This window comes from Lissotriton vulgaris, chromosome 11, assembly GCF_964263255.1.
Source record: "Lissotriton vulgaris chromosome 11, aLisVul1.2, whole genome shotgun sequence".
Lineage (NCBI taxonomy): Eukaryota > Metazoa > Chordata > Amphibia > Caudata > Salamandridae > Lissotriton > Lissotriton vulgaris.
This window is the reverse complement of record NC_141699.1, coordinates 196,772,123-196,916,301: the sequence shown is the minus strand read 5'-3', so window position 1 is coordinate 196,916,301 and position 144,179 is coordinate 196,772,123. Positions and strand designations below refer to the sequence as shown.

The following is a 144,179-nucleotide window of genomic DNA, read 5'->3' as shown; positions in this document are numbered from 1 at the left end:
GGGCGTTTAGACTGAAAAAGCTCCTTCACTGCCTCGTTGCTGAAGGATATGGCCGGTGGAGTACAAGGATTACTGCTTGTGAAGCTGTGACCGCGTCGAGTATGCGGTAAAGACTGAAATTGAACTGTTACTGCTGGCTACCATTCAGGACTGTTATAAGCAACATGACATAGCGAGACAGGAGTGCACATCACAGATTGCTGTGTTTGAAAGGCTATTAATGATCAGCGAAGTGGCCCGCAGCAAAGCGGCCTCAGACATTTTCAGAACGTGACCAGGTTCTCGTTCTGTGGGAAATGGAGGGAACCCGAACCAACCTCTGCATGATTTTAAAATCTTGATTCCACTCGCAGCTGTGTATGTCAAGATACTGAAGGCAAACGGGTGGACCGGGTCTGTGATATTACAATTTACAGAAGGTGTAATGCAGCACCCGCAGCTGTGTACGCGTCGCAAGGGACAATATAGCCTACCTACTCAGTGACTCACTCACTGTTCGAGGCCTGGCCTAGTTGCACCGTCCTCCCACTCCCACATCACATTATTACTAGTAAGTGCCGACTGCCGATTTGAAATTAATTGTGTCAGTACCTGTGCCGTGGCAGTGCTTGCTGAGCGCAAGTCACAGGGAGTCTCTCACACCGTCAAATAGGGTCCGGTCCGGTCTCGGGGAATTGGGAACGAACCGGAGTAGGTGTTCTCTGTGAGCAGGCTCGGTGGCGGCGCGTTCGGTTCAGGTTCTTTCTTTGTTCTCCGATGACGAGGCAGTCACGCACGCACTCTAGTCTCGTGACCACGTCCACGACACCCAGACCACCACACTCGTGACCCGGGCGTAACGTGCAGCAGGTGCGAGTTGCGCACAGGCAGCGCGCGCCGCGGGGGCTGTCCCAGGGCCGTCACGTCATGGTAGTGCTAAGAATGACGGCCCTGGGACCCAGTGCTGGCTGCCTGACTCTGCCTCTGGGATTTGATTTGGGAAAGTGAAACTAGCTAGCACTACCACTACAGGTAAACAACAACGGCGCTGGTGGCCGGCCGCTGCCATTGCTAGTAGCCGGAGTCGGAGCCGGGGAGGCCGCCAAATCCTGCCAGGGGGCAGCCAGTGCCACAAACGGATCCTCGTCGTGGCGGCCCCTGGGGTTTGGCGGCCCTGTGCAGGTGCACAGTTTGCACATGCCTAGGGCCGGCCCTGTATGGACACCCACACTATTTCCACATAGATAAGTGTGTATTATTTCATGTGGTAACACGTTGAAGCAGTCGCACCGTAGTAGCAGTGCCTCGTAGAAAATGAATGGTCCTTAATAAAAAAAATCTATAAAATAGATGCATGTGATTGTTACAGGGCAGCATAGATGCAGGCACAATCCCTTTATTGACACATCTCAACACGGTTTTATCCTTTCTAAGGCCTGTCCATTATAGAGTTGTCAGTTGCAGTTATCCGCAATGTAGTAGCCATGCAAAGATGCATATATTCAGTGTGAACATAGCCTCGCATTTAGTCACAGGTACCTTTGTAAAATCAGCAAGACCTTTCTCTCAGTGATTAAGACAAAGACCTACGTAACTCCTACTTTAAATGCCAAATATTTTGCCCCGAGGAGCATTTTTACGAGTTACTCTCAGCTGTCTAGGCCTTTTAGCAGTCACATGGTCTATTTACCTATGCCAGAAAACACATTGCGAGTTGTGATGAGTTTGCTACTTTTCACACTAAAAGTAACCTGTGGCACAAAGCAATAAACAATTTGGAAAATCTTTAAAAGTAAGGAGAATTGAATGATTCTCATTCTTAAATTGCATTGGAAGACAGACTTGCACTAGGTAAAAGAAGCGAAGCAGTAGTATTGAAGCAGAAAAAACTGTTGGAAGGAGTGTAAATGTAGTGGCATGCTACTGGCTGACCGGTAAAAAAAAATAAAAAAAAAAGACGCTTGTCCACTTATTTTTCAAAATAACGTTCCAATATTCTCAGTAAAACAGCAGCCTTGATTGATTCCCATGCACAGTTAAAGTCGCGAGGATATGAAGGTACAACAATGCAATTCTTCAGAGGTTTGCTGTGGTTTGGCTACCATTTTGTGTGCCCTTTACAATGAGATCCCGATTCTACTGTTATTACCCGAGACAAGAGGACTGCTAACTTAGAAGAGATGTGACAAAGTAAGCCACTACAAGTCAATACCACTTTTGAGTGCTATATTAAAGATCACATGAAAAATAATTGAAACAAGGATGCTAAAACGAATACACAAGTGCCAAACTGGTTTGTAAGCAAACACTATAGTTCGAATATTATGAAAACAAGTTACTTACCTGTAACTACAGTTATCCAGTATTGGTATCTTTCATAGATTCACATGCCTGAATCATTACCCGTCGCCGAGGCGGGAGTCCCACTGTAAAATAGAAAAGTAGTGCCTAAGTACATAATAGTAGTACGCTAAAAGAAAGCCTAAAGGCCTAAAACTTAGTAGCCTATCTACATCATTATACGAAAAGAACTAAAAAATAGTTCCAACCAATCAGCTACCAGCACCCTCTAGAACCTTCCCAGCAGAGGCAGTTCTCCTCAGATTTTCACTGTACAAGTGGGAAACATGGATCCCAACCAAAGAACTGTCTCGCCGGGGAGGAGGGTGGGTGCATGTGAATCTATGAAAGATACCAATACTGGATAACTGTAGTTACAGGTAAGTAACTGGTTTTCTTATCCAGTATTGAGGTATCTTTCATAGATTCACATGCCTGAATCAGAATAGCAAGCAGTAAGCTAAAACAGTGTTTGCGGATGGTGGGAGACAGGATTATGAACTCCCAAAACACATCCAGGAGGGTTATAACATTAACAAGCTAGATACACGTTCAAATAAATACAATGCATGTTGAGAAACATTACTTATGGAAGGCAAGGTATAAATAGAAGGAAATGCATAAATTCGAAGTCATAAACTTATAATAGATATACATCACATGAAACAGTGCAGTATATCATGATAAACGCGTAAATATAACCTTAGTGAAAAAGATGTTGAAGAACTGCTTGTCCTACAGCTGCATCGTCCTGCAGAGCAGATTGCAGACAGTAGTGTTTCGTGAACGTGTGGACATTCTTCCATGTTGCAGCACAACAGATATTTTCCAATGTTACCCTGGCAAAGAGTGCAGTAGAAGCTGCCGTAGTTCTGGTAGAATGCGCTTTGACCTTTCTTTGTAAAGGTTTGTTGGCTTTGTCGTGACAGAAATGAATTGTAGAAGCCAGCCATCTGGCTATTGTTGAATTTGTTACAGCAGTCCCAAGTGTGGCTTGACCATAGGCCACAAACAACTGATTGGATTTCCTGATGTCCTTAGTCTTCTGTAAATAGAACTTTAAACAACGTTTAATGTCGAGTGAGTGTAAAGCTCTCTTCGCTGGCGTGGATGGATCCGGAAGGAAAACTTTAAGCTTTACGCGTTCATTTAAGTGAAATTGAGACTGTACTCTAGGGATGAATTTGGGGTTTGTCTGGAGAGTTACGTAATCCTTAGAAAATGCAAAAAGGTTTCTGAGATAGTAAAAGCTTGGATCTCACTAACCCTTTGAGCCGATGTAAGAGCTAGCAAAATAGCAACCTTCCATGTGAGAAACTTGAGCTCAGCCTTGTGGATAGGTTCAAATGGTCTTCTCATTAATTGAACCTAAACTGTATTTAACTCCCACTCTAGAGGAGGTGCCCATATCTGAGGGAAAACTCGAAAGAGTCCTTTCATAAATTGTTTGACAAGCGAAGAGGAACAGAGCAAAGGTTTATTAGAACTCTTCCTGAATCTGGAAAGCGCAGCAAAATGAACCTTAATTGATGAAAACACAAGCCCAGCTTTGGCCAGGGATAATAAACAAGGAAGAGTTTGTTCCACAGGGGCTTGGATAGGGTGGACATCATTCACATCACAGCAATGACAAAATCGCTTCCATTTTAAGCGATATGTTTTGACTGCACTCTGGGCACGAGATTTAGCCAGAGTTTCACGACAGTCCTGAGAGATGTTCAGTACTTTAAATTCTAAGAAATTGGGAGCCACGCGTGCAAATGCAGCGAATGTGGATCTGGATGAAGTATTTGACCCTTCTCCCTTGACAACATCGTGTCAAGGGAGCGGCCCTCATCCTCCTGGACCTCTCCGCGGCATTCAACACTGTCTGCCACCGCACCCTAGTTCAGCGCCTCAGCAACGTCGGAATCCAGGAGAAGGCTCTGGAATGGATCGTCTCCTTCCTCGACGGAAGAACACAGCGAGTCCGCCTGCCACCGTACAAGTCAGAGGCCACCGAAGTCATCTGCGGCGTCCCTCAAGGATCCTCGCTGAGCCCCACCCTCTTCAACGTCTACATGAGCCCCCTCGTGGCCATCGCACGCCAACACAACCTGAACATAATCTCCTACGCCGACGACACCCAGCTGATCCTCTCCCTGACCAACGACCCCGCCGCCGCCAGAGCCAACCTGCACGAAGGGATGAAAGAGGTAGCCGAGTGGATGACGACCAGCCGCCTGAAATTGAACTCAGACAAGACGGAGGTCCTCATCCTGGGCTCCTCCCCCTCCGCCTGGGACGACTCCTGGTGGCCTCCAGCCCTGGGCACCGCACCCAAACCGACAGACCACGCACGGAACCTGGGCTTCATCCTGGACTCCTCCCTCTCCATGACCAGGCAAGTCAACAACGTCTCCTCGGCTTGCTTCAACATCCTACGCATGCTACGAAAGATCTTCTGGTGGATCCCCACCGAGACCAGGAAGACCGTCACCCAGGCCCTCGTCACCAGCCGACTGGACTACGGCAACGCCCTCTACGCCGGTACAACCGCCAAGCTCCAGAAGAGACTCCAGCGGATCCAGAACGCTTCTGCCAGACTCATCCTCGACATCCCACGAACCAGCCACATCTCCGGACATCTGAGAGACCTGCATTGGCTCCCCGTCAACAAAAGAATCACCTTCCGCCTCCTCACCCACGCACACAAAGCCCTACACGACCAAGGCCCGAGCTACCTCAACAACCGAATCAACTTCTACGCTCCCAAACGCCACCTCCGATCAGCCAACCACGCCCTCGCCGCCGTCCCCCGCATCCGAGGAGCGACGACAGGAGGAAGGTCCTTCTCCTACCTGGCCGCCAAGACCTGGAACTCCCTCCCGACCGACCTGCGCCTGACCCAAGACCACCTCTCCTTCAGGAAGAAGCTGAAGACCTGGCTGTTCGAGCAGTAACGGCACCCCTCTCCCCCCAGCGCCTTGAGACCCTACGGGTAAGTAGTGCGCTCTATAAATGTCTTTGATTGATTGATTGATTGAGTGTTGGTTCTAGACGGATAGGATTGTCCTGAGATAGTAGAAGCCGTTCCTGAAACCAATATTGCCTTGGCTAACAGGGTGCAATCAGGATGAGACGGCAGCCCTTCATCTTCATTTTGCGGAGCACTTTCGGGATCGCATGGACAGGACATTCCCTCTTGATCCCTGTTGAGGGAACCTGCTGGGGTAATATTGGCATTTCCTGTTCTCTCTCGTCGCAAACAGATCCAGTGCTGGTTTGCCCCAAACTTTGAAAATTCTGTTCACCTGCTTCTGCTCCAATTCCCATTCGTGACAGCCCGAGAGAGACCTGCTCAGTGTCGGCCACAGTATTTTGACATGTTCTGCTCTCAGTGTTTTCTTGTGGGCTGTAACCCACTCCCAGAGTTCCTGAGCCTCCTGCGAAAGAGACCGTTACATTGTTCCTCCCTGTTTGTTGTTGTAATACATGCTGGTATATTGTCGGTACGTACCAGCACTGAGGAGTCTGCAATCCTCAGGAGAAATGCCTGCGGAGAAAGATGGCGCGAAGCTACAATTTTGTTGATATGCTGTTGACCCTATTCTTGGGACCATCTTCCTTCGATCTGTAAGTCTTGGAGAAGGCCTCCCTATCCCTCCATGGAAGCGTCTGTTAGAACAAATTCTGGAGGAGTTGGTAGGAAAGTAAGACGTGGGGCCAAGTTCGCTGTCTGGGACCACCAACGCATAGAGTCTATCATGCGCGATGTGTCCCTGATGGAGTCGTCGAACGATCCTACGGCTTGCTGCCATTGCAGGTGCAATTCCTCCTGCAGAGGTCTCATTCTGAGTCGTGCCAACGATACACAGTTTATTGCAGATGAGCACATCCCCAGAAGAGAAGCGAATATCCGGACAGAAACGGATTTTCTTCTTGCGATTGATATTGCTAATTTTTGCAGATGTAGAGGGAGGTCCTTTGACAAGATTGCTTTGCACTGTATGGTGTCCAGCATTGCTCCCAGAAAAGGAATCACTTGGAGAGGACGTAACTGATTTGTCTTAGTTGAGAGTGAGGCCTAGCGTTGAAAAGAGATGCAGACATGTTGAGAAGGCGTGTTCGGTTGCCTGTTCCGAAGGACCCTTGAGCAACCAATCGTCGAGATAAGGAAACACTTGTATTCCTTGAGATCTCAAAGTCGCTGCCACTGGTGCGAGACATTTCGTGAAGATTCTTGGTGCAGATTTCAGTCCGAACGGAAGCACCTTGAACTGATAGTGGACGCCAGCCACTGTGAATCGAAGGTGATTGGGATGTATGGGGATGTGAAAGTACGCATCCTCCAGATCTAGAGAAGCCATAAAATACCCTTTGTTTAGACGGCTCAAAACTTCGGTAAGTGTAACCATCCAGAAACTCTGCTTCTTCAGAAATCTGTTAAGCTTGCGGAGGTCCAGAATCGGGCGCCACTCTCCTGATTTCTTCTTGATGAGGAAAAAACAAGAATAGAACCCGGTTCCCTTTTGAGATGGTGAAACCTTCTCTATTGCATTCTAGCAGAGAATTTTTAAGGCTTCTTTGAACAGTAAGTGAAGACGAGAGGGAGTGGGACCCCTGGGCGGGGTAGTAGGTGGCTGTTTGATGAATTCCAGGGTGTGGCCATTGTTGACTAGGTCAAGAACCCATCGATCCGAAGTGATTGGTTGCCACTTGTGAGAAAAGGTTGAAGTTTTTGCGCCCACGGGGAGGGAGGGAAGGATGACTGGCGTCCTGCGCAACTCATTGCGTTCTGTTGTTATTGCGACCCTGATTGTTTGATCGCTTTCGTTCGCCCTGACGGGTGAAACCGGTACAGGAGGATTGTTGGTAAGATGATTGGCCGTAAGGTTGTCTATAGTGTGTCTGATATTGCCTATTTTGTTGATTTTGATACCCTCCTCTTGATACAAATCCACAACCTCTTGCACCTTTGAAAGATCCACGCCTGTATTGGAAGAGCAGCCAACGATTTACCTGTATCGGTATCCATCTTTATAGCAAGGAGGGCCGCATCAATGTGTTTTCCAAACAAGGAATAACCATCATAGGCCATGTCTAAAATTTTTGTTTGTACTTCTGGCCTTAAAGATGTTGCTTTAAGTCATACTTGGCGTCTAAGTACTGCAGCACCAGCAAGTTGTCAAAAGTTGGTATTAGCAATGTCCAGAGCGCAATCTATAATCTCAAATGCAGCTAGTCTCCCTCCAAAAGTATCTTTCTTGCGTCTTGTTTACGTTCCTCAGGGATGAGGTCAATAAATTCCGCCAAATCTGACCACATCTGGCAGTCATAACGGCCGAGGATCGCCAAAGAATTTGCTGCTTTAATGGAGGCTGCTGCCATAGTGGAGAACTTCTTGCCTATAAGGTTCAATCTCTGTCCTTCCTTATCCGGTGACGTTGATATTGGCGCAGCCGGATTTTTGGATCTATGCTGGGTGGCTTGCCATATTACTGAATCTGGTCGGGGACGACCAATCAGACAAGATGGAGTTTGCGGAGGAGCACGGTACTTCTCAATGCGGGGGGACGACGGCCGGGATAGAGGCAGGCGTTTTCATAATTATTATCCCTTCATTCCAGATATAATCAATGATGGGAATCGCTCATGTGACCTTCCTATACTCTTCTTTAAAATCATGTAAGAAACAATCTGTGTGTTCCACTGTGACTGGCAATTGAAATCTGGTTGCAGCACGTTGCATCAGATTGTGAAAGCCCCCAATGTCCTCAGGTGGAGAATCCGAAGGCTGAGGAATGGGTGGAGAAGGCATTGGTATGACAATCATCCCAAGGATCCACACTAGTAGCTTTGTCAGGTAATTCAACCTCTTCGACCTCTTCCTCCTCCGAGGAAGAAGTATCATGGTGTGTTTGTGGTAGTGAACCAGAAGGGTGAGGTGGCAAAGTAGGAACCTCCGTCTGCGGTAGCGAGTATGGCAGTTCAGTAGGTAGAGGTGGAATGTCAGGGACAGCCTGTTGCGGGGGAAGCTTGACGGTAATCCACCAGCATGGCCTGGAGATCTTGTATGAGTGTAGGAGGAAGAGGACTTCGCTCTATGATCCAAATCCCTTCTGGGAGGTCTATGATGTGGTGTAGAGAGGTCTTCCTGGTAATCCTCTTCCTCATCTTGGCATTTTATGTGAAGTTCAGAGGGGTGGCAAGCTATGCCGAACAGTCCCTTATATTCATCAAAATCCGCATCCTCAACATAAGTCTCTAAAATATGAGATGGCAGAAGAGGAGATATCTTGCTATAATCCGGTCTATGGTAGGTCTTTAGTTGAAAATGAGTATAAGATATAGGTGTTTGAGAAACTGGTGGAATCATCGTTGATAAACTCTTCGTTGACAGGATGATCGTCGACGAAGACTGACATTGACAGGGTCTTCGTCGACAGGACTCACATCGACGAATCGATGGAAGTCAGTCAACGGGTCACTGAAGGAGTCGTCGACGGAACAGACGTCGAGGACATAGTCGACATCGAGGAGGTGGACTTTAAAGACAGAAGTACCTTCGTTGTCTATGGAACCTTCGTCGACGAGCTCAACGTCGACAGAGAAAAGGAACTCTTTGTCGACGAATCGTAGGGTATGAAGAGTTAGTTCTATGATGTTTACTATCTATTTGTACTGTTTAAAACTATCAAAATGTGATTTTTATATTACTTTGGATTATTTTAATGTATTGGATTTTAACAGGATGTTTATTTGTTTCTTTCAAGAGGAAAGGAAGGGAGACATCACTTTTTTAATGCACTTCACTTCTTGCCTACCCTTTTCTTCAGCGAAAAGAGGAGATCACTTCACCATAGAGAGATAAGAAACTCACTATTAGCACTTTTTGATAGTTTTTGGCTTTAACTGTGTTTATATTTTGGAGGTGTGAGGTTCATGATATCGGGTTACCTTGTTATTTGTGAACACATTACTCACCGGCCTGAAAGGAGTAATGGATAGATAGAAAGACATGTATAGAGACCCTATCTATGCATATGTGGATAAAGACGATTTTTGAACCATTAGTGGTTCAATTGTAGGGTGAATATTAATTCTGGACTTCTAACGGGCACTAGACCGATTACATGACCGCGGAAAAGACGTGAAAGCTGTAATCTGGGTGACAATCTATTAACGGACAGTAGACCGTTTAATTGACCGCATTGCCACAGTAACAATGGGGAAGTCTCATCCTAGGAGGCCCTCTTTATCTGGCACTAGACCGCAGATATGGGTAATAATTTTTTACGTTCAGATGTACTGGCAACAGTAATTTTATGACGCCTGAATCCTAATTACTTTACAGTAGTAATCATGTGAATATTAAGGTTTCAAAGAATACACAAGAAGTAATTGTGTTGATATAGTTTTTACTAATATTTTTCACCACTACAAAATGGCCGACTTATTTACTTATACTACCCTGTAACCTTTCATTGGTACCTCATCACTGTTTATGTCCATGTTCCTTTACTTTATTTAAATGTGCCAAAAATGTCATTCTGGTTAACGTGTGATCAAGGCACAACTGGTGTTGAAACGCGTAACGTTTTCTAAGAAATAAAATTCAGCATCCATACTCCTGAGTGCGCGTATTGCTTCTTAGCATACTGTGGAATATATATATATATATATATATATATATATATATATATATTACCTACTGGCGGTCGCCAGTAGGTAGTTATAGTTAGGATTGGCTACCATAGGAAATTCCGAACATTCTATTGGGAATAACTTTGGCGCTGATTGAGGGATCTGCCTGTAATTTTCCTTAAAATGGTCTCGCTGCGCTCCGCTCCTTCCCTGGAAGTTTCAGGGGGATTCGTGAAGTGGGGGCTGAGAAATAAGGGGGGTCCCAAAACGTGTTTTCTCCATGTTAATTTCCATAGGACGGTCTGACAAGTCTACAGCCCGAACCGCTGAACGGACTTACGCAAAACTTGGCAAAATTGTAGGGACTGGTACGGAGATGTGCCTTTGCTATGTTTGGTGAAAATTGCTCCAGTGGTTTTTATGAAAATTAAGTTCAAAAACACATATATATCTATCTATAGGTGCGCGTACCGGGGAGCACACCCGGCGCGCTACGGGAGTGCGCGAGCGAAAGCCGATTGGTTGTCGGGTGTCTGTCAACATTCTAAACAGTCCGGAGAGTCCGTCATCTTGTGTCTCGGTAGAATAGAGACACAAGAGGTGAAAAAAGAAAGGGGGATATAATTAAAAGGGGGCAGAGTAGACACCCCCTGACCTAGAAATTTTCGCGGGTGAAGCGCTGGCAGCGTTCCCAGGTACGCTCTCCGGTACACGCACCCCGAGCGCACCACGGGGAAAAACAGTGTACAAAAATAGAGTTAAAAAATAATGTAGAGTGTTTAGTGGTAAGTTAGCTCTGAAAAGAGCGGTTGTGTTCATTGGGTGTTTTTGGTACCTACAAGTAGGTACCAATGCAGAGTCTTATATTCAAGAGGAAAACTCTATTCCCCTCACCTGTAAAATGCACACCATCTCTCCTATAGATAGCATGTATATATATATCATGTTGTAACGCAAGTTGTTGTGATAAATGCAACCCATAGCATAGTCTCTGAGGTAAGCAGAAAGAGATTTACATGTTTCCTTGCTTTTTCAATCTGTGGACAAAATTGGTTGGACCAGTTCAATTTTTGCCTTTGGCATATATTAGAAAATACCAAGGCAGTTTTTGGAAAAAGTGACATCAATTACCCAAAGATGTCCTTTAAAAGCATTTCCAGACCTACCCCAGTCAAAGTGCCCAGGTCATTTCCACCACAGTGCACAATTATAAGGTCAGGGTGTGGTAAATGCATAAAGGATTTTATCAATGGTATCAATTGGTGACTTCTCAATCCTCTTTGTCCAATCCATACAATGTTCACATTTGGTAAATCAAGATTGTAAATACCTCTGTTAGTTGCGTATTTTTGAGCCCAGTGGACATAGCTATGACCCACAAACCAGATTTTTTTCATTTTGAAGGTAGGTGTGCTTCTAGTCAGATGAGTTGTGGAAATGAAATGGCAGTTTGATTACGATAAAAAAGTGTTTGAGAATCAGTGCAGATGAATAAGAAGAAATGATTGGAGATTTGTTAAAAATCTCCACTGAAAATTAGGGTGAATGCTTTTTTTTAAAGAAGTCATTTCAATGGTTGAGAAAAAGTCATTAAAAGAAACATTGCATTTTATTAGCTAGTAGATTGAGAGGTCTAGCAGGCTTGATGGATCTTTTTGCAACATAGTAAAATTAACTTGTGAACTCTGAGTTGGTTTTAGAGGGAGTTACCATGGTTACTTGGTGAATGAGCACTGGGTGGATGGGTGAATGTTATGTGAGTTTCAAAGTGTTGAAATCTTCAACCAATTAAAATGTGCAGTTTGGTTTTGAATTTGTGGGGGAACAAATTGTATTGGCTATGTGCAAGAATATGGCTCTGAAATCAGATCGAATCTGTGCCATTATTGAAAGGCTCCCAGTGAAGGAAGCATTGTTCAGAGATTCTGCTTTAGAATTTCTGTTGACTGTGACTGACACGGTTTGATATCTTCCAAACCAAAACACCCAGAGATCTGTTGTGAATGCCTTGATAACCTCTAGGTTGGATTACGGCAACGTGCTCTACCTGGGGTCTGCCAAGGCCGTCACACGGCACCTTCAGCTGGTACAAAATACCGCAGCTCGGCTTCTCTGTGGCTGTCGGAAACGTGACCATATTACAGAACGCCTGAGAGAGCTACACTGGCTCCGTGTTGAGTCAGATAAAGTTTAAAGCATTGAGCTTTATGCATAAGATCAAAATCGGATCAGCTCCCCTCTACCTTCAGGCCCTTGTCAGTCCCTACCTTCCTGTTTGCTCACTTAGTTCTTCATACCATCATCTCTTCAATGTACCAAAGTTCAAACTCACCAGAATGGGCGGTGGTTCCTTTGCGAACTTAGGACCCAGACTGTGGAACTCACTTCCCTTGGCCATTCGGATGGAAAACTGTCATGTGCGATTTCGCAGAGCGGTGAAAACCTGGCTTTTCGATCTCTAAATCTTCTGCTTGATGTTGTTGATTTGTCTCTTAGCGCCGGGAAACCCTTATGGGTAGCTGTCGCCCTCAATAAATTCAATTAATAAATAAATAAAATAAATTTTTAAAGGTGAGTAATGATTCTTTTAAAAAAGATAGTTTAAAGATTTTTTTACAAGTATCATTGTGTGTGTCTCTGAATGAAGGAATTATATTTTTCCCTTTTTCCATAAGGTTAGGTGTGTGTTTATAAAGTACACTTCTTTATACATTGTTTTTTATGCTTGGATTTAATGCTGGTTTAGAAATTGTGTAATGGTTTTATTGAGGTTGTAAATATGCTCATTTTTTTGAAGCACATTGTGCAACCTGTAGCATGGGTAGAAGGAGTGAATGTCTGGAGAGGGATAGGAATAGCAGATAGAAAACCATATGAAATGGTGAGGAGATGTATAAACACACAGCTATGTCAAAGATTGTGCACACAGCTTGTAAATATGCAGGCAGAGAAAGCAATCTTTGACATAGGTGTGTGTTTATTATGTAGACTCTCACAGTCATAAGATCTCTCACGTCATTTCATATTCTTGTCTGGGTGTATATTTACAAGCTGGGTGTACAATGTTTGACATAGTTGTGAGTTTATAAGGTACACTCTCACAATGTTATCATCTCTCACATTACATAAGGTTAGGTCATGGGTTTGCCCCATGTGAAAGAATGCATTGCTAGAAATTTTTTTTTAACTACAATTTTTTACACTGTTTTTTCCTGTGGTGTGCTTGAGGGCCTCATTTATGAGGCCATGCGTCACTTTTATGCCGCTGATGCGTCATTTTTTGTGATAGAGCAGTGGTGTAAAAATTGCACCTTGTTGAGTTATATTTACAAAGTGACGCATCTAGGTAGATGCGTCACTTTGTAAAGCCCTGTCACTTTTAGGACACTGTTGTGTCAAAATTTTGCACCTGCTTCACAGCAGGTGTAAGACTGTCGCAGGCTGTTTTACTTAGGGCTTGCCCCATGTGAAAAGATGCATTGCTGGAAAATATTTTTTTTAAATGGCATAACATTTACAATATACGTGCACAATCTTTGACATAGTTGTGTGTTTATGCATCTCCCCACTAATGCTGTGAGAGATGTTAACATTGTGAGAGTCTAGAAGCATATTGTTTTTTTGTTTGGTGTATATTGGAAATGAATTTTGGAAATTAGTTAGGTTTGTACTTTGCTTTGTAGTGGTCATTTAAATGGGTTGTGCTTTGTGTTAAAAAGATTTAGTATGGAAAATGTTTTTTTGTAAAAAGTCTGGTACATATATATGTTTATAGTTAGGTGGCCGGTTTTTGGCCAGTAGAGACAGTGAAATATGAGCAGAGACACATATACTGCTTGTAGAGGCAGAGATGGTATATTACATGTAATATGCTGGTCATGTGATTAAGTTGACATTGTGAGTCAAACTTCATTTGAAATGGATCTGGCTGAACAAAATGCTTACTTGGCGTCCTAAAAAAAAAAGGAAGTTCATGTTTTTAGAAACATGGTATATTACATGTGACATTCTGGTCATCTGCCTAACATCACACTGATGGGTGAATGAAGCTTTAGTCACAGTGTTATTTTAGGCACATGAGCAGGATGTTATAAGTTATGAGCAATTAATGTTATGTGTTGCTTATATATGGGTGGCCTGTTTTTGGCCAGTAGAGACAGTGAAATAATATGAGCAGAAACACACATACTGCCTAAGATCATACTGTAAGGGTAGCTTGATTCATCCATCACTGTGATGTTATGCAGAGTCGCACATACTGTTGGCAGAGAGACATGGTATATTATATCTAACATCCTATTAATCTGTTTAAGATCACACTGTAAGTGAAGCTTGATTCACCCATCACTGTGATCTTAGGCAGAGACACACTTACTGTTTGCAGAGACAGACACAGTATATTATATCTAACATTCTGATCATGTGCCTAAGATCACAATGTGAATGAAGCTTGATTCACCCACCACTGTGATCTTAAGCAGAGTCACACATACTGTTGGCAGTGACAGACATGGTACATTATATCTAAAAATCCAATTAATCTGTCTAAGATTACACTGTGAGTGAAGCTTCAAATAATGAGCAACTAGAATGCTAACATTCTAAATTTTTGGTAAATGTGTGACACATCTGACTGCTTTTTTGATGGAAGCAAGGTACACTAGTATTGAAAATGCAATAGATTTGGTGTGATCTGAGGCACATGTGCACAATATTACATGTAATCTACCATCTATGTCTGTGGAAGCACTATGTGTCTCTGTACTAATTATTTCTCTGTATCTATAGGCCAAAAACAGGCCACCTATTTATAAATAAGATATAATATTAATTAGTAAATCGTTTTTGACACAAAGCAAAGCACATGTAATGTAAATGAGCCTTTTGTTGTATACTAGTGTTAATATTGTTTACTTATTGTAATTGCTATGTAATATGTTTGTAGTGGTGTATAATATGTTATTTTTTTGTTTTCCACAGATTATAATCATCTATACAAACAAACAAGAACATGCCTACAAAAAGCAGAGCTGCTAAAATTTCTAAAGGGAAATTAAGGTCCAAGGAAAAAGAAAATCAAGAAGCAACCAAAATAAAATCTTCAGAGAAAAAGAAAAATTTTCTGAGGAAGTTATTCAAATGTCAAGCAAAAAAAAGTGGTTTACCTAAGAAAAATGAAACAGCTGTAATTTCAAAAAAAGACAGGATATCCTTCTAAAAATGTTAGACGTGTACAAGGAGACAATATCTTGCAAAGAAATACAAGAAATAAACAATTTTCTGACATTCGTAGACAAATGTTTTACAATAGAATTGTGGTGGAGCAGTGTGTTGCCGGTGGCAGAGGCAGCCCCCTTCACTTGGCGATATTAATTGCAGTTTCTGTGGGACACTGTGCGCGCTGTTATAACGGCGAATGTTTTTAAATAGCAATTAGGCTTTAGTTTTAAAACGCTCAGTGTGGTGAATTCTTGTGTATTTACTTCCTGCATATTAACTCTCCCTCTCCCGCCCCGGTCCGCCGCGTCCAATCATGGACGATTGATGCGGAGGGCGAGGAGGAGCCTGTACATCCGGGCTCTGGGAGCTGAGCTCAGCGCTCTAGCGACGCTGAAACTAACAAGGGTATTTAAACAGCTGGGATACCGCGCTCGCTGTGGAGCAGTGTTTTGCCGGTGGCAGAGGCAGCCCCCTTCACTTGGCGATATTAATTGCAGTTTCTGTGGGACACTGTGCGCGCTGTTATAACGGCGAATGTTTTTAAATAGCAATTAGGCTTTAGTTTTAAAACGCTCAGTGTGGTGAATTCTTGTGTATTTACTTCCTGCATATTAACTCTCCCTCTCCCGCCCCGGTCCGCCGCGTCCAATCATGGACGATTGATGCGGAGGGCGAGGAGGAGCCTGTACATCCGGGCTCTGGGAGCTGAGCTCAGCGCTCTAGCGACGCTGAAACTAACAAGGGTATTTAAACAGCTGGGATACCGCGCTCGCTGTGGAGCAGTGTGTTGCCGGTGGCAGAGGCAGCCCCCTTCACTTGGCGATATTAATTGCAGTTTCTGTGGGACACTGTGCGCGCTGTTATAACGGCGAATGTTTTTAAATAGCAATTAGGCTTTAGTTTTAAAACGCTCAGTGTGGTGAATTCTTGTGTATTTACTTCCTGCATATTAACTCTCCCTCTCCCGCCCCGGTCCGCCGCGTCCAATCATGGACGATTGATGCGGAGGGCGAGGAGGAGCCTGTACATCCGGGCTCTGGGAGCTGAGCTCAGCGCTCTAGCGACGCTGAAACTAATAAGGGTATTTAAACAGCTGGGATACCGCGCTCGCTGTGGAGCAGTGTGTTGCCGGTGGCAGAGGCAGCCCCCTTCACTTGGCGATATTAATTGCAGTTTCTGTGGGACACTGTGCGCGCTGTTATAACGGCGAATGTTTTTAAATAGCAATTAGGCTTTAGTTTTAAAACGCTCAGTGTGGTGAATTCTTGTGTATTTACTTCCTGCATATTAACTCTCCCTCTCCCGCCCCGGTCCGCCGCGTCCAATCATGGACGATTGATGCGGAGGGCGAGGAGGAGCCTGTACATCCGGGCTCTGGGAGCTGAGCTCAGCGCTCTAGCGACCCCTCCCCCCTTTAGGATAAATGTGCTTCGGACAGCGTCCGCGCAGCGGACGCGTGCAGCGGGCGCGCCGGAAGCGCGCCGAAGTCGAGCCAAAGTCCAGCCCGTCTGCGCCCGTCCGCGGCCGGACGGGGCGCGGGGCTACGGACCCTGGCAGTCTGACACTAACCTCCATAAGGTATGATAGACATGCTTTACTAGCACTACAACCCGATACGTATGCTACCTGCAAGCACACCATGAGGGCCCAGTCACTCACAAAATGCGGGAGGTGTAGCTTCGATCCCCGCCCCCAAGTCCCAGATACTAGCTCCGGCCCTATCATTAAAGCAGCTCTACTGAATTGTAGATCGCTGCGTAAGCATGCGCTGGAAATCTACCACTTGATTGACGACCTGAAACTTGACATCCTTTTCTTAACGGAAACCTGGCTGGATGAATATTCGGATCCGGATATCATTCAGGCGTTACCTAACGGATATTCTATAGCCAGGTTAGATAGAAAGGACGGTAGAGGTGGTGGCATCGCCATTATTACTAAAGCACCTCTCGTCTGCTCCCTTGCACACACACAGGTTGATCATAGTGAAGCTGGCATCTTCAGTATCAACACTGGTCCTAATTACTCGATATCAGGTATTCTGATATATCGCCCACCGGGCAGATTATATGATTTCACTTCCACCCTCATGGAGGTGGTCACCCATCTTGCTTTAAGGAAATCAAAACTGTTAGTTCTGGGTGACCTTAATGTTCACTTTGATGATCCTTTAGACAAAGATGCAGCTGACATATGTATGGAACTGCAATCGGTTCAAGTTGACCTCAAAAATAAAGAACCCTCACACCAACTAGGGCATCTATTAGACCCCGTCTTCGGTAACTGGCTGGGAGTGTATACTACTGATCCCATACCCATACCCTGGTCGGATCATTATATCATTCCCATTTCAATCCAACTGGAAAAAACTGAGCTCTTTCGGCAGCAGTCTCTGCGGTATAAACGCAGGAAATGGAAAAGTTTTTCCTTAGACTCCTTCACTCAAATTGTCAAGGATGAAGGTCTTCCGAAACCAGCTAACTGTGAGGCTGCCAATGAAAGCTTAAACAATATTGTCACAAAGGCTCTGGACATTACAGCCCCTAGCCGCACTATGTCCAATGCTAGAAGGTCTCAGAAAAGTGCTCCTTGGTTCGGACAAGATCTACAGACCATGAAAACGGCCTGCAAGAAACTTGAGAGAGCCTGGCGTTACAAATTCTGTGCAGACATAAAAACACAGTACAAAACTGCACAGAAAGAATATTACAAAGCCGTCCGCCTGGCAAAAGCTGAGCACTATCACACTCGGATTACGGAAGCTGGCAACTCCTCTAGGGAATTATTCCAAATATATAAGGAGATATCCATAGTGGAGATGTCCTCCTCTATCCAAAATGACTCAGTGGAATCATGTAATAACATAGCTCAGTACTTTGCTGGTAAAATAAGTAAGATCTATACCAGTTTCTCTAAACAGGGAGCCCCGGCCGCAGATTTCGTTGAAAATGAGCAAAATGTAAACACACCGGTCTGTCTCAAATCTTTTGAAGTCCCTCCCTATGAGATGCTGTCTAAGATGTGTAACAAGATCAAGTCGGGATCGCCCAGAGATCCGGCTCCTCCTAAAATATTGGCTGAAGCTTTCTCAGTTCTGGAACCTCACTTGAGACACTTGCTACTAACATCCTTTTCAACCGCTTGTCTCCCAGAGGAATGGAAACAGGCTATAGTGCTACCTATTAAGAAAAAGCCCAACATCAGTGTGGACGTAATGGATAATCTACGACCCATATCCCTTTTACCGTATGTCGCCAAGTTGGCAGAAAAAATCGCTAACACCCAACTGATGGAACATCTGGAGACCCATAATGTCTTCCATAAATCCCAGTCGGGTTTTAGATCAGGGTTCTCAACGGAGACAGCCCTCCTAAGGGCCACCGAAACCCTACGTGAGGGAGCAGATGAGGGAAAGACAATGGCCCTCATCATGCTTGATCTCAGTGCCGCTTTTGACACTGTAGCACATTCCATCCTGTTACAGTGTCTAAATAAAGCTGGAATCACCAAAAAAGCACTGGGATGGCTGAAGGCTTTTTTGCTTGACAGAAGCTTTCAAGTCCAAAGGGGGAGCTTTCTCTCCGATAGGGTGAGGCTAGAGCAGGGGGTGCCTCAGGGCTCTGCCCTGAGCCCTACCCTGTTTAATCTATATATGGCCCCTCTGGCAGAGGTAGTGCAATCGTTCGGCGTGGAGCTTGTCTCCTACGCCGACGACACGCAGCTCCTTATTTCTCTGACCCAAGCCCCTTCCAAGGAAGCTGATAATTTCAATGTCTGCATGACTAAACTTGCCACTTGGATGAACGACCACTGTCTGAAACTGAACGGGACTAAGACGGAGGTCCTCATCATGGGAGGCAATGAGGCTAAATGGACGAAGGAGTGGTGGCCCAGCTGCCTTGGTCCTTTGCCCTCCCCATCCCGAGAGGCGAAGAACTTGGGTGGACAATAAACTGTCCTTTGACAGCCACATAAGAAAAACGGTGGGCAAATGCTTTGGGGTAATGAAAACTCTGAACCGTACCCTTGACCTGTTACCTATTAATTCCAGGCGTACCATGACGCAAGCACTGATAACGTCCCGTATTGATTACGGAAACGTGCTGCTCATGGGCACATCTGAGAAAAATATTAAAAAGCTTCAGGTGCTACAAAATTCGGCAGCTCGCCTGGTCTTAAGGCTCCCTCGGCGAGCTCCATCTCGCCCCTCTCTTGTAGCCCTCCACTGGCTGCCCATCAGGAAGAGGATTGATTTTAAAGCTATGCTGTGGTGCCATAAAATAATTCATCACAGAGCACCGGCCTACATGTCGGATTTGGCTACTGTCTATGAACCGAGCAGGTCGCTTAGGTCTAAAGGTATGGGTCTGCTCAGAACCACACGCCCCAAAAAGGCCAGAATGGGAGGCAAATCCTTCCGGACTTTGGCGGCCAGGAAATGGAACCTTCTTCCTGCGGATATCAGGATGGAGAATAATGAAATCCTGTTTAGGAAGAAACTAAAAACCTGCCTCTTCACTTGGTGATGGGTTTTCCTCTACTCCTTCTCACACCCTCTCCACAGCGCGGGGACACGCCGGGAGGCGTCACCAGGCGCTCTACAAGCTCCTTTAAATTAAATTAAATTAAATTTATTTAAAAATATCAAAACGTATAAAAAAAGACATCTTTTTACAAGAAAAAAACATAGTTAAGATTGTGGATGAAGCATTTAAAGTGAAAAATAAATTGTTTAGTTTAGTAATGAATAGAATTTGTACACTTGATAAGATAATCAATGTGTTCAAATCAAAATGTAAGTGGAGGAGAGTAATCGAACTAATTTCTGTGATGTTTTTTCTGGAGAATGGAAGCATAGTTCAATTTCTGAGCCATATTTTAATGAAGAAAGTTACTTTAAAGATAATGATTTGGTGCATGCAGTTGACACCAGTGGTCGAGCATATGAGGTGAAGGATGCTTGTCCGGTTGAAAAAGAAGAGATTGTGTCTCGAAATACAGAAGAGGTGTTAGCAAATGAAGTTTTAGGGAGATGTCCTAAGGCTCCAGTAGTAAAATTGTAGTAAAATTTGTAGTGTTCGACAGGAATCAATTGATTTGTTTTGCAATTTCTTACGGATATATACTAAGAAAAGTGTGAAACAAAAAATGAAAATTTTACAAGACTTAGATCCTTGTAGACTGAGAGGAAAAAACGGGTTTGCAAGGGCATTCATTGGCTTGTCTTTTAAGGAAAGTATGCCAGAGTGTTTTCATCATTTTAGGATGTTAGCAGTGCATCATAATAAAGTGAGGAAATTAGTGGGAAGGTTGTACTATGCAAAAAGTCCAGCACTTAAACAAAAACAGTTAAACAGTGCTCTTTTGCATGGAACTGAATTAGATGTCAAAAACATTTGTGATGAAATAGTCTTGTTAATTTGGTGAAAAAGAGGTCAGTACAGAAATTGATACACTAATAGAAGGTAATGAGGAAGAGAATGAAGAGATTTTAAGTAAAGGAAATTTTGAAAATGAAATTATAAAGTTTAAAATCAATTCAAGTGAAAGGCCTAATTTTACTTGTGTTTGTTGTCGACGAACTCATAAACATCAGACTAGATTAGATGATTTATATGTAAAAAGCGAAAAGATAAATAATAATGAGTGGAAGGATTTTGCTACTTATTTGTTGGTTGAAAATTGTTTTGATTTGGGCTCTGATCAACGTATTTGTACATATTGCTATATTAAATGAAATGAAAATAAAATGCCTGCTGGAGCGATTCATAATATGGAGTTGGTAGATATTCCTTCTGAATTGATGGATTTAAATACCTATGAGTCTATTCTGATTCAATGTGTGCATCCTTTTCAGGCTATTGTTCGCTTGGAGCCTAAGACTGGGAAATTGCCTCCTTCAGATTTACAGAGGGGATTAAAGGGAAGAGTTGTTTATTTGCCTCTAGATTTAAAAAAAAATATTGATACGATTGGTGTGGAAAAAGTAGAAGATGAACCTCTGGTTATTCTAGTTAATGGTGTTCCGACAAAAAATAAGAAAATCTGGCTAGAATTAGTGGATGTTAGGAAAGTCAAGAAGGCAAAGTTGTATTTGGTAAAAAATAATCAGTACTATAGAAATGTGTATTTGGGAGAAGAAGAAACAACTGTAGAAGGACACTGATGTCTCTGCTGGGCAAATAGAAAAAGTTGATGTCTCTTGAAGTGAAGAAATTTATGAACATTAGTGTTCATCCATTGCATTCCAAAGAAGTAATGGGGAATGCTATTGACTTGTTTCAGATAAAAAAAGCCGAAGGAAGTCCCATTAGTGTATGGGAAGAAAGTTTGGAAGCTCGTTGTTTTCCAGTTATTTCCAACAGGTGAAGGTGGACGATATGACGACCGACCTGTTCAAATTCCTGCATCTGAATACCGGACTTCAAGATTATATGCAGAAGATCCAAGGTTTCGTCAATGCATTCCATATTTGTTCCATCTACTGTTTGAGAGTGACTTGTCTGGACTTTCCTATGCAGTAAACCATATACTGAAAAGTGGAGCACATCTACATAATGTTTCGGCAAGGGATTTTATGGTTAAAGTCAAACTGCAAGACAGTGTTTTGGAATCTCAGCTAATTAATCTCATGGCATGTCAACGTGGTACTAACGAGTATTGGTACCGTCGTCATGGGGAATTGAAATGTATGCTAAGAAACTTAGGAACTCCTACATGGTTTCTCACTCTTAGCTGTGCTGAGTATGCTTGAGAAGACTTACTTGAATTTCTACAAGAGGCAAATAAAAACATTGAAAATATTGAATACAAGACACCTGGAGAACTGTGCTCTTTGGATCCAGTTAATGTATGCAGGTATTTCAATCATAGGTTTGAAGCTATGATGTCTTTTATTACAAACAAAAAAAATCCTCCGCTTGGAGAGGTGTTGGATTTCTTTCGGAGGAAGGAGTATCAAGCAAGAGGTGCTCCTCATATACATATGCTGCTATGGATTAAAGATGCACCAAAATTTGGATTAGATTCAGATGAGAAAGTGATGAGTTTCATTGAGCAGTATTTTACATGTACTGTTCCAAAAAGTACAGACGAAAACAATTTAAGACAGCAAGTTTTACGCTTTCAAACCCATCATTGTGGGAAATACTGTCGTCAAAAATACAAATCCAAGGATAAGTTTTACACGAAATGTCGTTTTGCATTTCCATGTCCAGTAACATCGAAAGGAAGAGTCAACAATTTTAGGTCTTCTCTGCGACATACTGTGACAAGGAAATCATCCAAAAATACATACAACCTAAGAAGAAATGAGGAATCCAAATACATAAATGACTACAACCCAGTCATTTTGTCCATGTGGAATGCTAACATGGATATTCAATATGTGGCTGACATTTCTATTGCTGTGGCTCGATATGTGACGTCTTACATCACAAAATCAGAAAAAACGGAACTGAAGGAAATGTGGGAGGAAATTTCATATGAAAAGAGTCTAAGCAAGAAATTATACAGTTACAGTCTAAAGATGTTGTCGCATCGAGAAATTGGAGCGTATGAATGTTCTGATCGGTTGTCATCAGCAAGTCTATATGCCAAATCTAGAACCATCATTTGGGTGAGTCTTGGTCTTGCTGCAACACGAAACCGAGTTTTGAAATCTGTACAAGAAATTGAGTATTTGGCGGAGAAAGAACCGGACAGTACAGATATTTTGAAGACAAACATGTTGGATACATACTATCCAAATAGAAGTACTCCCCTTGAGAACGCTGGTCTCTATGAAGTTCTGCAAACCTACACTTTTAAAAGGAACGTCACAGAAGACATCAATAAAGGTGTATATGCTGTAATTGGATGTGAAGGCTGTTTAGTAAAACAAAGAAAAGGTCATTTGATTAATCATCGAAAATTGAGTTGTGATTCTCCAGATAAAAGAGAATTTTATTACTTAGCTCTTTTACAACTCTTTAAACCTTGGCGTAGAGAAGAGGAACTACTTGGAGATTTTCTTACTTCTGAAGATTCGTTCAATGCAACCAAAGATACCATACAATGTCCTGTTTTTTCAAGTTATCTACAAAATGTTGAACGAGGAAATACAGCAAGAAGCTACAATTGCAGCAGAGATTGCTAGAGACAGTTCTCAAGACAGTCAGAGTTCTACTTCATTGAGTCAGGATCCACTAGGAGGACCAATTATACAAAATGAAGCTGCCACTGCCATAAATAAAGTTGAAAGAGCCATGGAACAAGCTCAGGAGGATGGAGTTGACTTAGAAGATTTGGAAAAACAACTAAACGTTGAGCAGAGACAAATATATGATCAAGTGAAACAACAAATTGAGCATGGTTTATCTCATGAGAAAAAAAGAGTGCTCATGTACATCATTTGTACCTATCCGACTGTATGCGAGTGGAGAAGCAGGAACTGGGAAAAGTTTCTTGATTAAAGCGATTGCAACATATTTGCAGGAAAAAGCGCAGTCATCGCTCTCTTGTGTGGTTACTGCTCCAACTGGGTTGGCAGCGCACAACATTAAAGGAATTACTTTACACCGCTTATTGATGCTGCCAGTGGAGCATGATAACAAATTACAATACCACAAGCTATCTGGAGAAGCTTGTTGTGAAGTTTCAAGCGTACTAAAGAAAATGAAACTTCTTATCCTTGATGAAGTAAGCATGGTATCAAATGTAATGCTTGCTTTTGTGCATTTAAGAATGCAAGAAACTCTTAAAACAGACTATGATGTGTTATTTGGAGGCAAACATCATTGTTTTTGGAGGTTTGCTGCAACTAACTCCTGTGAAAGGACAGCCAGTGTTTAAAATGCTTACGCATGAAGATACCAGGAAGTGCTTAGGAAGCATTGGAAATGTGAACATATGGCTAAATTTCAAATATGCAGAACTACTTCAAAATATGCGAAATTATAAAAATATTGTACAAGATGTAAGAATTGGAAAACTAACTGAGCATGGCAAAGAAGCTGTCCATGGACGATTAATTTCAAATTTGTTTCCAAAAGAAAATATTCTCCCAGAGAATATTTTTAAGCAAAATTCCTGAAAACAAATCTGTCATACGCTTGATGCCAACTCTGCAAGAATGTTCAATCTTCAACACCAAAATGTTAAAGTTGGAAAATCAAGAGATTGTGAAATGAAGCTTTTGATAATAGAACATGAAGGAGACACTATTATTTTGTCAGAAAAGTTGAAAACAAAATTGAATTCTTTAGAGAAGACAATATCTAAAACTGCTGGTATGGAAAAGACTATGCATCTTTAAATTGTCGTATAATTTACGACGTAATTTACATGTGGAAAGAGGTTTAGTAAATGGAGCAATGGGTCATGTTGTGGATTTTGTGAATTACCGAAATAGAGATGGAATTGAAATTATAAAAATTAAATTTGATGATATTGAAGATGTACAAATCAGTCGTTGTTCTGCTCGGTTTTTGCTAGTGAAAGATTTATATGTTCGCCGAAAACAGTTTCCCGTTTCTTTAGCATATGCAGTAACTATTCATAAATCTCAAGGTTTAAGTGTTGATACTGCTTTGGTGAATATTGGAAATTTTTCAAGTTATCTACAAAATGTTGAACGAGGAAATACAGCAAGAAGCTACAATTGCAGCAGAGATTGCTAGAGACAGTTCTCAAGACAGTCAGAGTTCTACTTCATTGAGTCAGGATCCACTAGGAGGACCAATTATACAAAATGAAGCTGCCACTGCCATAAATAAAGTTGAAAGAGCCATGGAACAAGCTCAGGAGGATGGAGTTGACTTAGAAGATTTGGAAAAACAACTAAACGTTGAGCAGAGACAAATATATGATCAAGTGAAACAACAAATTGAGCATGGTTTATCTCATGAGAAAAAAAGAGTGCTCATGTACATCATTTGTACCTATCCGACTGTATGCGAGTGGAGAAGCAGGAACTGGGAAAAGTTTCTTGATTAAAGCGATTGCAACATATTTGCAGGAAAAAGCGCAGTCATCGCTCTCTTGTGTGGTTACTGCTCCAACTGGGTTGGCAGCGCACAACATTAAAGGAATTACTTTACACCGCTTATTGATGCTGCCAGTGGAGCATGATAACAAATTACAATACCACAAGCTATCTGGAGAAGCTTGTTGTGAAGTTTCAAGCGTACTAAAGAAAATGAAACTTCTTATCCTTGATGAAGTAAGCATGGTATCAAATGTAATGCTTGCTTTTGTGCATTTAAGAATGCAAGAAACTCTTAAAACAGACTATGATGTGTTATTTGGAGGCAAACATCATTGTTTTTGGAGGTTTGCTGCAACTAACTCCTGTGAAAGGACAGCCAGTGTTTAAAATGCTTACGCATGAAGATACCAGGAAGTGCTTAGGAAGCATTGGAAATGTGAACATATGGCTAAATTTCAAATATGCAGAACTACTTCAAAATATGCGAAATTATAAAAATATTGTACAAGATGTAAGAATTGGAAAACTAACTGAGCATGGCAAAGAAGCTGTCCATGGACGATTAATTTCAAATTTGTTTCCAAAAGAAAATATTCTCCCAGAGAATATTTTTAAGCAAAATTCCTGAAAACAAATCTGTCATACGCTTGATGCCAACTCTGCAAGAATGTTCAATCTTCAACACCAAAATGTTAAAGTTGGAAAATCAAGAGATTGTGAAATGAAGCTTTTGATAATAGAACATGAAGGAGACACTATTATTTTGTCAGAAAAGTTGAAAACAAAATTGAATTCTTTAGAGAAGACAATATCTAAAACTGCTGGTATGGAAAAGACTCTATGCATCTTTAAATTGTCGTATAATTTACGACGTAATTTACATGTGGAAAGAGGTTTAGTAAATGGAGCAATGGGTCATGTTGTGGATTTTGTGAATTACCGAAATAGAGATGGAATTGAAATTATAAAAATTAAATTTGATGATATTGAAGATGTACAAATCAGTCGTTGTTCTGCTCGGTTTTTGCTAGTGAAAGATTTATATGTTCGCCGAAAACAGTTTCCCGTTTCTTTAGCATATGCAGTAACTATTCATAAATCTCAAGGTTTAAGTGTTGATACTGCTTTGGTGAATATTGGAAATTCTGTGTTCAAGGAGGGGGATGGCATATGTTGCTTTATCTCAAGTTAGAACTTTATCTGGATTGTACTTGATTGATTTTGATGACAAAGATTAATGCAGATCTAAATTGTGTAAAAGAATATAATAGGTTAAGAAGAGAGTATGCTCCAAATTTACCTCAATATCCTCTGTTTGAAAAGCGTGTGGTAGGCCGAAAAAGAAATGAGAAAAATTGTAGTGAAGTTGTAGCAAAAAGAAAAAAAGTAGATGAAACAGTAATTGTAAGCAGAAAGGAAATGGATTCAGTTAAAGATGTTGTTGGATTTCAGTTTGAAAATAGTTCTGGTGTCAACTGTTATGCTAATGTAGTGGTTAATGTTTTCTTTCTCCAAACTGTAAAAGAACAGATTGCTGAAAATCGTGATCAAACACTTTGTTGTTTATTAAATTCTCTGTTTGAAAAATGTAGCCGTGATATAACAAAAATACAAAGTGTTTCTGAAATTCGAAATGTTTTAGACATGTTCTGGTCAAACACAATTTTCACAGAATATTCAACAAGATTGTCAGGAATTTCTAACGTATATGCTTGTTGTATTGCAAGATGAAGGTGTAGATGTCGTAAATCTTTTTGGCCTTTCTTATAAATGGCAGCATGACTGTGACAATTGCTCCTTTTCAAGTAGTACTACAGTACACACTGAAAGATTTATATATTTGACTTTACCAGACTGCAAATCAGTGTCTTTTAATAATCTAGTTAGAGCAGCAAATCAAAACATGGTTTGTAGTCAATGTAAATCTGAAATGCTATTAACTTTATTTTTAATAAGATATGGACAGTATGTTATTTTAATGTTCCAACGATGTAGACCTGATGGGACTAAATTGACAACATTAATTAAAAATGTTGTGGCTTCTCAATTATCAATTTCAGGAAGAACCTTTACAACTGCAGCAATTATTTACCATGATGGTCCCTCAACAACATCAGGACATTACACAGCCTATTTAAAATATGAAAAAGGTTGGAAGGACTGTAATGATACTCAATTGACTTTCAAACAACGTTTGCATTTTGACTTACTAAATTCTTACCTAGTGTTCTTACAACCGAAATTTTAGAGAAGGTAATTGGCTATGAAGATTGCAGCAGTTAATATAACTTAGTTTACTCTTCAAAATTACTTTCTGAATGAGAGTGATGAAGGTAATAAAAAACATGTAGTTCTCATAGAGATAGTATATGTTTATTATATAAACTGTGCTGTGAGTATTATAGGAAGTATTTATTAAATGTAAGCTAGAGATGGAAGTAAAACTCTGATTTCATAACGTGAAAGTTGTTGGAGCTTTTCTTTCTGAAAGTTGGGTAAATGAGACATTTGAAAAACAGTGGACTAATTTATATAGAAAAGGACTTTCTATACACTATTTGGCCTCATGGAACAGTGGATGGATCAAAAGTGAGTTTAGATATGGTTTTTAAAAATGTACATTATTTAAGTAATTATTCAATGTTTTTTTTTAAACACAATCATTTTGATTGTGTTTTTTTCCCCCCGCTGTTATATGATGAGTACTTTTGAAGTCACTGTTTTAAGTGAAATTCAATATATTCTGAGAACAGCAAAAATAAACCATTTAACATGTTGTTGAAATTATTTAGTATTTTCTATTATTAAATATATATTACTTTTGAATTCTCTTATGCTCAGTTAGCTATTTCCACCCTCAATCACTCTTTTTAACTGAACCTCACTGGCCTTTTTTGACTCTCCCTCACCTCCCTTCCCTTATTCCATTTGCCACACTTATTCTCATTAACCACTCCTTCACTGCTCATTACCTCTCTCCCATTCACCAATTTCCAGCTGTCAGTCACTCTACTTCACTCCCCTTCCCTTTGTTTCCTTTCTTGTTAATCTCCTACTTTATCTCTTGTATTGTAAAATATATATTATAAATATTGTAACTTATTTTGTTTTATCTTTCACAGATATAAATTTAAAGGAAAATATAAAACTAAGTTGATATTACTTATAAGGTAAGTTTGGTGTAGAATATTTTTTTCTCTATACTATTTTCCATAACCTCACTTTTCTTTGATATTCCCACATCCGTTTCCTTATAGCACTTGCCTCACTTATCACAAATCTCATAGATTTCACTGCGTCACCTCTACAACCCTTTGTGTCAATACACCCCTTTTGTATACATTACAGTTGACGCACGTATAATGTGGCGCAGGGGTTTACAAAGTGACGCATCTACCTAGATGCGTCACTTTGTAAATGTAACACAACAAGGTACAATTTTTACACCACTGCTGTGTCACAAAAAGTGACGCACTGGCGGTGTAAAAGTAACGCATGGTCTCATAAATAAGGCTCTCAAGCACACCAGAGGGAAAAACAGTGTATAAAATTGGGAGTAAAAAAATAATTTCTAGCAATGCATCCTTTCACACGGGGCAAGCTTATGACCTTACCTTATGTAATGTGAGAGATGTTAAAATTGTGAGAGTCTACCTTATAAACACACAGCTATGTAAGTATGTCTCTTTTTTTGTATATTCCATCTCAATTTATGATAGTTTAAAAAATATTTTCCAGCAATGCATCCTTTCACATGGAGCAAGCCCTAACTGAAAAGGCCTGCGTCAGTCTTACACCTACTATGAGGCAGGTCGAAAATAAAGACACAACAGTGTCCTAAAAGTGACACAGTGAAATCTCATAGATTTGACTGCGTCATTTGTACAACCCTTCTTTGCGTCAATACGCCCTCTTTGCGTCAATACGCCCTCTTTGCATACATTACACCTGATGCACAGAGAAAAATAGTGAGAAAAAGAAGGCATGAGATGAAAAATATGTGAAATGCACATTGGAGAAAATATAGTGGGAGAAGGGAAGTAACTGTGAGTAAACTAACTATGTAATACAGAAATATTGCACTCTATACTATAAGTCTCACTTTATACTACAATTATTTCACTATCTCATAAATTTCAAATAAAATAACAGAAAAATGTCTCAAACAATTTATAATTTATAAATATAAATGTATTCTTCAGAATTTTCATAACTTAGTACTTCTAGCATTAATTGATCAGGAATCTCCTCATCAGAACTCTTCATAAATGACTCCTGGATCTCAACATAGTCCGAACATTCCATTAATTCAACATCCAAAGTCTCATCATTAAAATCCTCCATTCCATCTTCTCTCAAAACAAGGTCTTCTTCTTGAATAGTATTATGAATAGGATCATTTGAAACCTCAATCAAAGTATTCTCAACAAAGGTTGCAGAAATGTCAAAATGATGTCTGTTTCTTAAATCCCTGACGCCTTTAAGAGCCACAGGCTCCTCCCTCATGGGGAAGCAGTGGACAATCACGGCGCGGCCACGCCTATTTTTACACATATATATATATATATACATATATATATACATATATATATATATATATATATATATATATATATATATATATATATATATATATATATATATTTTAAGGGTTTAGGATGTGTTTTTGGGTGGCAAGGGTATCTGTAGGGTTTAGAGTGGGTATGGGTTTTTGTGTCGAATATGTTTAGGGTATGGGTTTTTGGTTGGCAAGGGTAAATTTAGGGTGGATGGGGGTTACTGGTTGGCAAGGGTAATGTTAGGGTGGATATTTGGGTGGTAAGGGTGTATATATACACTTACATATACACAGATACACACACATATATATATATATATATATATATATATATATATATACACACACACATACATAGATATATACACATACATACACACACACACACCTGTTAAATTGTTACCACACATATGCCTTTACCATACATGCTTTTACAATGAAAATTCATTGTAAAGGCATATTTGTGGTAAAGAAGCATGTGTTATAATGGTGGCGTGGGAAAGGCATGCATGGTTCCATCATACAAACTTTGATCTAATCCATGGAAGGAGACAGAGTTGGGATCTGCCTACATATTCAATGCAGACAAAAAATGACTAGTTTTTAGATATCTGGCGGACCTTGATTTTAGGGAGTAAATTGTGCAGGGGCTCGAATCATGATCAGATTGGACAATACCAGTCTCAACTATTCCGCAGTTGCAGTCCCAAAGGTGACCACGTTTTCCTTCTCAACAAACTTAATTTTGCAGAACAAATCACCTTTTCTTACCTGATTACCTGAATGAGTGAAATATGCAAGCATCTTTAACCCACTCTAAATTAGAATGTGGCAATAAGACAATATCAACAAAAAAACTTTTATAACATTTTAATTTTTACTTTGCAAAAGAACCAAAGGCACTTGATAAATGCGATAAATGCTGCAGGAACCTAGAATAGAAAAATAGACAATGTACAACAATTTCTCAAATTAAAAAATACGTTTAAAAAATGGGAAAGCCAAGAAAAAAAAAAAAAAAAAAAAAAAGAAGAAGTGGTGATTCATCCTTTGAGTTCCCAAGTAACAGAAATTAATCACTCACATTAAGTTTGTGCAGTGGAGTTTAGAAAGTGGCGATTAGTTCTTGTTCACGCATCAGACTATCATGAAACTTTCCCATTCAGAACAGAATGACAAATTTTAAATATCAGTGCTTACAAGAGCCTAAGTTAATACGAAACAAACATTTGCCTCAAGGCATGTGAGGAGGGTCTGAATCAGAAGTGTTCTGCCCCACCCCCCTCTCGAACTACTTGTGTTCGTTACTCAATAAATCAGAACAAAACTCTTGGCTGCCTTGCAACATTAATACAACAAAATAAAAACAAGCTTAATCGTAAGAGCATTTGTCTACACCACTCCACAAATGTGTCAAACTGCAAGTTCCCACATTACATTTTTTTAACATTGTACAGCGGTTGACACTGAATTTCTGGATATTGGAAAGGTACTGCATGCACTTTTGAAATGTCAGACATTTGCCAGATGCAATTAGAATTTGAGGCATAATGTTGACACTCCCAATTATACCCCTCTACCAAAAGCTCACCAAGACAAAGCTATACAGATTGCTATGTTTGATTTAACTGCTTAAAATGTATAAATTGACACATGATCCTATAACCAACAGGTCAATTATGAACCATAAAAATACAGTATTTTCTAATTAACTTCCTAATATATACAAATGCCATATAGACGAAGATGCTTATCCACTTTTACCTGAAAGTGCTTTCATTTTAAACATAGTGACTGTGCAAGCGTAAAGAAAGATTTTCCAATGTCCAGGTTTTGGTGAAGACAACACTTTGACAAAATGAAAAACATGTATTAACTTGGTTAAGTTTTCAGCAACAGTTAACAAACATGCTTCAATGGGCCGTCAAAGCTGCTTCTTTAGGTCAAGCAGCCACAGATATCATTAGAGACAGAAGGGAATAGTGGGGCAGCATCCTTTTGTAAACCAAGCCACTAACATTTCCAGTGTTGAGCATCCTTTGCTGTATCCAATCTGAGAAGTTACGTGTGAACTTTCCTTTCATTCACAAGCCTTTCCTGGCGAGAAATCGGATGGATGGAAGGATGGATCTCTGGCGAATTAGCCCATAAAGTACTAAAATGAGGAAACTGTCAGAATGTTTTATGTACAGTGCATGTATAGAAAAATATATGGCATTACTTTATCCTGAACCATAAAGTCAGGAGGCAGTTGAAGGAAACACAGGAAATTAAAGTAACCTTCTGTTGTAGCTTATTCTAAAGAAGTAGCACAGCTCCATAACAAGTCAATTTACACCCTCATATACAACAAAACATACGTGTCGCTCACCAGAACCATAAATTGTCATAACAGCTCTTACCCCCTTACTTCATTCTTCAGAAATTAACTTTCGAAAATTGAAAGCCTTATTAAGTCCGGCCACTTCCCTCGCACAAATGTGCACATATTAACATTTAAAGTTTTTTCCAGTCAATTGGTTTCTTGCCTGACTTTCCCAAAAACTCGTTGGTTTTAGAAAAATGTTTACAGCCAAAAAATCCTCGATACACCGAGAGGGGTGAAGGATGAACAGCCTGCAAAACATGGTGACGTTTCTGTAAAATAATAAAAACATAATTATAAAAAATTGAAAAAATATATATTTTTTCTGATTTAAAGAGCCCCTTTCAAAAAGATACAACTCAAAAATACAGAAACAATCATAAGACAGCCTAGGAATCTGTAGTCAGGAAAGTTAATAATTAGTTGTTCCTAAAGTGTTCTATAGGTGCATCACATCTTATTTCCAATAACCTCAGGGGCATAGAAGTCAGATAACAAAAATGCATTAGAGAACATGCACACACTTTGGCTAGCAAACGCCCATACATCCTGCTGAATGCTACCGACCAATGTTGGTTCCTTTTGTTAACTCCATGAAGGTTCTTGGCTTCCTGATGCTCCTCACTCGCCACTAATAATCATTAGCATGGGTGATTATGAACTTTTTTTTCCATGGCCAGTTCCACTGTGAAGCATTTACTTGTCAAAGAGTACACGTAGCAGTGACTTTTCACCCAAAGGTTGTGGTACCATTAACCCCAAACTATACCACTCTTCACTAGGTAGTCATCAACTATCTTGTCTTAGTACCAAGCTCTTACGGGTGGTCTATCAGTTTTGGAGATCGCCTTCTGCAGAATTTATGCAAAAACGAGGAAGTGTCTGAAAGCATACACGAAAGACTAACCAGCCAATCTGCCTTCATAGCTCAGCTAGGCATCAGTATATTAAGCATTCAAACAATCCCCGCATTTATATCCATCACATGGTGATCTTCTGGCCACATTCACATTTTGATACTGTGTTATTGTGCATGGTCCTCATTTGAATGAGACAATATTGCTGACCATTTTTTTTACCCATTATAAAACTGCTTTGAAAATGGAATATCATAGGGAGCTGTGTTAAAGGGGTTTTAAAACACTTGGATTACAGTAATGGGTTGGTAGCTGTTACTCATGGAGAAATACAGAGTCTAATCAACTTCAGAATAGAAATTCTGTAAGTTCTCAGATGTAGATTGTCAAGTTTGGCCACATGCTGTCTCTACATTGTGCACCGCTTGCCATTCAAATAAAGGACAAGAACAGAATCCTAACTGAGTAACTTATTTTGCCCCATAATTTTCAGGACTCGACCAACTACTAATCTCTAGGATTAAGTGGTGTGTAATCCCTTTTACTAGAACTGTCCTTAACTTCCTTCCTAGTATTGTGCTAGGAATAATATTATGAAATATTTAGGCACCTTATGATACACAGCATGGGCTCTTTTAGATTGTGTGTGATCTGGCTTTCCTGCAGCCCTTGGAACAGTTACATCTGCCTAGTCCTACAAATGTGTTCAATACCATGTTCATATATTGTAACACCAACCTAGTAGTTTATAGGACTTTGCTATGAAACCAATGCTCTCATAGTACACAAACCTATTTAAAAACCTTACATATCAAAGACATTATCAGTTAAAAGACAACTATATGGCTTCCCCCATCAAGATCCGGCCTGAACGAAAATATCACTACAATTATTATGAGTTTCTTACATCACACTATGTGTGCGTGGGGTGAGGTGGCGGCAGCGGATGATTAGATGTGAAGAACCCATGTGGAGTGTTCAGACGCAGCTGTGTTAAAATATCGGATTCAGGCTGTAAATGAGAGGCAGGATTTGTAGAAAAAAAATAAGATGTTCTCAAGCCTACTCTATTTTCTGCAAAACAAGTTTTATTAAATGTATGGATAAAGCAAAATAGAGGAAGGCAATTTCAAAAAGCCCTAGCAAAGAAGATAACAAAACTAACCCAAGGACAAGCAAACCGAAAGTCAGACTAGTAAGCATGCAGGAAATTGTGCAAATATTGCTGCTCAAGTCAGAGCTCGAAGTCAGTCACATAGTATCAGCAGAGAACAGGTAGAGGGAGCTAAGAGTAGGCTGAGGCAGACAACAGCAGAACACACAACAAATAGCATAATTTAAATGACATTGGGAGAAACTAATTACAACTGTACCACATCATGCCAATGCTGTTAAAGCCCTCACCCCCCTGCTCCTCCCACTCTGGACCAAAATCATCAACTGTTCCCTTTAACAAGGACTCATCCCAGACTCCCTCAAGATAGGGCAAGTCACGCCTATACTCAAGAAACCCACAGCTGACCCGGCCGATCTAAACAATTACCGACCTATCACCAATATCCCCAAATTGCTAGAAAAATGCGTACAACTTCAACTGACAAAACACATTGATGAGTTTGACCTCCTCAATCCTCACCAATCACGATTCAGAGCAAAACATAGCACGGAAACGGCTATGACACACATAATTGATGACGCCCTCCAAATCCTGGATCACAGTGAGTCCTGCCTCCTCATCCTTCTTGATCTCTCCTCAGCATTTGATACCGTCAAACACGAGAATCTACTGGAGCTGTTAAATACCAGAATGGGCATATCCGGGACTGTTCTCAAATGGTTCACGTCCTTTCTACACAACCGGTCTCAGAAGTTCAAGATCAACAACGCATTGTCCGCACCTGTGCCCGTAAAACTAGGCGTCCCTCAAGGTTCCTCCCTATCCCCCACATTGTTCAACCTCGTCATGGAACCACTCACTACCTTGCTTCAAGCATCAAATGTACACTTCCATATGTTTGCTGATGACACTCAACTCTACCTCAAGTTACAATCCCCTGAAGACGTCAAGCTTTTGAATGCCACACTAAGAAACACCCAAGCATGGCTGGCTGATAATCACCTCAAACTAAATGCTCTGAAAACTGAGTTCCTTCTGATTTCACCTCCTGCGAAAAAGGCCATCACTCAAACCTGGCTCAATCAGCTAACCGCACTCAATGTCCAGTCCACCATCGTGGACTCTGCGAAATCTCTTGGCATCACACTTGACTCCAATCTCGACATGCAGCAGCATATCAGCAAAGCAACTAAGGGTGCCAACTTCCAAATCAACACGTTGAGAAAACTCAAACCCTTCCTACCACCCAAGGACTTCCAAACTGTTGTACAAGCACTAGTCATTCCTCGCATACACTACGGAATTGTGGCTCTCAGCGGGCTCCCCCTAACAACAACGGCACCACTAAGAGCCTCTCTGAACGCGGCCGCGAGACTCATCACTGGCTCAAGAAAACACTCGCATATATCCCCTGACTTAAAAGCCGTGAACTGGCTGCCTTTGGAAGCCAGAGTTCAGCTGAAAATTGCCTGTATGACACACTCGGCCGTACACCACAAATCACCCAACTACCTCACTCACAAGCTGACTATATCAGGAGGCTCAAGATCCAACAGAAGCACAAAAAATCTCCCCCTGAAACCCCGTAGATTCCGGAAGGAAAAAACATACAAACGCTCCTTCTCAGGAATGGCACCTAGGATCTGGAATGCACTCCCGCCAGAAACTAGGCTTATCCCCTCCACTGTACTCTTCAAGAAAGAGGTAAAAGCCATCCTTATGGCTAAGTTCACCTGAACCCTACTGTTACTGGAACAACAACATTACACGGCTCCTACATTATCGGCTATGTGAATGTTGATCTGTGTTAGACTCGTTTTTTTTTAGTTTTTTTTTTTAGTGCTACTGGATCAAAATCATTACACGGATGTTATACTAGTGGTTTCCAGATTGCTTATTAGGGTTTATACTATGATTTGATTGCTCTACTAACTTGCAATTCACTTACTACTGACTACTATACTGTTTTCAACAGTGTGTTTACTCACCCTCTGGGGTGCTATTATCTTATTCGATTCGACATTGCACGGCTTCTATATTATTGTTTCCGGATTGTTATTAGTATGTATACTCTTTTGTGATTGCTACCTCACCTTGCAACTCATTCACTTCCGAATATTGTACTGTTTCAAGAGTTTGTCTACCCTACCTCCTATTTCTGTAAAGCGCTCTGATATCTGCAAAGATCTTGTCCGCGCTATATAAAACTTTAAAAATAAATAAATAAAATAAATCTTATTTCTTTTGAATTAATGTATTTAGTGTTGAGGCGGAGGGGTGGAGATGAGCGACTATAGTTTATAATTCTTAAGAACAGTATGTTCCTTTTTTCAGCGTCTTTGGAAATTCGCTCACATAGTTTACAAATGACTACTTTAAGTATCAATATATGGGAAAAGTCAAGGATAAGCAAACAAAATATACACTGTAACCTATAGAGTTCTGAGTAGAATATAGATCTTTCATCAGTAAAGATAAATGTAAATGTAAATTGATACTTGTATAGCGCACTACTCACCCGCAAGGGTCTCAAGGCGCTTGTACGAATACCGCTGTGGAACCCATCCTGGTTTTCCCTGTGAGGTGTCCACTCCTGGGCACCCCCAAGGTAGAGGCCAGGCATCCTTAGCGTTGTTGGGGCCGTTGTGGAGATTAAGCAAGCTATTGCCCAGAGTTGCAGAGTTGGACTCCATGATTGGAATAGGCACCGAGGCGAGAATTATTAGGTCCGTGGAATTTTGAGCCCAAGACCCGCCAAGGCGGGGAATTGAACCCTGGTCCCGGGCTAGACCTCTGCATCAGGGTCTGCCGCTCTAACCATTGAGCCACACTTCTCCACTAAAGATACCTCGAGTCATCCAGTTCTACCACTTTAATGGAGAGCAGACCAATTTAAGATTCTTGGTATACCTGATAGATATTCATGTAGACCCAATTATCTTATATTTAAGCTTCGTATCAACCTGTGGCAGGGCATGAGCTCTGTCAAAAAGTTACTTTAAATAATAAGCACAGCAGTGCAGATAGCAGACAATGTTTGCTTCATTCCCTGACTAAACAGGAAAAATGAAGTCAAGGCACCACTAACTTTCCTTGTGGTTATTATCATAAAGGCCCATTTCCGTGAGTGTACAAAAAAGCCCACAAAATTAGAACAGCAGAAAATGCAGACGAGGCAGGATACCTTATCAAATACTTTGTCCTCATCCAGCACAAAAGCAGCCATAGAGGAGCTGATCAACTTAGACTTTTTGGTCATCTAACAGGAAAGACTTAACATAGTCACTCGAATGTCCATAGGAATTCTGTTTGAGGGTGGATGTGTTGAAGGGCAAAGGATTGTAGTCTATTCATGAAGACTATGCACACACTCAAGAGTCCACATTAATATTGATGTACATGGTTTTGTAAAAATTGAATCTTCAGCGTATTGGGTCACAATAGCAGTATGAGAAAAGTGTGCAAATAGGTCTTCTAGAATGTTAATGACTTCAACAGAGTGAAGGAAAGCTACCTGGGACTGGTTATTTCCTAGCTTTTAATAAAATGATAGCCTTAAGGGCCTCTCAAGAGGACTATCGAGTGATGAGCTATCCGGACAGGATATTTCAGGAAGATATTCAATATAAGAAGTAATAATATGTTGGGACATATAATTCTGCATAATATTCATGAAATGCTTGTTGTGGTGTCTTTTGATTGCATTTTAACACTATTATTCTTCTATCTGAAAGCCAATATGAAAGACTAGGTCCTCTTCAACTCCAGGTAAGAAGCCAGCCCAATCCTCCATCCACCATTCATTAGGCAGAGTTTTTTGGCTTTTGGATCATAAACCCAAACACAGGCTATTCTACTGAGAATTCAGTTTTAATCATACTCCCAAGTTTCCAGTTTATATAAATTCGTGCAGTATTTCGAGTGAACATATTTCAACACAGGGTGTTTGAGCATGTCCTGTAAAAAAGGTCAGCCAATTATTTTCCTCTTTTTTCTGCATTCATACAGCCAATCACACACCCTCAATGCAATCTAAAGGGCATATAATATAATTTGAGTCAAGAAGATGGCTTCCTTATTTTTTTTTAGCAATATTATTGCTCTTTTTTACCAGATCGAAGGACTCTACATCGTGAATTAACTCTACGTTCATCCACAAACTGAGCTATGGATCCATTTGTCCCACTTACAGTACCTCTGACAAAAGTGCACGCAGATATATCCTGCTCTGGATCAAAAGCATGCAATAAAGTAAGACCAAAGAAAGCACAAAGTCCAACAAAATCCTCATCATAATAAAACAAGCATTTACAATGCAACGGTTTCGCCTTACAAAAAGTTAGACACGCTTTCAGTTTTAGTAGAGGAGACCCCTTGCCTCCCACTGCAGCTGAAGCATTTCAGCGCTGTGAATTAACCCCCTCCTGGGAGAGTTAGCTCTACTTTTTCAGAGAACTTTTAAGGCATCTGCAAAGTAGACTCTGGCCCAGGGCCCCAGCCTTTCAAAGGGGGTGGGAGTGAAGGGGAGGTGTGGTGTGAAAGAGCCAGCTCTGTTCTACAGATGTTTGCGCTCATCACTTAAACTATTTCCAAGATTGTCTTTAAAAATTAATCTATTTTTTAATTTATTTTTAATGTATATTACAGACATTTTGCAGACAAAATGTGTTATACAAGGAAGCCATAGCTGGATGGATTAGTGAAAGTATGAATGGATGAGTGAAGGGGTGAATGGAATGATGAGGGAAAGGATGGATAGATGAGTGAATGAGTGGAAGGATGGATGAGAGAAAGCGTAAATAAATAGATGTATGTGTGAAACGGTGGATGTATGCGTAAGGGTGGATGGATGAGTGAAAGGATGGATAGATGAGTGAAAGGGTGGATGGATAATGAGTGAAGGGTGAATGGATAATGAGAGAAAAGATGGATGGATGCATGAGTGGAATGTTGGATGAGAGTACATTAATTATTTTATTGGTGGAAGTGTAGATGGATGTGTAAAAACAGGTGGATGTATTATTGAAATGGTGGATGGATCAATAAAAGGGAGGCTGATGCATCAGTCAGTGGATGGATGAGAGAAATTATGGATGCATTGATGTATTGATAAGTGAAAGGATGAATGAATAGATAGATGGATGAGTGAAAGCGTGGATGTAAGGATGTATGAGTGACATTTCACAAAATGGGAGCGAAATTAGGAAAGCAAGAGGGGGGTTCTAGAAAGAGGGTAAGGTAGCTGAAAAAAGGAGTTTACAGGAAAGGCAGAGGAAGAAGGCGAGTGCTCAAGGAAACTATTCACGGAACCAACTTTACTCTAGCAGCAGTCTGGCTTTTCTGATTTCTGGCAGCCCCCAGGTTCAACTCTGAAATCCAGAATTCAGGTATTTGGGGAAGGTGCCTCAACTATATCGAACCTGCAGGGCTTTAGAACACTAGATTGAGGCAAAGGTGTTGCTACTCAAGAGAGACCCCGTCACTGTAAAGAAATAAGATTCTGGGTGCCGTTACTGTCCAGAGACCACAGAGCAGATGCAAGTCTACACTTTCTGAGACTTTGATTTAGCAAAGAGTGCTTGGAACACAGCACTGGTGTTCTCAGATGTTATAGCCATGGGAGAAAATCCAGCAAAATATAACTCAGGCTGCATCACTCATGTATTTGTGGAGTCCAGAGTCAAAAAATTGAAGCGGAGTCCTTCGTAGTATGAGGAACTGTTTCAAAGTTCAAAAAAATATCCAGTGAAAGAGAACCAAGGCAGATCCATCATCAGTGTGATCTAGAGGTACTAGTCATGTTAGTTACTTCATCTTTAACAAATAGGGCCCCGTTGCTTTAAAATGTATAAATAAATGTCGCACCATGAGAAAGCAGGGTGCCTAGGGAATAACGACCCTCTACGCAGCCTTCTGTCAGGGCAGCACTGTGCTTACTGTAACATGCACAAAAATGTAAGGCTGCTGCTACTTATTATGGTTCTATTTTGAGTAAATACACTACAATCATGGCTTTTTCAATCCCCGCATTGCAACACTTTCTTTATTACCGCTCTTTATCCATGCTGCCATCTTGGAAATGATCACCCCCACATGGCTGCGGCTCTTCATGTTCAAACCTTTATTAGCCTTCTTTGTCTACCCAGAGTGGTACTGGTGGTGCTTTTCTTTCAGTGTTGCAATGCCTTTGTCTTCTCATCACACATTTCTGCAGTATTGTCTTTGTAAGGCCTTAGTCAAAACTCTTAAGATTTGCCTTTTCATGACTTCAAAGGAATCCATTCATTGCCTGACACACTAAAAGTCAAGCTGATTTGAAAAGATTATGCCCAAACTGCTATAATTCCATAGCCACGCCTTTCTTAATCTCGGTTTCTGCTGCGAGTTGACTTCCTTTCAGTGCTAATAAAAAAGGCCTGACCTACATACAATTTTAGGGGAATTATCTCAGTGTGAGGTAATTGAATGGGACACTCAAGAACAAACTTCAATAAAAATAAATCACCAGATGAAGTTGACAGAGTGAGGGGGAGAAGAGGAAACAGAAGATGCGCTGTCAGCCCATCAGCCTGGGCACTGGCGTGCACTAATGTATTATTCTCTGGGTGAATGTTCTTAATGTGCTGCTTTGACAAGATAATTTCCCCTCCTGACAGGTCGATAGTGGACAATTGCATGCCCTGAATGGCACATTTTACAACAAAATTCTCGGTGTCAGGCACAGTGCGCAATTAAGCTTTCTCCCACACTCTAATCATGCTGAAAGGTTGGAATTACCGGGAACAGGGTGAAACTGCCACAAAAAAAATCAATGCTGTACATGTTTTTAAATATAGCAACTTATTACTAAAGTGAATTTATTGTGTGGCTGTCTCAAAAACGACTCGCCTGTGCCAGCTGAATACTGCATGCACTGAAAAGTAAGTACAGAGCGAAGTTATTTTGCGCGTCTCCTGCACACATTACATGTAATGCATATGAAGCTGTTCTAGAGGCGGATTTGGCGCTCATTTCTCGCAGCGACGCGTGCACCAGACTCCATCCCAAAATAAACAAACCACACAAGTGTCAGACCTGACAAGAGTCCAAGGGGAAAAAAAAGTTAATTTGGTGAAGTGCCCTTCGCCCCCACGTGTCTGCCAAGGGACACAAGCCGGCTTTGGGAAGGAACAGCCAAGAGGGAGACAGTGCAGCAGGAAGAGACAGCTGCAAGCTGCGCTTGGCCGGTGACTGCATTGGACCGCGGGATGTTTCAAAACGAGAGAGTAAAAGAAAGGAAAAAGTCCAGACATAGATTGAGCAAAGAGGAACTAGTACACCTCCTGATCACAGAGAAGTGTGACGAGCGGTACGTCCGAGCACACAAGGCTCTTAACGTGAACCCGGGCAATGCCAGGGAGGATGTGCCAGGGAGTACATGCACACGGGTGGATGTTTAAGGAGAGCCCTAGGGCGCTTCAGGCAGGTGCACAAGGGCATGAACCTCGATTCCAGAAGGGGTGGGTGGTAAGGGCACATGCCGGCGGCAGAGATAGGGCACAGCAGGTCCACCCGGGTACATTTATTCAGCCTTCTCGTTCTGTCAGCCCTCGCCTTTCACTGTCACAAGAACCACTGCCCTAATGCAAGCACGGCTAATGTCCCCTCCCGTGATCAGTAGAGTAATAAAATAGTCCTATATGGGGTGCAGCGGAACTTGGTGCCACTGCACCTGCTGCACGACGGATAACTACCCCCCCCCAATTCCTGTCATCATAGTTACCTAAAACTGTCATAGCTCCCCCCAGTGACCCAGTGATACGCCAGCATCGCAAGCTGCACCCTCGGCCATGGGAGAACCGGTTGGCTGTCAAAGTAAAATGAAAGCAAGGTGAGGGAGTAAACAGCTCACTCTCTGGGTGCGGACTGTCATTAAAGCTACACGTGGGACACTCAGTGAGTTAAACAAAACTCATCCAAGGCGGAGATCCCACGGCAGGATCCGGCTGCTCACCCCGGAGGCACTCGACGCATGCACGGGCGGGGTGCCAAAACCAAACACTGCGTAAAGCAACCCATGACGTAGTGCACACTTTACACCCTGCAATGAGACCCAGTAGGCTTTGAAACCATTTGTCGCAGTAACTACAAATAAAAGCAAGCATCGCACAAGGCACTGGATTCGGGGACCACAACGAGCCCTTCCTCGGAGGGCTACAGAGCCGTCTGAGGGCAGCACACAGCTGCGCTTGCAAAGATCACACGCCACGGCACACGGGAAGCGGTGACTGAGTCCGGCTTCGGGAGAGCACACACTGTAAACAAGGAGCACGTGCACGGGGCTTTGGCTCTTGCAGCTTCACTGTCAGAGCCCTCAGTGCTACACTGCATTCTGGTACTTGCAGTTCAGGGTTTTAGAGGATTATAAATCAAAATTAGCAATGGCATACATTAAAATAAAACGTATAAGACAGAGTTAGTTAAGCACCCTGGCACGGGACAGTGGGAGGGGGGGGAAGGAACGCACTCACCTGGACTTCTTCCGGAGGCCGTGGTCGGCATGAAATGAGGAAAACAAACAGCAAAAAAAAAAAAGTCAGGTCCCGGGCCGCGCTGTGATTGGCTGACGTCACGGGGGTGTCCCGGGCCGGCAGCCAATCACAGCGCGGCCCGGGAATGACGTCACGGGGGTGTCCCGGGCCGGCAGCCAATCGCAGCGCGGCCCGGGACAAAGGGGCGGGGCTTAAAAAAAGCACCAGGAACGCCCCCGAATCGCGTTTTCGAGAGAAAGCGCGATTGACAGCCTCTGTCTCCCAATGGCTAGTCTCCATTTATGGAGCTAACCAATTGGAAACAGAGGCTGTCCTAACCTCACTATTAATAACAACAGATTTCGATCTGGGAGGGGCTTCGCCCCTCGCCAGGTTACGAAACCTAAAAAGGTTGTAGCAAGGAAGTGGACACCACAAAAAGATTATGGTCCCAAGAGTTTACACCGAGATATTTGCAAGGTCAAGCAGATATTACAACAAAAATGTTAAATCTGAACCAGTAACAGGCATTTCAAATACAGGAACAGACACAAAACATGTAAAGCCAAAGTCAAAAGTAAGCATAAGTGAAATATCACTACAGATATGCAATACAAGTAGGATAAACCAGTGCCCAACAGTAAGAAGTTAGAATATTTGTTGAAGGGTGCCAGAACACTTCAGAACCCAATCACAATCCTGGTTAGGGTGAACCACAACAGTGAAGAAATAAACATGCACTTAGCCCTCTAGTAGCTTGGCACAAAGCTGTCTGGCTTCCAGGTAATGTGTAAAATATTTATGGAGTACTCAAACAGTAACAAAGTGAAATCACAAGAAAAATCCCAAACAACTGAAAAAAATATAAAGTATTTTAATAAATAAAAGGACATCAAAACAACAAAAATCCTATCAGTAGATCCATAATCACAAGTTTTTAAAGTTTTAAGCAAATATAGCACCAATCAAAGGCATTTGATCAACCGGACTATTGGTTTCTGTTTTATTGTGGTCTGGTTTATCTCAGGGCAGTTGATATGTGTGAAAATATCGGTTGAATTAATGTTTTGAGAGTTGTAAGGCGATTAATATGGGTACTGGTTGGGTTAGCTCTGTGGTGCTCAAATGTATAGCACACCGTTTTCATTGCTATTTATGAATTTTTGTAATGTTTTGTACTGAGATATGTATAGATATGTATAGTCATATGATAATTATAATAAATACAAATTTTGATAAAATTCGGTATTGATGAATCTATAGGTTTGACTAATGTTATCGCAATAAATTTATATACACACACACAAGGATTCCGTGATGACTTGGTAAGCAACTAAGGCGAGATACTCCGCCAACTAAACCTTTACAGGCAGTTTGTTTTTTTGGTACATGCATTAACTCTAAAGGCCAGAACAAGTTGGTTGAATGAGGGAAATATACATCGTATGTAATAACATCTTGTTGACTTCACTCCTGCCACCAAAACCAGCAAAGTCTCTAATTGACGTAATCAAGCGATAATGTTTCCCCCTGAGTATCACCCAAAAAAAGAGTAAAAACACACTCCGTGCTACAGCTGAATCTTTACTGAATGAAACAATTAAAACAACCCCTTATCATACCTACAAAACAGATTCCAACCAGCAGGAACATGGAGTCCGAACTTCTCAATACGGGATGACGTGGAAAACAGTCTCTGCCCTGTTACTACACAACTTATCCACTACTTCTGACACTGTGGCCCACCGAATACTAGTTAACAGAATCCGGGAGATTGAAGAACAAGTTTCTTACCTTTGGTAATGCTCTTTCTGGTGGATACTCTATCTGCAGATTCCTCACCTCGTGAATGCCCCCTCCCCAGCGCAAGATTACATTTGGAGAGTCTCCGTATTGCTCTCACGTGGGTAGGTGGCTCCGTGGCAGTTTCGCCCCCACCCAGAAGAGGCACCAGACCAATATAAATGTGCAACATAGTGAATTACGTCAGTTGCTTTCTTTCTGTGCCTTCAGACGTGGATTTGGAGCTCAATCGCTTGACGTTTCCTCCACTTGACAATTTGTATTTTAAATTGTAGTTTACTCACACAATGAGCTGAGGTCATCACACAAAAAGCAGAATACCGGACAACTTTGCTTTTAATGGGTCTGTGTGCCAGGAATTACACTAGGCCGCAAAGCAGTCTCACTGTCGAGCATAAACAGATTTTGTAGATGCATGTCTGGCTGATAGAATGACATTTATTACTTCGGAAGGGACACAGAAGGAAATCATCTGTTGCCACACAATCTCCATGTATGGAGGTGTCGATTTCTCTGGGCCCAGCTCTGCCGATTCTCTCAATGAAGCAGCCTGATTGAAGGATGGATGCTCATGGCAAGAAATTCTGAGCACCATATTCGCTAGGCTCAATCAGAATCACTAGGCTGGCTTGGACCTGGTCATTATTAATCTTCTTCAGAATTCTGGGCAGTAGAGACAGCAGTGGCATGGTATTGATCCCACACCACGTGGTTCATGACCAGGTAGATTCCCACCTAACTCAGCTAGTTCCAAACTTGTAAGATCTCTTGGCACAGGACCCAGGAAACCCACTACGCCTGGATTGTTGCAGTACAACATCGCATAAAGGTAGGAAGGCTTTCAAAACAAAGTGAATGGCCCGCAGTTTCAACAGATTAATGTGGAGGCGGGTATCTAGCGGAGACCTGATTTCTATAATCTCCACCTCTCCAAACAGCGAAATGTCTGTATCCATAGTCCGGTCTGATAGGGGGAGAGAGGGGTCTGCCACTGGTACAACTGCAGTTCAGCAGCCACCACTACTTGTTTTTTGCATTCTCCTGTAAAACCTGGATTAAATCACAGATTTTCTAGATGCAGAGCCCACTGAGACTTCAGATCCTACTACAGAGCCAGCATGTGCCATGTAAAAGCCCAAGAAGTCTTAGAGCCAGTTTCGCTGAACCCAAGATGGAGGCTGAAACATCAGGATCATAGTCCTGATGTCCTGTATTAGTTGAGCTAGAGGGAAGGCTCGAAAATGAGCCAGATCCAGAACAGCTCAGATGAAAGGGAACCTCTGCTAAGGAGTCTATGTGCCATTGTGCAAGAACACTAAAGATGCTAGGAGGTTTGACTGAGTCTGGAGGTAGTATACAACTGACTGCGGCGACCCCTTCCTTCAGCAGCCAGTGGTCGAGGTAAGGGAGGACTAGTAATTCCAACAATTCAAAGATGCAATGCCACCACAAGCATCACTTTTGTGAACACCCAAGGGTCCCTGGTAAAGCCGAAAGGGAGCACAGCAAACTCAAATTTATCCTGGCACATCGTGAACCACAGATAGCATGCCTGTGGGATGGCAGAGTGGGGATGTGAAGTAAGAGTCCTGCAGATCCAGCACCAACAGCAAGTCTTCTGCATCCAGGGCAGACATAACTGGGGCCAACGTGAGCTTCTTGATTTGGTCCTCTTTTAGGAAGAAGTTGAGGGTGAAGGCCTAAAATAGGACAGATATCTGCCCTCCTCTTGCAACAGAAAATAATGGAAGTAGTAAATCCAAGTCCTTATTTCTGATGCCGGAACCTTTTCTGTGGCTCCTTTGTCCAAAAGAACCTGGACCTCCTGATGTAAAAAGGACCAACAGCCCTTTGATGTAGAAGGAATGTGTGCAGGTCTAAGAGGAATGATAGGGCATAACATTGCTTGACTATTTGAAGTACAAAGCTGTCAGATGCGATGCTCTGCCACCTCTGGAGGTAATACTGTATCCAGTCTCCAACAGGATGGTCATGTGCCACCGAGGTGAAGCTTGAGTGGCTTGATGGTAGTAGTTGGAGGAGCAGGGGACGGAGCAGTGAATTGCCCAAGGGCATGGACTCTGGTGGCAGGGATGTGGAATTCCTATAGCCAGACGCCCAGGACATATTGTTTGGGGTCAAGGGCAACAAGTTTTCATGAGTATTTTATCCCTGGGACAAGTAGACCCAACCCCCTGCAGCACAAACCCTTCAGGGAAGGGCACCGTCTGCAATGAAGGTAATATGTGTGTCCCTATGTTAATGCTATTCAAACTTTTATTTATGGTTCCCTAATTGAAAGTCTTTATTATTAGGGTGAGTACTCTAAGTAAATGTTGTAAGCTTTGACTGCACTACTGACAGTGGTTCCAGTATAAAAATGTGTACACATGTTTTTAAAGTTTAGCAACAGGAGGCTATGTAGAATTCTCCCTGATTTGATGCAAGTATCTGCAGAAGCCTGAAAGCAACAGGGATGGGGCAGGTTGATTAAATAAAAAAAAAAAACATTTTAAGCTTATTTTATCTCTGCTCAGAGGAAGCAGAAGCAGGCAGCCTCGCTCTCCTCCTCTAAGCCAATCACAAAGCTGCAATGGCAGTGTTGTGATTGGCTAGGATGCTGCCCATGCAGGCGTCTCTGGGGAGGGTTTTCTCCATGCAGGCTGCATGTAGCCTACATGGAGAAAACGGGAGAGTGCTCATGACTGGTTTGGTCGGCCCTGGGGCCGACCAAACAATCAGCGCCCATAACATTGGGCTAGCCACTCCCCCCTGACCCGCCCGCCCCCAACCAAACCATTCTTCTGCTTTTTTCATAGTGCAAGAAATAAACTTAAAATGGTATTTATACCATTTTACGTTTCTGCTTCTCGCACTGTGAGAAAGCAGTGGGGGGGACGCTCAGACTTCCACATGGAGGAGCTGCCCTTGCTCCTAGAAAAATTGTGTAAACTGCATTTTAGCATAAGAAAATGTGCCTGTGTAGTTTGCTCATGCGAAAATCTGAGTTATTTGCAAGTTCACTTTCCCTCCAACCACTTTTCCCCCCCAACTCTGGAAGAAGGTTTACGCCTGCCATTGTCAGGAGTAAACTTCCAACATTTCTCAGTATGGAAAAAGATTAGAGAAATGTTGTAGAAGACCCTTAAAACATGCAAGTTAGTATGTTTGCAAAGACTCAAAAGGGCATTCTGACCCTGGAACTATTTCTTACCACTACCTTCAGCCCCAGTATGTAGATCTGCAGAAACGTGGAAACATAAGGGTATTGCAAGTATTCAAACACTTCTATGGTATCTGCCCTGGAATAATCAAAGAGGCTATATCAGAGCTCTTATATAATGAGACTGCTGGCATAATTTGTGTAGGAGAGTAGGGTCTGGAATCCTATGGTCAACCCAGATTTTTGCTTTTTGCTTCATTGGTTTACGACTTTCCCTGGCTGTGGGCCTGCTAATCAGACCCACAGCCTAGCTGTTCTCTCTCTAAATTGACATCCATGTACTTTAGGTGCATTTACCAATTGGTATTGGGTCACTCTTGTAACTCCTTGTACAGTGTACCATAGGTACCCAGGGCATAAGTGAACCCAAGTCCTACCAGGGGCTGCAGCATGTATTATGCCACCCCTAGCTGGCCATCCAAATCTGACACAACTGGCTGATCAATCAGCTGGGGCAAGGTGGTGTAATCACCCTTTGCTTTAGATATAGTATACCTATATCTAAACCTAAAATGGACAAATATACTCCTAGAAGTCTCTCCTATGGCAGGCCTTAACAAAACTGCACTTCGCTTCCAGCACAACTTCAGAGGCATCCTAGACGAAGTGCTTTGGGGATTGAGAAGCCCCACCCCGAGCAGCTCCTGCTCAGAAGATCAGCCCTCCAGCATCCACAAGATCTGCGTGGGGCCCTTTTGCTTGATTGCTGCTCGACGCGTTGTCTGGTCACTTGCCGGCTGGCTAGTGGCCTCCTAGACGACGATCCTTGAAATCTACACCGCTGGTCTGGTTGCTCCAGACTGGCCCTTGCTTCCCTGTAAAGGAGAAGCACCCCAGAACCTCCTGGTCCGCACCAGACGCCTTTTCCACTCACCGTATGGGTTGCCTTTGCCAAGGCCTGTTGCCGCCGAATCCGGAACCAACACCGCCGACAGCGAGAGCCTGCGTGGGACAGCTCGTGCAACCATCCTGGTGGTCGAAGACACCTCCTGGTCCACGTGGCTGCAGAGTCAAGCGTCCACTCTTCACCTGATCGCGACACCATCTGGTTCCACTCCAGTCACTGGCTAGTGACTTTGAACATTGTCCCCTCTGCTTTCAGGTCTTCATCTTCCTTGATCCACCTTTGAATCACTCCAGACAGCTTCCTCCTGGTCGCCTGCAGCATCTTTCTTCAAGGCTCCATAGACTTCAATGCGGAAACCCGACACACTTTCACACCTATGCACCCGCAGCCCGTGGGTGAGGTAATGTGAGCATTTCGGCGCTCAAGGGTAGATTGACTCCTAGTATCTAGATTTCCAGTCGTTTTAGTCCTACCCAGTCGGAACTGTCCGTACTCACCTTTTTCGTAAACTGTACTGTCCATTGACTTTGTTACGCATCTCACATGTGAGTTCACACTCTGCACACGCGTCCCGTGGGCCTCCTATTACTTACCTAAGGTTAGGGTAGTGTAGTCCCAGCGATCCTACAGCCTCTGGACAGCTCCATTCCTTCTATCGATTTCCTTATACCACTTGTTTAGTATATGGTTTCTCGTGCCCCTAGGGCACCATTGTAAATTGTGCAAATTAAAAGTATTTTTCTTAAGAGTCTTGTCATGTGCTTAGCCCTCTGATCTCACAAAGAGTTCAGAGGTGTTTGTTAATAATAAATATCTTGTTTATTTTTTATAACAACCTGTGTGGTGTCCTTTCACTTGGTATTCAAGGGGTCAGATTTGGTAAAACAGCTGGCTTCACATGCCAAAAGAGTTTAGCCTAAGACTGCTTTGTCCATGCTACCATTAGGATAGCTGGTCTATAAGGTTGACTTACAACCAATCACCATAAGGGTTGTTTGGACTGATACAAGGTGATCACTAGAACTAGTGAGAATCATATATCAGGCCAACTTCTCACAATTTGTTGCTGCACTACATGGCACCAAAGAGGCAAGTAGATTGTGTTACAGGACAAGTAGATTTATGAAGCAGCCTGCCCCATGGGCAAGTGAATATGTTATTAAATTCCACACCCCTGTGGTGGCCAGGTGCGGACCCTGGCCTCAAAAGGACTAGTGAAGTGCTGCGGTCAAGAATGAACTTGGAGTGGGCTTTACATCAGGCCTCTTCTGAAACCATGAAAGAGGTGAAACTGCTGGAGATTCTGCTACGCGGGTGTAGAAAGGTCAAGAGAGGGTTTTGTGGCTCTGCTTCCCTTGAAGCTCTCCAGGGCAGAGTCGTCCTCGTCTAAGAAGAGACGATTGTGATTAAATGGCATGCCCATTGGTGATGCCTGAACATCACTTGAGAAGCTTGTGCATATCATCCACACGTAGGGCTGAAGCACCAAGCTGGTACCTACTGCCCTTCCCAAGCAGTCAGTGTTGTCCAGAGAATAGGACTGATTTCTCAGCTTTTGACCAATTTGGATAATTGGATAAAGGTTGGCATGGAATTCTTCAGGGACAGTTGGTAAGATTTCACCGACCATGTTCCACAACGCATGGAAATAGCATCCCAGAAGGCAACTAGCATTTACTGGACAGAGGGCAAGGATAGCTGAGGAAAACAACCGTGTACCAAATGCCTTCATACACTTTGATTACCCATCTTGAGGGAGGTGTAGTTTGGAATTAGTTAGGGTTGAGTCTGTTCAGACAGCCAGCTCACCCAGCTTTCAGGCGTAGTGTTGCAGAAGGAAGGGAGAATCACAAGGCACAGGTCTGTCTGTCTTATCTGGCAACCTGTTTGGTGGGCAAGAGCGAGACTTGGCTCAAGTACCCATTAGCGAGTCCGTCAAGTCTTCAAAGGAAGAAATGGTTATTTGTACGTCTGTCTAGGTTGATGGAATTTTGTTAGAACATTAGATCATCAACAGGCGACAGATGGAGGTATAAAACTTAAGCAGCCCTAGTGATTACCAAAGCAAATTCTTCGGTTGAAGGAACAGGGGAGAGTTCAAACGCAGTATTTGAGGAAGTGTCTAACCCACCGGCATCCTGAAGGTCCACAAAATGATTTACTTCATCATAATAATGGGATGCATCAGTCCAGTCATCCACATTGCCATTTTGACTGTTCTGAACCAGAAGCAAAAAAAAAAAAAAAAGAAATTGAGTGTCGAGGCAAAATCAGAGTTCTATTGGAGTCAGAATGAAGTTCGACTGGTTGCACTAAAGGTTGTGGAAGTATAAGAAAATGGGTTCTTCCTCCGGAATCGATGAGCTAGGGTAAGGGTCCTCAATCTTTTCTGGAATAAGAGCTACAAATGAAAAATAATCATCCTGAGCTACTGATATTGCTGGTGTGGTAACAGTGACCGCACCAGACAAGATTACATTAATGGTCGCTACAGGCAAGCTTACCAGCCACATTCACGTCATTGCTTCCTGCAGGGTTGCCAGCAATAACGTGAAATATGCTTTATGAATTTGGAATGCCTCTATGGTGATTCCATGACAGCCTTAGCTGCAGTGCCACTGACACCAATGTAATTAGGTTAGTAATACATCTCCCCAATGATGCATGAATGAACAACCAAATCTCACTTTTTCAATTTGGGATACATATTTTAATTCAACCAAGCAAAATCTTCTAATTTGGTAGTCTAGATGCACACAGGTGAGCTACTTATGAGTCTCTGAAGAGCTAACAGTAGATCTTGAGCTACTCCGAGTATCCTGTGCTAGGGGCTGCTGAATATCGTGGTGCTGGGTTAAAAATCAGCACTGGAGTCTGAGCAGACACTGCAGCAGGATCAACAGGCACTGACTAGGCAAAGGATGGAACGCTAATGGTAATCCAACTGAGGGCCTCATCGGATTTTGGGAGCCTGAAAGCACACCAGAGGGAGCTTAATGGGAGCCAAAGATGCGCAATAAGGCACCTGGGAAGGCTTCAACTTGTTGTGGTGGGATCAATGGATAGCGATATTCGTGGTGGATCGGTATAAACTATGGAAGCTGTTCCTTGGTAAGGGGGCTGAGAGGCACCTTCACGACTATGTGACTTTGCTTGACAATAGTGACGGGAAGAGCAGGAGTCTCACTTCGACTTTTTGGGTTGTTTTCTCCAATTTGCACTTTCCGGAGGACTTGGAATGTGAAAAAGACTTCTTGCAGGAAAGACACTGAAAAAGGGAAGAGCTCCGTGTCCCCAACCCGGACCAGCCATTCTGCCCCTTCCCAAAGGTGTTTGCTGACATGGAGCCTGGGTTTGTGGTACTGGAATGACTTGGGATTCCTCATGGTGCAATCCGTCATACGAAGACCCTACACACCAGAGAAAACTGGTGGAGGTCTCGCACAGTTATCTGTTTGACAATTCCTACAAGCTTTAAGCTGTGTAGTATTTAGAGGAGACATGAAGAAAATTTAGATTTATCAATAAGAGGCGAAAAAAGTTGAGGGGCAAACTCCAGAACCGTGGCCAATGGGCATGGAAACAAACTGGTGTCAGCGCGTGAGGTTACATATATAAGCGGCTCGTGTAGCTCTTCCGTAGAGGTATGAAGCATATGAGGAGCTGCACGACATCACCTACCAGCATGTGGGAGAAATGCTGGGAAAATCTCCAGATCTAGCCTGGCACCTAGGGGTCTTCACAAGATGAGGAATCTGTGGTTAGAAGCATCCACCAGAGACAGATGAAAACCTTAGAAGACAAACACTAAATTGTATCTCTGACATGAATTCATCCAGCCCTATTTGCACGATGGTCAGGCTGCCACATGGCTCAACCATTGCATCCCTAACTTCTACAACATCTACCGTGCTCCCCTTCCGACTTGATGAATTCCTTCAAGCTCACTTGCCAACTATGCTGTTGAATAAACTCCCAGATTAAAAAACGGCCACATGGAATTCAGAAGAGCTACGAAGATGCAGCTTTTCACATAAAATAACAAAGTACATAACCTTTATGGAAAAATTGTAATTGAGGTTTATGCAGTTTGCACAACTACCCTTACAAGGTTTGCTTTAAACTTCACACGCTTGCTTTTGTGATGGTCTCTGGGCCTCATTGCAACATGAATGCTCAAGTTGACTAGATGATACTGCCACCAATGCCCTTTTTTCAGCCAAACAACTGTACTTAGACCAATAACCTTTGGCCCCTAAAGTGTTTGATATCAAGGCTAGTTTTGAAGAGGCGCTATAGAACTGTTACTGTTTACTACACAGAATATCAGAAAATCAACACTCCACTGGAGTAACATGAGCTTGTTTAGATGGGCCTCATTTGATATTCAAACAGCAATCAGTATACTGTGCTGTAAGAAATTAACAGGTGTTGAAAGGCTGACAAATTTAGAAAATATACCTAATGGCTTTAAAAACTGCACAAGCCTATATGACATTTCTACCTTTGTTGAAACATCCATGCACGTTTCGGGGATGTTATTTAGGTAGGACTAATTCACTTGGTTCTTAAAACAGTTTTCCTTTATGCATAATCTTAATTTTTGCATGACAAGCAAAGGCAGTCCATCAAGTATGGTTCTCAAAGTCACAAAAACATTGCTGATGAAGATAGTTCCCTTTGCATAATCCTGTGTTATACCAATTCTAGATCCTTCTCACATAATGAGTTTGGTATCATAGGGAGTCACGGGTCTTATGTATTTTTTAACAAAAGATTTGAGAACCTATGGGCGCGCTCTATATCAAAGTCTAGATATAAACCTAATTTTCCCAAATTCCTTGGAATCAACAATTTCAAGAACTCAATAGAAAAATTCACCCAATGTTCTATGCCATCAAGTAGGATTAAAATTTGGTTTCCACTTCTGATCTTCCAGAAGAGCTACGAAGATGCAGCTTTTCACATAAAATAACAAAGTACATAACCTTTATGGAAAAATTGTAATTGAGGTTTATGCAGTTTGCACAACTACCCTTACAAGGTTTGCTTTAAACTTCACACGCTTGCTTTTGTGATGGTCTCTGGGCCTCATTGCAACATGAATGCTCAAGTTGACTAGATGATACTGCCACCAATGCCCTTTTTTCAGCCAAACAACTGTACTTAGACCAATAACCTTTGGCCCCTAAAGTGTTTGATATCAAGGCTAGTTTTGAAGAGGCGCTATAGAACTGTTACTGTTTACTACACAGAATATCAGAAAATCAACACTCCACTGGAGTAACATGAGCTTGTTTAGATGGGCCTCATTTGATATTCAAACAGCAATCAGTATACTGTGCTGTAAGAAATTAACAGGTGTTGAAAGGCTGACAAATGTAGAAAATATACCTAATGGCTTTAAAAACTGCACAAGCCTATATGACATTTCTACCTTTGTTGAAACATCCATGCACGTTTCGGGGATGTTATTTAGGTAGGACTAATTCACTTGGTTCTTAAAACAGTTTTCCTTTATGCATAATCTTAATTTTTGCATGACAAGCAAAGGCAGTCCATCAAGTATGGTTCTCAAAGTCACAAAAACATTGCTGATGAAGATAGTTCCCTTTGCATAATCCTATGTTATACCAATTCTAGATCCTTCTCACATAATGTGTTTGGTATCATAGGGAGTCACGGGTCTTATGTATTTTTTAACAAAAGATTTGAGAACCTATGGGCGCGCTCTATATCAAAGTCTAGATATAAACCTAATTTTCCCAAATTCCTTGGAATCAACAATTTCAAGAACTCAATAGAAAAATTCACCCAATGTTCTATGCCATCAAGTAGGATTAAAATTTGGTTTCCACTTCTGATCTTCCAGGTTCAAGATTTGCCTCTGGGAGTGTGCATCTTTGTTGAGACAGGAAGTCCATTTCTAGTTTTTATATCATTGTCCTCCAGTCAGCTAATCCTAGATTTAATTTCTGTCATCCTTAATACAAGTTCTTGAATTCTTTGCATATTCCAGCCATTTCTATGTGCATTAGATAGGTGTTCGTCTTAGTACTTTGAACCAAGTGATGTACGTCAACTAGCTTAATTATCAGATATTTGGCCCTAAGTTACATTTGTCTTTGACAGGGTAACCCTGCAGAGGTATTGCAGCCTTGTTTTTTTATGTTCTGTTCTTATCCATCTGCTCTGCCATGGTATGAGTGCAAGTAATAGTTAGACCAACTTTACAAGATTCTGGGGTTATCTGTAGTCAAGGCAAGCAAGAATGAGTTGAGAGTTCGAAATCAGGAGGTTTTTGTGATGATTAGAGCTGGCAGCGAGTTAAATATGAAAGAGCCTTTTACTTTACAGTAAGGTTATTGGAGAGTAACCATACACTGGAGTGTTTAATTCAGCTGAATTTACAACATATGAATTTTTTGCCAGTCAATTGTGTAGTTCTACCACCGTACAAATACTAACAGATATAGCAGCAACATTTTTATATTTGAACTAAGATGGGGCCAAAGTCTGAAGATATTTTCAGTAGGGAGAAAAGGAGCGAGCATTCATGCTGCCTGCTCCTTGTGTCAGCACGCTATTTGGTCACTTATTTTGCAAGGCTCCTTTTAATTAAAAAGAAAAAAAACACCTTGTTATGCGAACTCTCCTTTTGGTCAAATATGGTGGGATTGCCTCACAGATGTATACAACAACATTTCTCACCCCCTGACTAACACTCTTAGAACTTTTACCCCAGGTTGGCACCTTGAAGTTTCCTACTCCCGAGAGTAGATATTCATCTCACTGCATTGTCACAGGCTTTTAGAGGCCCCAACAGTCTCACGGAGACAAACCTGTAATTCCCAAACATCCAGCTGCACAATAAAAGGGCTTCCAGAGTTGAGCAGTCCCTCGGACCCAGTGTTAATTCACTGGTTGACGAATTCTCACTGGGTCAGTCAGAGACTCTTCATATATTTGCAGGAACTACAGTGCTCAGTCTCAGACTGCACTCCCTAAATCTCTCTAACTGATCTATTTACATCATTTTTCTGCCAGAGGTGTCTGAGCAAGCTTCAAATATAGCCCCCTGGACACGTGTACCATCAAATTACCAAAAGATTTAGCAGCCCATCATAGGAAACAAATATGTAATTTACTTCTCTAAAGTTGCCAGCAGATAAACAGAAATACAACTATGTGCACCAACACCAATTCAACAAGTTAATTACCTTCAGTAATGCTTTTTACTGGTGGATACTCCATCTTACTGTAAATCCCTCACCGGCCAATGGCTATAAGCGGTAGGTCTAGCGCCAATAGTTGTGCGGTCATGAAGTTGCTGCAAGCTGCTACTTCTGATTGATACTTCTAACTGCAGATTTCTCAACCTGTGAATACCCATACACTAGACTGGATCCAGAGAAATGTATTCAACAATCCTCTCATGCATCAGTATGTGGCTCTGTGTTGGATCAGTCATGCCCTAACGGGGACGTCGGGCCTCTAGCTAGTCCCCACTACTGTGCATGGACTTCAGTTTCTTCCTGATATCTGTCCACGCTGTCAAACACTGAGCCTTAGTGATCAGATTGCGCCAGGGTTGCGCTCTCTACATTGGAACCTTATCATGGACCAAAAGAGTCCATTCCATAAAACAGGGTGGTAGGAGAGTCAGTGAGAAAATTTCAGTTAGGTACAGTTTTCACCAGATAAAGTGTTCCCAAAGGCGACTAACTTGTTCTTCTAATGGACACTTCTAAGCACAGATTCCTCACCTTGTGAATCGAGACCAAAGCAGTACCTCCCCAGGTGGAGGGTCAATGGGACCACAGACCAGAAAATCCAATAGGACGAAATGGGAAAAATGCACTTCTCACTAAACCAGATTATCCAACCAATAGTGCTTTGTTAAAGGGTGGACTGATGCCCACTTAGCAGCCTAGCGGATGTCCAGAGCTTGCACCCGGTGTGCCAGCTTTTGCTCTACAGGAACGAGCTTGCAGCCTTTTTGGAGGCGGTTTCTTGGCCGCAGAGTTTGATGCATAGAACAATCCACCAGGTTATTGTTCATGTCGACACAGCTTTTCCCTATTTTGACCCAGAGAGTCCTATAAAGAGCAGATTGCCCACCCAATGTTCCTTAGTATGATCAATGTGTAGAAGCTTGGCAGGGTGGAGTATCCTATGTGCAAAGGTGTGACAAATTTTGGGATGAATGCTGCTTTAGCGTGTACTTGTTTGCCCAGGAAGACATCAGTATACGGCTGCTGGACAGACAGTGCTTGCAATTCGCTTACGCAACGAGCAGACATTATAGCTAGGAGGAATGCAGTCTTCAAGGTGAGCAGTCAGAGAGCAGGTGTGCACTGGCTCAAATAGAGTGCACATGAAAAAAGTGAGAACCAGATTGTGGTACCCGTGAGGCATCACAAATGATGTCAGGAACATATAGGAGTCAGCCCTTTCAGAAAACACATCACAATAGGGGATTTCAATAAAGATGGTTGATCAGGGACATAACAAAAGAAGGCAGAAAGAGCCGAAAAATAACCTTGAACTGTATCCATAGAAAGATCTTGCTGGGTTAAACAACGATAAAAACACCAAATTATCAGAGAACAGTACTTTTAAAGGCTGGACATTTTGGGAGGAACACCAGACAACAAACCTTTTCTAGCGTCCAGATTAGACTCTTTTAGTAAAGAGACACCAGGCTGCCAGGAGAACACTGCTTCGGAAGGGAGATCTAAAGTCATCAACTGTCACCGCTTAAATCTCCAAGCACGGAGGTGCAAGTTGTGCAGGGTCACGTGCAAGACTGCCCTGTTGCTGTGACAGAAGCTCACCCTGAGGGGGCAGCCAGATCAGAGGATAAACAAAGTTTTTGGTACGCCACACACTCCTCACCTAGTCCACAGCCACTAGGATGACTTGGGCCTGGTTGTTTCTGCAGGAAGGAGTAGAGACGTCCTGAGCTCCAATCCAAATGTAGGGAGTATCAAGAGTGAGAACTGCCTTGGGAACTTGTTGATGCAACAGTTTTGACACTGCCCATTCTCGGAAGTGGCAAAAAGATGGAGTCATGGTTCTTCCCATTGCCACAAGATGCCCTGTGCCACCTCCCAGTGCAGCCGCCATTCGTGATCCACTAGAGAATACCAGCAGAGTTTGTCCGCCCTGTAGTTTAAAGATCCTGCCCGGTGCTCCACAACCAGTGAGATACCGTTAAGCCAGCTCCCAAGGCTCAAAGCTTCTTCCTACAAGACACATGCCACTCAGTTTGTTGCTGAACCACATGGCTGTGGTGTCATCGATAAGAACATGTACCTGTTCTCACTTGATAGACAGAAGGAATACTTTCAGTGCCAAGCGAATCACTGAGCGCTCCAGCAAGATGATGTGGAGGCGGGTTTCCACCAAAGACCAGATTCCTCTAATCTCCATCTCCCATAAATGACCTCCCCAACTCAGCAACAATGCAGCTGTCATGACAGCTAGCTCTGGGTGAAGTAGGGGGAAAGGTATCCCAGTAGTCTAATCGTGGTAGAGCACCCAACACTGCAGATCTTTTACAGACTCTTACACCTTGATGGAACCTGAAAGGATCCCCTGGTGCTTAGCGAACTGAGGCTTCAGATCCCAAGGCACAGCCGACATGTGCCACCTGCCGTGGGCAATGGGTAGGAGGGAAGGCACGTAAGAGAAGTGTCCAGGATGGCTCAAATGAAGGAGTCAGGTGTTACTTCGGCATGGTGAAGGAAAATAAGTGATGTCAGAGGTGGTCCACGACCAACTTGAGGCGAGCTCACCTTCAAAAACTTGCTGTCGACTTATGGAAAGACGGCATTCCTATCCTCCAAAAGTGTGCAGCGACCACTACCTTCAGTTTCGTGAAGACCCGTGGTGCACTGGTTAGGCAGAAAGGGAGCACAGAGCTAAAAGTGATTGTGGCCTGCCTGAAACAACAGTCAACGCCTGTAGGACTGCAGAACAGGAATTTTGAAATAGGCATCCTGCAGGTCCAATGCCATCATCCACTCTCCTGGATCTAGTGAGGACTGAACTTGGGCCAGGGTGAGCATTTTGGTATTTGAAGTTCAGACGGCAAAGGTCAAGGGTAGGATGGCAGCCTCCATCCTTTTACGTAATCAGGATGTAACTGGAATAACAACCAATCCAGACCGCTGAGGTCAGCACCCTCTATATAGCTTCCTTCTCGTAGAGAGCCAAACCCTCCCTTCGTGAATGGACAAGTGGTTCTCCTGGAGGCGTTGAGTTTAGGAGGCATATTCAGAGGGGTGGCTGTATTCGTTTTGAAGCACCCATTGGTCTGATGTAATGCTCTGCCAACCATTGAGGTAAAAGGGGACCCGACCTCCAACCAGGTGACTGTGTGCCCCTGGGGGCAATTTAAATCAGTTTTGCGGTGACTGTGGAGAGATTAAATAGTTCATTGCCATGTTTGCCTGATTCAACGTCTGCCTCAAAAGGCCTGGTAGGTCTGCTGTTGCTGAGGCAAAGTATGGCATGGCCTCTGCTGGAACCCTCTTCCAAAGACAAGAAAGGGGCTAAATTGTTCTCAAACTGCTGCGCAGGTTTTGCTGGTCGAAGGGAGCACGCTGTGGTCTTGCTCTCTTTGAAGTGCTCCATGGCAGACTATACCTGGGCTCTGAAGAGATGTTTGCCATCAAATGGCATGTCTTTCAGGGATTGTTTTTTTTTTTAAACCTTTTTATTAGTTGCGTTCAGCACAAAATAACATGACAGTGACAGCATCTGCAATCCTGTAAATCAATATTCATGGTACAATCAAGAGAGGGGTATCAGCTTCGCATGGTCCATTGCAACATAGGCATAGTTTCATGTGTACATCAATGGGATGTCAGAATACAAGGATCCACCCCCCCCTCCACAGTCAAGGGGGTAAGGAGGATGAAAATTCTCCCCCCCGTCCGTATTAAGGCATGAAGACAGGACAGCAGGGGTGGCAGCAGCCCATTCCACCAACCCCCAATCGTCTGCGATCGGTCCAGTCAGCCGGTTATGTCAATATGTGCTGCATTGCCCCATACGTATCTCAAGTGTATGCACCCACGCTAGGCAGCGCAGCTAATTTCTAGTGTAGGGATATTCGGGTTACGCCATAGAGCCAAGTCGTGCATAACGGCCCCCCCTCTCAAGTGTCGACTGCAGCGATGAGCATGTGTGGCTATCAGTGTGTGTGTTTACCACCTGTATCCCAAGTAATGGATGGGTGAGAGAGGTCCCTCCCTCAAACAGTGTTACAAGGCCTTCGGGTGTTCCTAGTTCCCTCACCATCAGAGTTTTCCCAGCTGTCACGGCCACCCGTTGTATGGTAGGCGGTATGAATGACCTCCCACCATGTGTAAAGTAGTATGGTGAATGCAATACACATCATCTATACGCTCATAGGCCCGGGACCGGTTCGTCATCTCCAGAGGAGTCGCTAAGTGTCGCCTGGGACATCCAGTACACCTGCAAGGGAGACCAAAAATCGCTAGGCGTGCAACGGGCAGGCAACAGCTCCGCATAAACGCCGTGTTGGTCCTGGCAGTATGTGAGGTCGTCGAGCCATTACTTAAATTTTGGCGCTCTCCCCCTCCCCCACCTGCAAGCTATTCTCCGCTTAGCGAGGAGCAACGCAATTTCAACATATTTGCGGTCCGGCTTGGGCACATGTTTGGTATAACCTAGCAGCATCACTATTGGCTCCATGGGCAATGGGCCCCCAATCATTATTTGGAGTGCGGCGTGTACCTGTTCCCAATACGTTTGTATGGCTCCACATTCCCAGGCCAGATGAAGGAAATCCGCGCCGCTCGCCCGGCATCTAGCACACCTATCATCCTCTGAGAGATGAAACCGAAGTTTCCTGACTGGAGTATAATAGTAGCGTTGCACAAACTTATAGTGAATAATTTTCTGCCGGCAGCTGGAGGAGACCCTAGCCGTGACCGAGCAGCAATAGCTCCACTGCTCATCTGTGATTGCTGAGGCCAGTTCAGAGTCCCAGTTAGCCCGAGCCTTCGGCAGTATCATCGGGCGTTGCCCACGTATAGCGGCATACAGTTTAGACACTAAGTGCTTGCCATCTGAAATGAGCATGACATGCAATGGTAGCACCGTCCCAGGTTCGTCCGGGAAGTTGGGGAGTATGTCCCGCATACCCTGCCGGAGTCTGATGTAGTAAAAAACCTCCATGGGTGTCGGAGGAGTATTCTGGAATATCTGTTCCTTTGTACGGAACGTTCCTTCCTGAAACAGGTCACCCCATGTATGAAGGTGTACGCGTTTGCACATGGATCGAAATCCGTTTTCCAATAGAAGTGAAAGTTTCGGGTGGTATGCAAGGGGCAGTGCCGGGGAATAAAGCATGGGGGCGTCCAGCAGTTTAGTCACTCTCCGCCAGGCATCGACAGTCAAGGTACAGTGGTAGCAGGCGTCTCAACATCCCCAATAAGTCCCATCAGCATGCCTTTAAGCGGGAGCGGATGAACGATCCAGTCCTCAGCAGCGACCTGTGGCATGAAGGGAGCAGGGTTAACCCAGTAATATGAGTGTTGAGCCTGAGCACTAAGATAGTATAATTCCATGTCGGGCACATCGAATCCTCCCCTATCGTATGGCTGCGTTAAGACCCTCCAGCTAAGGCGTGGCTGCTTTCCACCCCAGAAAAGGCGCAAAAGCTCAGAACGGAGCCGTTTAAAAAAGTACGCGCGGATAGTATGGAATGTTTTGGAATAGATACAAGAACCGTGGGAGGACGACCATCTTGATCAGGGAAGCTCTTCCTGCCATTGAGATCGGCAGGGCCCGCCAGCGGGACACATTATCAGTTAGCTGCGAGATAGCCACCCCGTAGTTTGACCGGATAGTGTCGTCTTTATCGAGCGACACCTCTATGCCCAGGTACCGTAAGTCAGAGCTGCACCATTCCAGGGGGTAATCCAGCGGAAACCTGGCTACTGATGCCGTGAGGGGGAAGAATTGCGACTTCTTCCAGTTTATATGTACCCCGGATATGCCGCCAAACGCCACGAACTCCCTCAGTAGCGAATTAAGGTGATCTTGTGGGTGACGCACGTACAAAGTAACGTCATCCGCATAGAGTGAAATACTTATCTGCCGCTGATGACAGTTAAAGGCACTGGCCTTGTGCAACTGTCGCACTCTACAAGCCAACGGTTCTATCGCCAGGGCGAACAGCAGGGGTGACAGGGGGCAACCCTGCCTAGTTCCTCTCGTGATCGGCATCTGTGTCGAAAGCGCCCCATTGACGACGACCCTGGCGACCGGTGAGGTGTAGAGCAGTTTCACCCAGGCCACAAAGATCCGGGGGAACCCCATTCTGTTCAGTATAGCTAGTAGGTAACCCCACTCCACCGAATCGAACGCCTTGGTGGCGTCCAGAAACACAGCAGCGATCGGCAAGTCAGGCGATATGGTGGGTATTAGGGAGAACAGTGTGCGCAAGTTATGGGACGTAGCTCTCCCCGGGACAAAGCCAGATTGGTCCGGCAGCACCAAGGTGTTCATAAGTAGGGACAACCTAGTCGCCAGCACTTTTGCAAGGATCTTCGCGTCGCAGTTTAGTAGCGACAGGGGGCGATAGGCATCTGTGTCCTTCAGATCCTTCCCCGGCTTCAAAAGGGACGTGATCGCCACCTCTCTCATGGAGCCCGGCAGTATCCCTACCTCGAGCGAGTCCTCGAACACCTCCCTCAGTACCGGCGCCATGATGTCGATATAACATTTATAAAATTCGGCCGGTAGACCGTCCAACCCCGCCGCTTTGCCATTGCTAAGGGACATGATCGCCTCTCTGATCTCGTCCAGTTCGAACGGGCACCCCAAGAACGCCCTGTCGCTGTCACTGAGCCAACAGAGTGCAATGTCGTCCAGGAAATTACCGAACTCCACCTCACCTACCTGCTGCGTGGAATATAGACGCCGGTAGTGCTGTAGGAAGGTGTTTTGAATTTCTAGGGAATCCTGGTATGTCCTACCCTCCCCATCAGAGATTTCCAGGATATGGGTGGCGAAGCGCTGGTGCCTCGTGAGAGCAGCCAGTACCTTTCCCGGTCGATCCCCCTCACAGTAGCGCCTAGCCGTCCAATATTTGCCCCGGATTTTCGTTTCCCTGGCCGCTTCTTCCTCATAGGTCGACAGAAGTGCCCTGAATTTCCCCGCGAGATCAGGGCAGGGGTCACCAACCATCTTTGCCTCCAGCGTCTTAAGCTCTGCTTCAATTTTATGTAGTGTGCGCACAATGTCCCTCAGAATACCGCAACTTTTAGAGATCGTGATCCCCCTTACTGTCACCTTAAAGGCTTCCCAGATCGTTTCGACCTTGTCGACCGATCCCTTGTTCCTTGGAAAAAAGGCTTCAATCTCCTCCCCCAGTTCATGTCTAAAGACAGGGTCCAGCACGGCTGAGGGAAAGAGCCGCCACGGCGGACGCACCCTAGCATACCCCGGCATCTCCAGGACTGTCAAGACAGGACAATGGTCCGAGTAGGTACGAGGCAGATGTTTCACCCGAACGACTCCCCCAGCGAGGCCCCGCGAGACAAAGCAGTAATCGATCCGCGCCCATGAGCGTGCATGTGCCGTAAAATGTGTACCCTCCCTAACCGTCGGGTGTGTGTGCCTCCAGCTATCCACTAGTCCAGCCTCTGTCAGTATGCCCCAAAGTGTATCCCTGGCGTTCGTGTTGTATTGTGTACTACCGTCCGATCTATCCGCCATAGGGCATAACGATAGGTTGAAGTCCCCCCCCCCCAAAGAATGTGAGTGGATCAATTTCCAGTACATGGCCCCACAGCGACAAAAAGAATCCAGGAGTGTCAACATTAGGTGCATAGCTGTTCACAAGTATTATTACATCAGTGCCCAATCTCCCCCAAAGAATGACGTATCTCCCCTCCTTATCCACTCGTTCACCCAGCTTTTGAAACGGCAGTTGTTTGTTGATTAGAATACCAGTCCCCCTAGAGTACGTGGAGTAGGAGGAAAACACTCTCACATTCGCCCATCTGCTCGCAAACTTAGGGACACCATTCGGGTTAAGATGGGTTTCCTGGAGCATCGCTATCTGCACATGGTGCCGATCTAAATAAGCAATCACATTCCTACATTTGCGGGGGTTATTAAGGCCACGGACATTCCAGGACATTATGGAGACAGTATTCGACGTATCATCACCTGTGTTCGACATCGTATCCCTGAAAGAAGCTTTTGGCCAATGCTGTAGCCCTCGATCGAAGTGTACCTGAAGCAAATCTTTCCGCTGTCCAGAACATTCTCTTCATACAAACATCCAAACGTTCACACCTACGAATTCCAGTACCTGCACACTTGTCATGTATGTCATACGCAACAACATTTCTACTTTCAACAACAACTCGCATCCCAACATCCACATCCCATTCCTCCCCCCATGCACAACTGTTCAGCCCCCGATCTCCAGCTCCCCCCCACCCACTGAAGCAACCCAATCTTGCCAGTATCACATCCCCCCCCCCCCCCTCCCCGACCCCAACAATCAAGAACATTAGAAAAACCGTTTGGGGAATCCCCTTCTAAGGACACTAGAGGAATGCACCCCAACACTCCCCCCTCGACCCGCATGCGCCATACGGAGAAGACAGAGAAGGTGGGGTGATGCCTGGCATATGTTACCCCTGCAGGCTAGTACCCACATGTCAAGTCAGTGTCTCGCATCTCCCCCCCTCATGCCGGAAAAGACACCAAAAAAAGAAAATTCAGGAGGACCATCCCAGGAGCAACCGCTGCTCATTCCAGTCTCAACGCTGCTCTCAGATCGCCCAGTCTCAGATCAACTCCAGCAGAGGGGCAGGTATATACAAAAGCAGTTGTCGCCCACCTGTGACCAACGACGCAGCAAATCCACCAGCCAAGTTTCTACAGGCAGTTCGAGGTCTCCTCACCGGCAGCAGGCATCTCAAATCTCCATTCCATCATTTGGCGTCAGCGATCAAATGTTCATAAGGACACAGCTAGGGTTCCACGTGTTCGGCAGGGTTTACGTCTGCCTCATCTTCATCCTCGTTTCGCCTGTCCCTTCTGGCGGTACGCAGCCTCCGGACATAGTCCTCGGCCTGCTGCGGATTTGTAAAAAAGTGTTGTTTGCCCTGGTGGGTTACCCTGAGCCGCGCCGGGTACAGAAGCGCATAGTCCACTTGCATGTCCCTCAGCTTTTTTTTCACGTCGAGGAATTTCCTCCGCTGGTCCTGCACCATCGGTGTAAAGTCCGGATACAGGGAGAACTGTACCCCGTCACAAGCTAGATTCCGAGTCGTGCGGGCTGCACGCAGTGCCGTGTCGCGGTCCCGGTAGTTAAGTAACCGGGCAATGATGGGTCGCGGCTGCATCCCTGGCTTGGGGATCGGGCCCAGGGAGCGATGCGCCCGCTCTACAATAAATTGGCTGGAAAAGGCCTCCTTACCCACTGCCGTGAGGAGGATGCGCTCCACGTAGTCTTCCATGCGCCCAGTGTTGGTGGACTCCGGAACCCCCGTGACGCGTATGTTGTTGCGTCTGCTCCTCGCCTCCAACTCCTCGTTCTTCGCCGCTATTACTCTCAGGATATTATCCATTCTAGTCAGGCGCGTGTCGTGGGCAGCGGCCGTGTCCTCAGTGGTAGAGATGAGTCTCTCCGCCTCCCCCAGGCGCTCCTCGTGGACCTCCAGTTTCTGCGCAACCCCATCTATTCTGGATGATAAGCGGTCGACCTTGTCCACTATCGTAGCGAAGCCCTGCCGCATCTCCTCCATCATCAGCCCGAGCTCCGGGGCCAGGGGGGCAGAGGGGGGCTCAGTGCCCGAAGATCCTGGGGCTCCACTGGTCCCCGCCATGCTGCGTAATGGTTTTTTGACAGCCGCCGGTTCGAAAGAGAGCTTGGGCTGTTTATTGTCATTTTTGCCCATCGTGCCGCGATTGTGTGCACCCCCACGGGCACTGCGATTGGCTCTAGTGTGCGTGCCCACTTCTCCCAGCCCAGTCTGCGTATCCAGATGGCCCCCCGAGCAGCAATCTCGTCCAGGGCGGTATCCCCCACCCGAGGCACGAAGCGTCACAGGCAGTCTCCTGCCCCCAGAGCCCTCGCACCGAGTAGCTGCTATGGGTGAGGTGGTGGGGGGGTTGCGGCAGTCCCCTCGGTCCGGAGCACAGGGAGAGTCAGCGGGGGATGGTGGCAGGCCGCCGGGCGCAGGAGGAGGTCAGCGCGCCAAATGCGCGGGGCAGGACCCGTAGGCTGGGTAACTCCTATGCCCTCCGTATGTCCGTTGTTGTGTCTCAAGTCCCAGCTCCCAGGCGGCTGCAGTGGTCAGGGGTAGTTGCGGGGTTGCGAGGGGCAAAGCCGGGAAGATGTCCGCCTCACTCGGCAGATAGAGGCGTGCGCCGCGCTGGTCTCCCGGACCCTCTGAGGTCCACCAGGGAAGCCCGGAGCCCCTCCGCACACTGCAGTGGCTCCGCAGGGGGAGAGACTCACCTCCGCTGTCGCTCGACGGCCTCCAGCAGCACCCTCCTCCAGGAATTCAGGCCTCTCAGTCCCGAGGCCTAGCCGCCTCGTGGAGAGCCGCGGCCTCGCGTGGGCCGGTGTCCGGGCGCCTCGGCTGTGCACCGCAGCAGCACCCACCGGTCAAGATGTGCAGCCTCGTAACTCGGGCATACGAGGTCGGATCGCTTCCAAAATTGGACCGGAGCCGTATCTTGAGTTGGGTCGCCGATGCTGCAATTATTGGGCGTCTAGTCGAAGGATTTCAGGATCCTACTGGCCAGGCAGCCAGAGCCTCACTAGAGTGCGGCCATTAGCTAGTGCGCCCTCTAGCGCCCCCTGGCGTCTTTCAGGGATTGTTTAACATCATTGGAGATCCCGTGGACCGTATCCCAAGTATGATGCCGGAGCACCACTCTGATCCATTACCTACCCTGTCTTCAAGCCTAAGCGAATAACCAACTTTACTGCATCCTGCCCGTCATCTGTGAACTGCAGGAGGGGGGAGGGGTTTCCTTACAGGATTGATGGCAAGATCACCACCACCACTATGTACTACAATGCATCAATGCATGTGACTTGTGGCCCGAGAGACTGCTGAAATTTACAGGAGTACAGGACAAGGCTGGCAGAGGATAACATGCAGTTTGCATGTCTCCATGCCCCGACTCTGTCTGACATGGTTTTTGGAAAAGCATTTGGGTTGAGCCTACTGGCAGAGACTTGGACCACAAGACTTCTGTGTTGCAGGAGAAAAAACAAGGTGACCCATAACTAGTCTATTGTTTCTCATTATCTGCCTGTTCTCAAGTGGGCAAGATCCTGGTTTTGTTCAGAAGCTCAGCAGTGAGGGCCTAACTAAAGGGTAAAGGAGGTCCCTGTGAGACCTGCCCTTGCAGCAGAACCCCTGTGAGGACACCTCTTTGGTGGATAGTCGTAGGCCGAGAACCTCTGCTGTCCTCCTTATGACATGGCAAAGTCGACAAACTGTTCTGAGGCTGTGTCTGGAGCAGTTGAGTGTAGGCCAGTTTTTGCAGAGGTGCAGAGACCACTGGCATCCTGGAGGTAAAAAAAACAGGTGTTCATCATCGTAAACTTGTGAGGTATTATCTTCATCGGGGTCAAGCAGATTGTAATGAAGTGGAAGCATCTCCGAATCAGAATATGCAAAGGGACGATTTATATGGTAGATTTGCCACCGAGTCAGAAAGGACTATTGGATCTCTTTGGCATCTCTGTCAGTACTGGCATCTATGCTCAGGGCTCCAATGTCAATTGTGGTGCTGTGTGGCATGGGTGTCGGAGTTGGTGTAAAATGGCACAGTTGGCATCGGGAACTAATCGGCATGTGGGAGACCAACTAGAGAGCCCCTCAGATCCATAAAGCCTGAAGGCACTGCAGAGGGATCCAGTAGGGTAACAAAGATCCACAGCATGACCTCCTTGAAGGCCCGGGTCTGCTGTGGCATCGCAGGTGGACCTGGGAATTCTATTTGGATTGGCACTAAGGCCAGGATGGGTTCCAGAGTCAGAGACCAAGAGGTTCCCTTTGCGCGGCACAACTCATGTTGGGAGTACCGGCACGCTAGAGAACCGTGCTTCATCTTTTCATCCATTTCAAGTCAATGTCCCTTCTACATTAACTTAGTTACATTTCTTGTCTTACAGGCTTGATCTAGAAGTTTGGACATTTCATCATTTAGTGCTTGGAAAAACAATACCAGAAAAGCATATTTTTTGTCACTTAAGGATATGCTTTAAACATCAGTTCAGACTCCTTTTTCTGATCTTAGTGCTGGACCCAGATCATTGGGTTTCAGACTCAAGTCGGGTCCTATTAAAAAGGGAGGAACCAAAAAACATTAAGCTTGTCTCAGACAGTGGAGTGTAAAATTAGGGCATAATGCAGGACCATTTCAGGAAGGAATAGCTTGTATAAGTTTGAAGTAGACTGGTAAGCTGGTTTGTGGAAGATAAAACTTGAAGATCTGAATCCAGATGCTTTTTAGGGTGGGTAACATGTTGCTTACAGGCATAGTGCTTAAAGTAGCATGCCCACCTAGGACTCAAAGACAAGGAAATGGATGAAAAACGTAGCTGCAAACAAATATTTTCAGTACATGGAAATGCAATGCTTGTGCCCTCTCAGCGAAGAACAAGCGTGTTCCTATTTATGGGCTTAGTATACAGTTTTACTTCTCAGAACCATAAACACAAAAGCAAGATTTATTAAAACATTTAACATTGGGGACAACACCAGCCATGTATTCAGTACACAATCTGGAAAAGAACAACATATCAATACCCTGTCAATGGAACTGCCTTTCTTCTGTGCGTAAGCGCCCCAGAGCATGAACACCAGCCCGTCCAAGTTCTTGTTCAGCCAGGATACAACAGCATCAGTGAACTGTTCCCAGCCTCTGTCTTTGTGGGAGTTGGCATTATGCGCTCTAACAGTGAGCACAGAATTTAGTAAGAGCACTCCTGGAGAACACAAACATACATAATAATGAGAACCAAATTAGTAATCAAGTACCGTATTACACCAATATCCAAAAAGACATATGGTTTGTACATTCATTTTCATAATTACTGCAAAATCTATAAATACCACGCAGGTGTAACATTCTTACAATGCTGCCAGTCTCCAATACTTGATGAAGATCCAAATAAAATGTATGTTTTGTGCAAGTTGTTGTATGTGCATACAATTTAGGCAAAACATTATCCTGCTCTTGATCATATCCCTCTAGTGAGAGTGATTTTGCATCCTGTGGTTCGGAGTTTATCCTCGGCAGAGGTAGTCAAGGTTTGTGCCCACTTTTTGGAAATGTCGTATGAGAGCTATATCTTTCCCTCGAGTAGAGATCACCGAGGATGCAGAAAAACAGGCGACTGTTCTTCACTATCACGTCAAGACTGGAGTTGACAGAAATTATTGGTTGCCTTACAAATACTTCTGATATACCTGTTAAATTCAGAGATCCGACTCCTGCTCATTCCACAACGCATTTAGGATTAACACTCAAGTGGTTTCGGATTTAACAGTGTCTACATCTAAGCTACTTATTTTACTTAATTATACAACCCAGCCAAAGCTTGTTTTGATCTCGAGCCTTCAGAGCTATGACAGCTCAATTTAATGTTTTTTTTTCGTCATGTTTTCGATTCGCAGGGCAGTCAAATGGAAAAAGAGGGACAGCAAGAAGAAGAAAAATCACCAGGAACAAATATGTAGAGAGGAGAAAATCGAACACCTATTGGCTTAGCTAATGCTCACCTATACAAGAACTATTGGCTTTGGCAATGTGGTTTTGCCATGTTGAACACCATTGTGGCTGCTGTCCATCATTGCTAAAAGTTAGTATGGTGGAATAGAGTGGGGAAGAATATTTTGGATTGGAGTGAGGTGGATAGTATTAGCGTGGGGTGGATAGGATTAGCGTGGGGTAGATTGGGGTGGGGTGAATTGGGATGGAAAGGCCTGGTTGGGATGGAAAGGCCAGGTTGGAGTGGGACAGATTGGAGTGGGATAGGTTGGGAAAATTGTAGGGTGGTGGATTGGCTTGGTCTGGGGTAGAATTTATTGAGTGGGGACGATTGGTGTGGGCTGAGGTGGCATGAATTGGAGTAGGGCAGATTGGGGTGTATTGACAATTGTGTATTAAAGCATCATTCAGAAATTACACATAAGAAAGAAACAATGTTGCTTTACAATAACATAATCCTCATCTTTTGAGAACAATGCCCATAATCAAAAACAAAAGAAAACGTGAGTACAAAGTGAGAAAAGAAGGATTGTCAAAGTAAAAGAAAGTTAACCATAGAAAATAAATCTTTGCAATTATGTTTGTCCTGCTAGGCACGTTTTTGCCAGTCACACACATTCTGTTTGCAGGCCATTACAAATTAAAAGAACAAACTATTACCTCAATCACGTCGGGAGCAGCGAAGAGCACCGATTAAATTGAAACAATCAGTGCTTCGTCCCTGCTCCACAGAGAAGAACAGAAATGTAAGGCTTGACCTTGACAAATTATGAGGCTTAAAAAAAAATGTGCCATGCAAGCGAACAAAGAGTAAGCAAACAGCAGGCTCCAAGCCCTTTAATGTATGCAAGAGCGTCTTGCATTTGCTCGACCCGAAAACGGACATGAAAGAGGCACAACAAACAAAAATGATAGAGAGGTGAATAAGGATTAGTTACTTACCTGTAATCCTAGTTCTCTTCCAGGGGTATCCTCATCAGTCATAAGCATTAGAATGTTCCCGGCCATGTGCGGGACCCCGGAAACACTATATTATATGTGCCCCACATATATATATACATATATATATATATATCATATATATATATATATATATATATATATATATATATATATAAAAACATGCAATAGCAGACAAATAACAGAGCTGAAATATGCTGTGAAGAATTTCCACCATACATGAATAATAAGCATTAGAAACATGAGAAACAACACCAAAGATTGTTTAGAAATTGTTTTAATGCTCAGAAAGCAGTAGAAATTCTCATAACTCACTGGAAGCATAGGAAGCTCCCAGGCTGCATTGCAAACACACAGTCTAAAAAGACTGAAAAGCTAACCTGTAGCTGAATAGCATTAAACTGACACAGTGCCGTTAAGGCACGCATGACCCCCTGAATCCCATCATGCCTCAGGGGTGACAGTTAGGTCAGTTGTTCGTTTCGGAGACTGAAAAACAAACCCAATAACTAATAGTTAACAATATCTCCATATTAAAGAGTATCCTTTGCCCGGGGAGGCGGGAGGGTTGCTTATGACTTTGATGAGGATACCCCTGGAAGAGAAATAGGATTACAGGTAAGTAACTAATCCTTCTCTTCCAGGGGATCCTCATCAATAGTCATAAGCATTAAAATAGAATAGCGAGCCTCTCCTCATCCCTGCGGGCAAAGGAAAGATAAGACAGTAATCTCATCAACAAGTCTGAGTAGACTATATGCTACCCAAACAGATTCCTCAAGGAGGCTTGCCCTACTTGAGTATCGGTCCTGGAATCAGATTCGAGACAGTAATGCCTCGTAAAGGTATGAACCGATTTCCAGGTTGCAGCCTTGCATATTTCTGACATTGGAATGTCCTGTAAGAAAGCTACTGTAGCGGCCTTCCCTCTAGTGAATGCGCTTTTGGAGACATCAACAAAGGCTTGCCTGCAAGCTGATAGGCCAATTTAATGCAAGAGACAATCCATCTGGAGATGGACCTCTTGGCCGCTGGAAAACCTGTTCTCATTGAACCATAGATCACAAACACTTGGTCCTTTTTCCTGATCCCTTTAGTCTTTTCTAAATAAAACTTAAGCACTCTCTTTAGATCTAAGGAGTGAAGTGACCGCTCGGCTGGGGTCGTAGGATTTGGAAAAAAGGAAGGGAGGGAAATGGACTGATTTATATGAAAATCAGAAATTACCTTAGGCAAGAAAGATGGATGAGCCCTTAGGACTACCCTGTTGTGGTGGAAAACAGTATATGGTTCCTTCGCACAGAGCGCTTGTATCTCACTTACTCTGCGCGCAGAGGTAATCGCCACCAAAAAGGCTGCCTTCCAAGAGATTTGTTGCAAGGAGGCCTTGTAGATGGGCTCGAAAGGAGGCGACATTAACCTGGATAGAACTAGGTTTAATTCCCAAGGAGGAGAAGGATTTCGCACAGGGGGATACACTTTCTTTAACCCCTGTAGGAAGTCCTTAACCACTGGAACCTGAAAGAAAGACATCTGATCAGGTGATTTTCTGTCTGCTACAATGGCTGACAAATGCACTCTAATAGAAGGGTACTTCAAACCAGCAGTTGCCAGGGAAAGGAGGTATGGTAAAATGACGTCCTCCTGCCCCTTAGTCGGATCTAAGTGATGATCCCTACACCACAAGTAAAACCTTTTCCACTTGAACGCATAGGACGCTCTCGTGGAAGGTCTCTTAGCCTCTTTTAAAATGTTCATGCATTCGGGAGGCAAGTTCAAATGTCCATATTGCAGGACCTCAGGAGCCATGCTGTTAGGTTCAATGATGGGAGGTTGGGATGCATTATGCAAATGCTACTTACCAGTATGCATCTGTTCTTGGCATGTAGGGCTGCTGACATTCATATCTGTGCATAGACCGCCACCTAGTGTTGGGTCCGGATGATTGCACATTGTTGTCCTGGAAGAGTCTTCGAAGTATCACGAGATAGGTGGCTCCTCCCCTGGACTACAGTGCGCATGGGCATCGCCTCCATCCCCAGATTGTTTTTAGCCATTGGCAGAGATGGAGTGAAGAATGTGAGTGATGACCATGCTATGAGCATATGTGTTTGTATGAATAAATACTGCAGCTGCTACAGGCGCCGGGGAGGAGGGCGGGCGATATGAATGTCAGCAGCCCTACATGCCAAGAACAGATGCATACTGGTAAGTAGCATTTGCAGTTCGAGGCATGTGGGCTGCTGAATTCATATCTGTGCATAGAATACATAGCAGTCCCTCCATTAACGGCGGCCGCCCGTGCCAGCTGCAGCAGTCTGAAAAAGCGTTTTTAGAACAGCCTGACCAACAGCTGCCTGCTGTTTGGAATGCACGTCTACACAGTAGTGCTTAGTGAAAGTATGTGTGGTAGACCATGTGGCTGCTCTACAGATATCTTCTAAGGGAATGTTACCTAGGAAAGCCATAGAGGCCCCTAACTTCCTAGTGGAGTGGGCCCTCGGTGGGATAGTGAGAGTGCGCTTAGCTTTAGCGTAGCAGATCTGAATGCACTTTACTATCCATCTAGCAATCCCCGCCTTGGAGATAGCGTTTCCCTTGTGTTGTGTGGCAAAAGCAACAAAAAGTTGTTTGGTTTTGCGGAAATCTTTAGTCCTGTCCATATAGTACATCAAGGCCCTTTTCACATCAAGGGTGTGGAGCATGCGCTCCGCCAGCGTCTCTGGGTTTTGGAAAAACACCGGCAATTCAATTGTTTGGTTAATGTGGAATTGTGAGACTACTTTGGGTAAGAATTTAGGGTTAGTGCGGAGCACCACCCTGTTAGCATGTACTTGGAAAAAAGGTTCTTGGATGGTGAGTGCCTGCAACTCACTAACCCTCCGTAGCGATGTAATTGCTACTAAGAAAGCCACCTTCCAAGTCAGAAACTGAAGCTCACAAGAGTGCAGTGGCTCAAAAGGAGGACCCATCAGCCTTGTAAGAACCACGTTGAGGTTCCATTCCGGAGCTGGTGGAGTCCTTGGTGGAATGACCCTTTTGAGTCCTTCCAGAAAGGCCTTGATAGCAGGGACCTTAAAGAGTGACAGGTGCTGCCTATTTTGGAGGTATGCTGCGATAGCAGACAGGTGAATGCGGATGGAAGAGTACGCTAGATTACATCGATACAGGTGAAAAAGGTAACAGATGATGTTTTGAATGGAAGCATCTAGCGGGTCAATGTCGTGGTTCACACAGTAGATGACAAACCTCTTCCATTTAGCCGCATAACAAGCTCTAGTAGTGGGCTTCCTTGCCTCCCGAATGATGTCCATGCAATCGGGAGGAAGATTGAGGTAGCCAAACTCTAGGACTTCAGGAGCCAGATCGCCAGGTTGAGCTGTTGCGGATCTGGGTGCTGAATGTCGCCATGGCTCTGCGTCAGAAGGCTGGGAGTGAGATGAAGCCTTTGATGCGGTACCACGGAGAGTTCCAGAAACGTGGTGTACCATGGTTGGCGAGCCCACGTTGGAGCAACCAGGATGAGCGTCATCGCGTGTTGCCTGAGCTTGCGTGCCACCAGCGGTATCAGAGGTGCTGGGGGAAAAGCGTACGCAAATTTGCCTGACCAGTTCATCCACATCGCATTGCCCTGTGATTGGGGGTGTGGGAACCTGGCGGCAAAGCTTTGGCATTTTGCGTTCTCCTTTGTGGCGAACAGGTCTATCTCTGGATGACCCCACATTTGGAAGTACGGTTGGAGTACCGATGGATGTATCTCCCACTCGTGCATCTGATGGCTGTGCCTGCTGAGGAGGTCCGCCATCTGATTGTCCTTGCCCGGGAGGTGCTCTGCCATGAGGAAGATGTTCCTCTGAATGGCCCACTTCCACATGCTCTGAGCCAGATGAGACAGCTGTGGAGAGTGTGTGCCCCCCTGTTTCTGGATGTAGTACATGGCCGTCATGTTGTCCGTCCGGATCAACACGACCTTGTTGCACAGATGTACTTTGAACGCCTTTAAGGCCATGAAGATTGCCATCAGTTCCAACACATTGATGTGCATCTTCCTCTGCTGTAGTGTCCATAGTCCCTGCACAGTGTAATGGAGTACATGCGCTCCCCATCCCTGGAGAGAGGCGTCCGTCGTCAGGATAACCTGTGGGACAGGCTCCTGGAATGGTCGGCCTTTGCAAAGGTTTTGTGGATTCCACCAATGCAGAGAGTTGTATGCCCGACCGCTCACCAACACTAGGTCTGTCAGTTGCCCATGAGCCTGAGTCCACTGACGTGCTAGGCACTCCTGAAGCGGACGCATATGTAGTCTTGCGTGCGGGACAATGGAGATGCAGGAGGCCATCATGCCTATCAACTGCATGAACACCTTCGCTGGAAGCGAGTGTTGGGGTCTGAACCGTTGGATCAGCGCCTGGATACTGGCGATTCTCACTGAATTTGGCTGCGCAGTGGCCGCCAGAGTGTTGATTGTCGCGCCCAGATACTGTCGCACGTGGGCGGGCTGGAGATGGGACTTGGGGTAGTTCAGTGAGAAACCCAGATCGTGCAGGAGATGAATGGTGCGTGACACATGGTCTACGCACTGCTGTACCGTCCTTGCCTGAATGAGCCAGTCGTCCAGGTAAGGAAAGACGTGGACGTTTTGGCGACGGAGATGCGCCGCCACAGTCGCTAGGCACTTCGTAAAGACCCTTGGTGCCGTGGTGACACCGAACGGCAGGACCTTGAACGGGTAATGCTGGTCTAAGAGCGTGAATCTGAGATACTTCCTGTGGGAAGGATGTAGGGGGATATGAAAATAGGCATCTTTCAGATCCAGTGTAGCCAGAAAATCCCCCTGCTGGAGCAGGGGAAGCACTTGCTGCAACGTGAGCATATGGAAGTGCTCCGAGAGTATGTACCAGTTTAGGGGCCTGAGGTCCAGGATAGGTCTGAGGGATCCGTCCTTCTTGGGAATTAGGAAATAGAGGGAGTAAACCCCTGTTCCCCGCTCTTGCAGTGGAACGAGCTCTATTGCCCCTTTTTGCAGCATAAGTAGAACTTCCTGCTGCAACAAGGTCAAATGCTCGCCTGACATAGGACGGCTTTTTGGGGGTATGTCTGGTGGAATGGAAGTAAGCTCTAGACAGTACCCGTACTGGATAAGGGACCTCACCCACCTGTCCGTGGTGATGTTCTTCCACGCCGGCAGGAACTGCTGAAGTCTCCCCCCAACCGGTGTTGCATGGTCGGGGGGCAGTGACAAGACGTCACTGCTTGTTGGTGGTGGTGGACCTGGAGCCATTGTTTCCACGTCCCCTGCCTTTGGTATTATTGCCTCTGTAACCACCTCTACCCTTGTTGTTATACGAGGGCTGGGTGTTACCCTTGTAGTATTGTGCGGACTGGGATGCCTGTCCCCGTGAGGTGCCTTTTGAATTTGAACGGCGAAAGGAACCACCCCGAAACTGCTGACTCTGTAAAGCCCCCATTGACTTTGCAGTTTCGGTATCCTTTTTCATTTTTTCTAGTGAGGCATCCACCTCAGGGCCAAACAGATGGTCAGGATTCACTGTTTGACCTAAAATGGTGGTTTGGATGTCGGGCTTGAACCCCGAAATACGAAGCCAGGCATGACGTCTAAGTAACACACTTGTATTGATGGCTCTAGAGGCTGTATCTGCCACGTCTAGAGCACATTTGATGGATGCATTTGTAATGAGTTTACCCTCCTGAATGAGCATCTCTCCTGCCTCCTTGTATTGGTCAGGCAAGTGTTGCAGAATGGCCTCTAATGTGTCATAATGGGCCCTATCATAACGTGCAAGCAGGGCTTGGGTGTTAGATATTCTCCAGATGTTAGCTGCCTGTGCAGCAATGCGTTTGCCCGAGGCCTCAAATATCTTGGACTCTTTGTCTGGGGGAGGAGCGTCACCAGTAGTTTGAGAATTCGCCCTTTTCCGAGCGTTGAAAACAACCAAGGAGTCCAATGGAAAGTGTCCCTTGATATAAGTGGGATCCGTGGGTGCCGCCTTATATTTCCTGTCGATGCGAGGGTTGATCACCCGCGCCCGGGTGGGCTCTTTGAAAACCTCTGGTGCATGTTTAAGCACCCCTTTAAGCATCGGTAGCGTTTTGACTTGCTTTTCGGCTACCGAGAAGGTGTCGAATAAGAAGTCCGCATCCACGGGGTCCGAGTGCAGCTCGACATCGTGGTTCGCCGCAGCTCTCTCTATCAAAGCATTGAAGGCCGCCGAGTCCTCTGTCGGGGACGTCTTGGCGGTGAAAAGTTGAGTGTCCTGACCCGACTGCGGGTCTTCTGTGTCGCCTCCTGCGGCCCAAGGCACATGCTCCTCCTCCGGATCCGAGTACGCAGGATAGTTGTACTCGGCATCTTCCTCGTCCGCATCGGCCGCTGGGGAATGCGTCGGCGAGTGTTCCAAGGCCTGTGGGGACACAGGTTCCACCAGAGCCGAAGAGTCCGCAGAGTACTTTTTATTCTTGAGCGGGATCTTAAACGGTTCCAACGCCGGCTCCGACGTGATCTTTCGTTTGAGGAGCGACAGTTTCCCGGTGTTGGCGTCGATGATGACCTCACGACGTTCTTCTACCGCAAGCGGTTGGAGCCGAAGCTTCGACACCACCAAGGCAGCTTTCGGCGTTAACACCTCCCCTGGATGTCCGCCCTGTTTCGGCGCGAAGGCCTTCGGCGCCGACTTGGGTGGAAGGGTGAAACGAATAGGCGTTTTCTCTTTAGTAGGCTTAGGCGTAAGTGTAGGCACTACAGTGTCCTGATCGGGAACCACCGTGGGCTTTCGGATCCGCTGTAAGGATTCCCCCACTTTCTTTGTAAAGGTTGCCGAGGGTTGCACCTGCTCGAGCGACCCCTCATCTTCGAGAGCCTGATCGCCGGTAGGCTTCTTCTTCGGGGCCGACGCCCCATGCCTAGGCGCGTCGCCGCCCTGACGCTTCTTCGAAACCGTCTTCGGGTCCCCGACCCCTTTCGGCGCCGACGCGGTCGCGTCGGAGGCCTTCGCCTTTGGCGTCGACCCCGAGGGCTTCGGGTCGTCCATCTTGGCGTGGCTCTTCAAGTCGGCCATTTTGGTTTTCTTGGAAGTTGACGCCTCCAGAACCTTCTTTACCAATGCAACTTTCAGTTTCGGTTTCGCATCCGAGGGTGCGTGACCAGTTGGTTTCACTTTTGTTTTCTTCAACATAAGTGATGGCTTAGAAAAGTCCGTGACCGGGCCCGGAGGCGGGACGTAGGACCGATAGGTAGATCTTGGGTAAGGCCCGAAGGCGATCCCTCGACCTGGGCCGTATGAAGGGGAATAACCCCTGAGTCTGATTGGGGATGCTCCTCCTCTGAGCTATCTCCCATCGTGGCACAAGCCAGATCGTCGTCCCCTACCTCGTCGGAGACTTCGTCAAAGTCCGCCTCACCCGCGTCGTAGTTTTCCTCCTCGGACGCAGGGCCAGAGTCCGACTCTCGCACGTCGTCTTCTCCCTCGACAGATTCCTGGAAAATGTCATCTGGTGGGGGCGCCGAAGCCGACAATTGAGCCTGGAGCCGATTGGCCCGGCGAATCTTTAAAGTCTTCTTGCTTCGGAACTTCGAACACGCCATGCAGGTGTCTTCGCGGTGATCCGGCGACAAGCAGGTATTGCACACAGGGTGCACGTCGAGGTGTGAATATTTGGAGTGACACAGCGGACACTTTTTGAATGGAGTCCGCTCCATAGCAAAAGTTGTAGTGTAGGCCCGTCCGCGCCGAAGGCACGTGGAAGGGCAGCAAGAGATAGGAGCTGAGAGTCAGAAAGAAACCCGTACGCAACTATACCGACGCCCAGCCTAAAGACCTTTTGGTCTCGAGTAGAAGTTGAACAACTATCGGTTCCGACAGAGGGAACCGAAACACATCCGAACCCAATGGCGGAAAAAAACAATCTGGGGATGGAGGCGATGCCCATGCGCACTGTAGACCAGGGGAGGAGCCACCTATCTCGTGATACTTCGAAGACTCTTCCAGGACAACAATGTGCAATCATCCGGACCCAACACTAGGTGGCGGTCTATGCACAGATATGAATTCAGCAGCCCACATGCCTCGAACTCCTCCCGTTCATCTTGCTCAACAGGTCCGGCCTGCAAGGGAGCCGTTTGTGTGGACACACAGACAGATGTAGAAGGTCCGGGTACCACCACTGCCGAGGCCAATCCGGAGCAATCAGGATCATTTCCATGTTCGACCTGAGGAGCTTGGAAACTACTCTCGGAATCAGAGCCAGGGGAGGAAACGTGTATGCGAAAATCCCTGACCAATCCATCAGTAGAGCATTCCCCTGCGTTCCTGGCCGGTGGAACCTGGATGCGAAGGCGTGGCATTTGGCGTTTTCGTCGTCTGCAAACAAGTCTATGGATGGACGACCCCAGCAACGAAAAAGCTCTTCTACTACTTCGTCGTTTAGCACCCAGTCTGGCTGATCTTCGAAGTGCCTGCTGAGTGCGTCTGCTTTCGCGTTCAACTCGCCCGGAAGGTGCACTGCCACTACTGTGAGCCCTCGAGAGAGAAGCCAATGCCAGATTGTCTGAGCCTCTCGAGAGAGTGGGCGAGATCTTGTGCCCCCTTGTATGTTCAGATAGAACATAGTGGTCGTATTGTCCGTCTGAACCAGTACTGAGTTGGATTCGATCGCTGGTAAGAAAGCTTTGAGAGCCAGGAATACCGCTCTGAGTTCCAGCATGTTGATGTGGTATGTCTGCTCCTGCGCAGACCACTGCCCTTGAATTTGAAGCGGACCCATGTGTGCTCCCCAGCCTGGCAGGGAGGCATCTGTCACTATAGACTGGGTAGGAACGGGTTGGTGAAACGGTACCCCCACCAGCACATTCTTTCTCAGAGTCCACCATTTGATGGCATCTTTCGTTGCCTGGGAAAGTGTGATATGATCTTCCCAGCGTCCTGTCGCTTGGTCCCACTGATCTTCCAGAGCCTGTTGTAGAGGACGCATTCTCAGCCTGGCGTTTGGGATGAGAAAAATGCAGGACGCCATGGAACCCAGTAGGGAAGCTACTTGTCGGGCTGTTGGAAGACGAGACTCCAGCAGAATCCCACATTTCTGACTCATGGAAAAAAGTCTCTCCTCCGAAGGAAACGCTTTTCCCAAACTTGTGTCCAGAACGGAGCCTAGGTAGTGGATGGACTGTGTAGGCCGCTGGACTGACTTCTCCAGGTTCACATGGAGGCCGAGCCTGTGTAGCTGGTGTAGGCACAGTTGTAGATCGTGCGTCACTTGTACCGGAGATGGACCTTTTAGGAGCCAGTCGTCCAGGTATGGGTAAACGAAGATACCCTTTTTGTGCAGAAAAGCGTCCACCACTGCCATGCATTTGGTGAAGACTTGTGGTGCGGACTTGAGACCGAAGGGTAACACCTTGTACTGGTAGTGTTTGTTCCCTACGACAAACCTCAAGTACTTGCGATGTTGTAGAGCAATTGGGATGTGAAAGTCCGCATCTTGCAGATCCACCGAACACATCCAATCTCCGGCTTGAAGATGTGGACATATTAGGTGAAGCGCTAACATGCGGAACTTTTCTTTGACGATGACTTTGTTTAATAGTCGTAAGTCGAGAATTGTTCTGAAATTGTCCTCCTGATCTTTTTTGGGGACAAGGAAGTATCTGGAGTAAACTCCCTTTCCTCTTAGAGCGGGAGGAACCTCCTCTATCGCTCTTTTTTGCAGTAGGACTTGCACCTCTCTTCGGAGCAAGCTTAGCTGATGAGGACAAGAGCTCTTTGGAGGGATGCTCTTCGGAGGAGTCCGGAAACGTATCTTGTATCCATTGCGCAGTATATTCAGCACCCACTGATCTCTTGTGATGCTGACCCACTCTGCCAGGTGTTGTGAAGCACTTCCTCCCACTGGAGTGGGTAACGGTGCCAGAGGAAGCAACTGTTCAGGCCTTTCCTCCTCTTGTGGTATTGGAGGATTGTTGGTGATCTCCTCTACCTCTGCTGGGCTTGCCTCGAAACTGGCGTTTCCCTTGGTTCTTATTTTGGGACCACTGAGGGGTTTGAACCCTCTGTTGAGTCCCTCTCCCCCTGTTGGTCTTGAAGCGGCGCTTGAATTCTTTTTTCTTCTCCAAGCCCACCGCCTTCACCGTATCCAGTTCCGTCTTCATTCGGGTCATCTCTTCGTCCGCATGTTCCCCGAAGAGAGCGGAACCCGAAAAGGGGAGATTAAGGATGCGATGCTGAGCATCCGGCTTCAGACCTGTAAGGCGCAACCAGGCCGATCTTCTGGCACAGACCCCATGTGAATAGGAATGAGCCGAAAGCACTGCACCATCCGCAGCAGTGCTTATCTGATTCACCACCAGACACCCCTCTGTAACAGTCTCTTCAGAGTCCCATAAGGCTCTGTCGTATCGACCCAGAAGCGCAGCTGCACTCGAAACCTTAAGAGTGGAAGCAGCTGAGTTGCAAACCTTTCGACCCCAGGAGTCTTGAGCTTTGCTGTCCTTATCTGGTGGGACTGAAGAGGAACCAGTGACAGCGTGAGTCTTCCTCGCCGCTGCCACAATTACAGAGTCTGCTGGAGGGTCAGATTTTACACACACCGGGTCAGAAGATGCCAGTTTGTACTTCTTCTGAATGCGGGCTGGTACCGCCCTGATCGCCGCTGGAGTTAGGAAAACCTCCTTGACGGGATCCATAATCCCCGGGACCAAAAGCAGCAGAGGCCGGGAGATGGCTTTCTTGTGTAAAGTCTCAAAAATGACTGTCGTTACTTGAGGGACAGACATTTCAATGTTCAGCTTCAGTGCTCCTCTTTGCAGTACATCCAAATACGTGCCAATGTCATCCACTGGGGAGGACCTGGACGTAGGACTGTCCGTCAACGTAGGGGAGTAGTCCCTCTTGGACGACCTGGTGGAAGAGGTAGATGAAAGTAGACTGAGTACGTCGACGTCTACGGTGAGCACTGTGTCTCCGCTCCCGCGATCTCTTTGAACGCTCCTCCCGTCTAGGAGAGCGAGACCTGATCCGATCTTCTGTTCAAGGTTCCCTTCTAGGAGATCGGGATCTTCTGGGAGATTTGGCTGATGGTCTCACAGGTGATTTTCGTCTGGGAGGGCTACGCTTGTCCATCTCCTCCAACAGATCCTGAAGAGGAGACCTGTGCTGTGGGCTGGCATATTCCTGCATACGCTTGGTAGCCCCAGAATCTCGCCAATGGTCCAAAGATTGGTACCATCTAGGTGATAGCCTGATTCGCTCGGCCGAAGGATCTGGCCGACGGTCATGAGATCTGTGTACAGGACTTCTGGACCTTGAAGGTTCACTTGAGGAGCCAGAGGACCATGAAGATGAATGACGGGAAGCAGACTCCGTCACCATGATCGCATCTGAATGCCTCGACGTCGAGCGTTCTTCCCTTGCCGTCGAACACCTTCGAGGAGTCGGCGGATCAAACAATCTCGACCTCGAATGTCCATGAGAGGGTCTGTGGTCTCGACGTCGAGCGGCGATGAGCAGTCGTCGACGGAGTGCTCTGTCTCGACGTCGAACGGCGATGACTGGCCGTCGACGGAACTCTCTGCCTTGACGTCGAACGGCGATACCTGCCCGTCGACGGAGCTCTCTCTCGACGTCAAACGACGATGTTCAGTCGTCGACGGAGGTTTCTCTCGACGTCGAACGACGATGTCCAGTCGTCGACGGAGCTTCCTGCCTCGACGTCGAACGTCGATGACCGGCCGTCGACTGAGTTTTCGGTCTCGACGTCGAGCGCCTTTGCGATGACGGCGGAGGGTTATTGGGCACCCTCGACGCCGAGCGCCGACGAGGCACTGACCGAGACTGCGGCCTCGACACCGATCGACGAGCTACTGTCGACGGCAGAGGGGTCTTGGTCCTCGACGCCGAACGCCGCTTCTTGGACGACGGCGGAGGAGGAGTAACCTCCCTCGACGCCGGTAGTCGCCTGGTTGACGACGGCGGAGGGGTTATGGATCTCGACGCCGACCGTCACCCGCTTGACGCCGGAGGAGGGGATTTGGCCGACGGAGCTGGATCCTTCGACATCGTCAACGTACCTGGTCTTCTCTTCGACGGCGAGCCCGCCGTCGACGGTAGTTTAGAAGAGGAAAACTCCACCGGTGGTTCTTTTCTCAGCGCCGAGCCCGACGCTGAAGTAGAAGGGTGTGAAGACTTCTTTTTTGAAGATGTATGAACCTTCTTGGAGCCCTTCTTCACCGGTGATCTTCCTCTTGAAGCCCTGTGAGCCAGGCCATAAATGCGAATCCTCTCCCTGTCTTTGAGAGTTCTTCCTGACAGGTGCTCACAATGAGGACAGGTGCCTGGATCATGATCTTCAGGCAAACACAGGATGCAGACGTCGTGGTTGTCTGATTTTGCCTTATTGTTGTCACAAGAAGGACATTTGTCAAAGAGTGAAGGCATTCTCAGAAGAAAATGTTCTCCAAACTGACTAAAAAAAAGCAGTATCTTACTTGACTAGATATTAATTGTCAAAGTAAGAGTAAAAATTGTCAAAAGTGAAGTATTTTTCTGTCAAAAACCAGAAAAATAGTGGAGCTGTGTAACCAGGGTCCTTCTCTGGAGGAGCCGGAAAGAACAACTGACCTGTCACCCCTGGGGCATGATGGGATGCAGGGGGTCATGAGTGCCTTAAAGGCACGGTGTCAGTTTATTGCTATTCAGCTACAGGTTAGCTTTTCAGTCTTTTTAGACAGTTTGTTTGCAATGCAGCCTGGGAGCTTCCTATGCTTCTAGTGAGTTATGAGAATTTCTACTGCTTTCTGAGCATTAAAACAATTTCTAAACAATCTTTGGTGTTGTTTCTCATGTTTCTAATGCTTATTATTCATGTATGGTGGAAATTCTTCACAGCATATTTCAGCTCTATGTTATTTGGCTGCTATTGTATATATATATATATATGTATGTATATATATATATATATATATATATATATATATATATATATATATATATATATATATATAAATAAATGTGGGGCACATATAATATAGTGTTTCCGGGTTCCCGCACATGGGCGGGAATATTCTAATGCTTATGACTATGGATGAGGATCCCCTGGAAGAGAATTTACATATCGCGTGTAATTTCACTTTAACAGCTCCATTAATGGAAATACTTTCCCACTCAGCCTCGAGCTCTGTAAACAACTTTGCGACTGTCTGTAAAACGTCAGAACCTTCAGATATGAGAAAGGAGTTCCCAAGCAGGGCAGGCTGCGGATGCACCTGGTGCCTTATGCTGTGCTGCACATGAACATGTGCAGGGATCCATCGCATCATGAGATCAGTGGTTTGCTGTAGAGTGCTGCACGTGAGGGGTGCTTCAGGGCAAACCCACAACATGGTTAAGCGAACCTGAGGTGAAGTGGACACAGACCGCAAGAGTGCTGTGGGGATTGTGTGAGCAAGTGATATATTGTTGTCGGGGGCTTCTGATCTACGTACTTGACCCACACTGTAGACCCCTTTCCATTCGATATTGAGGAAAGGCACCAGATGTATGCCTGCTGGCTTGTGAAGTTGAATCTAGAGTAATGTGGAAGTGATACAGAGAGGCGCAAATGTAAACTAATAAAAAGGGGAATAACTGAAAAGCACCAGCAGTAATATGCAGCCTGGCTGCAAAAAGCACAGCTTGCTTTGTTCTACCGCTTTATCGGTACTGTAAAGGAGAGGCAAGGGGACGACCGGGGAATTTCCATCTTTTAGACTGTTTAACCCTCAGTGTATTTTTATACTTTGTAAACCCTCATCTCTCATTCATCTACCCTTCCCAATGCGAATGCTGCCACTCCTGCAGTCTTATCTACCTGCCAACAAAGAATGTTGGACATAAAACATCCCAGTCTCTCAAAGGCACGGCAGAGTGCAACAAAATGGTGGAACCTAAAGGAGTAAGAATGCATGGATAAAGGACTACCCCCCCCCCCCTTCAGACCCGTCCTCCAATCCAATTGGAGCACATGTTTGCAGCCCCAGCTCTGGCTCCTTTCTTAACCTCCTGGATGAGGGGGGGGGGGGGGGAATAGGGAGGGGGATTTAACAAGATTTATGGACATACTGGCTTGTTTTAATCCAGACCTTTGCAAGTAGGGCTGTTGTGGTCTGCAAGAACAAAGGCCTGACCTAGCTCCAGGGTTTCTTCAAGCAGCGCCTTAGAATGAAGTGTCTATATCCCCGAGCACATTGCCTCCACTTCCCAACTCTGAACTTATAACTCTCCTTACTATTTTATGCTGCTGCCCTAGAACTGAAGGCATGCTGAAAATCAAGTCAAGTCAAGATTTATATTGCGCGCTACATACCCATAGGGTCTCAAGGCGCTTGAGGAAGGGGGGGGGGGGGGGGGGGGAATGTTACTTGTCGAATATCCAAGTTTTAAGTTGCTTTCTGAATGCTAGGTGGTTCTGAGTAAGGCGGAGGTGAGTGGGAAGAGAGTTCCAGGTTTTAGCTGCCAGGTAGGAGAAGGATCTACCTCCCATGGTGGCTTTGTTGATGCGAGGTACAGTGGCAAGGGCTTGGTTGGAGGATCGTAGCTGACGGGAGGGGGTGTAGAAGGACAGTCGTGTGTTGAGGCATTCGGGACCAAGTTCGTAAAGTGCTTTGTGTGCGTGGGTTAAGAGGCGGAAAGTAATCCTCTTATTTATGGGGAGCCAGTGGAGGTTTTTCAGGTGACCAGAGATGTGTTCTTTACGCGGGATGTCTAGTATGAGCCTGGCTGAAGCGTTCTGGATGCGTTGGAGTTTTGCGGAGGTACCGGCGTATAGGGTGTTTCCATAGTCCAGGCGGCTCGTGACCAGTGCGTGGGTGACCGTTTTTCTAGTTTCGGTGGGGATCCAGCGAAATGTTTTTTTGAGCATGCGAAGAATGTTGAAGCAAGATGATGAGACGGCGTTGACTTGTCTGGTCATCGAGAGTGAGGAGTCCAGAATGACGATAAACAATAAGAGGTGTACAGAGTTCCCCCGAGGGAGCTATATAGATTTAGCTCAACCAGTAGTTCTCTCTCACTAGATCTAGACAAGGGGTGAAGTGGGGGTCTTAAGTGTGTGGTGTAGACCCATATTCCAGAATGTAAAGGTACCTCACACAGGCTACCGACAGGACTACAGCTGTAGCCCCAGCCGATAGTCGTCCAGCCTCATCATCGGTACCCTGCTCCTTCGGCAGGCTGGCGGTGCAATGCCCGCCGGGCAGCGATAAAAGCTGCACTTTTGATGGAGATCTTTTATTCTGGGCCAGCGGGTGTGTGCGTGTGAGGGGCGTAAGGGAGTGTAATTGTGAGCGTGATAATGAAGTTAAAAGAAGTCAGGGAAGTCCTGTTGGTGAATGTTTTAATAGTCAGGCTTCCTGCTTCAATAAAAGAGGCAAAGGGGTACTAAGGGGTGGAAAATAATGAAACCAACCCTTACTCGACCCTTAATGTGCAAGAAATGGTCGACATGTTTCACGCCCTAAGGGCGATTCATCAGGACCTGGGTGCTCATAAATTACTCGGGTCCTGTAAAATTTGCAGGACACCTGTATACGACCTGAAGTAGTGTCGTATCCTAATGATTCCACAAGGGGGACCTTCTGGAACTGAAAAGGAAAGAGAGACAACAATATAGACACAGATAATGGCTCCTTTAATTTAACTTACTGGTGACATTTTATCTGTGTTTGTGTGCATGCTATCAAAAACATGCGTGCCCAGTGAATGGTTTTGCCTAGATGTTGACAACAGCAAGTTTATCGTGTGAGAGAGAGAGAGACACAATATATTTACATCTGGTGAGTGCGTGGAAGATGCTCGCACTGAACAGTGGATGCGCGCTGGTTTGCATTGAACCATGTCGCAAAATAAACACTGCCGCCTACATCATGCAGTCTATCATCACGTGGACAGGCGCGTGTTCAATCATGCACCTCGAGAGGATGGGATGTCAGGTGACACTGGTCAACCATCCGTGAGAGGTTCGAATCTCAATGTTTAGATGTGGAAGCCACACAGTAAAACCGGAAACGAGCGTGGTTTAACACTCTGTGCGGAATAATTGGTCTGTGCACCGATCGGCGCACTCACCCCTAATGTTTCCTCCTAGAAACCTTCAGGGCCGTCCAGGTGGGGCCAGCAGCGAGATGAGGGAGCCCTGAGAGGGAAGAAAAAGGGCAAACGCCCACGGGGGAATCAGACCGACATTACAAACCGATCCGTGCTGCTAAGAACAGACCGTGAGGACGGTGCTCCGTAAATGCTGCCAACTGGTAACATACCCGCCCAACACCTTACCTCTAACGTCGCTGCAGGCAAGCTGCTCTGCACCTACCCCTCCCACCGGAAACACAAGGTCTGGACAGCCGGCGTGGTTGATCAGAGCGATTCCGGGTTTAAAAGAGGGAAGGCAGCGCGCGCACATTGAGGGTGTGTCCGTCCAGTCGCTTAGCGACGGAAACCAAAGGTTGAAAGAGAGAAAGGAGCGGTATAAACCTGCACACAACGGGCGCGTTAGTGTGAGCGCCATCTTGGAATGGAGTCAGGTGTGTGGCAGAGAGGGAATGCACATCGATAGAAGTAAACGTGGACAACATGTCCAAAATTATGACTATCTGGCGAGAGTCGTCCAGGGCACCCCGTCATTTAGACCCAACGCGTCACACTGCAGACGATGTATCCATCTTTGTTCATGCATGAAGAGTGCTTGTTGATTGAGATGTGGTAAGGATTCAATCACAGTCCATCGAATGCTTTCAGGGGGGTGTTCTTTATCCTTGCAATGGTCATACAGTTTGGTGTGAGATCTATGGCACCGAATGTTACTGTTATGTTCCATTATCCTTTGTTTGACAGGGCGCATGGTCATCCCTATATACAGACAGTTGCAAGGGCAGATTAGGGCATATATGCACCTAGAGCTGTTGCAATTCGTATGCTTCCTGTAAGTCCATGTAAAATTGTTGTTGAGGGTGATGGACTTGCCCTGGATGGTCTGTGGACATACTACACACGCGCCACACCGATAGTGTCCCGTTACAGGCGGGAGATCCCACAATGTCTTGGTTGTTTGGACAGTAGTCTTCTTGGGGCGAGTGTGGACAAGAGTATCTTTGAGGTTTGCCGTCCTCTTGAAAGCAAAACGTGGACGTGGTATCTCCAGTCCAGCAGAGTTCAGGATGCCCCAATGGGTATTGACAGTTTTCTTGATAAAAGCTGAGTTCCTGGTGAATGAGGTCACACAAGCAATTTTATCGTCTGGTACCTTAGGGTGCACCTCGAGGAGGGCCTCTCTGTTGTTATTGAGAGCTCTCTTGGTGGAGTTCTTCAGGAGGTGGGTGGGGTAACCCCGGTCCAAGAGTTTGGTTTGGAGGGAGCGTGCCTGTCGTTTATAGTCATCAGTTGAACTGCAGTTTCTCCGCAAGCGGAGAAATTGACCAAATGGTAGATTATCCCTGAGGGACTTAGTATGGTGGCTGCTATATGGTAGCAAGCTATTCCTGTCCGTCTCTTTCTTGTAGAGGGTGGTGCTTATTGTCGTGGGTTCCAGCACTATGGTGAGGTCAAGGTAAGGGATCTGTTCACTTGATATGGTGCCCGTGAATTTGAGGAACGGGTCCTGTTGGTTAATCCAACCACAAAATGCCTCACATGTCATCCGGTCCCCTTTCCAAAATATCAGAATGTCGTCGATGTACCGACGCCAGCAGGTGAGATTCTCACGAAATGGATTTTGATCTAGGGGGTAGATGCATCTTTCCTCGAAAGATGCCATGTAGATGCAGGCTAGGCTCGGCGCAAAGGTCGAGCCCATAGATGTACCGCGTATCTGATGGTACAGGGACGACTCGTATTTGAAAAAGTTTTCTGTCAATGCCAAGTGAGCCAGCTCCATGATGAGGGAAACCGGTGTTGGTGATACCCACTCTTCTTGTCGGAGGAGTGTTTCCACGGACTCCAGTGTTGCTTGTTGGGGGATGTTCGTGTAAAGTGCTTCCACGTCGAGTGTCAGGAGAAGGTCTATGTCCACTCTCCCATCCATATCGTTGATGAGGCGAAGCACATCTCTAGTGTCCTGAAGATAGGATGGAATGCGTTTAACCAAGGGTTGCAGGAAGGCATCGCAGAACTGGGAAAGGGGTTCTAAAATAGAACCAATACCAGACACAATGGGTCGTCCTGGGACAGGGGTGGTGCCCTTGTGTATTTTGGGTAAAATGTAAAAATACGGTGTTACAGGGTCTGTGGTCACCAGGAATTCTGCCTCTTTTTTGCTCACCCATCCATTGGTCTCTGCTTCAATGACCAGGGACATCACGGTGGTCATGAGACGGTTAGTGGGATCTTCTGTCAATAATCTATAGTGGTTTGAATTAGACAATTGACGTCTGCATTCCTGGTCATAGTCATTATAATCGAGGATAACAGTAGCTCCCCCCTTGTCGGCCTGTTTTATCACAATGGAGGTGTCATTGCCAAGCGAGGTAGCTGCCCGTCTCTCATCATTGGATAGATTATTGAACGGTTTTGTGGATGGTTTGTTCTTCAAGGTTCTCAGAACAGCTCTTTCAAATGTTAATACCTCAGGGGGGACCATCCCATCAGTTGGAGTAAAAGTGGAGGGTTTCCTGAGGCCCGTGTCTTCACAGGGGAGGTCCGGTTTGTTGTCAAAAAAGGCTCGAAGACGTATCTTCCTGAAGAATTGCTTCAGTTCTATCATTTCATGAAAGGTGTCAGGGGTCGGAGTGGGGACAAACCCGAGTCCTTTCTCCAGGACTGTCTTCTCTGCAGTGGTAAGGGTTCTCTTGGAGAGATTAACAATCAAGCTCTTCTCCCCCTGGACGTCGTGCTCCTTGTCTCCATCCCCGTGGGTTCTGGCATCTGGTCTTGCCACTGAACACCTTTGTTCCCACCTCGCTTTCGCCCTCTTCCTCTGCCCCAACCTCTGCCCTGAAAAGGAGGCGGATTAAGGGGGTAGAATTGCGGGGGGCCTTGGGGATAAAATGGGTATTGCCATGGTGGAGGTATATTCGGTGGGCCATGGAACATTGGTCCTTGGTGGTATCCTTGTTGCCATGGGCGGGTTGCTCTTGCGTTTCTTACTGGGTAGCCTCCACTGGAGTCACTACTCGAAGAGCCACGCCTGGTGTCTGTGCCCGAGTTTTCATCCGAGGAGTAGTTATTCTTTCTCCCCTTAAAACCATCTTTGAGGTAGGGGTATACCTTTTCCTTTGAAAACTTTGCTATATCCTTCTCCAGTTTGGTGGTTTTCTGTTTGAGCAGAAAATCATAGTGATCAGTCATCTCCTGATTGATCTCAGTGAGTTTAGTCGCATATGCTGTTTTGTTGTTTTTAGAAGTAGCATTTTTCATGGTCGTTTCTAGGGCAGAGATTTTATCTTGGAGTGCCTCAGCTAGTCGTTTGGCTGTCTGACTAATCAGGAATAGCAGGTCCTTGGTGCACTTCCAGGAAACCTGGCACCAGTCTACCTTAAAGCGATTGTCCTCCAGGAACAGTCTCGGGATGATGTTCACAATCAGGCCTTGTGGGGCAATATTGCTCCTAAGATACTCAGTCATCATCAATCCGTGGATAGTTATCCTGATCAGTTCCTTTTTCATCTCGCTCAAGATAGACCATTCATTAGATGTCGCTCCGGATGTACCTGATGCAACTGTCGGTGGATTATTAAGTAAGGAGGGTGTGTTCCTTAGTGCTTCAGCTATCGTGTCTTCGTTAAAGCTGAGGCCCGGGACATCCTCCATGTTGGGGTATCGTCTGGGGTGCCCTGAACTAGTGAGCCAGGGCAGAGTGTCAAACCGGAACCCTAGTCAAGGGTGCGTCGAAGGTTCACTGTGTGGCTTGGTCCAAGAGGCAGGTGGAAGGCCGCCCCTGGTAACCTAATACAACAAATCCCGTGCACAAGGCACGCTAACTGTGATATCAAAAAGGGGGGAAGGGGGTTTGGACAATTTTTAAGGGGGTCCAATTGTACTTGTCCTGGCAACAATAAACAATAAGAGGTGTACAGAGTTCCCCCGAGGGAGCTATATAGATTTAGCTCAACCAGTAGTTCTCTCTCACTAGATCTAGACAAGGGGTGAAGTGGGGGTCTTAAGTGTGTGGTGTAGACCCATATTCCAGAATGTAAAGGTACCTCACACAGGCTACCGACAGGACTACAGCTGTAGCCCCAGCCGATAGTCGTCCAGCCTCATCATCGGTACCCTGCTCCTTCGGCAGGCTGGCGGTGCAATGCCCGCCGGGCAGCGATAAAAGCTGCACTTTTGATGGAGATCTTTTATTCTGGGCCAGCGGGTGTGTGCGTGTGAGGGGCGTAAGGGAGTGTAATTGTGAGCGTGATAATGAAGTTAAAAGAAGTCAGGGAAGTCCTGTTGGTGAATGTTTTAATAGTCAGGCTTCCTGCTTCAATAAAAGAGGCAAAGGGGTACTAAGGGGTGGAAAATAATGAAACCAACCCTTACTCGACCCTTAATGTGCAAGAAATGGTCGACATGTTTCACGCCCTAAGGGCGATTCATCAGGACCTGGGTGCTCATAAATTACTCGGGTCCTGTAAAATTTGCAGGACACCTGTATACGACCTGAAGTAGTGTCGTATCCTAATGATTCCACAAGGGGGACCTTCTGGAACTGAAAAGGAAAGAGAGACAACAATATAGACACAGATAATGGCTCCTTTAATTTAACTTACTGGTGACATTTTATCTGTGTTTGTGTGCATGCTATCAAAAACATGCGTGCCCAGTGAATGGTTTTGCCTAGATGTTGACAACAGCAAGTTTATCGTGTGAGAGAGAGAGAGACACAATATATTTACATCTGGTGAGTGCGTGGAAGATGCTCGCACTGAACAGTGGATGCGCGCTGGTTTGCATTGAACCATGTCGCAAAATAAACACTGCCGCCTACATCATGCAGTCTATCATCACGTGGACAGGCGCGTGTTCAATCATGCACCTCGAGAGGATGGGATGTCAGGTGACACTGGTCAACCATCCGTGAGAGTCCAGAATGACGCCCAGGTTCCGTGCGTGGTCCGTCGGGATGGGTGCTTTTCCAAGGGCCTTTGGCCACCAAGAGTCATCCCAGGCGGAGGTGGAGGTGCCTAAGATGAGGAATTCTGTTTTGTCTGAGTTAAGTTTCAGACGGCTGTGCTTCATCCACTCGGCTACTTCTTTCATTCCTTCGTGTAAGTTGTTTTTGGCGGTGTTAGGGTCTTTGGTGAGTGAGAGTGTTGGACCTAGTTCACCCAAGTCTACATAAGGTAGCTTGGCACAGTAGTGGCTACAGCTAACTCAAGGCGTTGGTTAAGTGCTTACAAGTCTCACTCACAGTAACTCAGTGATGAACCACTAAAATAAAAGACAACACCAATGTTGGGAAAATACCAGTACCTTTTATAAAAATAGAGTTCTTTTCTTGTCATGCTTTTAGACAGGTATGATACACAATTAATTTACACCTTGTTCATGAAACTCAGATCACACTTCAATACTTTTCCCGGTCAGATTATAAGAATCAAGGGTACATTTGGGGTCAGTTGCTGTTCAGGTCACAATACACTTCACTACTATATGATTACAGAAAGGAAAATGCAGTCTGACAGTTCAATACGTTTTTAAACAACTCATAAGCAAGTACATTACCCCACAGCTCTTAGATATCTGCTCAACTCAACAGACCTCTACTGGATGTAGATCTTCACAGCATATCCCACCAGTTATGTAGCTAAAAGGAAGACACAGTAGTATTAACAAGGCTTCCCTCTAGTTAATTTACAGGCTACACCTTTCTGGTAGAGGACTTACTCCCTCAGTTAACAACAGACTGTAAGGGTTTCTACTCAGGAACCCTGTGGTTCCCTGCACACCTTTCTCCTCTCAGCCAATTATTGGATATTCTTAATATGGGCTGAGCAGTTCACTAGCCTACTTCCTCGCGTCAGGCTCTCCTTGTCTGTTCAGTTATTTGTTTGGGCGTAGCCCCACTGTCCCGCTTTCTCGGCACTCGGTGCTGCCGCCTCCCGCTCCCACACTACCCGGCTTACTTGGGGGGCTTGTAGACGTGTCAGCGGGAGTCCTCTTTGCACGATGGAGCCTGGCAGCAGACGGTCTGATGGCGGAAGACAGGGAAGGCTTTCCCGGCCCAAGGCTCCCTACCGCGACGTCCGCTGTGGCGCTTCTGCCTCCTCCGAGGGGATCAATCACCGGAGCTCCGACGCGGCGCTCCTCTGCTGACGCGACCGGCGTTTCCCCAGGCGGCACTACTCCGCCGGGCATGCGCGGAAGCGCTCGCTCTTCTCCCGCCTCTGCACGGCCGCTCACAGGAAGGACGCTGTTCTCCGCGGAGTCGCTGCTCTTCTGGGCCTGCCCGACCCTAGGCCCCTCCTGCCTCCACAGAAGCGTCCACGCTCAGGACATGCGCGGAAGCGCTTTCTTCTTTGTTTAACGCGGCTGGTGCCCCCGGGGTCCCACAGCCGATCGGAGCAGCGCCGCTGCTCTTCCCCAGTCACTTCCCTCACCGGCTTCACAGGAAGGATGTCTGTAAGCAGCGCCCACGCTCCTTAGGTCTTCTAAGGCCTCACAGACCCACAGCTTCACCAGGCCACGGCCAGGAACTCCAGCCACGTCACAGGGCTCGCAGCTGTTCTCCCACACTGGTAAGTGGAGTTGGAAATGCGGGAAATCCTCTATTAAGAGCTCCCTGACAGGGTTCGCTGGGGCTCAGGTTAAGAGAGATCTCCCTTCACACGCAGGCTTCTTTTCTCCTTGATAATTGTTGTATGGGGAGGGATTGGTCAGAGGCTGAAGGGGGAACAACCCTCTGAAGAAACTGTCTGCCTCAGAAACAAACTAGCTGCTCTCAGTGTGTCCACCTCCTCTCACCACTGCCTCACTCCTCCACTCTTGGGTCAGCACAAAATGGCTGCTGGTCACTGGCCTTATATAGGGTGGCCTGAGACCTGCAGAAGTCTCTAGTGGATTCTGGAAAGTTCCCTAATGTTAGCCTATGGACCTGTCCTCCAGTAGTGTCCGTTATGGCAGTTGGTGGACACCATTTTAGGTTTCTGGAGATCCCTAGATTTTCAAGGGGGCTGACTAGGCCTCACAGGTTATGAGGGAAAAATGACATCATCGCCAAGGAACACCTAGCCCCCTGACAGCATTGAAGAATCCTGATGGACATATGTAAAAATAAAAATAGAAACTCTGGGAGGCTAAGGGGGACAAAAATAAATAATAATGGTTAGAGTCTCCCCAGAAGCAGACAGGTCTAACAGAGAGGATCAGTTGGGTGTCGTCAGCATAGGAGATGATGTTGAGATTGTGTTGGCGAGCGCTGGTTGCAAGGGGGCTCATGTACACGTTGAAGAGGGTGGGGCTGAGTGATGATCCTTGCGGCACGCCGCAGATGACTTCAGAGGCCTCTGACTTGAATGGAGGGAGCCGGACTCTCTGAGTTCTTCCGGTGAGGAACGAGGTGATCCATTCCAGTGCTTTTCCTTGGATTCCGATGTTTCTGAGGCGCTGTAGCAGGGTGCTATGGCAGACTGTGTCGAAGGCTGCGGAGGGGTCAAGGAGGATGAGGGCGACTGTGTCTCCATTGTCCAATAGAGTTCGGATGTCGTCTGTTGCTGCGATGAGTGTGGTCTCAGTGCTGTGTTTGGCTCGGAATCCGGACTGTGAGGGGGTCGAGGGATTTGTTGCTTTCGAGGAAGGTGGCAAGCTGGTTGTTGACAGCTTTCTCGATGACTTTGGCCGGGAAAGGAAGAAGCGAGATGGGGCGGTAGTGTTTGAGTTCGGTGGGGTCAGCTGTGGGTTTTTTCAGAAGGGCGCAGAGTTCTGCGTGTTTCCAGCTTTCCGGGAAGGTGGCGGAGTTGAGGGAGCAGTTGATGACGTCTCGGAGGTGTGGAGCTATGATGGAGTCTGCTTTGTTGAAGATGTGGTGAGGGCATGGGTCAGTTGGGGATCCTGAGTGGATGGAGTTCATCAGGCGGATGGTGTCCTCAGTGGAGATTGGGTTCCAGTCGTTAAGGATGTTCAAGGGGGGTGAAGGTCCTGCAGGAGGTTGAGTGGGTTGGTCTCCGGGTCGGTTGTCGAAGCTGTTGTGGATGTCTGCGATTTTGTTGTGGAAGAAGGAAGCTAGGGAGTCGCAGAGGGCTTGGGAGGGGGTGATGTCGTTGGAGTTGGCTGATGGGTTGGTAAATTCTTTGACGATGTTGAATAATTCCTTGCTGTTGTGGGCGTTGTTATCTAGTCGGTCTTTGAAAGCGGCTTTCTTGGCAGACCGGATTAGTTGGTGGTGTATGCGGGTGGCGTTTTTGAAGGCGTCCTTGGTGCTGGTGTTTGGGTCTTTTTTCCAGGCCTTCTCGAGGGAGCGACAGAGTTTCTTGGATTTCTTAAGATCATCGTTGAACCAGGAGGCGTTTTTGCTGCCTAGTTTGATTTGACGTTTTTTCAACGGTGCTAGGATGTCGGCGCTGTTGGATAGCCATTGGGTGAAGTTAATGGCTGCTCGGTCGGGGTTTGAAGAGTGGACAGGAGGATTTTGAAGGAGCGATGAGGAGATCTGGTCGATGGTGAGTTTGTTCCAATTTCTACGCAGGGTGGGTTGAGGGTGGTTGTGGATTGTGGTCTTATTGTAGATAAAGTGAACGCAGCTGTAGTCCGTCCAATGAGGAGCTGTGGTGTGGCTGAATGAGACAGGTTTGCTGGAGGTGAAGATAGGGTCAAGTGTGTGACCTGCAATGTGGGTGGGGGAAGTGACGAGGTTGGCGAGGTTGTCCAGAAGGGTGGTGGCGCTGTTGTCATTGCTCTTTTCCAGGTGAAAATTGAGGTCTCCCAATAGGATGTAGTCTTCGGAGGGGAGGACGTGTGGGGTGATAAAGTCAGCGATGTCGTCATTGAATTGTGCACAGGGTCCCGGGGGCCGGTAGAGGAGGGTGCCTCTGAGTGTGGTCTTGGGGTCGGTGTGGATCTGGAAGTGAAGGTGCTCGGCGCTGGCAAGGTTGATGTCTGAGTTGGTTGAGATGGAGATGGAATTCTTATGGACGATGGCAATGCCTCCTCCTGTGTGCTTGACGCGGTCCTTCCGGATGATCTTGTATCCTTCTGGGATTGCAATGGTGATGTCTGGGGCTGAGGAGGCGTTCATCCATGTTTCTGTTAGGAAGGCGACGTCCGGTGAGATGGTGTCTAGTAGATGCCAGAGGTCGATGGCGTGTCTGTGGACTGAGCGGGTGTTGAGCAGGATGCATTTTAGGTGGTTGGTGTCAGGTCTCTGTATGGCATTGGTGGATGAGGAGTTGGTTTTGGTGCCGTCGAACTTGCAGGAGTTGCATGAGAAGGGTCCATGGGTGTGTCCAGGGGCGGCTTGGACACAGTTGGGGGAGCGGCCGGGGTTAAGGGCTAGGAGGGAGGTGGCATCGTAGGTAATGCGGGAGGGGTGGGAAGGATTTGGGGGCCAGGGGGTCTGGCGCTGGGCGCGGACGGGCGTAGGCGGGCTTACCTTTGGCGCACCTTTGGCGCGGCCGTAGCGCGTGGACGCTGCGCGTAGGACCATCCGTACTTAAATGGTTAGTGGGGGGGGGGGGGGGGCGGAGGATGGGAGGGTCGGCTGGGAGGCGGGAGCGGGGAGGAGACACGGGGCCCAGGTAAACACACAACAACAGCAAGATGGCGGTGGGGTATCCCAATACAAAGCAGGGGCACAGTCGCCGGTCAAAATGCCAAAAATACTGCACGAGCGCTGATTAATTAATTAAATTATCGTAATGCGGCAGCAAAGAGCAATGAATAATAGACAGGTATGCCAATAAACTGCACGAGCGCTGATTAATTATTTATATTATCGTAATGCAGCACCAAATAGTAATGAATGATAGACAGTCTATAAATATCGATACCAGGCGCTCCAGGTGCTATGCTGTCGTAAAGGCGCTCTCTCGGCACAGGCAGGGATCGAGGGGGAGCGAGTGGGAGCGACCGCAGACCAGAAGATCTAGATCTAGACCTAGGTAGGCTTTAGAGCATAATCATTTAATGAGGGGGTAAAAGAAGATCGCGAAGAGAGAACATAAGTTAGACCATGAGGTGTTTCGAGGCATTCTGCTTCCATATTTGAACCAATAACAATTCTAATTCTAGTCTTTGCCAGAGACCTGCAGAAGAGAGCTGGAGAACAGCCTAATAAAGAGGCTATTTGAGCATATAAAATATGGAGCAGCAGATATTTCTGCAAAGATCACTAATTCAAGCTGACGTGCTGAGAGCTACTTAAGGCAGCTCAGTGGATCCTACCATGTATCCTAAGAAAAGTGGTTAGCAGGTAGAAGAAATCTAGTAGCTTTGATGCAAAAACCATAGGTAAGAGGAACTGTTGAACAAGGTGGAATTTCAAAAGAAGAGTCAGCCTCAAAGAGGAGGCACAGGAAGAATGTTCCCCCTTTAAGCAAATTTACTTTCAGTGCTGTTTGTTTACTGGAACCAAGTATTCAACTACTCCAATCGACTCACCACCACTTTTAGCCTCACCTGCGTGGATAAGATAAAAAATGCTGCATACAAACTTGGTACGGTTGGAGGCAAAGTATAAGAGCCAGCCCATAGAGCCCACTCATCAATGTAATATGACTAGCAAACATAGGAATCTAATTCTGAGACTGCACAATAACAAATTACACAGCTGACATGTTCTGCACTGGCAATAGGGACATGAGTAGCTGAGGAGTAAAGCCATATATAACATTCAAAGACACAGTGTATCCTCTTGCAAATCCAGCATTGCTGCTTAAGAAAGCATTATGGTTCACCATAATCACCTGGGCGTACCTCCTGCGTTCTCAACTCTCCAAGACAAGATTCTAAGCAACACTAGACAACACAACTGTAAAAATAACAGAATCTAAGATTGCTTCCCTAGTAGTGTAATATTCTGAACACTGAACTCACAAGCTACTTTCTTTAGATTTTTGCATTTTAGGGTGAAAATACATCTCATCCCTTTTCTTTTATTCCTTTTTCCCATTGCGCATTCCCAATTTCATCATTACCACTCATTACCTTTCCGGTAGCTCCTGTCATACACTAGGAACAGCAGAGCTTGGATAATGCACCCATCTTTTGTTCTGTTGACCCACTGGTCTACCAGTGACATGCACACCCAACAACACTTGACAATGCAGCTAAATCATTTTTTTTCCGCTTCCCTTCCACCTCTTGCATCTCACATCGCTGTTATACATTCTATGGAAGATGGGTTTGTGTGTGTGTACTCATGTGAGAGAGAAGCTTGTACTGCTGCCTATATAGTAGCTTGTGAGCTTTACAGTATCATAAGAAAAACTATTTACTAAACAAAAGTCAAAACGGATGGCTTTGTCAAGCCCCTTGGTTCTCTAATTAGTAGTCTCAGGAAAAAATGTCAGGGCCAAAATGATTCATTCTTTGAACATATTAGAAACAAACTAAACTGGAGGTTGTGGTATGGACATTGGATCGTTTTTTCTTAACACCTGCTACAGCATGAACAACTCAAATTAAAAATAAAGGACAGGGGTCTTATTGACTGATGATGCAAATCTAATGCTATTAAAAGGGTCAAAATGTTGAAACAATCTAGCTGTCGAGGCCAGCATTTATTAACTTTGGGTTGTGCAATCAACCGATTTTCAAAACATTTGGCCTTCATAGTAAAATGACCAAGCCTGAAAACATTTTTAAAAAAAACACATTTGCCAGCTATATTGCCTGTAAATTTCCTGATCATATTATCCAGGGAGCGGGAACCTCGTCACACTACCTATTCTTTGTTTTTTAACCCCATCCACCACCGGAAGTTTCTTTGCAGGAGGTCAATTTAGTTGGACACGCCCCAAATTCAAACACATTTTGCAATTGCTTTTTATGATCTGAATACATTGAATAAAATTGAACTCATGCAAAAATATAATAAATCGAATAACTAATACACTGGCAGCTGATCAGAGATGGCAGCACATAACTTGCATCGAAAACGGAGGACATTTCCCAAAATGGTCCAACTTCGGGTGAAATTAAGAAATACGAAGAGTGGGCACTGTCACTGGAGTAAAGCAAACTAAAACAATATACTCCACTGTTAATAAACCACTTACTACCAACCAGCCGAGTCAGTGGTGCAGAGATACCAGTGTCTGTACTTAATTCATACCAACATGAAAATATATTGTACAAATTATGTTGAAGCTCAAAAGCAGGCCAAACCATTGCGTCAGAGCACACACAAAGGTGCAAAGTCAAACAGAAAATTTTAGCACAGCAATAGGTTTAACGCTATTACAATGCCAAACATGTAATAACAGAAATACGTCTACGACAGAAATCTTTTTCAGCCGCTGCTTGCGCCCTAGAATTATGCATCATGACCAATCATACCTTGTTTGGCCCATTCGGTCAAGTCACCATGCCCGGGATGAGTGAAACCCTCAATATCCGTAGCCAGCTCCTTGTACATATTCTCCAAGCTACAAAGAAACAAAAACAAATCAACCCTCAATACAAAAGAAAAAAACATTCAAAACCGACCACATAAAGAAACCCCAAATCTCGATGTTGCAAAAACAGACTCCTTGTAAAGAGGTTTTGCCAGAGTCCCTTATACTTTACAAGAAGTCAGTAACTGATTACAATGTTCAGATAACCCACTGATTGCTAAAATTTAAAAGATTAAGACGACAATGCCAACAGGACAGCTCTGTGGAGTGAACGCTAGATGCTTAGATGCGTGCTTACCTTGTAAATCAGTTTTGATTCTCCCCCCCCAGCAACCTACTTAAACTTTCATCTTTCCAGAGACAAAAGAAGGAAGTACCACTGTACTGGGATAACAGGGTAACCCATAGCAGTAAACATTACGAAATTACTACATTATGTGCCAGAAAAACACAAAAATCTGTATTGCTAGTTAACTATGTTCCTTGGGTAGGCATTGCAGTGCATAAAATGGATTATAAAAGTTAAAGGTGGCTGCCTGAATATGTATTTTGATAGATATCTGGACCACACAGCTTGTGTACCCATAAGTGCTATTACCAACAAAATGAATACATACCTGGGGGGAGGTGGCACTGGTCTTTGCACACTGAAGCACAGTCCATGAGCTTGATTTGGTCCATGGTATGGATCCTGCCCCAGGATAACAACCTTAACCTAAACCAAAATGAAATAGATTATAAAAGGCTTAGAGATAGTTGCAGAGAATACAATTGCATTGACTGCACTGGATTTGCTCTTGGGCAAATGGCACTTAATTGGTGGACGGGATTGAAGCCAATTAAAAGAGGGGTGAGCACGGTTAGAAATGGAATTTCTGGTTGGCTAAGGTTTGCGCCAAAGCCAGGCAGAAACCACCACTCTTGTCAGGGCAAGGAAGTTACACGCTGAAGATAACCCCTGCTCGTCCCCTTGGTAGCTTGGCACGAGCAGTAAGGCTTATCCCAGAGGCAATGTGTAGAGCGTTTGCGCAACACACACAGCAGCAACATACTAGGCACACCACAAAAGTAACTCTGCACAAGGTTATATATAAAAATAGCCTTTGTATTATCATAAACACATCAGAATAGTAATCACACAACATACACTGTGCCAACTGGCACTAGGCAATATTTAAAGGGGATTATATACACATTACAAGGCCAATTGGGCCACTGTCAGAACCATCACAAAGTGAAAATAGTAGATATAAAACACAACCAGTAACTACTGGCAAAACACTGTACTCCGCATTATGTCCTGTAACATAAATCATAGTATGCAATCAGTATCACATTGGGCGTCAAATACATTATGCGCCAACCTCATAAACCTATACATGTTGGACCATAACCTCCTAATCATAAATCACATTAGAGGCATAAATACAGTAGAGAATAACCTTGTGAACACAAACACAGTATGCAAAGCTTCATAATCCTAAATCACATTAGAGGCAATCACAGTAGAGAATAACCTCACAGGCATTAACTACAGTAAGCAGATAACCTCAATCATAAACCACAGTAGAGGCATCAATCCGGGTGCATAATCATATTTCCTGCGCACCACATAAATCACATTTAGGGCCTGGTGCCCTATCAACTGGAGGCGCAATCGACAAATATACCCACATTGCCGTTGCACACTGTCAGGTGGGGAAGCTGAGGGAAATGCCTAGCCACAACGGTGCCCTGGGGACCCTCAACCGGTCCCAACCATTTAAAAGAGAGGCCTCTCTCACCGGAGCTTGTTGCCCGCTCCTCTCATCTCCTCCAGTGCGGCGAGGACAGGATTGGCGGCATCTGGGGGAACCCCGGCTCCTCGAGGACTCTGCAGCAAGCGGGGCTCTCTCAAGATCAAAGGAGCCCTGCTCGGCACGTCGCCTTTCTCGATCTTCACCCGGGCTCCCACCAGCTTAAGCAAGCCCCGCTGTGGCAACTTCCTGTCTCCACTGCAGGACCTGCCCACGTCCAGGCAAGGTTACCCGACTTCCTCCTGCGGCGTTCCTCTTCCCCGGATCGCGGCTGATTTCTTTCAGCAATTTCAAAGTGCGGAGTGGGCTCCCGCCACACCGCAATAACGCGGGGTAGGCTTCAGCTTTTAAAATAAAAGCAAAGAGCGGGGTGGGCACCCGCATTTAAAATAAATCCCGGAAGTGGGGTGGGCACCCGCATTTAAAATATATCACGGAAGCTGGGTGAGCACCCGCTATTATTAGCAATATAAAGCAGGGTGGGAACCCGCTGTCATTAGCTCAACAAGTGGGGTGGGCTCCCGCTAGGTTCACAGCAGTTTGAGGGGAAATCCCCACACCGGGATTCCCTAGAGTTGAAGAGCAGCTCAGTGCTGCAGGGCCCCCACGTTCTCTCTGTGAGATGTTGGCCTGATGTGTAGTGCTTACTATTCTAGTGATCACTCTGTATCAATCCAAACAACCCTTATTGATGATTGGTTGTAAGTCAACCTTATAGACCAGCTATCCTAGTAGCATCGACAAGAGCAGTCTTTAGGCTAAACTCTAGAGGGCGTGTTAAGCCAGCTGTTATACCATCACATATACCCCTTGAACAGAAAGTGAAAGGACACCACACATGTTATGAAAATAAAAGGATATTTATTTATAACAAGTCTACCCTGATCTCTTTATGAGTCAGGGAGCTAAGCACACAACAAAACTCTTAACTCCTTGGACGCTCATGACGAGCTCAACTCGTCATGTTGTACACCTCCCATACACTCATGACGAGCTGAGCTCGTCATGAACAATGGGAAATGAGAAGATCCAGCATAAAAGAAAAATAACACTAGCATCGATGTGGTTAAGAAAATACTTTAAGTCGCACAATTTACACAAATGCCCGAGGGGCACTGTAGGAGAGTAGGGTCTGCAATCCTATGATCACCCAGATTTTTTGCTTTTGTTTCACTGGTTTACGACTTTCTCTGGCTGTGGGCCTGCCAATCAGACCCACAGCCTGGCTGTTCTCTCTCTAAATTACAACGTGTACCCTAGGTGCATTTACCAATTGGTACTGGGCCACCTTATCAGACCCTGTAACTCAGGGCATAGGTGTACCCAGGGCCTACCAGGGGCTGAAGCATGTATTATGCCACCCCTGGCTGGCCTCCTAAATTTGACACAACTGGCTGCATGACAGCTGGGGCAAAGTCGTGTAATCACCCTTTGCTGTAGATATAGTATACCTATATCTAACCCTAAAAATGGACACACAGATTCCTATCAGTCACTCCTATGGCAGGCCTTCACAATCCTGAAGGCAGAGTGCATGGAATCGTGTGAAATGGTGCTCTGGCATGAGCTGAGGCCGTTTGCAGCTTGCGGAACCAAGTCCTAATAGCTGTTCCATGATAACGCATACCATATACTCTTAAGTGCATTATAATCCTCGCGGTTAAATGCTATCTTTGGTATTGCTTTATCAAAACATGTCGAGTAAGGTGTCATACGAATTGGAATACTAACCCCTCGCCAATTCTGGCGACGGGGTTGGCATTCCACCCTTCTAGAGGGACACGACATGTATGTAACTGTGAACCCCGGTTAAAGTTAAACGAAGCGTCAGCTCCACAAAATGGATGCTGCCACCACAGACACGAGTCTGACCCCCTGCAGCTGGGAGTCCTTCCAGCGAGGGGAGCCTGGACAAAGGGTTTCCTGTCAGGGGCGGTGCTAGCACCGTCCCAGACAGGGTTTTGTATATCCTGGGTAGGCAGGGCTTTACAGGAAGGTGACTGCTGAGTGGCACCCCGGTGCTCACTACGCATAGGCCGGTCAGAACCAGTTCCAGGGGAACACCAGCCCCTGGCCTGGGGAAAGTCCGGCATGGGAGAGGGGTGTAACCACCCCCCTCCTAGTCCCACCCATAGGCAGGACCTAGTCAACGGGTCAGCCCCTTTTCTTAGTATAAAGATAGGAGCGGGCCCCCTGTTCAAATTAGATCATCTTTGGAATCAAGACACGACTTTCTACGAAAGGACTTCAAGATTTCTTCTTCAAGATTCTCCCTTGTGGCTAAGGAGTAGTCACCCTGCGTCCGCAGGCACCATCTTAAGAACCCTGCGGTCTGCTGCAAGTCCTTCCTCAGGAATCCGACGACCCAGCTCGACGAGACCCGGCTTCCCTGGCACCTCTGACCTCTACTCACCTCTACAGCCAAGCTGAGAACCGTGAGTGCGACGAGACCTCGAGGGACCGGCTATCGCCAAGACTGCATGACTTCTTTCCAGCAAGCCCGCCGAGTGACCCTCTGTTGAGTGCTTTGGGGTCCGAGAAGCCCCGACCCTGAGCAGCTCCAGCACCGAAGTACAGCCTCCCAGCATCTCCACGATCTGCGTGGGGCCCTTCTGCTTTTTGCTGCTCACCGCGTTGTTTGGCTACTAGCCCGCTGGCTTGTGACCTTCTGAACGACGCCCGACGACATCACTGCTGCTGGTCTGGTTGCTCCAGATTGGCCCTCGCTCCCTTCCAAGAGAGGAGCACCCCGGACCCTCCTGGTCCACTCCAGACGCCATTTTGAGTCCACCGCGTGGGCTTGAATTAGCCAAGGCTTTGTTGCCCAATCCTGGGTCCAGCGACGCCGACAGCTTCATCCATCGTGGGACAGCTCGCTCCTCCATCCTGGTCGCCGACAACGCCTCCTGGTCCGTGAGATCTGCAGAGCACAGCGTCGCCCACTCACCTAGTCGAGGTGACTACCATCCTGTGCCCTCCTGGTGCCACCTGACTACTGGCTAGTAGTCACGAACTTGGTCCCCTCTGCTTTCAGGTGTCATCTCTCTTCAAGATCCAGGCTTGGATCACTTCGAACTCTCTTCACTGGTCGCCTGCCAGCATCTTTCTTCCAGGCTCCTGGTCCGTCTACGAGGATTCCCGACGTCTTTTGAGACCTATGCAGCTGCAGCCCCTGGGCTAGGTAACTTCGGCATTTCGGTGCCCCAGCATAGCCTCACTATCCAAGGGTCAGAATCCACTTTCGTTTTCCTCCTACCAGGTCGGGTACGCCCGAGAACACTAACTTTGCATTTACTAGCTACCATAGACTTTGTCCCGCATCACGCGTGAGAGTGCACACTCTGCACCCGAGTCCCCTGGGTCTCCTAGAAGTAATCTAACGATTCTATAGTCAAGTCCTAGCGATTCCAAAGCCTATTAGTACTGTACTTACCTGCTAGTAATTTCGCATTCCACTTTCAGAGTATATGGTTTTCCGTGCCCCTCGGGCATTTGTATATACTGTGCTAACTTAAGTATTTTTGTAAGAGTTTTGGTTTGTGCTTAGTACCCTGTCCTCATAAAGAGTACAGGGCTGTTGTGATTCTAATAAATACACTGTTTATTTTCATAACACTTGTGTGGTGTCCTTTCACTTGGTGTTCAAGGGGTATATGTGTGGTATAACAGCTGGCTTAACACGCCCTCTCGAGTCTTTAGCCTTAGACTGCTCGTATCCACGCTACTAGGATAGCTGGTCTATAAGGTTGACTTACAACCAATCATCAATAAGGGTTGCTGGACTGATACATAGTGATCACTAGAATAGTGAGCACTGCATATCAGGCCACCTTCTCACATTGGTGAGCAGCGGTTGGGATTTGAGCTTGCTGTTGTTTTACCACACGTATCCTAAGAATATCTTGTTGAAAGATCACATAAGTACTTCAGGTACATATAACTTAGCTTAGAATACTCTGAGTTCTACTGAACCAGCTGTTGCAGCTCCTCAAGGCTTAGAACACCTTGGCTGCAACTCTTAGCAAGGGATCAGTAGGCAAACACAGTGTAGGTAGGTGCATCACTTACACCACACTAGAAGCATGTCTAACCTCGGAGAGTCTACTGAGACCCCTCTGGTGGTTGAGGACCCTCCACAGGCCTCTTCTAGATATGCAGCCCTTAGCTTCCAGGAGATGAGACAAGTGTGTACCTCCAGGAAGCTAAAACAGGGGTCTAACCCCACAATCCCATTTCTGATTGGTCTCTTAGAGACTTATGATGCCAGAAAGGCTGAGAAACTTCTTAGCTCTTCTCATCCAGAAGGGGACATGCCTGCCCTAGAGGGAACCAGGGGTGACCCAGATCTCATCCATCTCTCAGCAGAGGAGGATGATGATCAGGAGCCATCTGAGGACGAGGCAGACAAAGGTCCAGAAGTAGTTAGTCAGCTAACTAGGGACAACTTAAGCAGGCATGAGAATGGTACTAGGAGATCCCTGGGACCCCTCTCAGGTCAGCTTAACATTGGGAATGGACGAGTTAGGTCTCTATCAAGAGGCTCTAACAGATCCATTCAAACCAATGGCTCTCAGGCCTCTGCTCTGAGGAGGATGACCTCCCCTCAGGAGAATCTATGAAGCCAAGGAAAGGGAAGTCAATCTGAGGATTGAAAGGGAAGAACTTGCCCTGGCCAAAGAAAGACTTGCCTTTGCTAGAGAGCAAGAATTGAGTGGGTCAAAACCCACTGGTGGCAGCATTGTACCTAGCAATAGGGAAAGGAGTTTTGATACAAAGCACCTGAATAAGATAGTGCCCCCCTTTAAACAAGGGGATGACATCCACAAATGGATTACTGCTTTGGAGAGGGCCTGCACTGTACAGTGTGTCCCCCAGAGTCAGTGGGCAGCTATCTTGTGGCTCTCCTTTGAAGGTAAAGGTAGAGATAAGCTCCTCACTACTAGAGTGGAGGATGCTAACAATTACCAAGTCCTGAAGAATACACTGATTGATGGGTTTGGCCTAACCACTGAGCAGTACAGGCTGCTGTTCAGGGATACCCAGAAAACTCAGTCTCAGGATTGGTCTGATTTTGTAGATTGTGCCACTAAGGCTTTGGAGGGCTGGTTGCTGGGCAGTAAGGTTACTGATTACACAGGATTGTATAATTTGATCATGAGAGAACAAATTTTAAACAATTGTCAGAACCAGTTGTTGCATCAGCATCTTGTTGACTCAGATCTGACCTCTCCCCAAGAATTGGGAAAGAAGGCAGACAGATGGGTCAGAACAAGAGTTAAGCAGAACCAGGGCCAGAATCAAGGTGGTCAGAAGAAAGCAGACCAGAAGGGTAAAGATTCTAAGGGGGAACAAAATGACCAGAAGTCTTTAACAGGTCCCCAACAACCCAAAGTGGGTGGGGGTCAGGCTCCCCAGAAAAAGAAGAATCAAGAAGGCCAATCTAAAAGGTGGTGCCAATACTGCAAAAGTAAAACTCACTGGTTTAGTGAGTGCACCAAGAAAGGAGGAGGGCAGACTCCTGCCACTGCAGCCCCCAAGGCACCTGTGCCCCCTAGTACAGTCAGCAGTGGTAGTGCACCTCCCAAGGGTTTAGTTGGGTTAACCTCGGGTTCTGAGGGGTATGACAACTTAGTTGGAACACTCACTCAGGCTGTCCTTGTCTGTACAGGGGATGTGGATATATCCCCTGATATAAGTCCCAATACTTTGGGCAAATACAGGCAGACACCTTTGATAAATGGAAAAATGTCTCAGGCCTATAGGGACACTTGTGCCAGTGTCACAATGGTGACACCTAACTTTGTGGACCCTGGACAGATCATGCCAGGTACAGATTTCCTGGTGACCAATGCAAGCAATGTCACTACCAGTCATAGTATGGCAATTGTTGATTCCTCCTGGGGAGGGGTAAGTGGCCAAAAGAAAGTTGTGGTTAGTTCAGACCTCCCAGTTGAATGTTTGTTGGGCAATGATGTGGAGTCATCACTATGGTCAGAAGTGGAGCATAGGACTCACATGGAGATGTTAGGCTTGCCAGCACATGTGCTTGCTGTGACTAGGTCACAGGCCAGAAGATGCCCCACTGAACAGGTGCTGGATCCTGGAACAATGAACCAGACACCTTCCAAGAAGAAGAGCAGTAGGGTTAAGGCATTGCCTTCCCCCTTGCCCCAGGTTGTGGATCAAGTCTCAGAGGAGGCTGACCTACAGGAATTGAGGGAAACTGAGCCTAAAGAGTTCGAACTTGATCAAGTTGAATTTCTGGGTTCAGGTGGCCCCTCAAGTGAAGACCTGGGAAAGGACCAGTTAGACTGCCATTCCCTTGAACCCCTCAGACAGCAGGCTGCTGCTGAGGCTGCTGGGAACGCCACAGATACCCACAAGGTATACTGGGAAGATGGACTCCTGTACACTGAGGCAAGAGACCCCAAGCCTGGCATGGCCAGGAGGCTGGTTATCCCCATGTCTCAGAGAGGTTTCCTCCTTACCTTGGCCCATGAGATTCCCTTAGCAGGTCACTTAGGCCAGACAAAGACTTGGGACAGGCTTGTCTCACACTTTCACTGGCCTCACATGAATGAGGATACCAAGGAGTTTTGTCGCTCCTGTGTCACTTGCCAAGCCAGTGGTAAGTCAGGTGGCACAACAAAGGCCCCCCTTATACCAATGCCTGTGGTGTGGGTGCCCTTTGAAAGTGGGGATTGACATTGTTGGTCCAATGGAACCCCAGACAGCATAAGGGCACAAGTTTATACTGGTGGTAGTGGATCATGCCACCAGGTATCCTGAAGCTATTCCACTTAGGACCACTACAGCACCTGTAGTGGCAAGGGCCCTAGTTGGAGTGTTCTCCAGAGTGGGCTTCCCTAAGGAGGTTGTCTCTGACAGAGGTGCAAACTTCATGTCAAGTTACTTAACTGCTATGTGGAAGGAATGTGGTGTCAACTACAAGTTCACCACACCCTATCACCCACAATGCAATGGGCTTGTTGAAAGGTTCAACAGGACCCTAAAAGGGATGATTCATGGACTACCTGAAAAGGTCAGGCGTAGATGGGATGTCCTGATTCCCTGCCTTCTGTTTGCTTACAGAGAGGTCCCACAGAAGGGGGTTGGCTACAGCCCTTTTGAACTTTTGTATGGGCATCCTGTAAGAGGACCCCTGTGCTTGGTGAAGGAAGGATGGGAGAGACCTCTCAAAAAGCCTGCAACCAGCATAGTGGACTATGTACTTGGTCTCCGCTCCAGGATGGCTGAGTATATGGAGAAGGCATCTGAAAACCTTAAGGCCAGTCAAGAACTACAAAAAGCTTGGCATGACCAAAAGGCTGTCCTGACTGTTTACCAGCCTGGACAGAAGGTGTTGGAGCCAGTGGCCCCAGCAGCACTCAAAGACAAATGGTCTGGGCCCCACACAATTCTTGAGCAAAAGGGAGAGGTCACCTACCTGGTGGACCTTGGAACTCCCAGGAGCCCCCACAGGGTGCTCCATGTCAACAGGCTCAAAGCATATGTCGACAGGAAGGACATGAGCTTGCTCATGGCCATAGATGAGGGACAGGAGGAAGAGAGTGACCCTCTCCGAGACCTGCTCACTCAGAATCCTGATGGGTCAGTAGATGGTGTTGTCTTTTGTGGCAGCCTCTCTGAACATCAACAGAAAGACTGTAAACAGGTTCTTCAGTCTTTCAGACATATGTTCTCTCTGACACCCAGTCAGACCAATTGGTGCACCCATGAGGTTGACACTGGTGACAGCCTGCCAGTCAAGAGTAAAATCTACAGGCAGCCTGATCATGTTAGACACTGCATCAAAACTGAAGTGCAGAAAATGTTGGAGTTAGGAGTCATTGAACCCTCAGATAGCCCTTGGGCTAGTCCAGTAGTTCTAGTGCCAAAACCTCACACCCAGGGTGGTAAGAAAGAGATGAGGTTCTGCGTAGACTACAGGGGTCTCAATGCAGTCACTAAGACTGATGCCCACCCAATACCAAGGGCAGATGAGCTTATAGATAGATTGGCTTCTGCCAACTACTTAAGCACATTTGACCTGACAGCTGGGTATTGGCAAATCAGGTTAGCTGAGGATGCCAAGCCCAAGACAGCATTTTCAACCCCTGGTAGGCCTTATCAATTTGTGGTAATGCCCTTTGGTCTGAAAAATGCACCTGCCACCTTCCAAAGGTTGGTGAATCATGTCCTCACTGGGCTGGATGACTTCTGTGCAGCATATCTTGATGATATTGCTGTCTTTAGCTCCACCTGGGAGGATCACCTGGTCCACCTGAGGAAAGTGTTAGAGGCTCTGCAAGCAGCAGGCCTCACTATCAAGGCCACCAAGTGCCAGATAGGGCAGACACAGGTTGTATACCTGGGCCACCTTGTAGGTGGAGGCCAGGTTCAGCCACTAGAGAGCAAAATACAGTCAATCAGGGACTGGGCTCCTCCAACCACCCAGACTCAGGTTCGAGCTTTCTTGGGCCTGACTGGTTACTACAGAAAGTTTGTCAGGAACTATGGATCAATTGGGACTCCATTAAATGAACTGACAAGTAAGAAAATGCCAAAAAAGGTTCAGTGGACAGCAGGCTGTCAAAAAGCATTCGATGACCTAAAGCAGGCCATGTGCACAGCACCTATCCTCAAGAGTCCAGACTACTCCAAACCATTCATTGTCCAAACGGATGCTTCTGAGTTGGGTGTGGGAGCTGTTCTATCTCAACTGAATTTTGATGGTCAAGACCAGCCCATTGCTTTTATAAGCAGAAGGCTGACCCCCAGAGAGAAGAATTGGTCAGCTATTGAGAGGGAGGCCTTTGCTGTGGTTTGGGCCCTGAAGAAGTTGAGGCCATACTTGTTTGGCACTCACTTCAAGATTCAGACCGACCATAAGCCCCTCTTGTGGCTAAATCAGATGAAGGGTGAAAACCCCAAACTGCTTAGGTGGTCCATTTCCCTACAGGGGATGGACTTTACAGTGGAACATAGACCTGGTACTGATCATGGCAATGCCGATGGGCTCTCCAGATATTTCCACTTAGAACAAGAAGACTCACCTGGTCAAGGTTAGCTTATTGTCCCAAAGTTTGGGGGGGGGGGGGGGGTCATGTAGGAGAGTAGGGTCTGCAATCCTATGATCACCCAGATTTTTTGCTTTTGTTTCACTGGTTTACGACTTTCTCTGGCTGTGGGCCTGCCAATCAGACCCACAGCCTGGCTGTTCTCTCTCTAAATTACAACGTGTACCCTAGGTGCATTTACCAATTGGTTCTGGGCCACCTTATCAGACCCTGTAACTCAGGGCATAGGTGTACCCAGGGCCTACCAGGGGCTGAAGCATGTATTATGCCACCCCTGGCTGGCCTCCTAAATCTGACACAACTGGCTGCATGACAGCTGGGGCAAAGTCGTGTAATCACCCTTTGCTGTAGATATAGTATACCTATATCTAACCCTAAAAATGGACACACAGATTCCTATCAGTCACTCCTATGGCAGGCCTTAACAATCCTGAAGGCAGAGTGCATGGAATCGTGTGAAATGGGGCTCTGGCATGAGCTGAGCCCGTCTGCAGCTTGCGGAACCAAGTCCTAATAGCTGTTCCATGATAACGCATACCATATACTCTTGAGTGCATTATAATCCTCGCGGGTAAATGCTATCTTTGGTATTGCTTTATCAAAACAGGTCGAGTAAGGTGTGATACGAATTGGAATACTAACCCCTCGCCAATTCTGGCGACGGGGTTAGCATTCCACCCTTCTAGAGGGACACGACATGTATGTAACTGTGAACCCCGGTTAAAGTTAAACGAAGCCTCAGCTCCACAAAATAGATGCTGCCACCACAGACACGAGTCTGACCCCCTGCAGCTGGGAGTCCTTCCAGCGAGGGGAGCCTGGACAAAGGGTTTCCTGTCAGGGGCGGTGCTAGCACCGTCCCAGACAGGGTTTTGTGTATCCTGGGTAGGCAGGGCTTTACAGGAAGGTGACTGCTGAGTGGCAGCCCGGTGCTCACTACGCATAGGCCGGTCAGAACCAGTTCCAGGGGAACACCAGCCCCTGGCCTGGGGAAAGTCCGGCATGGGAGAGGGGTGTAACCACCCCCCTCCTAGTCCCACCCATAGGCAGGACCTAGTCACCGGGTCAGCCCCTTTTCTTAGTATAAAGATAGGAGCGGGCCCCCTGTTCAAATTAGATCATCTTTGGAATCAAGAAAGGACTTCAAGATTTCTTCTTCAAGATTCTCCCTTGTGGCTAAGGAGTAGTCACACAGCGTCCGCAGGCACCATCTTAAGAACCCTGCGGTCTGCTGCAAGTCCTTCCTCAGGAATCCGACGACCCAGCTCGACGAGACCCGGCTTCCCTGGCACCTCTGACCTCTACTCACCTCTACAGCCAAGCTGAGAACCGTGAGTGCGACGAGACCTCGAGGGACCGGCTATCGCCAAGACTGCACGACTTCTTTCCAGCAAGCCCGCCGAGTGACCCTCTGGTGAGTGCTTTGGGGTCCGAGAAGCCCCGACCCTGAGCAGCTCCAGCACCGAAGTACAGCCTCCCAGCATCTCCACGATCTGCGTGGGGCCCTTCTGCTTTTTGCTGCTCACCGTGTTGTTTGGCTACTAGCCCGCTGGCTTGTGGCCTTCTGAACGACGCCCGACGACATCACTGCTGCTAGTCTGGTTGCTCCAGACTGGCCCTCGCTCCCTTCCAAGAGAGGAGCACCCCGGACCCTCCTGGTCCACTCCAGACGCCATTTTGAGTCCACCGCGTGGGCTTGAATTAGCCAAGGCTTTGTTGCCCAATCCTGGGTCCAGCGACGCCGACAGCTTCATCCATCGTGGGACAGCTCGCTCCTCCATCCTGGTCGCCGACAACGCCTCCTGGTCCGTGAGACCTGCAGAGCACAGCGTCGCCCACTCACCTAGTCGAGGTGACTACCATCCGGTGCCCTCCTGGTGCCACTTGACTACTGGGTAGTAGTCACGAACTTGGTCCCATCTGCTTTCAGGTGTCATCTCTCTTCAAGATCCAGGCTTGGATCACTTCGAACTCTCTTCACTGGTCGCCTGCCAGCATCTTTCTTCCAGGCTCCTGGTCCATCTACGAGGATTCCCGACGTCTTTTGAGACCTATGCAGCTGCAGCCCCTGGGCTAGGTAACTTCGGCATTTCGGTGCCCCAGCATAGCCTCACTATCCAAGGGTCAGAATCCACTTTCGTTTTCTTCCTACCAGGTCGGGTTCGCCCGAGAACACTAACTTTGCATTTACTAGCTACCATAGACTTTGTCCCGCATCACGCGTGAGAGTGCACACTCTGCACCAGAGTCCCCTGGGTCTCCTAGAAGTAATCTAACGATTCTATAGTCAAGTCCTAGCGATTCCAAAGCCTATTAGTACTGTACTTACCTGCTAGTAATTTCGCATTCCACTTTCAGAGTATATGGTTTTCCGTGCCCCTCGGGCATTTGTATATACTGTGCTAACTTAAGTATTTTCGTAAGAGTTTTGTTTTGTGCTTAGTACCCTGTCCTCATAAAGAGTACAGGGCTGTTGTGATTCTAATAATTACACTGTTTATTTTCATAACACTTGTGTGGTGTCCTTTCACTTGGTGTTCAAGGGGTATATGTGTGGTATAACAGCTGGCTTAACACGCCCTCTCGAGTCTTTAGCCTTAGACTGCTCGTATCCACGCTACTAGGATAGCTGGTCTATAAGGTTGACTTACAACCAATCATCAATAAGGGTTGTTGGACTGATACATAGGGATCACTAGAATAGTGAGCACTGCATATCAGGCCACCTTCTCACAGGCACGAAAAACCATATACTCTAAAAGTGGAATGCGAAATACTAGCAGGTAAGTAACAAGATCCAGAGGCTTCAGGATCGCTAGGACTACACTACTGAACCTTCAGGTTAGGAGCAGGAGGCCTAGGGAGATCGGGTGCAGAGTGTGCACTCTCACGTGGGATGCGGGACAAAGTCTATGGATGCTAGTATTCGTAAAGTTAGTGTTATCGGACGAATCCGACTAGATAGGCTGAAAACGAAAAAGGATCTGGACACTTAGATAGTGAACCTACGTTGGAGCACCGAAATGCTCAAGTTACCTAGCCCAGGGGCTGCGGCTGCATAGGGTTCAAAAGACGTCAGGAATCCTCGTTACAGTCTATGGAGCCTGAAAGAAGAAGTTGCTGGCAGGCGACCAGTGATTATGTTCGGAGTGATCCAAGCCTGGATCGAAGATGGAGACGACCTGAAAGCAGAGGGGACTTCTTAACCACCAGCCAGTGATTAGGTGCGCACCAGGATGGCACCGGATGAAGTCACCTCGACCAGGTGAGTGGGCGACGCTGGACTCTGCTGTCCCTCGGACCAGGAGGCGTTGTCGGCGACCAGGATGGAGGTACGAGCTGTCCCACGAAGGTGTCTGCTGTCGGCGATGCTGGACCCAGGATTGGGGCAACAAACCTTGGCAAAGTCAAGCCCACGCGGTGGAGTCAAGATGGCGTCTGGAGTGGACCAAGAGGGTCCGGGGTGCTCCTCTCTTGGAAGGGAGCAAGGACCAGTCTGGAGCAACCAGACCAGCGGTGTAATCGTCGTAATTCGTCATCAGGAGGGCCACTAGCTAGCAGGCAAGTGACCGGACAACGCGGTGAGCAGCAAAGAGCAGAAGGGCCCCACGCAGATCTCGTGGATGCTGGGGGGCAGGACTTCGGTGCTGGAGCTACTCAGGGTTAGGGCTTCTCAAACCCCAAAGCACTCACTCGAGGATCCCTCGGCGGTCGTGCTGGATAAGCGTCGTGCAGTTTTGAAGATGGCAGGTCCCTTCAGGTCTCGTCACACCCACGAATCTCAGCTGGGCTGATGATGCAGGTAGAGGTCAGAGATGCCAGGGAATCCGGGTCTCGTCGAGCTGGGCAGTCTTGATCCGGAGGATGGACGTGCAGCAAACCGCATGCGCTTAGATGGTGCCCGCTGGTGCAGGGTGGCTACTCCTTAGCCACAAGGGAGAGTCTTCAGAAGTGTTCAAGAGTTCTTTCGTGGAAAGTAGTCAAGATTCAGAATTATCTAATTTGGGAAGAGGGCCTGCTCCTACCTTTATTCAAGAAAAAGGGGCAGGCACACGACTAGGTCCTGCCCATGGGTGGGACCAGGAGGGGGGTGGTTACACCCCTCTCCCTTGTCCGGACTTTCCCCAGCTCAGGGGCTGGTGTGCCCCTGGAACTGGTTCAAACCGGCAGATGCATAGTGAGCACCGGGGTGCCATTTGCAGTCACCTTCCTCTCAGCCCTGCCTACCTGGGATACACAAAACCCTGTCTGGGATGGTGCTAGCACCGACCCAGACAGGAAACCCTTTGTCCAAGCTTTCCTCGTTGGAAGGACTCCCAGCAGCAGGAGGTCAGACTTGTGTCTGTGGTGGCAGCATCCATTTTGTGGAGCTGAGGCTTGAGTTAACTTTAACCGGGGTTCACAGTTACATACATGTTGTGTCCCTCTAGAAGGGTGGAATGCTAACCCCGTCGCCAGAATTGGCGAGGGGTTAGTATTCCAATTCGTATGACACCTTACTCGACATGTTTTGATAAAGCGATACCAAAGATAGCAAATAACCGCGAGGATTATAATGCACTTAAGAGTATATGGTACGCGTTATCATAGAACAGCTATTAGGACTTGGTTCCGCAAGCTGCAGACGGGCTCAGCTCATGCCAGAGCACCATCTCACATAATTCCAAGCACTCTGCCTTCAGGATTGTTAAGGCGTGCCATAGGAGTGACTGATAGGAATACATGTGTCCATTTTAGGGTTAGATATAGGAATACTATATCTAAAGCAAAGGGTGATTACACCACCTTGCCCCAGCTGTCGTGCAGCCAGTTGTGTCAGATTTGGGTGGCCAGCCAGGGGTGGCATAATACATGCTGCAGCCCTTGGTAGGCCCTGGGTACACCTATGGCCTGGATACCTAAGGTATACTGTACAGGGACTGATAAGGTGGCCCAGTACCAATTGGTAAATGCACCTAAGGTACATGTGTGTCAATTTAGAGAGAGAACAGCTAGGCTGTGGGTCTGATTAGCAGGCCCACAGCCAGGGAAAGTCGTAAACCAGTGAAGCAAAATGCAAAAATTTGGGGTGATCATAGGATTGCAGACCCTACTCTCCTACACTCTCTCTTTGGAAATGTAAAGCACAGCGGTCACGAGGCGCTAGTTCTTCAGTGGTCCATGGGGCATAGCTTGGCCCAGGAAGGCCAGCATTCAGGGCCCACCAGCAGGGAGGCAAGCCCTCAAGGCAGTTCCTCCTGGGCCTCCAGCAGCAGCAAGCCCCCAGCAAGTCCAGAAACAGCACAAATTCATGGGGTCACAGCCCCTATGCTTATACCCAGATTCTCTTTGTTCTGCAGCACAGGGCTTGGGGGAACCAGATGCAATTGGTTCAGGGAGAATTTGAGAGACCACCACCGGCAGGCCCCCATGTCTTTGGCAGTCCAAGGACCGCCAGACTCTTAATCGGGCACTTAAGTGTCCTAAAGATACATTCATTCACAAAGCTGCAAGTGGTGCTGGCTGAGCTTAAATTAAAATATTCAGATTGCAAAATAATGAAGAAATCAGATGACGCCTGAAAAATTGTGCATGTTAAAGAAAAACAGCCTCAAACTGATGAAAATTTTTTAATGCTCCCTGTGTGTGTGTGTGAGAGAATATAAATAGTCAAGAATAAAAAGTCCTCATTCAAATTATTTCTAATAAAACAAAGTGTAAAAAGTTAGAGCCATTAGGATTCAAGACCTCCAGGGAACGCACTAAAACTTACATCTGTGATACTGCACATCTGAGTCCAGGTATAGACTTGTTGAGGAGGTGGGTATACAGTGCATCGCGTCCTTTCCTCTGCAACAAATGTAGACAACTGATGCACAAAAAAAGAAGAAAAATGTTCAGGAAATAATTTAAAGATCGATTTGTGTGCCAAGTATAATGAAAGCCACCCAGGTGTAAAAACACAGGACACATGTCTAATATAGTCACAACTTGTATTCAAATGTAATTTTCAATTAATATTCCAGACAAATTAAAGTTATTATATCCTAAATGGCATCACACTGTTTTCTGATCTAACTAACTTGTTGGGATACAGGCTCCTTTTTGCTAAAAGATGTAAATTGTAGATATCTAAGTTGCTTCTCAGAACAATGTCCCATATTTAGTCTGCAGTACAAAGATCCTTCTTCAAAATCCCTATTTTTGGCGAGAATTGCTATTCTTTGCAGAACACTAACACCACATTGTGGCTGCTGCCTTAAATTGAAATCTGGGCTCCAGAATGGGCTTTTGGTTGGGATGTTTCCTAACCAAATTCTGCATTTGTAACTTGGTTGGAAACTTTCTGCATACTTTGTTTTGTACTTAGAGTAGCAGCTACAATAAACCACACCCTTTGCTGGCTTCATATGAAGAATATAATATTCTTCAAATAGCATGCACAGCATAATGAAGGTTTGCCTAGCTCCATCCCTACTCTAGGCAAAGATCAAACTGCATGTTCCGAACCACCCTCGGCCGAACAATTGCTGATGATGCTCTAATAAGAATAATTTTGTCTTTTCATCCAAGAGCAAATTAAATTGGCCAGGTAGAGGAAGCTTTGCCTTTACTGTTGTACGTGGGTGTGTGGTTAGGGGTCTAGGCTCCCTATGCATGGGCTGGTTTATCAACAAATGCCTAGGAACAGACACTTCTCAGGGTATGAGGAAAATAAAATAAACGAAAGAATTCTCTTGGAAAAATCACTAGTCAACACACTCCACTATCAACTAACAGGAGTTACTCTCAATCTTAAAAGGACCCAAAAGGCAATTGAATACAATCTGTTTAATGATACATAAATTGCAGAGACCATATCACAAATAACATTCATTTAGTTAAAACCATTTTCACAGAAAACATATTAGAGACTAATTATAAAACATCACAAATGGGACCAACAAAATTCCAGACATCAGTGTTACATAGGAGGACGTGGAACATCAAGCTGGTGAGTGATTAAGACTTACAATAGCTAATGGATATGTTCCTGAGATGGTAGTCACCTCCTGGGCCTTTATCTTAGTGGAGGACTGATCAGTACCCATCACCACGCCCTGGATTGTTGACTCGAACATTGAGATCTTAACTAAGGTCTTTCTAAATTCAACCCACTTCCGTGAGGGTATCACAGACCTCAGGAATCGCTCCCGGGAGTACAGGCATATACAATCTCCTGCTCAGAATATACCCCTTGGAACTTTAAGTCTCCAGTATTAATGGGAGCTATCAGTTAATTAGAAGTTTTATACGCAGATGACCAGATCTGTGACGGTCAATAGGGTCGCTCACCCTAATAGCAACAACCAAAGAACCAGAGTGAATACTGCCTTATGAGAGAAATACTTACACTATTGTCCTGAAGGTGGTGGTTGTATATTGTCCAACTGGAACGGGTCAACACCCTTTGATTTTGTTAAATTTAACAATGAATAATTTGAGACATTTTGCACTCTTATCGATTTCTTCAAATGAACAGGTTTTAATGACAAACATTGATGTCTGGAATGTTGTTTCCCATGTGTGATGTTTTATAATTAGCCTCTAATATGTTTTCTATGAAAATAGTTTTAACTATATGAATTTTATTTATTGTGATATGGTTTCTGCAATTAATGTATCAAACAGATTTTATTCAATTGCCTTTTGGGTCCTTTTAATATTGAGCGTGAGTAACTGTTAGCTGATACAGTGGAGTGTGATTGAGTTGACTGGTGATTTCTCCAAGACAATTCTTTTGTTTATTATATTATAGGTTCAAGGAAACCTATCTCTTGGAGTAATGGGGGCACTCTTCTTTCTTATAGACTATAAGGAAAATAAGGCAGCAGCATAAGAAAAAAAAAATGTCTGCTCTAGTGAATTCTAAAGTTAAGTGGTGCAAATGTGTAAGTGTGCCAGCCATTCCATAGACAATATCTACCTTGCCAGAGGTATTTACATTATTCATTTGTCAAAGTACATGCACTGACTCCTGAAATAAAATATACACCAATGCCAACTTGGTATTTTACATGCTTTTCATCCATAGACCAATTCAACTGCTTACAAGAACATGAACGATTATCACTGTAGCCTTGTAGGGAGGCGAGGATCAAGTTGAGGACTAAAGTGTCTCCAGCCAAGCTTTTACGACCCTTTAGAAGAAGAGTTGACCTTTTAATTTTCCTATGTTTTAGGGGTAGAAATCCAACTTCTGCTGCTTCTCACTGAAAAGTAATGGCCTACTGGCCACGATTTATTCAGAGTGGCACTATTGGTTGCAAAATGTTGGAGTTTATGTAACGATGGTGTGTTTATTTTTCAGTGGAGGAACACTGGTCCGATTCCTTAAAGTGATCGAGGGATTGTCAATGCCTTAAAAGTGACCAGATATAAAAACTGAAACCAGTGAAGCATCAATAGTACAATTGTTTTCTGGCTTATGCTGTACTATGGGATTATGTCTCAATCACCTTAGTGTAGCACTGTTCCTCTCTCCCCCATCCAACCACTGACACAGGAGTGATCTGTTGCTGTGATGGTAGTGGGCTGAGCAGGGTAGTTCACTTGGTCCTGGAGAGGTTTTTCCTTCAGACGTATACTGGTAAATAAAATGTAGCTGCAAATAGAGAAATAAGCTCTTAAGGAGAAGCCCATGCCACAAAATTGTGAAGCGGCTGGCAGGTCATCCAGGTATAAGCGACTTCTACAACACATAAGGAAAAAGGGCGACTGTGGGTGTCCAGATCGCCTTGTACAAGTGTGCAAAAGCGAAAGATTAAGTGTTCTTGGTAGTGAATAAGACACTGTAAAGCATGCAGTTTATGGTTTCCCCCCCAGAACTTAGCAAAGTATTGCAGTTCGAATAACTTTGAGGCAGGATGATAAAGGGAACTTAAAGTAAATATTCTGACACAAAATAAGTCTGCTTGAATGAAAAAAAATTATTAAAAAATGTGTTAGTAGCCAACTTTTAGTCTGGCTCAAGTGTACATCTTAGTATTTTGACTCCGCATAGAGTTTTTTTTCCTTTGCTCAGAGTTCAGAGATATCATTTTGAGAGCTGCATCTGTTTGCAATTCACATCACATACTGTTCATAGCGGATTAGTGAGGGCGCAGTTTGTTCTATTTTCGTATTCAACCAACACATGCAGCTGCAGGGGGAAAAAGTACACAGGTGACAGGGTACCCAGATTCTTAGGGGCAAGTAAAACATACCACTTTTCAACAAGACTTACTAAATAATTATTCAGAAATTGAAACAGTACTTTGTTTTGTTTTATATAGCGCAAACTAGACCCGAGACATCGGTTATCAGAGCGCTTTACATGAGCACCAGTTTCGTTACAGATGTACACATTCATTTTTGTTAGGCACGGGGAGATTAAGTGATTTGCCCAGAATCACAGGATGTTGAGCGTAGTTGCCGAGACCAGGTTCCCCAGATTCGAGGTCGACCGCTCTAGCCGTACGCTACATCCCCTCCCCTACCTTTGTCTTGAGATCAAGATTAATGTTCTCCCAAATCATGAACCAAAATGCTTCAGCCACTGAACAATGAAAAAAATGGAAGACAACGATGAATTGTTTACAAGACAAATAAACTAACAAGCATTGGTAAAGCCAATAGGTTTCACCTATGCGATATCTATTGGTTGTCATGATTTTATTAACTATGTTGCTCAGCTGATGGGAAAATAGCTGAAAGTAAAGAGAATAAAAGCTAGGACACGTTCAATGCCATTTTAAAAAACGTTTTCTCTTGTGCTGCAGTATGACATGGCTGAAAGTTAAACAAGCATTGACAAAGTCAATAGGTCTCTGCAATCCAAGCGATAATAGCATTGTCAATGTCTTTTAGCCATGCTGAATAGCTGCACAGCTGCTGTTCAGTATGGCTGAAAGGCATGTAAAAATCCTAAGTATACGGCAGCTACTTCAGTTTATTCTCTGAAGTAACACAAGAGCACGCACCAATGCCCTAGCAGTACGGTTCCTGACAGTGGGAGAGGCAAGGCAGGAGGAGCATGGCAAAGGCCTGAATTATCTTCAGTTTAGCAAGCACGAAAGAAGAGTAAAAGATCCGGAAGGAGGCATAAAAAGAGAAATTTAAACAATCTCCATCCGCAAAACCCACAAAATGAGGGAACTGTGCAGTTTTCATGTTTATATTCTGCCGGAAGAGGATATGGCGCAACGGCTAGAGTAGCTGACTTTGAAACTGGGGAAACGGATTATAGTATTGGCGGGAGGCTCAACACCCTGTGATTCTGGGCAAATCACTTGATCTATGTGCGTAAAAATTAATGTGCCCATCTGCAATTCAAATGGTGCTCATGATACTTTTAGGTCGAGTTTGCACTATATAAAACTGCAACAAAGTAACACCAGCTAGCAGTTTCGCTGCTTTGTCGTTTGTTTAACTGCACTATCTATACATAGTTTGATATAGAGCCTGGGTGGGAGGAGAACAGGGAGATAGTAAAAAAAAGAAGAGGCATGGCGAATGATGCCATGGACAAAGAATATGAGAGTGATGATGGATTGAGAAACGGTAAGCCTATGGGCAGGCTGAAGCCCATAGTCTGAACACAATACGTCTCTTCGAGACAGTGTACGCGCTTGTCTAGCCGAGACCTAAAATAAGGATGTGACACTAAGTGATGCTGCATCACAGTGCATTTTTAAAAATAACTTTGAAAAGTGTTGCACAGTAGCTGCAGCTGTACAACATGGCTGAAAGGGGGGAAAAACCTGGTCTGAACTCTATTCCCGCCATAAAGATTTGACTTCAAAACTGAATCTTTGCAAACTGCTGCACCCTGTACCGTTTTCACTTTTCTGGCTAAGCTTGGAAATGCTAAGAAACGTCAGCATTCAGTGCTATAGGAGAAACACCTGGACAGACCATTTTGTTCAGATTAGAAGGGGCCTAGAGGTGAATTGGTCTGCCATAGCGTCATATACAAAAGTCCTCTCACTCATCCTCTACATCCAGCTACCCTGGGGCCTCTCTTGCGGTCCATGGTGTTCAGGTGATGCATTGGTTGCCCCTGCACTTCTTGCAGAAGGCGGCAACGGCAGACAGTAGGTAGGGCAGGCAGAAGAGGGAAGCCGCCAGATAGATGTGGTAGTTAACTGTGCTTGTAGGCCACCAAACTGCAGTACTTGGTTCCATGGTCAGATTGATCATGATACTGGTGGCTCCATGGTCACATTGATCAGGATACCGGTGGCATTCAGGGAGGAGGTAAGCAAGCGGTTGCCGCCCAGGAGGGTCAGCAGGTCCTGCTTGTCAAGAAGGGTCAGCAGCTAGAGGGCGATGGTGAGCAGCCAGGAGAGCAAGGCCTAGAAGAGGGACGAGGTGGATGACACTCTCGTACTTCTTACAGGAGATGATGATATAGAGGGGGGCCCCACAGAGTAATTGCATCATGCACAGAACTGCTTGTGAGGGCAGGTGGCAGGCAGGAGGTGGGTGTGCTGGAAAGGAACATAGCAAGACCTCTGGCGCAAGACACAGCTGCCCATCAAGATGCCTCTGAGAAGAGAGAATGCCCAGCGAAGACCTGAGCAAAGGGGGATTGAAAAAAAAAAATACAAGAGAGCTGCCCAACAAAACCAATTCTGGATAAGGGCGAGTTGCCTCTGCAAACGAACATGGCAGAGAAGAGACTGATGTCGGCACCAAACTTCGGGTGAACAGAGATGTCCAGCCCACCTCCGGAGAAAATGGAAGCTGCCCCATTGAACACTCCCTGCGAACAGACAGATAAACCACCCCGCCCCCCCCCCCCCCCCCCCCCCACATACACACCCACCCCTGCAAGCAGGCTTCGTGGAGAAGAGAGACACCCTGGACGGGCACTCAGGCAGCTGAGTGCTCAAAAAGCAACAAGAAGGAGGTGGCGGCACCAGAAGATGCGGTGGTGAGAGAAATAGAACTACCACAGCACGAGACACAGATGGGCACTAATTAAGTTGAATCAATTTGCGTTTGGTCCATGCTCCAAAGAAAAGAAAGGAAGCATGCATGGCATGTGCTGGCCAATTAGGTGGTAGCAAAGAAGAGTAACCATGAAGCCAACGAATGGTAACATGGGGGGGCTCCAAGTCCTTTACTATAAACAAGATCTCTCGCAAACGAATACGCATGTGCTGTCAAAGACTCGACCTAAAAGGAGTTAATTCGACCTCAAGAGTGCAACGAGTGATAAATATGTTATCCAAGAAAAAATATGAAGTTTGTTGTGCTTGCAGATCTAGAAGCAGATATAGAGAAGCGTTTTTCGATTCTGCGTTTACATTTAATGTGTTCTTTCTGCCTTAGTCACTTTTTCAACTGCGTCTGTGTATATAGTGTTCATTTGCTGTGTATCTTTCTTATAATCCTTCGCTGTTTATCCTGAACACGGAAGACACACTATGTCCTGACTTCTGTGGTGCTGGCAGAGTTTGCTTCTGTATATGTGTACCTTGTACAGGTTTCTTACATCAAAGTGAACTAACATAGCAACTTCCATACAATCCTAGGAGCCGAAAGAAACAGGGTTCCCCAATGCAAAAAAAGCCCTACACCCTCACACACAGCTTTGTAAGGTACACTTCCTGCAAGTCCTCTTTCCTCCACCTACCTTTGTGAAATAGGGTTTGACAAACTCTCCACTCAGCGCTTCACTCCAGGTCTTGCCGACGCCCTCGGGTGTGCTGCGAGAGGCGAGCTTCTGCAGCGCCGCCTGCTTATTCCGCTGAATTCGGTCGAGCTGCTCGGGGCTCAGCGGAGGGGACACCACAGCAAGGACCTCGTCATCCTCGTGACCAGCCGATCTGAACCTCTTCACCGGGGTGGTCTGTGAATCACGAACACAAAAGCGGCAGCTCAGAAGCGGGTGGCAGTCAGTGATCAGGAAAGGAAAGCGACAGCGGCCCAGGGAGAACCAGGGCAGCATGCCGGTAATGAGCATGGCTCCGTTATAGGGATTAGATCCACAGGCTAAAGCAAAGCTCCAAATACAGTTGAGGTCCGCCTGCTTTGCGATGAAATCTCTAAATTGTATCAAAAACAAGAATTATATACGTTATCACTATAGTTGGGAAAATAATATGCATGTTCTTAGGACTGCGGCGATTTCCCACGTTTCAAGCATCCCAGTTAAACAGATGATAAACTGGACGCAACATAATGATTCCGTCAAAGACATAGCATGCCTGAACATCACTGTAAAAACGCGACCGATTATTGTGGACAGGTAATTTGTTGATTATGGCCTTAAAATGTTTGTTTTGTTATCAACTTAGAACCCACCCACACAAAATGACAACAAAAGGCTAAAAGTACATCGCCCACTTTAGGGTAAGCTCGAGGGCGGGGAGGTGCCGAACAAAAAACACGGGTAAAGAAAAAAACGGACATGAACGCAAAAGATGCATTAACTTATATCACTTCATATCAATAATATTTCCCAATTGAAGATAAATTTAAGCTAATAACCAATAATGTTGCCAAAACAGATACACACAAAATAATATTGATCCAAATTCAATTGTACACGTTCATAGGAAACGTAGACATTTTAGCGAGTTAATATGAGATAATTCCGACACTTTAGGCGTAGTTTCGTCATCTGATAGTGAAGTTTACATTTTAGTGGTTGTAATACCATTTAAAAATGGCCGATACATTTATTTTCGGCCGATGAAAACCTGAAACAGACAGCCAGTCCGTCTTCTATGACTATGGAGGCAGAAAAAAAAGTATCTAGTACGAGGTAAACCGCTAGTTGCATTAGAGGCAGATTAAGCCTTCATTGCCTCACCACCTATACTCAGGTGGGTGTTCTACCTGTTTGTTTTTCTGGAGTTGCAATCCTTGTTTACTACCTGTGTATACGTTGCATTGCTTGCTTTACCTCTACAAAAGTTGTATAGTAGGTTTCCCAAGAAATAAGTTTTCCCTAGCTGTGTGAGGTACATTTCATTACCCAAGCTATTCTGGATCATTAGTCACAACGAATACTATAGCGAAACAATGGCTTTTTTTGGAAAGTCGTCTCGAGTAAAAGCTAGGGAATACAGAGCCAAAAATGTCCTGCATGATTCCTTTGCCCATAAACCACAGCCACTTGAATGTAAGAGGTCGGTGGGTTAAACACCTGCTGCAGGAACATAGATGTAGCTTGCAAGTTATCCTTGTGTGTTCTGTAGTCTGGTGTTCCTTCTGCCACTAAATGTCGTTCATCTGTCTTTTGGTGTCCCTGCTCATCCTTTAGCACTGTCACTTTCAAGCAAATCCTGCAGATTGGACTCAGGTGTGCCATTGTCGATGGGTGTCAGGTGCTACTTAGCAGATCACAATGCCCGTGCTTAACGGACATGCACAGACCACAGCACTGACATTGTGAGATCTGCTAAGTAGCACCCGACACCATCGAACATGGCACACTTGAGTCCAATCTGCAGGGTGCGCTTGAAAGGGAAGTTGAAAAGAGCTGGGACAGGGGGACAGGGACACCAAAGACAGAAACGACACTGACAGAAGGTACACCAGTAGAGAGAGCACATAGCTTATGTAGAGCTGTTATCCACACCAGATATCTTATAAGATATTGAAAGCGCTGTTTCAGTGTAATACTTCACTCAATTACTAATACTTGCACTCAATTAATTGCAACAGTGGCGCCTGCTGCTGTGCCTGATGCCGCGGGAGGCGCACAGTGCACATTTGCAGAGGGAGTGATTGTTGCAGCGGCCAGGAGTTTGAGGCGACAGGCGGGCGGCTGGCCATTGAATTGCTGCGGCAAGCCTCGCAAGTAAGTGACAGTGCCACTGCGAGACTCAGTGCCAGCCGAGTGTTAGCTTTTTAACTGCAGCGCGATCAGCTGATTGCGGGTCGGTGCCTGGCATGGATTCTCGTTTTTTGTTTTACATGAACTATAAAAATAAAATGAGAATTCTGTGCACTGTGTTGAGTATAATTGTAGCCCTATTTTTGGGAAATGTCCCTGTTTTTTTCGCCTTAAAAATCTGGTCACCCTATGTCATTGCTTCATTTTGCTCGCGAGAAAGTGTCACTCAGTTATTGAAATGTCACTCGTTATAACACCGAAATTATGAAAGTGTCACACTTAGCAATCTGAAACCTTGGCAGCTACGAGAAAATGTTTAAGTGCTACTGCTCTCCCCAAAACAGTAACAGTCACGCACGCACGCGGAAATAAAAAAACTATCTCCTATTCTTCCCGTGTCTTGGTATGAGATACACATTAAGATGTAGAGAAGAGAAAAATTCCGCAAAAAAGAACAAGGTAGACGTTTTACGTCACACTCATTCAAGTTAAGCATATAAAATGTATTCCACCCCTTTCCCAATATATTTCAACTATAGTCTACACTCCTATGCACTCCGTTGCAGAGACCACCCACTATATAAATAAATAAATAAACCGGCCTTCTAAACCTTCTACCCAAAAGCACTGTCCCCTACCTCTCCCGGCACAGTATTTTCCTTTTTCTCGTTGGCTTCTGACGAACTTCTTTTCTTAGTAGCCGGGCCAAAGAAAGAATGAATAGTTTTCTGACCAATCATTATCCCTATTGTTCTTTTAATTTTGATAAATGGCAAGACTACCTTAAATCCCGCGCAAGGCAGTCACAAGCCCCGAAAAAAACCTAAAGCTAGAAAGGGCGAATTTGGCGCGGAAAAATCACGCATGCGCATTACATCTAGCTGATTACAGAGACTGGGGTTTGAGCTGGATCTGACTAGAAATAAAAAGAGGACTAACGGAATGTCAGTTGAGGCACTGAATTATATACACGTAACTTCTTTATTTCATTTACAGTATCTTTACTTTCTTAAAACAAACTAAAGAGGCGACAATCTTACAGGGACCTTTTGTGAAAGCAAGAGTTCATAAATAACACCGTTTTGCTAGTTATATTACAATGAAAACTGCACTTGTCAAGATTTCTGTCACAAAAGAATTAGGCCCCTTAACTGTAATATTATCGGGCTGTATTTTTCCCTTCTTAAATTATACCGTGCAGCCTTTTAAGATGGCCGCCATGTTCAGTAACAGCTCTGGGAATAATTTGGAAGTAAGTCCTTCCTTTAATGTTTTTGAAGGAGCGTGACAGCGTTGCCAGATTGGGCGCCGCTAGATCATGCACAATTGGCATACATGCCAACATTTCAGGAGAGCAAAGTGGGAGATTTAAAAAAAAAAATCGGGGGAATGGGACTTTAAATCAGGTTACTGGCATGTATGGGCTTTGGAAGTGTGCTGCTGAAGGATCGGACATTTGAAACGTAAATGCACGTTTTTTTATTGCCTTTCAGAAGCTGGGAGCGCAATTGCAGGCAGAGAGGGTGATGCAAGTGTTGGGCACTGGACTGGCAGGTTGTTGGCAGTGCATGCACCCCCACCCCCCTGTGGCAGCGGGCTGAAACAGCCCCCCCTCCTCCGCCCCCTCCACCCCTCAGTACTTCCCAGGTCTTAACCCCTTCGCTGCGGATGACAAAGCCAGCTCGTCATGGGCGTTACCTGCGCTACGCGGATGACGAGCTGGCTTTGTTACAAACCGCGTGATTTTCAAATGTCAGTGCACAGCGGGAAAACCCGTAGCGCGCATGCGGTTAACACCTTGGTGTGAAATTGAGGAAACACCACGCTGACATAGGTTATATTGCAGTTAACTTTTTTAATACCCGGAGCGCCGGGAACCGCTACTTCTTTCTACTGCGGTCGGCGCCAATGACAAGATGGCTGCCTTCCGCTTCCTGTTCCGGAGACGGAACACTAGACCGCTACTACATATCTCCCCCCTTTATGCAATAACAAAACATTAAGCTCTCCAGCCCTTACTTCCAGTTCATGTCAAAGTCCTTGAACTTCTCAGGTACCTTTACAGTTCTCCCAGCTCTGGTTTTCATCACTCCAACTCCTCCATCTTCCTCCGGTTCCGTTCTGTCCAACCTTCTTCCTGCACCTTCCCTTTCTCTGTCCATCACGTCCTCACTGAGCTCTTCCTTGCACCAGCCCCTCGCTCCTTCATTCATACCTTCTTCTCCGTTGCTTTCTTCCACTTGCTGCACTCCTTCTTCTACATCCTCGTTTCGCCTTCCACTACATTCTTCTTCGCCTTCATCTCCTACATACTCTGCTCCTTCCTCGGTCTCATCTCCCCACTTCAGCATCTTGCTGCATTTAGCCATTCTGTCCTGTGACCACACTTTCCCATCACTGAGCAGGGCAGACCTGGCGTAGGGCTCCAGCACTTGCAGGGGTGGTGAAAATTTGCTTTCTCCCTTTTTCTTGAGGATAGCCAGCTTCACTCTTACCCAGTCGCCCTTCTCCAGTTCTACTCCTTGAACGTTACGTCTCTTGTTAAAGTGTTCAGTGTATACTTCTTGTGCCTTCTCCAGATTTCTTCTGACCACGGCTGGTGACCATTTACTTTGCCCCACTAATTTCCTCCACGCCGTGTTGTCCTTAGTGAAAGCTTCTCTCCCTCTCAACACCTTAAATGGACTGTAACCCGTGCTTCCCGGGGTAATCCGATAGGCCCAGATCATCTTCTCCAGTTCCTTTTCCCAGTCCAGTCCATCATTAATGGCCGCTTGAATGGTGCCCATAATCACTCGATTGAAACGCTCCACCTGACCGTTTCCCGCGGGATGGTAGATGGGCGTATGTTTAACTTCTATCCCATTCCTGGCTGTGAAAGCTTCCCACTTCGCTGAGGTGAATTGCGGCCCATTATCGCACGTGATGATTTTTGGGATTCCTTCTCTGACAAACGTGGCGCGTAAGAAGTTCACCACTGCCTCCGTGTCCACATTCTCCGTCACCTCTACCTCTGGCCATTTGGAATACTTGTCGATGAGGACTACAGCATACTTCTGTGTTCCTGCTTTGTTGAGGATGGAGCCCATAATGTCAACTGATACCATTTCCCACGGTCCATCGGGCACCAGGAATTTTCCCAATGGTGGTCTCAACATGCTCTGGGATTTGTCTGCTTTGGCACATGATTCACACTGTCGTACATATCGTTCTATCTGAGTATCAATGGCTGGCCACCAGTACGCTTGCCTGGCAAGGGCCTTGGTCTTCGTGATGCCCTGATGTCCCTCATGCAATAAAGTCATCAAGTGATCCAGTATGCCTTGCGGTGGGATCACCTTATCACCTCTCAGGAGGAATGTCGGATTCTCCGCCAGTGACAGTTCATCTCTTACTTCCCAGTACCTCCTAAGTTCTTCCTTGAGGTGTCTCTTTTCTGGCCACCCGTGGACCACATACCCTTTGATGGCCTCCAAGTCGACGTCTTCTTTGTATGCTTCTTCCCATTCTTGAGCACTGATCACTTTCTCTGTATCCTGGATGGTGGCTACCACGTATCCTTCCCATCTTTGTTTCTCTTGGTTGTCTGCCCATTCCATGGCAGCTGCTCTGCTGAGAAAGTCTGCCACTTTATTTTGCGGCCCCGGAATGTGCTCCACATCATACACAAAATCCAAAAGGCGCAGTGTCATTTTCGCGATTCTTGGGGTCGCATGAGCATGGCCACTGGAAGTCAGTACCCTGACTAAGGGCTTGTGGTCCGTTCTCACAAGGAATTTCGCTCCCCACAAATACTGTCTAAATCTTTCCATTGCCCATACCACCGCCAGCATCTCTTTTTCAATGACGCTAAACTTTTCTTCGTTGGGCGCAAGCGACCTCGAGGCGAAGCTGACCGTCGACGTTTCACCCTTCTCGGACCGCTGCATAAGTACAGCTCCCAGGCCACGGTCACTGGCATCCGTTGTGAGAATGGATTCCGCACTTGGGTCGAATCCCTTCAGAGGAATGGTTGCACTCATCTCCCGTTTAAGGGCATCAAATTCATTCTGTTCTTCCTGGCTCCACAGGAACTTGTTTTTTTCCTTCAGTAGCTGGCGTAGGAGATGCGTTTTGGTGGCAAAGTGGGGGATGAACTTGCTGTAGTATTCGGCCATTCCCAGGAATGTCCGAACATCCTCCTTCTTGCTTGGATTGGGAGCCTCCAGAATAGCTTTCATGTTGGCTTTTTTAGGCTCAATCCCCTTTTCGCTCACCTCGTGACCTAGGTACGTGACGGACTGCACTCCAAATTTGCACTTCGACCATTCCGCCGTTAGGCCATTGTCCTGCAACGTACGCAGCACTTTGTGTAGTTTCTCGTTGTGGTACTGTTTGGTTTTTCCCATGACTAAGATGTCGTCTTGGAAGAACTGTACATCCTCTACGTTCTTCATTATTCTGTGCATCATCTTCTGAAAGACCGCAGCCGCTGAGGCCAGGCCAAACGGCATTCTCACAAATTCGTAGCAGCCGAAGGGTGTGATGAAAGACGTGAGATGGCTACATGATGGATGTAGTTTTACTTGGTGGTAGGCTGACGATAAGTCCGCTGTGGAGAACCACTTGATGCCTTTAGTCTTTGCCAGCATCTCAGTTATGCGGGGCAGGGAAAATTTGTCGATCACAATGTTTTTGTTCAGTTCCCTGAGATCGACACACAGCCGTACCTTACCATTGGGCTTCTGGGCTACCACCGGAGGTGAAAGCCACTCCGCACTCTCTATGGCTCTAATCACGCCTTCTTTTTCCAGCCTGTCCAGTTCCGTTTGCACTGCTTCTCTGCATCGGAACGGGATGTTCCTCACCTTGTGAACTACGGGTTTCGCTCCCTCCTTCAGTTTTATGAGGTGCTTGTACTTTGTTAGTTCTCCAATTTGTCCGTTGAATACTTTGGGGTATGCCCTGTGCCATGACTCCACATCGTCCTTCCCTTCCATGTCCATTAGTAGGATTTTTTCAATGCCTCCTGGGTTGAGTTGTATTCCCAACGCTCCTTGGTCCTTCCAGCTTAGTACTGAAGGGCCTTTCTCAGCGATGTACAACTTGCAATTTGCGTGGCGGCTGCTGAACTCGAACAGGAGGGGGCAGTATCCCAACATGGGAATCCTTTGTCCTGTGTACGTGACAGGTCTTAAGTCCACTGGGTGTAATTTCTCCTCAATCTTGGATACGAACTTTTCCTCCCATACTCGTCTCTGTATGATGGAGATGGGTGCCCCGCTGTCCGCAATCATCTCTATGGGTATCCCACCTATGTGCATGTTCAGTTTGGGCTTGTCCGATTCCGATCCTTCCATTTCCAATACCTGGACATCAATGTAGAGGACTTCTTCCAGGTCTTCATTTTCCTCTTGGTCTTCTGCATTGTCTTGTTGCTCTTGGTCCACATATCTGACCATCGCCCCTTTGGGCGGCACACCTTCTCGTAGTGCCCAAACACACTGCAATATGAGCATTTCGCCCTGAACGCAGGACACGCTTTGTCATTTCCTAGATGTGAAGTACTACCACACCTGTAGCAGCTCGGTCGTCCCCCTTTATTTGTCCTTTGGTCTGTTTGGTTGGTTTGGGCGGGTCGTCTTCCATCTTGATTTCTTTGTTGGTCTCTCTGCCTCGGTCGTTCGCCTCTCACCGGCGTCATTATCTTGCATACTGTTTGAGTTCCACCTGCTTCCTTCCTGGCAGCTTGCGCACATTGTTTGGACAATTCAGCCTTCTTCACCATCGCCCAGATTTCTTTTAGGGGGCGTCCCCATTCACCCACAGTTTCTCTTAGACGTGGGTGCTGGACGTGTGCATGATGATCTGGTCTCTGATTAGGTCATCGTGTAGCGTGCCGAATTTGCACGTAAGGGCTACCTTTTGTAAGGCCACAACATACTCATCCACCGTCTCCCCGCTCTTCTGGTTCCTTTCAAAGAAGTTGTATCTGTCTATCGCGACGCACACAACTGGCCTGTAATGTGCGTCAAGGTCCGCAATGGCGTGGCTGAAGACGTCTGTGTCCGTAGCATCCCTCACGCCTTTGACAGTGGTATCATATACCCTTATCCCTTCCGGGCCCAAGTTGTGTAGCAGTATTTTTTTCCTTCTCTTGCTAGAGAACAGAGTATCACCTTCCTCTTCTAATGCTTCGAGGTAGTTAAGGAAGTACCTTTTCCAGTCTTCCCATTGCATCTCAGGTTCTCCGCTCTTTGTCAGGAATCGCACCAATTGAGTGAGGAGGACTGGGTAGCCATCTTGTTAGTACCTCTCTGGTTCGCTGGAACAGGGACAGCCCGACCAGGTGGGCTCCCCGGCGTAGGCTGTTCAGCCGTGTCCCCTTCGCCGTGATCACTGTTGCTACCTTCCCCTGTAAACACCTCTGCGGGGCCGGGTTGAGCCTGCAGGCTGTCCTTCTTGGCTGGGTTCGTCGAGACAGGCACACCTTCGCCTGTTTGCCGCGCTGCCAGCGTGCCGGGCGCTACCCCGTCTCAGCAAGGGGTGAGGTACACCAAGGTCTGCTTTGTGCCTCCTGCCTGTGCTCCCCTTGCTGCTCTGCACCGGAATGGCACCCTCCAAGCCTCCCTCTAATGAAGAGGATCAGCAGGCTTACCTCCAGGCACTTTGCGCTCTCCTGGAGTGCTAGCGCGTTTTCGCGCTCTTTCTCTGGCGCCCCTCGGGTCCTCTGCCACGCTCCGGGTGCCGGCGGGTTAATTGTCTCGCCGGTAGCGCCTTTCTGTGTCGCTTCGTGGTGCGCGTGTTGGCGGGATCTACTGCCCATGCCTCGTCGCCATTGTGAAATTGAGGAAACACCACGCTGACACAGGTTATATTGCAGTTAACTCCTTTAATACCCGGAGCGCCGGGAACCGCTACTTCTTTCTACTGCGGTCGGTGCCAATGACAAGATGGCCGCCTTCCGCTTCCTGTTCCGGCACTTCCTGTTCCGGAGACGGAACACTAGACGGCTACTACACTTGGCTGCTAGGGGTTTTCCCGCTGTGCGCTGAGAAATGCAGGATCCCATTGTTCATGACAAGGTCAACTCGTCATAAGCACAGGGCAGGTAAAACCCATGACGAGTTGACCTTGTCATGAGTACTGAACAGGTTAAAAGACAATTCAATCGTTAATGACGCTTTGTTGGTTTTTCACCCCTTCGAGAGCCCCTGCATCGCCACTCTTTGTTGGAAGAATTAGCACTTTACACAATACCAAGCCCTGTCATCTGAAACCTACGAGGAATCAGGTTTTTTGCTTGTAGGAAACGGGAGGCGGGAGACTAGCCTTCAAATCGGTAGTCTCACGCCTGAATCGGGAGGGTTGGCATGTCTGAATTGGGCTATATTTTCCCAGATGTGCTGTTAAATTTTGGTTTGTGCAAGTTCCCAGATTATAAATATATATACAGTGCTTCAGCAAAGTAGAAAGTTAAAGCGCTTTATTAGTAAAAGCTTTACTTGGCAGCCTGTTGCAACGTCAATTTCAATGCATTCACCGCCTGCTTGATGATTCACCTGCCCCTCCTTCCTTAAAGAAGCAATATTGGGCTACTTCGGGCTACTTTTTGGTTGGCTTTGGGCTAGAGAATGCTTAAAAAATCTGGCAACACTGCGTGCAAATTTGAAGCTTCAGATCAGGGTAAGTGTAAAGTACAGAAGATTCGATGTTGCTCTTTTATGGAGAGTTTCCCAAATATGATTGCCGGGTTGCATTGTGCTAAGTTAAAAAAAATATATATTTTTACTGTTTTCTCTAGCGCACACTCGACCCGAAAACATTGGGGTGTTTCAGATGAACACAAGGTCAAATTTTTTAATGCATGTGGAAATTCAGTGATTGTCCGAGAATCACAGGATGTTAAGAAGACGTCGAGACTCAAATATGGTTCAGTAGTTGCCAAGTCAGAAGTTCTTGCCGCGCCGCCACATCCTATTTGTATGAGAACTCGTACATTGGTGGCAAAAAGGGGTCGAGGTTATGATCTAATTATATAAAGCGATTCAGAAAAGGGGGTGGTGATGAACAGAGTGTCTGAATTAAGCAGACCACTCTTACCCAGTCCAAAGATCAGGGCTTGATCCATCACCGTTATTTATCTCACTGCACCATCCCAGCTCAGAACCTAGCTATATGCAAATCATTCTGTCCCTGAATCGTTTTGTCCACCATAAGCGTGGAAGGGTATACTCAGATGTGAGTCCCTTGCTCATTGCACCATCAGGATTCAAGCACGCCGGGCCGAAGACGGCTGAAATGCCAGAAACCGGTCCCCGGTAGCTTGTTTCCTTCCCAGTGTAAGAATTGGCTTTTGTAGTTTGGTTTGCCCTGTTCCCATCATGCACTGGGACAGGAACAGACTAATTTGCATACAGCCAGGTTCTGAAACTGGGATGGTGCAGTGAGCTAAAAAACGGTGTTGGATCTAGCCCTGATCTCTTGACTGGGTGAGAGTATTCTGTTTAATTCAGAGACTCTGTCCCTCACCACCCCTTGTTGTAAATACTAATTATATAAAGCTGCATCAAGATGAGGAAGAAACCAGCCTTTATCGTGTTTAATTTGAAGCATTTGTAAGGCGAAAACCTAATGAGAATACTATGTGGCTTGGGAATCCGCCCTCTGTTCCATTGGCTAGCTCCATAAATGGAGGCTAGCCATTGGAACAGAGAACTGTCCGTCATGGCTGGACCAGATTCGTGGGCGTTCCCGCGATTTCTTCCCTCTCCACCCTTTTCAGATCGTCATCGCGGCGGTGGGTGTGTGCTATTTTCTTTATTCGTGTCGGCCTGTTTTGTTTTTTTTAGAAGTGTCTGTTGCTGGAGTTGGCTGCAAGATTTAAGTTCCCACGAAGCGATCTGGTAAGGAGCATTCTCTATGGGCTCTCTGCAGGAAGAATGCCTCCCGGGGGGGGGGGGGGGGGGGGGGTGCTGCCCGTTGCCAGCTGGGGCCGCTCGACCTTCCCCTGTGCGCCTGCGGATCGGTGGGGTCCCTCTCGGGGGACCCGGGAGACAAATGATGCCCTCGAGCCCTCGTGGCTCCAAACAAGATACCCGTCCAGTAGAGTCCCCCCTCTGGGGACTCGCAAAGGCAAAATGCGGCTGCAGCCCCTCGTGGCTCAAAACCCAAGCAGTGCCCTTGAGCCTCAATAGGCGCTTTACACTGGAGGGGGGCGGGCACCGGCAATGTGCCCCGACGTCCCCCCTCTCTCTAAGTGGCCCGTGCACTCACCGGCTTCTCTGTGCGGCGGCGGCGGCTCTCTCTGGGCTCTCCCGGCACTCTTCCTGCGCTCTCTGGGGCTCTCCGTCGCACTTGGGAGCCCCGGGGGGAGGGAGAGACGCAGGCTGCCTTCCTCGTCGCGGCTGCAGGGCGGGACTTCCGCCTTTTCTCACAGGGCCGCGAGCCCTCCTTCTCCTTCCTGCCCTCCCTCTCCTACCTGCCGCCCTCTCCTTTCTGCCCTCTCTCACACACTCCTACCATCCCTCCTGCCCTCCCACTCCTTCTTGCCCTCCCTCTCCTTTCTGCCTCTTTCCTTCCTGCCCTCCCTCTCTCTCCTGCCCTCTCTTCCTTTTGACCTCTCTTCCTTCTTCCTTCTTACTCCCCTCTCCTTAACTTCTATATCTATCACTTCTTCTCTTGCTCTCAGTCTCCATCTCTCTCCCTCTTGCCCTCTCTCTTTATCTTACACTCTCTCCTTCTTGCCCTCTCTCTCTCCTGTCTTCTCTCACACTCCTGGCTTCATTAACATGCTAACATGCTTTATGAAATAACTTGTATTCTAATTCACTGTGCATCTGCAACTAATTGCATTATAAATGCAATCCATATTTCTGTGTAAAGTAAAACACATCAACGTTTTACACATAATTCAAAGAAGTTAGAAAAGACCATTTGTCAAAAGCAATACCAAAAGCTCAAACTTTAACAAAGGCGAAACCATTGCATTGTAAATGCTTGTTCCTTCTTTCTTTCTTTGTTTCTTTCATTCTCTTTCCTTTTTAGGTCGAGCCTATACCTTTCCGCAGGAATGGATATGGTCGAATTTTAGTGGGCAAAATAGGTTCTCAAACCAAGGGCCTGATTTTCAACAGTTCACGTGAAGACAAGCACGTGCATTTCCCCACATCAAAGCAATCAGCCTCCCTCCCACAGGCTTCCCCAGCGTGCGCAGTGCGCCCTGGCCTCAATTCTCCTCCCCCCTAATTGCTTTCACAGCCACATCAAAGGGATCCTTTCCCGGCCGCTTTGCCTCAGGCATTTCTCCTCCCCTAATTATTCACTGCCCATGGCCGGATTCACTTTCACGGCCGCGTCTCGCATTTTTATCAAGCCGACTTTAAATTTAGTTAATTCATATCTGCTGGTATTCTAGAAGGCTTTATAATATGGACATTTCGGCATTTTAGTGCATCAGAATTATTTACAGTTCTCCAATTTGCATTTTTAATGTAATATGTTCTTATTTAGGCGGTACTGATAGGTTATTTTTTTATTATTATTTTACACAGGCATTCTGACGGTTAAGCTACAACTGCATTCCTTCTAGTCCTACTGCTTTTTATTTTAGTATTTTGTGTCGATCACACAGCACAACAATTTTTTTTTAACTCTAATTGACCATATATGGTTAGCCTGGTTCATAGCGAAGGTCCCGATTACGAGTGGCTCAGTAATTGGTGTGCTTTTTACCCCAAAACATTAGCAACCAATACCCCAGGGTTTTGAATTTAATAGTTGCACTAAATAGCATCTGCTACGAGCTGAACCTTCAAAAATAGGACATGACATTAATTTTCATGCTTTCTGCACTGAAAGCAGAATGGCTGTATTTACAAGAGGAGTTTGCTCCGGTATAGTTGATTGAGGCATTCCCTATCAAGACATAAGACCGCTGTGCATTGATATGCAAGCCTTCGATGAGTAAGGGGAAAAATATGACTAACATCTACTTCTGTCGAGTACTATTCATTAAAAATGTATGAGGATTTTAAAAATGCTTAAGGCATGGATAGGTGTCTGATGGGGATCTCTGTGGTCTAGCACATTTTGGGGAAGGCCTTCTAGCGTGTATTGTTTTACCTCAAGTACCGGACACTATTGTAAGGTCACTGAAGGGCTCAGAACCTTCTCTTTGGGCGTTCATCCGCAATGGCTACCTGGGATAATCTGTCCAGGTTTGCTCCTGGAGACTGTTGCAGATTTAGGACTCCTCTGAGATTGTGAGAAGGTTAGTAATGCACACAATCAAAGGAGGGGACAGCGGGCTTTGTTACTTGTATATTTGTGCATAGGTAAGGTCCCGTCTGTACTAGTGGGCTCAGAAGCTTATGCTTAGCATTTTAGAGTTGTATAGTCTTGCGTTTCATAAGAGCCCTCAGTATAGATGTGTTTCTCAAAATAGCTAAGCAATTCTTTATATTGTGATTGGATCCGGCAGAGAGGCGGATTTCGTACAGTAAGTGTGGAGCAGTGGGGCGGAACACGTGTGCACATCAAAGCCACCAGCCTCCCTCCCAGAGGCATCTGAAGCTTCCCCCAGCGTGCGCTTGGCCTCAGGCATTTCTCCTCCCCTTATTAATCACCCCTGTTATTGCTTCCCACGGCTGGCCGGCCGTACTTTCACTTTCACAGCCGCCAGGCCGTGTCTCGCATTTCTCCTCCCCCCTACCAGTGTACTTTTATTTTTTTTAAACATTTATTATTGTTCTGGACTTGTTTAATTTATTTATATAATAAATATTGACGCCGCACATCTTGTTATCAGTGTTGGAAACCACTTATATCACTTGCATCTTTATCATCTTTGTGTCTAAATAACTAGTATTTTAATGACGTTTGCGTGATCACAATATAGCTGAGTGGATTACAGTTGAAAAAAACTTGTGTGTATTAAATTGCTTTACTTTCATCTTTTAAGCTGCTTACAGCCACCCGGTGAATTAATTAAAGTTCTGGCAGAATATTTCAAGCCAAAGTACCACGCTGTGCTTTAATGGAGAAGAAGTGAATTCTTAAGCTGAATGCGAGTCTTCCATCGGACGTGCCATGTCTATTACCACGGCGCTGCTAACAGTACATCTTGATATAAGCAAAGCACACACGTGTTGACAATTGTGGTTTGGAGAGGGCTCGCCTTCCAGCGCTGTGCAGCAGTTGTGCTGTTTATCCCGCAAGACCTGGCTGATGCCGGCATGCACTTTCTAACTGAGATGCCAGCCAGCTGACGTGGTTAGCCTTCGGTCACACCCCTTAGTGCTTTTCTGCGTGGAGTGTAAATGTACACACCGAATACTACTCAACTGCAAGAGCTTTGTAAACGAGCTTTGTTTGGCTACCTCGGTCTGTAATCGTAGTTTAACGCTTTGTTGAAGCGCTGCAGGTCATTGGTCACTTTTTGTTGCTGCTGTGCTTTTTTTGGTGTCAAAAACTTCTTGCCTTCTGCTCCCCTGATTGTACTGATTTTTTTGTGCCTTCTGCTCCTCCGATTGTACTCGTTTTTCGTGCCTTCTGCTCCCCTGATTGTACTCGTTCTTTTCTTGCCATCTGCTCCCCTGATTGTACTCGTTTTTCGTGCCTTCTGCTCCCCTGATTGCACTCGTTTTTTTCTTGCCTTCTGCTTCCCTGATTGTACTCGGTTTATTTTTCTTCTTGCCTTCGGCTCCCCCACTCCATTCATCCATCCATCCCCCCCACTCCATCCATCCTTCCCCCCACTCCATCCATCCCACTCCATCCATCCATCTATCCCACTCTTTCCATCCATCCATCCCACTCCATCCATCCATCCCCCCACTCATCCATCCATCCCCCCACTCTATCAATCCATCCATCCTCCCCCCACTCCACCCATCCATCCATCCATCCATCTAACCCACTCCATCCATCCATCCATCCCCCTTTCCATCCATCCATCCCCCCACTCCATCCATCCATCCATCCATCCATCCATCCATCCATCCATCCATCCATCCATCCATCCATCCATCCATCCATCCATCCATCCCCCCACTCCACTCCATCCATCCCCTCCATCCATCCCCTCCATCCATCCATCCACTCTATCCATCCCCCCACTCTATCCATCCCCCCACTCCATCCATCCATCCCACTCTATCCACCCATCCATCCCCCACTCCATCCATCCATCCCCCACCCCCCACTCATCCCCCCACTCTATCAATCCATCCATCCCCCCACTCTATCAATCCATCCATCCACCCCCACTTCATCCATCCATCCATCCCACCACTTCATCCATCCCCCCACTTCATCCATCCATCCCACTCCATCCATCCATCCCACTCCATCCATCCATCCATCCATCCCCCACTCCACTCCACCCATCCATCCCCTCCATCCATCCATCCACTCCATCCATCCCCCCACTTCATCCATCCATCCATCCCACTCCAGCCATCCCCCCACTCCATCCATCCATCCCCCCACTCCATCCATCCATCCCCCACCCACCCACTCCATCCATCCACCCCCCCACTCCATCCATCCATCCTCACACTCCATCCATCCATCCCCATCCATCCATCCCCCCACTCTATCCACCCACCCCCCACTCCATCCATCCCCACTCCATCCATCCATTCCCCCACTCCATCCATCCATCCCCCCACTCCATCCATCCATCCACCCCCACTCCATCCATCCATCCACCCCATCCATCCATCCATCCATCCATCCCACTCCATCCATCCACCCCACTCCATCCATCCCCCCACTACATCCATCCATCCAACTCCATCCATCCATCAATCCCACTCCATCCATCCATCCCTCCCCCCACTCCATCCATCCATCCCCCCACTCCATCCATCCATCCCCCCACTCCATCCATCCATCCATCCCCCCACTCCATCCATCCATTCATCCATCCCCCCACTCCATCCATCCCACTCCATCCATCTCACTCATCCATCCATCCCACTCCATCCATCCATCCCCCCACTCCATCTATCCCCCACTCCATCCACCCCCCCACTCCATCTATCCCCCCACTCCATCCATCCATCCCACTCTATCCATCCCCCCACTCCATCCATCCTTCCATCCCACTCCATCCATCCATCTCCATCCATTCCACTCCATCCCACTCCATCCATTCCACTCCATCCCACTCCATCCCACTCCATCCATCCATCCATCCCACTCCATCCAACCATCCCCCACTCCATCCATCCATCCCCCCAGTCCATCCATCCATCCCCCCACTCCATCCATCCATCCCCCCACTCCATCCATCCATCCCACTTCATCCATCCATCTCCATCCATCCCACTCCACCCATCCATCTCCATCCATCCATCTCATCCATCCCCGCACTCCATCCATCCATTCCCCCAACTCCATCTGTCCCTCCCCGCCCCACACTCCATCCCTCCCCCGCCCCACACTCCATCCCTCGCCCCCCCACCCTCCATCCCTCGCCCACACTCCATCCCTCGCCCACACTACATCCCTCGCCCTCTTGCCCTGCCTCTATCTCTCACCCTGCCTCTATCTCTCACCCTGCCTCTATCTCTCATCCTGCCTCTATCTCTCGCCCTCCCTCTATCTATCTTTTGCCTTCCTCTATCTATGTATCGCCCTCCATATATCTATCTATCGCCCTCATTATCCATCGCATCACCACAGCATCACTCAGGGGCACCACAACATCACTATGCGCAACCACAGCATCACTAAACGCCACCGCATCACTCGTCGCCGCCACAACATCATTCAGAGCCACCACAGCATCAATCTGTGCAACCATTCAACAACAACTGATTCAAATATGTTCTCTCAATGTTTAAAACTTTATTACAAATGTCACAATAAAATGTTAATATTTCACTTCTGTTCTTGTATTTTCATCACAATAAAATACACTAAACATAATCTTCCCAAAAGTTATTTGCAAAAGATTAAGCTATTGCCATTATAAATTACAAGAACTTTTATTTAAGTATTAATTATTGAAAAAAACACAACCCATTGTTATTTTTAATATTAATACATCTAAGTCATGTAAATACAACACATATTGCATTACAAATGCTACAGGTGTCACGTTTGCAAAAGTCAACTCTATTGGCATTGTAAATTACAAATTTATTAATTTCGCTATTTTCAAAACAAAAACATGAATAAAAAATGTGTCATTTACAATACTAATACCTCTAACTTTACTAATACGAGACCTATTGCATTACAAATGCTTGTTTCTTTCAGTCATTCTTTTATTCCTTTTTTTCCCTTTATTCTTTTAGTCCTTTACTTTTTTTACATTACGTCAGTCTGTGTCTTTTTCTTTAATTTTTTCTTGTATGCTTTCTTTCCTTTCTTGCTTTCTTTTTTCTTTTATTCTTTATTTCTTTTTTCTTTCAATTCTTTTGTTCCTGCTTTCTTTCTCTTGTCTAATTTCTTTCTCTTTTCTTTCGTGGTTCCTTTCTTTCTTTCTTGTTTTTTTCTTTCCTTCTTCCCTTCTCTCTTTTCTTTTTTCCTTCTTTATTTCTTGCTTTCTCTTTTCTTTCTTTCTTTCTTTCTCCCTTCCTTTTTTTTCTTTCTTCTGCTTTCCATTTTTTCTCGCTTGCTTTCATTCCTTTCTTGCTTATATTCCTTCTTTCTTGCTTTTTGTTTTACTACCCTTTTCCCCCTCTTTCTTTCTTTTTTTTCTCTAAGGCAAGAGCCTGCCACGCAATGGCACACAAATTGGCTTTTTTTTTTAGCTCTGTGTTACCCAGGATTTTACTAAAAGTAAGTGTATGACGTAGTTACCTATTGGGAGTTTCAGCCACACTCCATCTATTTGGTTGTGTGATTCACATTTTTCTCCAACCCACTCAAGCATGCATCAAGGGGTAATGCATTAGCCCACTTCAGCCATCGGCTGACTTCACTATGAGTTACAGCATTTTTAGCCAATATTTTATTTTAGATTGACAAACTCCCAGCAGCTTCCCAAACACTAACATTTTGCAAAAGTCAAGACATAACAAGGATTGCCAAAAGGCTGGCAGACGACGTCAGACCTATTGGCTTTGACAACTCTTCTTTGGGTCTGGTGTTAGCATAGACCTTTTGATTTTATTTAGGTCTGGCATTAACTGTAACTTTTTGATTTTACCAAAATTATATGTATAATATAATTACCTAAAGGAGCTTTCTGCCACCTCTGTATATGCATTGGTCTGTTCTTGTCATTCACATTTTGCTTCCACTACTAAAGCATACAGCATGGGGTAATGGGTCAGAATACTTGCCTGCGTTTAGCCCTTTCACAAAGAGCACATCCGCGAACAAGGTAGTTCCCTCAGTGCCGGTGTTATTGTTTTTACTTTAATAATACTTTATTATCAAAGTAAAAAAACTTTCTTTCGGCTCTACAGCCATAAAAGCACAATTAAAAAGTACATTTCATGAGATTTGATTGGTAATCATACATAAGTATGAGAGTCAAGTAAAGTGTCCTAGGCAACAGTGAATTTGTAATAAAGTACTGTAATACCTTCTTATTGTAATATTGTCTTTCACCGGCTGATTAGCCGCCCCTCCCCTCCCAAATTTAACATACGTAAGCAACCGAATAAACAACAAGATAAAATACAGAATAAGACAGATCACCTTGCTGGGATGTTATTTAACTGTTAAAACAAGTTCCAATTTTCCACTATGTTATAAAAATAAATTAAAAGAAAAACATTGATATTGCTTTCCAGAAGCAAAATAGTATTGCAGTTCACTAATGTGCTAATTAAAACATGGGACAGTACATATTTAGCGGTCACACAATATCTAATTAAAACCCTGCTCTTTCCCTTTAAAAATACCTCCACGTATACACCACATTGCAAAAAGAAATTTTGAGGTGGCGACTACAAATAATAACAGCGTTTCATATTTAAGTAGCCTAAATACCTCGGCGTAATTGCTAAGCCCCAAGTTCCTACAGAGTTGTGTCCCAAGCACTCCACACCACTGGATTCAAGCAAGCCGGGCTGAAGACGGCTGGAATGCCAGAAACCGGTCCTCAGAAGCTTGTTTCCGGTCCAGGGAAGGCATGGCTTGGCAGTTCGGGCTGGGGTGTTCCCATGAGGCACAGGGTCAGATTGATTTGCATATGGCCATGTCTGAACTGGGGTGGTGTGGAGTGAAAAAAACACGATGAATTTGGGCCCAGATCTCTCTACTCAGGTGAATGTATGACATTGTTCTGCATTCTGTCCATCAACTGTGGTTTTTGCATTTGTCACCCCGAGTGGGATGGGTATGCTCAGACATGAGTCCCATGCACTGCACACCACTGGATTCTAGCAAGCTGGGCTGAAGACGACTGGAATGCCAGAAACCGGTCCTCGGAAGCTTGTTTCCGGTCCAGGGAAGGCATGGCTTGGCAGTTCGGGCTGGACTGTTCACATGAGGCACAGGGTCAGACTGATTTGCATATGGCCATGTCTGAACTGAGGTGGTGTGGAGTGCAAAAAAACAATGGATTTGGGCCCAGATCTCTGTACTGGGGTGAATGTATGACATTGTTCTGCATTCTGCCCATCAACTGTGGTTTTTGCATTTGTCACCCCGAGTGGGATCGGTATGCTCAGACGTGAGTCCCATGCACTCCACACCACTGGATTCAAGCAAGCCGGGCTGAAGACGACTGGAATGCCAGAAACCGGTCCTCGGAAGCTTGTTTCAGGTCCAGGGAAGACATGGCTTGGCAGTTCGGGCTGGACTGCTCCCATGAGGCACAGGGTCAGACTGATTTGCATATGGCCATGTCTGAACTGGGGTGGTGTGGAGTGCAAAAAAACTATGGATTTGGGCCCAGATCTCTGTACTGGGGTGAATGTATGACATTGTTCTGCATTCTGTCATTCAACTGTGGTTTTTGCATTTGTCACCCCGAGTGGGATGGGTATGCTCAGACGTGAGTCCCATGCACTTCACTCCACACCACTGGATTCAAGCAAGCCGGGCTGAAGACGGCTGGAATGCCAGAAACCGGTCCTCGTAAACTTGTTTCCGGTCCAGGGAAGGCATGGCTTGGCAGTTCGTGCTGGACTGTTCCCATGAGGCACAGGGTCAGACTGATTTGCATATGGCCATGTCTGAACTGGGGTGGTGTGGAGTGGTGTGGAGTGCAAAAAAACGATGGATTTGGACCCAGATCTCTGTACTGGGGTGAATGTATGACATTGTTCTGCATTCTGTCCATCAACTGTGGTTTTTGCAATACCTACCATTGACAGAACTGCCTCTGGCTATTTCATTAACTTTGATACGTTTTCCGAGGATCCCAGTGAACCTGAAACAATGCCAGCAAATACAACTTTTAAAGAACAAGTAACAGAACTTTTTCAGTAACTTGAAAAAACTTATCTGGGTTCACCATGGTTGAACCTTGGGTTGTGCTAGGCGTACTTTTTCTCCTACTTTGTCTAATCCTGGTACTAAGTTTGGGAATGCTGATAAATAGGAGATATATTAAAATGGACACAGCAAGTAAGAACATCAACTTACTCCTCAATCCACACAAATCATCCCATCGTGAACAAAGAGACTTGACAACGGTGAACATCACAGCCGTTCCTATACCTGGTGGTATAGCATGGGACAGAACTGATTATAACATCTTTGGCCCTGCAGAGCTGTTGAAGATTCCACACCAATTCAAGGTTTCCTTGAGTGACTTTGTTTCACCAAGCACATTTTCGGATGATTGGGACTTTGAAACTGTTAATAATATGATGTCAGACTTAGAGATGTCTGCAAAATTTACAAAACATGAATACTTAGGAGGTTCATCAGATTATGAACAAATGTACTATTATAATCACTATGGTCATCATCATTTGCATTAATCTGCAAACCCTAGAAATGTTTATACTTTCAATCAATGGGAGCATTGTCCAACGCCACCTAAGGGTAGTTCAAAAACATTTTATGAAAAATTTCCATACTTCTCAGGTTTTAATACCTCAAATCCAGAAACATTTTACTTTAAAAATGTTAATAAGACAGGAACAAAAAGTATGTTGACTAATACTAAGTAAATTAGTCTGCAGCCTTTTATGCCCAGCTGTCCTCGTTAGGTTTTGACTTTTGGAGTGAACACATTGAAACAAAAACTGTATGGGGCGCAATAGACTGGCAGGTGCCAGGATTAGTAGCTTTATTTCGGGCCTGCATTATCCCTGAACAAATAATGTTTTTGAATGACACTGCAACAGACATCCTGTCTAGGCCTGGCCAAGATAAAAGATGTGAACAAACCGTCCATACCTACACCTACACCTGATAGTAAGAACACTACAGAGGGGATCGTCGATGTAAAAACAATTTTACTTATAAACAGAACTGATCCTAATTGGAAGAAATGGTTAATCTAGGCCAGATCCAAGATATGTCCAGAGACAACATCCAGGGATAGTAACAACTTACAGTGTAGGAAAACTGTGCCTTGACTGGCTACAAAAATCCACACTGACAAAGGTAAAACAACACTTATCTTTACTTAAAGATGGCGTTGATTTAAGGGACTTCTTACAAGGTCCTGGGAAAGGGCGTCATAAACGTTTTATATACGCTGGTATATATGCCATTTATAATGAAGCTTTAAAAGCGACACAAGTAGAGACTGTAGAACGAATACGAGAAATTGATCGTATTAATTTAGAGAAAGCTCTCTCTGTAGTTGATAATGGGTTAACGACTCTGTCATCCAGAATTTATTCTTTGGACAGCA

At 45.9% G+C, this 144,179-nt stretch overlaps 1 protein-coding gene across 4 annotated transcripts; it reads right to left on the bottom strand.

Annotated features, from left to right (window-relative positions):
- Positions 1-30,546: 30,546 nt before the first annotated feature.
- On the bottom strand, positions 30,547-125,275 carry UNG (uracil DNA glycosylase). 4 transcript variants are annotated; one of them, XR_015300884.1, is made up of 7 exons: positions 122,207-122,650; positions 118,044-118,189; positions 115,319-115,414; positions 99,308-99,405; positions 98,632-98,720; positions 68,248-68,426; positions 30,547-32,327 (listed from the first exon to the last, which is right to left on the bottom strand). XR_015300884.1 is itself a non-coding variant. In XM_086943099.1 (7 exons), the coding sequence occupies exons 1-7, from the start codon at positions 125,155-125,157 to the stop codon at positions 32,187-32,189; spliced, it is 921 nt and encodes a 306-aa protein (XP_086799225.1). In that variant the 5' UTR covers positions 125,158-125,275; the 3' UTR covers positions 30,547-32,186. The 4 variants fall into 4 exon arrangements, 3 of the variants coding, with proteins under 3 accessions (XP_086799225.1, XP_086799224.1, XP_086799226.1); XM_086943099.1 differs by lacking the exon at positions 118,044-118,189 and adding an exon at positions 125,056-125,275 and having other exon boundaries at positions 122,207-122,422; XM_086943098.1 differs by lacking the exon at positions 118,044-118,189 and adding an exon at positions 125,056-125,192 and having other exon boundaries at positions 122,207-122,618.
- Positions 125,276-144,179: the final 18,904 nt, after the last annotated feature.

Excerpts from the sequence above, each read along its gene's own strand:
- UNG (XM_086943098.1), bottom strand. The coding sequence starts at position 122,536 with ATGCTCATTACCGGCATGCTGCCCTGGTTCTCCCTGGGCCGCTGTCGC. Across the intron at positions 99,406-115,318 it reads AGATGTGCAGTATCACAGAT|GTTAAGGTTGTTATCCTGGG; the intron begins GTAAGTTTTAGT and ends ATTTTGGTTTAG. Across the intron at positions 32,328-68,247 it reads AAGGCAGTTCCATTGACAGG|AAACGTCACCATGTTTTGCA; the intron begins GTATTGATATGT and ends ATTATTTTACAG.